This window comes from Cygnus olor, chromosome 2 (assembly GCF_009769625.2).
Source record: "Cygnus olor isolate bCygOlo1 chromosome 2, bCygOlo1.pri.v2, whole genome shotgun sequence".
NCBI lineage: Eukaryota > Metazoa > Chordata > Aves > Anseriformes > Anatidae > Cygnus > Cygnus olor.
Window position 1 is genome coordinate 139,450,279 of NC_049170.1, and position 118,667 is coordinate 139,568,945.

The 118,667-nt window shown below is 41.4% G+C and overlaps 2 protein-coding genes and 1 long non-coding RNA gene across 26 annotated transcripts; 1 reads left to right on the forward strand and 2 right to left on the reverse strand.

The window, feature by feature from the left end:
* Positions 1-2,611: 2,611 nt before the first annotated feature.
* UBR5 (ubiquitin protein ligase E3 component n-recognin 5) lies at positions 2,612-86,022 on the reverse strand. 20 transcript variants are annotated; one of them, XM_040548663.1, is made up of 60 exons: positions 85,654-86,022; positions 67,732-67,776; positions 66,974-67,055; positions 66,716-66,792; positions 65,808-65,927; positions 62,552-62,741; positions 60,967-61,126; positions 53,851-54,000; positions 51,656-51,867; positions 47,490-47,606; positions 47,297-47,407; positions 46,355-46,509; positions 44,289-44,406; positions 43,266-43,450; positions 42,768-42,877; positions 41,054-41,166; positions 37,406-37,549; positions 37,205-37,316; positions 36,843-36,997; positions 35,814-36,011; positions 34,529-34,739; positions 33,859-33,903; positions 30,457-30,583; positions 28,982-29,133; positions 28,497-28,541; positions 27,963-28,086; positions 27,557-27,654; positions 26,582-26,730; positions 26,100-26,191; positions 24,995-25,141; positions 24,784-24,902; positions 24,567-24,693; positions 24,345-24,474; positions 23,653-23,813; positions 22,930-23,169; positions 21,919-22,042; positions 21,187-21,298; positions 19,946-20,077; positions 18,794-19,051; positions 18,155-18,423; positions 17,263-17,474; positions 16,712-16,942; positions 15,066-15,139; positions 14,257-14,429; positions 14,044-14,178; positions 13,339-13,559; positions 12,007-12,127; positions 11,806-11,913; positions 11,294-11,537; positions 10,613-10,724; positions 9,951-10,095; positions 9,516-9,646; positions 9,220-9,280; positions 8,707-8,882; positions 8,237-8,321; positions 6,742-6,897; positions 6,257-6,370; positions 5,003-5,147; positions 4,346-4,431; positions 2,612-3,226 (listed from the first exon to the last, which is right to left on the reverse strand). In XM_040548663.1, the coding sequence occupies exons 1-60, from the start codon at positions 85,713-85,715 to the stop codon at positions 3,014-3,016; spliced, it is 8,421 nt and encodes a 2,806-aa protein (XP_040404597.1). In that variant the 5' UTR covers positions 85,716-86,022; the 3' UTR covers positions 2,612-3,013. The 20 variants fall into 20 exon arrangements, with proteins under 20 accessions (XP_040404597.1, XP_040404590.1, XP_040404592.1 ...); XM_040548656.1 differs by having other exon boundaries at positions 9,951-10,086; positions 28,497-28,592; XM_040548658.1 differs by having other exon boundaries at positions 28,497-28,592; positions 51,656-51,849; positions 85,654-86,021.
* Positions 86,023-101,328: 15,306 nt separating this feature from the next.
* On the reverse strand, positions 101,329-104,052 carry LOC121065690. 5 transcript variants are annotated; one of them, XR_005817259.1, is made up of 5 exons: positions 103,590-104,052; positions 103,334-103,423; positions 103,068-103,223; positions 102,863-102,887; positions 101,329-102,071 (listed from the first exon to the last, which is right to left on the reverse strand). It is a non-coding gene; the product is annotated as an uncharacterized LOC121065690 (long non-coding RNA). The 5 variants fall into 5 exon arrangements; XR_005817255.1 differs by having other exon boundaries at positions 102,863-102,923; XR_005817257.1 differs by lacking the exon at positions 103,334-103,423 and having other exon boundaries at positions 102,863-102,923; positions 103,590-104,051.
* Positions 104,053-104,385: 333 nt separating this feature from the next.
* On the forward strand, positions 104,386-106,565 carry ODF1 (outer dense fiber of sperm tails 1). Its single transcript, XM_040548678.1, has 2 exons — positions 104,386-104,776; positions 106,110-106,565. Exons 1-2 carry the CDS (start codon positions 104,523-104,525, stop codon positions 106,420-106,422), a joined length of 567 nt encoding a protein of 188 aa, XP_040404612.1. The 5' UTR covers positions 104,386-104,522; the 3' UTR covers positions 106,423-106,565.
* Positions 106,566-118,667: the final 12,102 nt, after the last annotated feature.

Here is a 118,667-nt window from a genome sequence, read left to right on the forward strand (position 1 = left end):
AGTTTTTCATTTCTGGTAAGCTAACAAAGCAAGCAATTTACCTTCTGGATTGGATACAGTAAGCTGAAGCAACTGAAACCAATGCTGAGAACTAACCCCGAGAAGTTCGCACTAGGGCGTCAGCTCTCCCTAGCCTCAGGATAGGAACTAGCATGTTGGTGCTGTTTTAGCAGTATCTATTCTTTATCTCCTATTTCAGCAGTTAAAAACAGCTAAGGATTTAGACTACATAAAAATGTTACAGAATTTTCCTTTAACTCGTTTCTCTATCACATCTTAAAAGTGAACTAACAGAAGGGCTTAAGTCAAAGGGAGATGAGGTGTATGATTTTAATAAACATTTTTCTTATTAAAATCTCGATATAGTTTAAATATACCGTACAGAGGAAAAAAGCTATTTATATACATTTCAAGTCAATGACCACAGCATAAATCATTCCTAGATCCCCTCTCCACTTCTGTCATCAGAAAGCCTCATGTGTGTGTATATACGGTGAGCTACTGTGAGTTACCTGCATTATTTTTGTCTAGCTATACATTACAGGACTTAAAAAAAAAAGGTTTAAGCTATATACAGAAATATATATACATATAACATATATTTATATGTTATACATACACATACACTTATATACATATACACACAATACATATATATATACACACAGTATTTTACATTTATATATGGCCTTTCATCCAAGGACCTTGGATACTTTTTAATACATCAAAGTCTCACAAAGCTTTGTGAGGGAGGGAGCTTTATTTTACAGACTGTAGATTTGAGGCCTATCTTAAACATCCTAAACAGGGTTTGTTTCTTTTTGTTGTCTGGTTGGTTTTGCCTTCTACTAACTTCACATATTTCCCTTAGAGGAGTTTTTGGTGATGAAAGTAATTACACCAGTAAGACATCCGAGCATAAGGTATATGATGCTTTGTACCTTTGTAACTGTTCTCCTTAGCATGACAGCAGCCATACAGTATGAATTATCTCTGTACTAACACACGTACACCTACACTTGTGCACAGTACTGCCTTTTAAAACATATTTCAACTAGCACAGTAAAATCTTCAGGTAAGTTTAAAACTTAAGATACACTGAAGGTCACAACAGAAAATCCAGAATATACTCCAATCCCCATGCATTGAAACTATCCTTTTCTAGGATGAGTCATTTAGGAAGCATTAATAAATGCAGAAATAATTCTGCATCTGTTTACTTGGTTTATCTGCAGTTTAGCTACACAAGCCTGACACAGTCAACCCTGTCTAGAAAACAGTATTTTCTGTTCCATTTGGCAATTTGTGATCAGAATTTCTGATCTCAACTGTGCTTCATACCTGCAGCAACTAAATAAATGATGAAAGCAGAGCCTTTTAAAAAATAATCTCAGTTATAGCTAACTTCTGGACATCCTCAACTAGCTGACACAAAGCACAAAGGAAAATCCAGTGGAACTCTAGCAGAGTTGAATTCCACTCAGATTTTAATGGAACCTTAGTTTAGCTCTCCCCAGCAAAAGGAAGAAAAAAATACTAACACTCATGGCATTGGAGAAGCAAGAAAGGGGGAGAACATCATCACCGCAGAAACCCTTAGCCTTCAATACTTCAGTCCACTAAGCTTTTAGAAGTTTATGATACAGAAAAAAAGCAGCTCCTCCCTTTATGAATCACTCCCTAACTCCGAAAAATCTCTCAAGCATTAGGAAAAACAAGTCCTATGCTATGTTCAAAGACTGCCCTCCCCAAAAGCAACCACTTCAAAAGTGAAAATACAGTAGAACCCACTACAACACAGTTTCAAAATTTTATTCTAACCTAATAACCTTGAGTTTTTTTTCAGAACAAGCCACTTTCCCTTCAAACCAATTCTGTCAAAAGAAGGGGTTGCCTGGCCCATTTCATTCAGGATTCTCTGCTAACTGTAAAATGCGGGCTGAATGCATGTCTTCTGCAGGTCAATTTTTCAGTTACAAAATTCAGATTTTTGATGAGCTGTGTTTGGTGTATGCTGCCAGCTAAAGTATAAATGGCTAAATAAATAAAAACTATTGTTTCTTCAGTATAACTTGGTATTTTGTCTGTAATTTCTTTATTAAAAAACTGTAACAAGATACTTAAAAAAAGGCTAGATACAAAAGAAGTTAAGCTGCTCACGAACATTAAAGTTTTCCAAAATGTATCTTCAATAATCATGATCTTATAAACATTTTACAGTTACCAGAAAGTGCCCAGGCTGAGTTTACATAGTTAGATAACGTAGTACAAGTGTCGGGTTAGAACTGGTAGTGGAACAATCTCCTGACTGTCTGTTCACTGAAACAGGGATACAAAAATGTTGATTGTGAACTATGAAATACTGTGCATTGGCCTCATTGTATGTACAAAAAAACACACTAAAGGTACAGATTACATGCAAAATATTAGTGATGGTATCTGATGTGCCAGAGTTCAATGCAACCAGAACAAAAATTGCAGTGAAAGTGGTTTCATAAGTGGACGATCCCAACTCTGGGATCTGAGTTGTCAGGAACTTTTTACAAGTTCAATATACATGATACACAACTGCAGCCAACCACAAATTAAACACAATAAAAAAGTTAAAATAAAACACAGAACATACTTAATTTTTTATTTCGAAATTCCCTACTCCCTCTATACAAGAACCTTTGCTGAAACACTTTCCACAAAGGCAGCAGTGAATTTTCAGAACATTTTACATATTTTCCCTCAGCAAAAAGATAAATCACAGTGTAAATTATATTGTTCTGCTGTCATCTTTGGCTGGGGTTAGGCCAAGGAGTTATTGACTAGCAAACTGTTGCGATCAGATATTGCCAGCGCTCCTTTTGCCTTTACGTTACAAATTTAGTACAGGAATGTATTCATTTAAATCTTTAAAGTACCACCAGGGGTATGACAGCATTAACTTTCATAAACTTTTATAGACAAATGGAAAAATCTACAAAACTTAGCTAGTAATATTACACAGCAATACACACTTTATACTCTACACAAAACCAAAATTCTTGGTCTTAATGGCGAGTAACAATTTCTGTTTCAAAATCTGCTTAGAGGAATAGAGTGGGACATAAAGGCGAGAAATGCAAGTGTTTGCTGTAGGAAGATGTTGGTCATCTGGTGGTCTTATTGTGATTGATGGCATAGGCTGGAATCCCTCCTCACTGGCAGGCAATGATGGACTTGATGTCCAGAAGTAAACCTGAAAAAACAGGAGGTGGTATTAGAAATTGTGCTGGACAAGGCTAAAATTTACATTGCATACTGTCGTAGCATGGGTTGAAAAAAGAACTGCATGGTCATTTTGATCATACTACGTTCCTTTCAGTATGTCAGCTACACTCAGCGGTCATGCTAAATACTTTTGTAATAGCTTCCCTCATTTCATTTTCTCAACTGCTCATAATTTTATGTAAGTCTGTTAAAAACTGATAGAAGTAGCACTCGAAATGATCCTGTATCAACAAATCCTCAGTAAATAAAATATCCCCGACTCCAACTGGGAAGGTTTTAACTGCCATCAATACGAAACATACTAGAAAGCTCTCCCAAGACAGTTAATGACCAAGGAACAGAGTACTTGTACAGACAGCAAGGGAGAATATTGTGTTTGTTTTCTCAAGCGTGAAACTTGCAGAGCAGTGTCACTACCAAAGCTTAATCACAGATACTCCTTAACAAAGGTGTTCTAGATTTTCTGCTTTCCAGATTAGTCCTCATTTCCTTCTAGCAAACTGTAAAGGAAAGATAGTACCTTAAGGAAAGATAGTACCTTAAGTGGTAGGAAGTTAAAAGCGAGTAGTTTTAAGAAGATCATGGACACAATTTATAAGCAAGTCTTCCAAAGTGAAACAATCTTACTCTTTCATGCCTCTCATCAGTTATTCCAAAAAGGCTTTGTGAAGGAGGAGGTGGTATCATTACTGACATCTTACAGAGAGGATACAGGCATTGCCCTCAGGATACACAGAAGTCAAGACAATAGCTGATCCAGGAAAAGAAATCAATTTCAAAACCCTACTAGCCCACAACACAGTTGACTAACAACAGTTACTCAGCTTAAGAACTACTTTGCAGAGACTAAGCATGCTTCTGCATTTGTGAATATGGGCAAGGACACACCACATCTACTTCCAGCAGCAAGGTCTAGGATTCACATCTAATGTTTCCAGAAATGAAAGCCTAACCGATCCCTACTACTCTGCTCTGCAACCTTACTTTCACATACAAAGTCTTTGTAGGTACACATACTGAAAAACAGTAATGATGCAAAACTAAGGCCAGTTGTTTTGCATATTTTCACCGAGAATGGACAACTTACCAGATCTTGTCTTTCTGTCATACTCATCTTCTCAACTATGGACCAAAACCAACGCTTGAACTGCAAAAGCTTCTCAGCATTTTCTCCTATGGGAAATAAATAAAAAAATTGTATGTAATTTAGTTAGTGCACTGAACCATAAATATTACGAGAGCTGTTCTACAGGTACTGCAAGTTGGATCTCAGCTACAATCTGATACTGGAGACAGGCTAATTTCAAAACCAATACACATACTTTTGAATGTGAAGTCTAGTTCTGACATACCTCAGTATATTTCCCACACCTTCCCACCTGAAAAGCCCAATGAAAGCTCAACAGTTTTAAAATTATTAAAGAAATATTAGACTGCATACATCACATTTGTAGTTCTAATATTAGGTCAGAACTTCCAGAGGGAAAGACACGCTACCAGTAACATAATCCTTTCCATCAATGTCAAGTGACAGCAAAGTTAAAAAACACACCCCCACCCCAACTGAAGGTAAACATTTTACAGGGTATGTAATGAACATAGTAGGAATTTTATTATGATTTTCAGTGACTTATTAACTGATGTCAAATTTGAAGAAGTACTTTAAGCTTAATGCTAGTAATTTCACACTCTAAACTGTATTTACTCTACAACTCTGTTTCTGAACGAATAAATTGTTTCATACCTGACTCATCATTGAAAGAAGTAAAGCTGATTAGCATTTGCACATTTACTTCACCACAGCCATTTACCAGAAGTCTGAAATCTTCTGCTGTCAAGTCTTCTAATGAATTCTTTGGAAGCACATCCAGTAGACCCTTCCTCATTGCCTTAAGTGAAAGCCACAAGATTCACATTACAGTCACATCACTTACTGAGAAATTCCACGCAAAATCCCCTATCAACTCAAAATTCATCATTCTATTAGCTGTTCTTTTCTTTCAAAGCTTTCCCACCTGAGATACAATTTTCTGAACCAAAGAGCTGCACCAGCACGTTAAGCAGCAGAGCAGTACTACCAAGTATTGCAAAACCAGGAATGCTTTGAACTAATGTTTCACCAGCTGCAGGAGCAGAAGCATCTGCACTCTGTTACTGAGAAGTTCACATATTTTTCTGAGCTACGAGTTACAAAAAACAATTATCACATCTTATGTTCACTTTGCTTCCTCAGGCACTTATATGGCAATTCTGCTTTAAAACTGTAACACGTGTATACATAGATAGTATACACATACATGTTTCATTCAGATTATATCCTGTAAAGGTTAAAACTCAGTTTTCAAAATGGAAGAATTTAAATAAATTTGTTTCAGTAAATCCCCAAATGAATACAAGTGTTACAGTTTTCAACTCTTATAACAAAGTACTTATTAATTTATGGAGATATCGAGACCAAGCGAGTTCATTCCAGGAACACGTTCCTTTTGGAAGAATTTTGGCCATAATCTGCACAGAAGTAATCTAGAGTCTGCCCACATCTCTCAGAACTGCAGCAGGAAACCAGAGTCAGCAGAAATGACTAAGTTTAGATTTAGTATCATATGACAGAGTATTTTAAGTACTGGACTTACATAAAACTATTTACATAAATATATTACTCTAACTTTCATTTTAAAAATGCTTCAAAAATTATTCAAACTCAATACAGTCAATTGTTAGGTTTCTTGCCAGACTTAACCAACGAAATCAAGTTTAAAAGGAATTGTCTTTCGTTCTAGTACTCAGTACTCTACTACTTGCTCAAGGTACTCAGTCTTCACAACACTGCAAAAAGAGCTATACAATTACAAAAAAACATTGTCTTTTTAATCAAGCTGTCAGACCTCAAAGAACCTGAGTAGCAATACCATAATGAGGAGAAGAATTAACTGACTGAAATCTTATGGATTATTACTTAGTTTGTTTTTTTTAAAAGCACGCTCCACCAAAAACTTACATGCAGAGGCTGTTCTGCTACCACCAACATTCGGTGTTCTGCATATTTCCGGACATATTCATAAACATTCTGAGGAGTGACTGGTATATTTACACCATTGGAAATAAGTTCAACCTATGGCAAAGTAACAAGGGCAATTAAAGAAAACATGAGATTATTACTACAACAGACACGGTATGCTGATCAGCAATTTACAGCTTAATATTCCTCTAAAGGAATACTACATACTACAATTACTACAGGGTAAAGCGTTAGAGATTCCCTAGGACTGACTCTACTATCCAGGCTTTATGGTATGCTCTACGCCACCTTCAAGGGAAAAAAAAAGACACCACAGTTCAATGTCTGAAGAGAATACTGTATTATCTAGAAAGGCTAGAACAGTAGCTTTGGGACCTTAGAAGAGCCTGGATTATACATACATGGCAACATGCACAAATTGTCAAATTCCTAAACTACAAAGACACAGGTTTATCCATCCTTACCTGCCCTCCACCCTCTTCCTTACACAGGTCTATTGCAAATGCTAAATCCATTGCTGCGAACACTGCATCAGCATCTGTACTCTGGGAAGCGAGGATAAGTTGCCGAAGGCTTTCATACATAACCGGATCAAAAAAAGCAAAGTCATGCCAGTTCACCTGTAAAAAAAAAAAACACAGATGTTTCAAACACCTGTTTAAGAATATACTCAAAATTATGGTGACCTGTGCCTAATCTACGCACTACCATATACCAGTGCGTGTATCACAACTCATAATAACCCGTACAACAAAGCATACAGACCCTAGGAAATAACAGTAGTCAAACTCCCATTTTCAGCCTGCTGTTGAAGATGCATGAGAATACTCAATTGAAGTGCATTACCAGAACATAAGGACAGACCTGTAAAGCCTTTCCTGCTATTACAGGCATAGAGGTTAAAAAAGAAACGTAACAAGTTCTTGTGATTTTTTTTAATTCTACATATCACCTAAATCACTACAGATTGAAGTTGGAAACAATTTGCATCAAGTGCTCCAAAATGCTGAAAGACTGTTCGCCATTTGAGCACATACTGCTGCTATACATTTAAATGGCTGATGTCCTGGTAGCCATATACCACAGCTTCCAGCAATCAGAGTACCAACACCTACTTGGTTTTCTACAGTTCCTCACTTCCTTGTTCATTAGCAGGCTGGAGGGAAAGTCATCCACTATTTTCTAACTAAATTATTCTTTGATGTGTTCAACATTTAACTGGACAGAATGTATATTGAAAAAGAAAACCCTGAATGAAAGAATTCAAGGGAAATCTCTCTTGGAAGGAATCGGGATATCTGGAGACACATCTTTCTGCCACTAACCCTTTTCATGAAAGATTATACGTATATTGGAAAACTGATAGTATGATCAGCATTGTCTTTAAAGAAAAGGCCAGCAATAACAAACCTTGGTTGCATCAGAAAGATGAAGTTATGACCTTACGATGTTCTTAACTAATGCATGAAATGTGCAGCACATAACTGATGTTCATGCAGGGGTGAAAAGTGTATTTTTGGCAAAAGTTTAGGTAACTAGTGCTCTGAATCAATTTATGCCTGCATGAGACAAAACTTAATTATAATTAAATTCAATGAGTTCTATCAAATATCAAGAAAAATGGTTTTGGGTAAGCTGAGATGCTGTTGTCTGGTACTAACACCACTCCTTTGAGTCTTCAGTCTCAGAAAGGGGAAGAAAAGGACACAGTATGCTGTTTCTGCAGGGAATCAAAGGCTAACCTAATGCAAATCTTTCCATCTTATTCAAATACCTTCCAACAGATTTACTCATTTCACAATCTAAAATGAAAACCTTCTTAAATTCAATTTAAAAGCATCCTAGCATCTTTAAAGTTACCAACTCGACAAGTCAATGCACAACACGTGGGAAAAAGCAGTTATAAAGATGAGATTTTATGTAATTAAAGCAAATTCAAATTTCTATGATCAAACTTACCTTTCTGCCAAGAAGAACTTTGATTACGTGTCTATTTAACGTGATAGGACACAGTTCATTCTGCAACAAGCACAATCCCAGGATTCTGAAAATACAAATTTGATTTTTGTTTTGGTATGACATATTACTTTGGGGATTTTTCAGTAAACTTGCATTAAAAAAGTAAAAATACTCTAAGAATCAAGCTTTCCAGCTCTTTCAGTCCACAAAAGAAAACTGCGCACATGTAATCCTCTTAAAAATATAAATATAATTTCTGCAGTATAAAACCTTCAGATTGTAAAAAAAAATGTAACAGGAAGAAAAATCTCAAGCTGAAGCGTGCAATTTCTCCACTATTTAGCACCAGGTGCTAAATATAGAGCACAAAGAATAAAGAGTTTTTGCAGCTTGGATCATTGGTACCCTTCTGTGGTATTTCATATACTCATAGTTTAAATTTTTTTCAGACTAGTACGTTAATCACATACCTGCCAATGTTTCTGAAACAGTTCAGCCTTGCTTCTGTGTTTTTACCAGGTCTTGGTGTATAAAACCCTCGTTTTCCAGGTTGGTAGAAAAGTGGTGCGTTATCATCCCCATCATCTGTATCATCTAATTCCATATCCACTACACTGCGGCTGGAACCATGTCGCTTTCTATTTTCCTGTTTTGAAAGTCAGAATAGTAATTAAGAAATCTATTTCCAGCTACCAACCCACATCACCGAACTCTTTGCTACTAGAGCCAAGGATTCAAGTTTCATTGGTTAAGAAGCCCAATGACATTCCTGAATGGTAACGTTTTATACTTTTGAGTGATTAGCGCTTCATCTTTTCAAAGAAAAAAAACAAGAACATCTTTACTCAGACAAAAAGATAACTGCACAAGATAATTAAGCAGAACTTTGTCTTGCAAGATACGAGAAGGCTCCATTTTAGGTTCCAAATTAACTGATATAACTGGATCTCCAGTAAATTTCTAATTGTGCAACAATACGTTACCTGCACTTTATCTGAAGAGTCTAGCAATCCAAGATCCAGTATACTGTCAGCACCATTCTCCCTTAACAGGGAAAAAAACAAAGGCAAATTAAAATTTAGTTTCACAATAAAGAATGGTCATATTCTGACATGAGACAGATTTGATTAAACCAAGGTCAACAAGTCACTTGCCCAGAGAAAAACGTCTAGAAGAAAGCAAGAAGCAAGGTAGATGCATTGGAGTTAGATGTAGCACAGTACGAGTGCCTCGGCCACAAAATCAGTTTTCATCTTTTACAGAATCTTTGGTACTTTACCTGCCATGTGCAATAATGAGTTCCATAGCTTCATCAACTCTTGCTCTAAGGGAGTCTTCACTTGCTAGTAAGAGAAGCAGCTGAGCAGGAGACAATTCCAACAACATTCCTGTGATTTTACTTGCAAATGCCTGGGGATACAGAATGACATGTCTTATATCCTCCTCCAGTTCTCTCATTTTGAAATACAGTTTTATGAAAGTTTCAGTATTTTAAATATAAAATGCATTGCAAGATACCTCATAGGCTAAATGATAAATTATAGAAACAAAAACTGAAAAATATCTTGAAGAATATAAGAGTGGGCATACATGTTAAAATATTTTCAAGCAAGTTAAACAATAATGGACAGGGAATTTTATTATTTTTTTTTTAATGAAAATATGCCAAGAACATTTAACGTATCATGTAATGTACTAGACAGATAAGACTTACTGGTTGCATTGCTTGCACTCGAGGGTAGAGCCTTTCTCCAAGGGCTTGCCTATGTGCTGGAAGAGGATCAGGGTCATCACTAGGATTTCCTTCTGATGCTGGTCTAAAAGGCCGTGTGTCAATGGAAAGTTGCCTTCTAAAGTCCCTTAAAAAAAGTTAGAGCAGTTTGTACTAATTTCAGAGGAAACATGCAAAATTCTTCTGGAACAGTATAATTGGCACAAGGATTCAAAACAGCATTAGCTTTTATGCTACAGGAGGAGTTATTTCTCATAACTGCTTAGAGGGAACGATTCAGAATGATTCAAAAATGAGCCAGCGATTTTAATACTACCAGTATTTTAAATAACGCAGTCAGGCATGCCACCAACGGCAATGCTGTTTCCAAACCACCTCACAAACTGATGCTAAAACAGAAGTTTTTATTATTGTTTTAGCAAGAGAGATTTACGGCATACTGTTGAGACAATCTATCAATGGTAAAACAATTTTTAAAGAATTGAAGTATATACTGAATTTCAAGAAGTTACCTCATAAATTGCTCCCAAAAGTGAAAAAGACAGTCGCCTTGAATTTAAGTAGAATTATCTTTCCTGAAGATAACCAAGGCAATCATTCTACCTGACAAACCAGCTCCAACAAATAAAAAATGTATCACTTACCTATCCCTATCTCTCCGAGAACCAGCCCGTAAGCCACTACTTCTCCGCATTTCTCTCTCTCGCTCCCTTTCCCGATCTCTCTCCCCCCTATTTCGCAATCTCTGCATCAGACCTAAAGGAGGAGAAAAACTCATAACCATGAACATCTTTATACTTCTCTCTCCAATAGCAGTTACAGTGTAAGGAAGACACAATTTTGGAAGACGGCTTGGAAAACATCAATAAGACAGAACCACTTCACTTAAAGTAGCGATGTGAGTTCAACCAAGCTTAAGAAAGGCTTAACAAAGGAACCTGTAGTGTTTGTACCAACTTACAAATGCAAAAATATTTCTAAAATTTATATACAGTTTCAAAAACCATTTAAAATTATTTGTGACATGCCAGATGGAGCAGTCATATTAAACACATGCACTTACTGCCTAAAATCTTGACAGTAATTACCTACTGGAGAGACAGATGCTCAAAAAAAACTAAGAGCTTTCGAAACAAGAGTTTGTTTTAAGAAAAAACACCACAACTTCCTTGCCTCAGAGAACTAACATACACAATTTTCAAAGTTCCCATGCTGACTTAGCAATAAAAATCTCTGAAGTGAGACAAGAGCAAATATTTTAATGCAAAATAAATCCAACACTTTTATAAATATTATCTGGAGATTAACTGCTGCACATCACTTACTTGTATGGGTACCCTTGTTGGCATTCTGAATACAATCTAGATTTGGCAGTTTCTCATTTGACAGAAAAGCCTGTGCAATGGCAGTGTAAAAGCTTCGTGCTACACCGCTGCCTTCTCCTGGCTCATCCTTAAAAGTAACTTTTACTCTGTGTACAGCCATTGGAGTGGTAGCACACCTGCGACCAAAATGATTGTTGAGCTGCCTCATGGTCTGCTGAATTAGAAGGTCTCTGTCTCGATCAACCTATTCAAAACACAAAAAAGTTTGTTCTTTATTGATCACGATACCAACAGAATTTCAGCTTCACAAGAAACTTTCTGGACGCTTCTGCAAGGGCTCAGAAAAATGCCCATTAGGCTATGATAAAACTACACGGTAATCACAGCACAGCTGATACAGTAAGGTTTAAGACATTGGCTTGCATACTCTGAAATACAGCTTCTCCTATCAAGTTACTGCAACATTCGATAGTTCAGCTTTTAATTAAGATAAATTTGGAAGAAAAACTAACATTTTTTACCTCCAACGTTAAATCTCTGGATTGCTGGTTTCTAAGTTTTTCCATCTCCCGGCGGAATTTTGATTCCTTTACTTCAAAGCCACCTAATTCAGTAAGGATCTTAAAACAAAAAATAAATAAAAAGAAATCAGAATAAGGGAGGTTCATAGTTTAGGTGGAAAATGAATTGTCCTTAAACTAGAAAATACATACCGAGCCAGGCTCTGCTCCAACATCTTCCATGAATACTCTACCAAACAACTCTAAAGAAAGGCGCCAACGTCCCAGCAACATGTCGTGAGATATAACCATGCCCATGAAGCTACACTGTGGCCTGAGAGAAGGAGAATAAAAAAAATAACTTCAGACATATTTGGCATAGTTCTACTTTTACCTACCCTCTCGCCTCCAAATAAGTTATTTATTTCTAAACAACTTGACTATGCAGGACATCACTGTACTCTAGAGTTAGGTGTAGAGGTCAAATGACCATGTTCATTACTTGATTATAAGTCAAGCAAGACATTAGTTAAAATATTCCATGGGTCACTGACAAACATAGATAAAAACCAATACACTTTAAATAACAAAACCTGGAAACTACAGCAAGAGAACCTGACTATAAATTCTCTTGAGATGTCCAGGATTTCCAGCTACTGTGCAGTGTTAACAAATACCACTTGGCTTAATATGTAAGGGATTCTATACACTGACCTCAGTCTTATAATGCCCTAGAGTCTGGCCAATTAAAAATGGTTTTTGCCTACTGAGCTAATCAGTTACTAAGTATTAGTATATGAAGTACACTAATACTAAGTATTAGCATATGAAGGAACTAATAACTTGATTTGCATTTGGAATGGTCACAGAACAATGAGTAGGGAACTTGGCATCTATTGCAGTGGAGGAAAAAGCCTTCAAAATAAATAAAATGGGAACACCTACCAGTGTCCCCCAAAACTAAGTCCTCAGATATAACCTGCAAGTAATTGATATCAATCCTATTACACAACAACTCTCTACGTCTCTTTGTCTGTGGACAAAACCCACGATGGAATACCAATAAGAAAAAATATACACATTAAACTGCTCAGTTTCAGCTGAAACACAAGTCTTGCTTCCACAGAGTAATTACTCCAAAAACATGCAACTTCACTGCTTTGTGGAATTCACTGTTACAGGGCTGCCTTCAATTAGACATTTATTAAAAATAAAAGCTCTAATTCAAAGCAAGGGCTGTTCGATCTCTAACTGCATAAAATGTGGTCAGTATCACATGACACAGATGGCAAGCTGTTAACTCCTATTTTTAACTTAGTTACCTAAGAAGTCATAGCATGTCTGCAGAAGGAAGTTAGGTAAAGGATTTTTACTAGCTTGCACAGACTTCAAGACTGATCAACTGTTCATTTTAAAAGCTACTAAGTAAAAACAACACTTTCTAACTAAATAAAGCTACCCATCTTAAAAAAGATGTTTCAGAGTCCCAAATATCCTTTTATCAGTTCAGTAATATTTCATACAGTAATTTTAAAATCCAACTACCTGAAAGATGTGAGAGGCGGCCCTTCACTTTCTGTCAGTCCTATCTCTGCCAACAAGCTGCTTTTCAGTTGTGCTGCAAGATCATGAGCTGAAGGCCCTGGCTTTGAACTCTCAGATTCTTCTGTAGGCACATTTTGTTCCTCCCCTTCTTTCTTTTGTCGATTTTGCATGCTCATAACATTTTTTAGGTTGGCTGCATAAGACATTTTAGTTGGAAGAACCTAAATGAGGAAAAGTAAAACTTAATTACAGATTAGTCAAAGCAGACTAGAAGGCTCTCAGGATATATGTAATTTCTAAACCACACAAAAATGAGTACTATAATTACCCTGATAAACACAATCTCAATGGCTTCAGCAAATAGGAAAAAACAGTTTTCCAGTTTTGTATTTGCATTTCATACACTTGATTTGCCTACAGACCAAACATTAAATGGCAAATCTACTGTGCACAGTAATATTTCTTATCATGATTATAAAATTTGTATTTCAAAATTAACTCAGATTTTATAGCAGACTTCAAAAATGTTACATATAAAGATTTAATAAAAATTAAAAATTAAAGTTTTTGCATTTACTGGGCTTTTGAATTATTTGTTAAAAGCTACTTAAAATTTTCTGTGAAAAATTAAAGTGTCGTTTAAGGAATGAAGGTACTAGCTTAAATTATCCCCGTTGTATAAAGTAATCAAACTTTTAAGTCTACCTCAAGGCAGTTTCTGTCCACTGTAACTTCCATCAAGCATTTCCCGCTGTTGGCAGAAGATGAATACAGACCCTGGCTTGGTCGGCCAAAGAGATCTTCTTTGCGAGCATTGGGCTGAAAATTAACAAAAGCATTCTGGGTAAATAATATACTTCAGTTAGAAATGAAAATGTAAACTGCAGTTATCTTTCAGAACACCATCTCTGGTGTCACCTGTAATAGATGGGGCTGGTCTGCCAGGGGGATGGCTTCTGCCAGAGGAACCTCAAAAGGATTGGGTGGAATGCAGCCAAGGAACGTCATAGAGTCTGATCGTCTGAAAAATGGATGGTTTTGGCCAGTCTCTGCTGGGAGGGAGTCATCATCTTTGTCGTTGAGTGTAGCACCTAAATATCAGAGAAGATTTCACTTCAATTTTGAGTTATAAAAGCTAAAGATTTGAATTATCAACAGTTATTAAGCTCCTCTCTTATCTATCCGACTGAAGGAACAGGAATGCACACCACCTCTCTACAAATTTATCAGCTCTCCAGGATGCTTCTTCAAACCCTCTATTTTTATTAAGTTGCTTAGTTGTCGCTTTTATTCTTTTTACTGTAGCAAGTTTTAATGAATGTACATTTAATAACTGTAGCTGTACTATATATACTTCATACAGAGTACACATTCTATCGTTTTCAGCAGTATCTTCAACAGATTGAAACAATCACAGTTTAGCCCAGATTCAAATTTTAAATTCTGCCATTGTGCAGAACCATAAGGGCACAAACTCTGCAGGTTAGAGAGAGAGAGTAGATAAAAAGAGGGCCCCAAAATGAGAACAAGGAATGGCAGGAGAAATCTGGTAAAATAATAATGGTATGAAAGTCTTTCAAAGCTAGACTTTAGTAAGGACATCTTTCCATTGTCTTAACATATGCAAATAGCAAACACTTATTCAAAGCCTCAGCTAGCTAATGGGAAAAAAACATTGTGAAAGTATTGTAATTTAGCATATGATAGAAGTGTTTCTGTATACAAACTTTGATTGGTATCATCATCATTTTCATGTTCTGAATCTTCATTGTCAAGACCCAGCTCCAAAAGTTCACGAGTTCTAAAAGAAAGAAAAAAGCATTTACAACTGTTGCAGTCAATAAAAATCAACAGTATAATCAGTAAATATACTCGCAAACTTTACATCATAAGAACTCTAAAGTCACTGGTGAACAAGTAGGTATTTTCCATTGAGAGGTGGTATTCAAAGCTGAAAAGTACCTCTCATTACATAGTCACTACACTGCTCAGGCAGTTACCCCTAAATGCATTTGGCCACCTACCAAGTTTGATCTAAAGAGTTAAAGCTTCAGTCAGCGATAGGTGCATTTGTTTTTAAAGACCACATCAGTGTCAAAAAGTCTAGGAACCCTAAATTAGGGGAAGAATTATATAACTGAATACTATTCTAGAATTCACTTGTGTAGAATATGCTTGATCCTATAATTTCAAACGATCACATTTCAAAACGTAAGCCTGAGTTGTGTATTAGAGAAATAGATTTCACTGTATTATAATAAGCATCAAGAACTTTGATTAGTTTTGATTTGTGGCAGTGTGTGCCAAATATGTTCTGGAATTAGATGAAACCAATAAAAACATTTCATGCAGGCTACTAAAACGTCATCTAACTGCAGCAAGGGACTTTATTCGAATTTGAACCACTCACTTCTAAATGAAGAAGTCTAAGCATTCATAGCTTAAGCATTTCATGAGAACTTAGCAATTCTTTGGTGAACAGATTTGACAGATTTCAGTACATGAATTTTTGGGGGACAAAGTAGATTCCAGAAGTATGTTACTGCCTGGAAAAGGTTTAAAGCCACAGCTTCAACTACTCAACTCAGTCTGCATCAAAACTTGAATGAGTTACTGCATTAAACCAACAATACTTCTGAGGAAACTACTGTTTCTAGCAATAACCTCTGGTATACATTCTGAGGTTCTAACAGGCCTTACATTACCATATACATTGAGCCTAACATCTGAACTAAAGCAGCAGTCCAGTGTATCTTAAATATTGATACCTCGTATTTTACAGTTGTTGAATTTGTAGAGAAAATGAACAGTTGTGTTGTGTTCGACCCGCGACATTGAAAATCAGGGGCAGGGATAAGCAAAGACTTGCATTTATCTAACTGTTGACTATGACTACTCAGGTACATCACCTCCAAACTTAGTAAGTAGAAGAAATTGATAGCATAGACTACCAACACATGGATATGCACGTGATCATTAATCACCACTTCAAATCACAGGACATTCTAAAAAAAATCTTTCTTAGGAGGAAAGAAATGCAGGCATACCTTGTAAAATGCTATCGTTGAAGCAACATAACAGAAAACGTCAGTAAGTTGAAAAGCTATCAATTTCCCTACCGTGCTTTACATAATCAGGTTAAGACTTAAGTACCCCAACCAAAGGAGAAAATTGAACTACTGTGCTCACTATACCAAATTTTTAAATTTTCTCTTATGCCATTTTTAGCATGTTTAACAGATTTCTAACTTAGTCATTATCATATTAAACATGAGGAGCAGAGTGCATTTTTCAGCTGATAACTGGTCTTTAATGCATCTGTTAGAGGCATTGCCATGCAATGAAGTTTTTGGTTCTGAGTCAGACTCAATACCTTTTCCGTTCCAGCTGAGGAGTATCCAATGTTGTCTGTTGATTCATCGCCTTAATCCAATAAATAAGCGCTTGAAAAACATATGCTACATGCTTTAGTGAACAGACATCTAGAACAGGAAGGACATCTGAGTGCTCATCATTGTGCGAACGCATCAAAGACAGTGCGTAGTTCAGGAAATCACCACGTGCTGACATCATTCCCTGACGAGCACTGAGTAAAGTAGCACGCCTAGTGAAAGAAAAGAATTGAATACGCAGAGATTAGGCATCCTTTACTATTAGTCTCTACATTTGAGATATAGATATGAAATACAAAACAGTGGGATAGTAAGAGCAATGATTTCACATTTCTCCGTGTGAACGCAGCTCAGGTACAATATATTACACGGAGTTATTACCTGAGATAAAGCTACTACATCAGAATAAACCAAGTAGCAACAACAACACAGGCAGCCACCTTAAATCAAAACAATAACTATGCCGCTGCATTACAAAATTAAACTAAACTAGTACTTCATATCCCATGCAATAATCAAACTATTTTCATACCTTCTTCCCTCGAGTGTTCTTAAGCTAGCTTCCTCACGAGCTGTCATCCTTTCCCTTCTGGCTGAGTTCTGAGAAGCATGGAGAGGATGATTTGGATGCCCAGGATCACCAGCAGATGCTAACGCAGAACCATAACGCAGCTGTGCTTCTGTAGAGTCCATGATACTAACCATCCAATTCCAAGTAGGAATAAGCTTTTCTTCTACATAATTCTACAGAAAATGAGATTTAATGAGTTTTGCAAACAACAGAAACAGATGATAGAATGCAATCTCAACACAAGCCTTCACCATTGCTTTTACAGTTACATATGATTTCCCACAAAGAGACTCTAAAATCCCACTCAAGAATGACCAACGAACAATTTCTGAAAGCTTTATGGAGATAGCTGATTTACTGTAGTGGTGTGCAGCTCTCTTCCCTTACTACCTTAGTGTTTCTGTAAAGCATCCTCACGATCTCTCCCTCATTTTTAGGTACCTCTTCTACTCCTCACCTTATGTCCACACCGCACAGCTATGTACATTTTGGTCTAATTCCCAAATTTTTGGTAGCTTTAACAGCCCTCATCCCAATATGGTGTCCTCCATCCTTCACCACTTGCAACTTCAGCGAAAAGGACAATTTTCTATGCAGATCTTAATTTTAACTGCATACAAAATTCCTCTTTTAGCTCAGTCTTTTCCTTACTTGGCTCCAATATTAGCTCTGTAGCCTGATTTTCTTGCCATTTGCTAACTCCACTGATTTGGTTCTTGATCCAACACCAGCCAGCTTTCTTCATTCTTTTCTATTCTGGTCTTTAAAAACCTCAACTATTTTATGATTCCATCTAAAAAAAAATCCTAATTCTACTGAAAATGTATGTATACAAAGTTGTGTGTGTTCTTACCTGTAAGTTAACAGCATCTTGATAAGTCAGCTTCACTGCAGCTGGGATCTGAGAATACACTAAATGATTGTACTTGGGAATCAGACCCATTAGGTCAGATATCTGCCGTATCACTATACTGTATGCTCTTGCTAAACTGCTTGCAGATGTTAAATAGCTGCTTGCATTGCTGGCTTCAAGTGCTGCAGCTGCTGCTGCTGCGCTCGTACTGATGGTACCACTCCGACGTAGGTTGGATGGATCGATGTAAATCAAGCCCGCTGAACTTGCTAAATATAAAAGTATGACATTGATGAATTTAAGCTTTGCTACGCATTTTATGTATTGACAGATATCATGACCATTTCTAGTAAAAACCCTTGTAAATATTACTGACATCACATCTATAGCAAGTAAAAAGTTACTACCTAGAAAAAACATGACTAGCTACTGCAAGCATATTTATACCATTTTAAGAACTAGACTGGATCCTTCCTTCTGTTAAACTCAAAACCAGTACTAGAACGGTCAAAGTATGTCATTGCTGTCCTTCTAGAACAAATATGTAACATTTCGTCCTTAAGAGAACAAATGAAAACAGAGGAGGGAGCAAAGCCACAAGTTAATTGACTTTCATGAATGCATTTTACTCAGACTTGCCTGCTGGGGCTGATGTACTAGAAGGAGCAGTGCTAGTAGTTCTCTGGTTTTGGGTATTGCGTACAGCCCACTGCATAGAACGAGGAGCTTGGGCAGCACCATTGGCGTGTGAGCTATTTGTGGTTCGCTCCAGAGGCTCATCAAGCATAAAGGTCTCCTGTTCTATGTCATCGCTCTGACTGCTGCTGCTATCCGAGTCGCTAGAATCATTTGATTGAGAGTCATCTTCAGAAAAAAATGCCGGTACACTGCTAGCTCCTATTAAAGAAAATAAGCAATAAACAGTAATTGACAATTGCAGTCATATGCATGCATAGATATATCATACAACTGTTGTAAAAACGTTTTCCTTAAGAAGAAATTACACATTATAAAAACATTCACATACCACTACCACAAATTTTCAGTAAATTATCCTTATGACATACTGCAAATTTTCCAAAACCAGTTTCACAAAAAAAAAAAAGCACTGAGATTATTTGCATTTCAAAAGACAAATGAAGAAATCTGATTTTTAAAACGTTCACTGATTCTGCCCTGTCAGAAGGCTCTAAAAACTGGGCTTCCAGACTGGACAGTAGAGCAGTTACTTTCAAAAAGCCTTTAAATGATTGTTCAGGTTTCAAATTTTGCTTTAAACCATAGCTAACTTCTGCACTAAAAATGAGTGAAAATATTTCACTGCACTTCACGGGAGTGATAGATAATCTTCAGCTAACACATGCAGAAGCTCTGTAAGAGCAGAGAAGACGGCTCTCACTTTAGCACACCTTCTGCAAAAAAATCTGCATAGTTCCTTCTAATTATAGGCAAAGGAAAAACAGGAAATATTGGAAGATGGAGGTGTGAGGGAAGAAGCTGGATGAAGAAGAAAAAGAAAAGGAAAAGATTACGAGGGAAAGGTGTTTGTTATAAGAACATCATGATCAGGTAATTCTCACTCTGCTCAATCTAATTGTGAAGTAAATCATTTCTCCAGTATATGTTTGAAGTGCTGGATACAGTCCAGCTCCAAAGGCAAAGGATAACATTTTTTTAGCTGAAACCAGTCCTGCCCCTATTAAAGCTAAACTACTACTACATTTCTTTTTCCTGTACAGTTTAATCCTAATATCTAAACGGCTAGATTAAACATGAGATGAGGTAGCATACCTGCTTCTGAGCCAGCAGTAGCTGCAGTGACAACACTTCTGCGCCCACTAGCATTGTCCTGATTACTGTGGTTACTCTCACTGTCACTTTCTGTTTCAGCAGCAGCTAGTAAATCCAACTCCATATCACTGCCTACAAAAAACAATATAAAAAAACTCACGTTTAAAAACAGAGAAAAACAGAGTGGCTGTAGTAGCTCATAAAAGACATTAAACTAAACCCAGAGCCCTTGACTATAGCAAAAACTAAAAGATATACAGGGAAAGAGCATAAAAGCAGTGCAAACATGAAGCAATACTTGCAGCTTTTTCCTCATTTTTCAGCAGTTAGCTACCCCTGACCTTCTCACTCAGTGCTGTGCGCATACATTCAATACACACACTGAAAATTAAGGCTTGAAGGATTAGTTGCTCAAACCAAAAGACTCCACAGCTATTTGTGGACATGTATGAGAAATTAACCACATGCTATTTCAAGTGAATATCCAAGGAATATCTGAAAACTTTTTTTTAAAAAATCTATTTAAAAATACAGGTTCTATTCAATTTTAAGTTTTTAGAATTAATATTCCAAATACTCAGCAAGTGGATAAACAGATTTCCTGTCCTGTAAATGAACTGACTGGAAACATGAGGCACAGACAGAAAGAATAGAAGGTAATTTTATTTAAATCATACTTTTGGACAATCTAATCCCAAAGAGACAAGATAAGTCACATTAATACTAAGAATTTCCAAACGTAATGGATGAATTTTTTCTATTAAAAATTGATCCATAATTCCATATTTCACGAGTAGTTTGAAAACTGGTTCACCACGGTTCAGATCCTTTTTGAGAGCACATCTACCGTAACTGCTATTCTATTAGTCATTCAAGAGCTTAGCTACTTTTCAGTCCTCCAAACAGTTTGCGTCAAAAATTGTCAATACTTTGTCAACAGTAACAAATACAAAAGGAAAAATCTAATATGTTAACATCTAACAAGCTTTTTTTTTTTTATTCTTTGATGCTTTAATAGTCTCTCCTTGTGCAAAAATAAAAATTGCTTTTATCAGGGAGGTACATTGCAATCTGTAATTTTACCCATCTCCTTTCTACGATGTGTAGCCCTAACTCCTTTGATTCTCTGTTTACGGAAATCTCCCAAATCATGATCATTAGTGACTATGAAGATCCCTTTTGGTTTTGATGCACAGTTAGTTCACCCAACCAGTAATATGCACAATGTACATTATACATACCATCTTCATCATGCTCATCATGCTGTCCTTCTGCTTCAGCATTTTCTTCACCATGTTCTTCCTGCTCATCATGATGGTCTTCTTCACCAGCTACCCCCTCAACCACCTCAACCTGGAAAGAGCGTTTTAATTTTATACCAAAATAATTTCTATATCAAAGATCTATGTGTTTTCAAAAGCAAAGTGCAAACTTTCATTTAAAAAACTAACAAGAAAAAAGATCTAAGAAAAAGATCCCACGAATGAAAGACAGCTTTGGACATTAGATTTTAATGATGAAAGGGTAACACTGAACAAAGCCTAGAAGTCTAAATAGGGAAGCGCTATCATCCTGGTAGAAGTCCCTCTAGTAACCATATGTTGAAAGACCATTTTTAAAGGGAGTTATAACAAAGTGTAAGATTACACATAAAGGAGACTACAGATGTATGTATTGTATGCTAAGTCATTCTGTTATTCTGTCAAATGCTTTGTATATACTTCGTATACTCTCACGTAACTAAATGTTCCTGGAAACAACATAGTTTTGTATTCAAAGCTCTATGAAAACAAAATGCTTATGGAATTTTATGGACTCCACAAAATATTGCTGTGCTGTAAGGGATACCCTGAGTATCTTTTGCAAGCTAAAGGCCTTGATGCATGAATTTTTGGCTCTGATATTAAAGCATATGCTAATGCATTAGGTCCCATACTGAGGGGAAGAAAGAAAGGGAGAAAAAGAAAACTGACCTCTTCCACATCTGCTGAAACGATATCATCTTGTTCTTCATCCCTGCCACGAACTGGCTGTGACTGGCTGATTCGTCTTTGCTGAGGATTCCTTATGATGTACGATGACTGAGACTGACTAGAACTTAAAAGAAAAAGAAAGAGGTTATAACAAAAAAAAAGCATTAATAAGGAAAGGAAAAAAAGCATCAGTTCTGATCCTTTTTAAAATGAAACCTTCTAAAAGCATGAAGTGCCTAGACTGAAAAAAACAGACTGAAGAAAGACTTTTGCAGGTTTATCATGAAACTAAGATCAGCTTCTTTTTCCTAGATGGGTGGGTAGAAGGCAGAATAACTCACTGATAGCAAAGCTCAAATGAAATAGTAAATCAGCACACCTAGACCACCTAAAACCTGTAAAGACCTTCAAAAACTTGTAAGAGAAACTCCGTGCTTCATGTGTAAATACTTCCAAAGTCAGTAGATCACTTGCATTCAGTTGAAAGCTAGCAAAAACATTTTTTTTTTTATTATTTTTCAGAGGTATACAGCAGAAGGCAAGAAGAAACGGATGTGAGTTAGAACAAGAAATTCATGTTATGCTAAAATAAAGGAGAAGGAAGAGGGAAATAAAAAATAAAACATTTCAAAAACGGTTTCACAGTGAGCGTGGTCACCGATCCAAAAAGGTTATACCAAAAGATTGTGGAATCTAAATCCTTGGAGAGATTTTGCATCTAAATGGACAAGGGCCTGAGTGACCTGACAAAAACTTGAATGGGGACTTATGGGGATGTGGGAGTACAGGGGGAAGGGGACAGGGTGATGACCTCTGGACATCACTATCAACCTAAATTACATAAGAAAGCTGTCACTAGGAAAGTATTTCCAAAATACTCGTCCAGAATAAGAAGCTTTACCATTTTTCTACTAACAAAAGGTTAATAAACACAAACCAAAACAACAACAAAAACATAGAACAAAACCCATCTTTAACAGTCTTTGCAAAGAACAAATAGTGAGCCTTTACCTGCTAGACTGGTCAGATGATGGTCTTGGTGGTAGAGGCTCCACAGAAAATAGTTCTTCACTTCCCTGCATGGCATCTATGCTGGTGCTAGCGAGAGTAAAGGGTGCTGTAGGACGTGCAATTCCCATCCTGACCGGAATAATTAAAGATTCTGCTACATTGCACAACTCTTCGACAGCATAGGGCAATAATGCCTGGAATACACGTTTACATTTTCCAATTGGCTGTGGAATAAAATTGCTAGGGAAAAAATAAGGAAAAATAAAGGTAAGTACATCTTCAATATGAATTTTTCAACAAATTTTTCAAACAATCCTATCTTTAGTATGTACATACATGTGTATATAGCAGCAATATGCAGAACTACTAAAGTCAGTTAGAAACATTCAGTAACTTGAGAGACTAAGGCTGAGCATCTAAATCTACCAATGATAAACAGATAAAGATTGTATTTTTGACTAACATAATAAAAAACCTACTTCCCAAAACCCTGAACAGAGAAGTTCAGCATCTATCTTAAGAAACTAAACTTTACAAGCTACACACAATACCAGCAGCTATTGTGCAATCTTGAGGCACGTACATTTCAATACAACACCGCCTACAGACTGCACCTTAGTTCAAATGTTTCTGCCTATTACTGATGAGTATCAACTCATTTATTGAGAGAATTAACAAAAAAGCAAACAACCAAAACAACCCCCTCCTACCTTCCGCACTTACTTTTTCTTTTTGGAGGAAGCCATTTCCACGCTAAGAATGACAAACACTCTTGCCACAGAACGCAGGAATCTCATTGTAACAGCAATCGCTTCTTCTCTACGTCCTGGCGTATACTTGTTTTGTAATTCTTTTACCAGAGTACCCAGTAAAGTATCTAAAAGCTACAGAAACAGATTATTACAACCCAATAATAGAGTGTAATTTAGAAGCACGAAACAAGACAGATTAAGATTCAAGAACAGACCACAGTGATACCAGCGTAACTTCGCAAATAACACGATTTGAAGTTATTCTCATATTAGTCTCACAGTGCATCACCCAAAATACACTAGAATATCCCATTATATCACAGGGAGTTTATAAGAAAGATGGAAAAAGACTTTTTACCAGGGTCTGTGACAGGATGATGCGCAACAGTTTTAAGCTGAAAGAAGGTATATTTAGATAGGATATAGCAAAGAAATTTTTCACAATGAATGTGGTAAGACACTGGAACGGGTTGCACAAAGATGTTGCAGATGCTCCATCCCTGGAAGTGTTCAAAGTTGGACAGGTCTTTGAGCAACGTTATCTAGTGAGAGATGTCTCTGCACAGCAGGGGGACAGACCAATGATCTTCAAGGTTCCCTGCCAAGCCATACCATTCTATGACTATTCAGAAGTCTACGTAAAACATGGCTAAGCGTGCTTACCAAAATATCTGCTGTACACTTGACAATAAGGCAATGCGTAAAACAGTCCAAGCGAATAGTTCCACTTTGCTGATTAAGGTAAACTTGTTCTTCAGGCAAGAGATGGCCTATCCTACTGCTTGCACTAAGACTTAGGAAAAAAAGAAATTAAGTTTTATGTAAGTCAGCAGGTCTCAAACATCAGATCAAACCTTACATTGACAACTATTTGTAAATACACACGGGTCTTTATTTTCCTGGGAGCCAAACATGATCATAGACTTCAGTGCATTCCAGTCTTGCAAAACACGTTCCAAAGCAAGCTGAGCAAATCGAGGAGGTTCTAAATCGTGATCAGGCATATCAGAATCTATAGAGATAAAAAAGCAATATGAGGAAGAGGTATTGAATTTTTGTCATTTATTATAAATACCATTTATTTCAGTGAAAGGGCTCTTACCTTCAGGATTTGCAGTTTTACGATTACGATCTTCCCTAATTCTAGGTGGTCTGTATTGGCAGTGTTCCACAGTTTGCCTGGCAACTGTCTGTACTAAAAATAGTAGGAGATGTTCTCCCCTGTAATGAAAAATTGATTAGTGGAGATATCATACCACATATTTTAAGCAAGAAAGATTATTCTGCTCTAGTCACTGCACATATGAACTTACCTGCTATTTGGCATAGTAACAAGATTTGTGGTGGTAAGCAGGCGGTAAAGGAGATCAAGGCGAGCAGATTTCTGTCCTGCAATTAGTGTTTTACACTTGCACTTCTCCCAGCAATCACAATAAGCTGTGGGGGATGTTCGTTTCAGCCTATAAGAAAGAGAAAAGGTGAGCTGCAAACACTGTTCATTAACATACCAAATATTTTCCACAGGCTGTAGGTGTTATTGTAGACATCACAATTCCTACTACAGTTTTTGTTTATTATATTAGCAAGATACAAAGATGTAGCTTAAAAAAGAAATGCATTTTTTAACGCCGCTACACTTGGCATTTGCTATTCTTGTTTCCTACACTCACTTTATGAGGGCTGTTTCACTGTAGAGCTTTTCATAGTGCCTTAAAGCTCATCCAAGAACGTATATTCTTCCCCAAAATATCCTCCAGCCAAAGTTAAGTTGAAGTTCCTTTCTACATGCACTAAAACCTCAATAATTGTCAAAATGCTGAGAATATCTTTATAATTTTATTTGTTAGCTTACTATAGCAAGGATATTAATGTGGTAACATTTACACACTGTAACAGCAGTACAGAACATCTGCAGCTTCAAAGCTTTGGTCAGGTTGATCAGAGACATCTTGACTGTTCATTTGACTGCTAGCTCACTTCTCCCTTTATTACAGTTGATCTTGGAGATAAATATACTACACTTCTTTATGAAAGTTTACAAGAACGATCCGTCCTTGGGAATCACAGGCTTCAGAAAATTTTTGGAGGTGCCCAAAATGAAGAATATTATTCTCAGATTATTAAGCACTTAAAGGTGTTAGACTTATTCAGTTACTCTGAATTCTATAAAGTGAAAATTACGAGATGGCTTCACGTTATTAATTCAGACCCATAAAATAAATGCTACAGAGCAGAAGAAAATGAAAATATATTTAAAATATTTTACCGATCTTCTGTTCTCTAATATCTGAAGATTTAAATCAAAGGAGAAAAACAACCAAAAACAATCAAGGGGAAAAAAACAACCAAAACCAATCACCAGTAAAGAAAAAAGCCACAAGACTGATTTAATTGTAAGAAACAGAACACAATACTTACTTGCAGTCATGTCCTTTGTGACAGACCCTTGCACATTCTGTGCAGCAACAAAGAGATTCTAACAGGCCACATGTTCGGCATTCAAATATATCCTAAAAAAATTAAAAGTATTATGCAGAGTTTTTCCTTGATGCACTTTCTATCCGAGAACATTTCGTGTTAAAATAAAATTGCAGTTGTTAAACCTGATGCCTTCACTTAGAAGTCAGTCGATTCTAGAAAGTGAAACTGTTGCTAATTTTAATATTCACTGCTTTCAAAGAGCTATTTCCATCAAAAAATTTGCCAAAGTTAGTGAGGTGAAAACCACACCCATTAACAGCAATATTCTGACCAACACTGCCCGCCTTGAGAGTAAGGAGCAGTGACAATAGTAGACAAGTTACAAAAATTAAAACTACTTCAATGACTCAAAAATTAGATCACTAGACTAACATAATACATGGTTGAAAAATATTACTTAAAAAGGAAAAAAGCCTTACTTGGTTAATATGTTCTGCACCAGTCCAGGTAAAACTGCATGTATCATTACAACATAAAACATACAAGGGAGAGTCATCTGGATTTGTACCGGAAGGACAAACCATTCCCATAAACACATCATCTTCTTTTTCACTTGAAGTTGCTTCAGCTAAAAGAAGAAAAGAATGGCAGCGTTTAAAAAGAAAAAAGAAACACCACAGAAACAACCAACAAAATCCATACTTGACAGAAGAATCACAGAGTAAGTTTCAATGAAGTCTCCTTCACTTTTTTTTTTTGCAAACCTTGTATGTCACATCACAGGTAATTGTTACAGAAGCTGCTGCCAGCTCCTGACTGAAAAATAACCTTGAACAATCTTCCTCCAGTTTTAAATTCACTTGCATTCTGATTAATTCAATGAATCACCATTTTGAAGGATTAAAAAAAATAATTTGAGCAATATTCTTATGAGGAATACACTCAGTCCTATAGAATGGTTGTGTGACAAAATCTGATCTGCTTAAGTTTCTCCTTAAGTTCAGCTTCACATATGATCAATTAAATACTTAAATAAACACCAATGTTGAAAGAGTCACAAAGTATGTGTTGGCATAAAAGTCACTTTAGTAACATCTAGTTTGGCCTACTGATCTTTTTCCCCCCAGTTCAAAGACATAAATTCACTGTGATACCTGTGTACCACTGAGAAGTGGAACCTTAAATCAATAATGATTGTAAAGCACAAAAGCAGTAATATTCATATAAATCTATCATAATACATACACTACAAATAAGGGTGACACTCCATAACAGATTTCCAAAACATGCAGCAGTATACTTTACTATTTTGTAAAGACATGTTTATCACCAACACCTGTTGCTCAAACCCATGTACTACTGCATACAAAGAAGTACTGTAATGAATCTGAACATATGCTAATACCAAATTTTAGAAATAAACAACACACTAATAATTAGTGAAACTGATGTACCTTTAGCAATTTTTTGTGCAGTTTCTAGAATTGTAATTGCAGCAGGATATGCCCGGCCACTAACTGCTGACATAAATGGTGTCATGCCTCTTGCATCCCTAGTGGGGAAGAAAAAGAAAAGTCAAAACACTGACCTTTTATGTTTATTTTTTTTTTTCCAACAGGAAAGGTAGGAAGCATACAAAAACTTAACACTGCTACCCTTGTGCAAATAGAAATACCAGGGAGTGGTTAAGCACTTTTACTCATTTTACTTCTGTACATGATACAAAAGCCGCCAACTTTCTAACATTCTCCATTTTAGCTAATGTGACTCTAAATTAAACTTTTTAAAAAGGTCTCTATACAATAAACTGTGTTATGTAACATTAAAAAGAATAATGAAAATTCGTTTGAAAACTCTTACTTGGCTGACAGCAATTCTCGAAGATAAGGTTGTAAAACAACACTATCACATAGCAATTTCAGTATGAAATGAGCATTTGCCTTCCGATCTTTTGATTCCACTACAGATGGTTCAGTAGAAGGCCCTATAATGAGAAAATGAAAATGCAGAGAAACAGTCTTCCCTCAAAAAAATGACTACCTATTAAAAACAAATAATTCAATGTTTCACTTCAGTGATTCGTCAGTCGTCAGTTTGTTAGCTGCAGCAACATTTCATTGAAATACTGTAAATTTCAGTTCCAAATTACGTTCTGAGATACAGACAGTAAGCCCAATTTCATACTGATCACCAAATTTTTATGTTTCTCATTCTTCAGGTAAAAATAATTTTTACATAAAATTTCAGGTACTCTGTGCACTCGTGAAATTCTGCTTCAATCCAATCTTCATTTGGTTAGAAGTGTTTGCATATGTAGAAAGTCTGTGCAAGCAAAGATGTCTTTTCAGATCATTTTGCTTCTAAAGCATAATCAGATAAGCAGCAGTTCCTCACCTGGTATCGTGGAGGTGCTCGGTCCTTGGCCGGTGCCAGTCGCTGCTGTGGTAAGAGATCCCACAGCGGGGGCCAGGATAAAATCAATGTCACCATCTTTCAGTAAACAGAACAGCAGGATGTATATCAATATATAAAGACATCCCTAACAACATGCTCTTTCTGCAGCGTCTAACACACTGCAAGCTCTCTCTATTTAATGGGTACTCTTTCCTACAAACGGCCACATTCCCAGGCTAGCATCAATGGAGCCAACAGTATAAAGCACACTTCACGGAAGTTTGACGCCAGCATAAGAAAGACACATACGGGATTAAAAGAAGAGCTTTTAAGCCTTCAGTAAAGTCTTAAAGCATGCCTTGCTATCTCAATGACATTAAATGTTTCAGTCTCACAGTCAAGTCTAAGCAATTTACCTTAAAGTCATTGGTTCCTTCATTAAATCTCTTATTTTACAGTCTAATTTGATACAACAGCAGACTTACCCGGATCCATTGCAGGAGGATCGGGAACCCAGCTGGGAGGAGCTATTGGTGGAGAAACTGGGTCCTGGTGATCACTTGATGAAGCACCAGCTTCATGTCTGCCCAATCCAGCAGCTCTCAAGGATCTTCTCATCATCTCCCTTAGTCTCAAACTGAATAAAAAAATAAAATAAAAAGGTAAAAATACAAACTCATTTTCATTTATCATTAGAACATCTTAAAGCTGACTTTCAAACTGAAAAACGAAACCAAACTTCTTATTTACATTTTTCTTCATCATTGTGTAGAACAAGCAAAGAGGTATTTTTCATTCCTGTGTTCCATTTTGTTATAACAGGATATACCAGCCATGGAAGAAGAGGCAGTCATCGACTAATCGAGATGGGTTTGAGCCCAGAACACGTTCACTTTTTCTCCCTCAGCACTGCCTGCTGCAGGGTAGAGCAGGTGACAGGCATTATCACCACTATTTGAAATTCCTTTTGCCCCAAGCTTGTTGCCAGGACCCTGGCGTTTGCTCCTGTTGATGCTTTTTAAATCTAACTTCAAAAAACAAGTTCATGAAGGAATTGAAAAAAGGGCTTAAAATTATTTTTAAGGTAGCATTTAATTTAAAATTTTTCAACAAAGTACTGTTTTACTGACGATAGTCAAACAATTTTAAGAAATTCCATATCATCTTACAAGAGGAAGAAGTGATGGGAATAATGTATAGCCAAAGTATTTAGTGTGATACGAAGAGGTACTTTTTTTTTTTAATGCACATCCTTTTAACCAGCTAAGTCTTCTGTAGAACACAGGAGGGAAGCTTCAGTCCTCACCTCCCATATCAAAATTATCACAGCGATAAGGACTGCAGCTTGGGAAGGATAAAGACATAATTTTACATCAAATGCTCTGACTACAGCACTAAGTTAAAAAAAAAAAAAAACAAAAAACTATGCCCTCATCTGGAGTGCTCTGAACTGACTAGAACTCAATACAGACACCTTTTGGTTCTCTTGACATGATCACCACTCAGTTACCATGATGGAAAGAGGAAGAACTTCAGTGAAATTAGACATACTAGGAAATTCTATTTTTCTATTTATCTGCCTAAGTGACCACCTTCCTCAGAAATTCTCATAAGAGAAAGAACTTGGGCACAACTAGAGTACTTCCCTTCCAAGATATTTAATTCACCTTTATGAAGAACACTAGAGCTTATCCTTTTCTCCTAAGGAGAAATATTTCCACTTTACTACTGAGGAGTTAATGCCGCAACCCCAGAAAAGAGAATCAGTTTAGAAACATCCCACCATCAGCTGAGAGGGTTGGGGGTACAGGACTAGAGCTCCATCTTTTTCTCCTTGAAGAAGTGAAATCTGACTTCACACTAGCAATAGAAACTATTCTTAAACTAGACTGAAAGAAAGAATTAAAAGAGATTGGTAATTAATACCAAAATTAACATATAGAAAACAAGAAAACATTACCTTCTGCTGCTTGATGATCCTGCCCGACTTCCTGGGCCGTTACTTGAAACAACTGAGATTGCATTTGCAATAGCTTCCACAGCAGAGAGCCTTTCAGCAAATGTATTCCTTTCAGAGCGCTCTGCTTCTGAAAAAAAATAAATCAGAGAAACGTTAGTGTAAAAATTTTACTTGGGAAATTATAAGGAAGGAGTATAAGGCATGAAATGCCACTGATCGTAAAACATTCCCTGCATTTGTTTATTTAAGATTTAGAGGGCAACAATAGTCTCAAGTAGGATTTTTCATTATTCTTTTATTTTGGACAAGTATTAATCATAATTTTGACTGGGTTTGATTTCTAAAAGGGAAGAAAGCAAAAGAAGGAAACTTAAGGCACCCATGTTCCAGAACAAGCTTTCAGTGTCATGAAGAGACAAGGATCTACCACATAGTTGACTCTAGACATTTGGTAAGTAAAGGCTTCAAAAGTAATGACAAAAAAAAACAGAACAACAAAAAAAAACACCACACACTTCACAATTAACAGCTGTGAACAACAATGCAGAGTTGTGGGTCTGTAAGATACACACACTACTTACGAGCATGCTTAGGAAAACTGTGGTAAGAGTATGATATGGTAGCACAATCAGTTTAAATTAAAAATAAAGAAGCATTGCTTCTCACATCCAAAAGCCTAGGTACCACAACACATAAAAGTCCTAGTCATAAGCAGGACTAAGCTGTGCCAAGTGCTGTATAGAACATAAAAAAATTGCCTAGTTGTACAGAGCACAACTTGAAGCAGCCACTTGAACCAAAGGCCTAATTTAGATTTATCTGCAAAATAAATACAGAGCAGTAGAAGTCAACTGTGCAAGGCTTGCATACAGTAACACCCACTGCTTCTTTAGGCTACTGGCAGAAATAACAGCCACTGCACAGCAAGTTATGAATCACTCTAGCAATAGATACCGAAAGAATTGAAAGAGAAGCTACATTCAGCATGACACAGGCCAGGAGATGAGCTATTTTCAATTCAGACTGAACAACAGTTTTTGTTAAAAAATAGAAGGAAAAGTTTCATTTCTGAGTATTTTTTTTTCCCTCTTCAAAGTGAATATGATCATTCTTTCAGAACATGTTTCAAAGTTGCTACAGCTACTGCTCACTTCCCAATTAAAGGCTTTGCAAACTGACACTCGCCATCCTCTACACTTCTGTTCTCTGCTGACAGTATTAAGACCTGGATAATCCCAATTCTTTTTCACAAGACCATTACCTACTAATACTCTACATTTTGAATTGATAGAATAAGGTAATTTGAGAGTGTTTGTCAGCTTTTATAGTACCTTTATTCTTCAGATCTGCTACTTCAGGTAGTGATGAGTAGCAAAAGATTTGGGGTTTGCTTGTTCTCAAGTACATGCAGGTTTCTTACAGGTAAGAGTCATTAACTATCCACAGCTTACAGACAAGAGTCATTAACTATCCACAGCAGACAACGATCGAGTGCTTGACACACTCCTACACTTGTGCCCCTGGTTCTATACTCGTTGACCTGTAGTTGGAAGTGAACTGCCATTTGTGCCATACTCCTTTCCAAGACGCACCAGATCTGGAAACCACTTCTTACTTCATGACGCATCACGCAGTACTTCTGGCCTCCTCACACAGCAGCTCTCAAGAGTGATCCCTCAAGCAATGCAAATTCTCTTCAAGAGAGAGATTTCACCTATCCTGCAGTTTTACTGTCCTGCAGTAAACTAACTGAACTTTAGCTGTTCCACTTAAAGTTAGCATTCATTTTTGGAAATCCATCAATTGTAAATGCCCTGGCTCTACAGATAATTAGCTGCTTTGATGCTTTATGAAATCTGCCATAGTTTTCTAGGAAAAAACACCTCAATTTATATGTTTTCATTACAGTAATCTGAAGTTTAGTATCATAAATCTTTAACAATTCCACCTTCTTTGGACGTAAGATTCCTTCTGCTAGCTCGACTGAGGTGATATCAAAAAACAGAGTAACAGAGTAGCCTTCCAGGTCCAGGTCCACTCTTTCTGCAATTCCTTTATCTTACACTGCAGAAACTATGGGGGAACTAGGCATAGGATCCGAGAACACAGAAAGCTCATCCCTGCCTTTTCTATTCCCCTTCTGGCAGTTAATGAGGAAGATCTCAGGCAGGCGCCAGCTGGGAAAGGGCAGCATTTTCTGCAACTTAAGGAACACCACACCTAGAGCCTGGAATTGAAGCCTTTAGTCCTAAATCAATCTTCTTTACAGTTTAACAAATGGCTGTATAACTTACAGACTACATTAGTCAGCACTGCCCTCCAGATGATACACAGAAAATAGGCTTGTCCTAGTACCAAACTCTAGCAGGTACAGTGGAAGGTGAATGGGATTTGAATATGAAGACATGAATCCCTTTTTTAAAACAACATTTGTGAAGAGAAAGAGAGAGGCAGAGGGGTGTTAAAGTCCATCAGGTTCACACTTTTCAGATTTCAGAAAGTTAAATTACATCCAAATGAAGTTACTGAAAGAATGTCAAGGTTGCAAAGACAAGCACTCAAATTAGGAAAAGTCAGATTAAGTTTGCCCATGCATCCTTATTTCAGCTTCCTTGTGTGCTTGTAGTAAAAGTCTTCAGTTACACAGATAGTTTTTTGGTGGTGGTGGGGTTTGTTTTGTTTGTTTTGTTTTTCCTCAACAAGACCCCTGCCTCAATCAGTGCACAGGATGGACGACACACCATAGATGAAGGGTTGTACAATGAGCAAGCTGTTTGTGCCTTGTTTGCTGCTAAATTGGAAAGGTGCATGCAGTAAGGCAGTAACAGCTTGGAAAGGAGAAGGGAAAGGTCTGTTTTGTGTTTAACGCCACTGGACATCGCTATGGAGAACTGGATCCTATTTCAGTCACATCTACCAACACAGAGAACTTTGTTAAACAAGTTTTTATAGATGATAGTGATACATTTTACTCATTTTTAGACACAGAAAAGGTGCCTGATTCACAGAGATAAATAACATCCACAGAACAACTAAGATTACTATTAAATCCAGCTCTGGAATAAAGTGTTATGAAATAACACCTACTCAAAAAAATGGGGTTACGCCCTAGACTTCTCAAACAGAACCCTCAAAAATATGTCAATAGCTTTGAATGCAGAAAAACTTCAAGCTATACCACCTTCAAGAGATGAGAAATCTGTACCATTAGCTTCATTTTATAAATAGGGATGTGAAGAACAAATAAGGTTTATAAATGACTAAAATTCAATGACAGCACCATACAAAAATCTCACAAAGAAGTTCATTCATTATTCAGTGCAGGGTTTGTATGGTGTGCAGAAGTAAGGAATGGGGCCACACACTGAATGATGAGGATAAAAAGAAATATTGAATAGCTACCCATTCGGTGAGCACCGTCCATCTTGTGCACTGAATGAGGTAGTCCTGTGGAAAAAATAGCATGACGGTGTAATTAAAGACCATTTCACAATGCATACCCACGTACAGCACCTGGGTAAACTTAATTCTGGATCTCCTAATTTATTATTTTTTTTTTGAGTGCTTGACTTAGCAACCTTGTTGTTCTGTTAACATACTTTTTACATAATAATATTTAATAGACATTTTTATATGGTGTCAGTGACTAACATTAACAAAGTCTTTTTCACATTTCTTAATACATGTCAACTGCAAGTAAAATTGGAGTCATTAACGTACACTACAACACTTGAAAAATATATTGTTTCTCATGTTTACTAGTGATATAATGGGGATATTAATAATATAAAAGGAAAAAATACTTGTCTTCATTTAAAATGAATATGGGGATGCAAAAAGTTTGTCTTTTGCAATCAATAAAAACACTTCAGTACTCCCAACTACTGAATACTTATAAACCTTTACGAGGGTAATAAAAGTGTTGCCTCAGCACCTTTGACAGGTTAGGACACATTTTAGGTGCAAAATTTTAAGATACTCATATCTGAAGAATGCAGGCTTTGTTTCAAGTACTCTGGAAAATGCATAAAAGTTTACTGTGCAATTATTTTCATGACACTGTTGAGCTCACCCTCTTCCTCTTTTGTTTCTTTGTTGCTGGTTGGAAAGCATACAGACACACAAGCATGCAGAATATTGCGGTTTCCATCACATCTATGGCCAAGGAACGTCTGCAGCACTTGTGGATTCTGATCCAAGACAACTGCTTGTTCAAGATTCATCAGGTATTGTCGGCAAGCCTCATAGTCACATCGCAGAATGTGCTGCATTAGAGTTTGTTTCTGCACTCAAAAGAATAAAGTAAGTTAAATGAAAGTACAAAAACCATAGACATACAGGTTTGGTAGGTGCTTCCAGGTTTCCATGTTTGAAATTAATAGAATGGTCTAAACCTAGGACATTCTCTGGAAGTCAGTGCAGGAACTGCTGAGAATATGCATCATCTCAATTACAGCACTATTGAAAACTCAAAACAGCATGCATTCAGGCACAAGAGTTACAAAAAAAAGACAGGCTTAAGCAGCAGAAGCTATCAGACTCCCAGAAGTATGCCTTTGGCTTCACAGCTTGGTTCTTAAGATAAATTACTTTAATTTCATCCAACTTGGCAGAAGTGGTATGACTGAAAAAATAAGGGGTCTGTATTAACTAGCTTTATATATTTGGTTTTAAAGAAGTGATAAACATGCGGAGAAGTGAATGACAAAAAGCTGCTGAAGGTCTGGGAGGCTCACTCCATATATAACTTGCTTTTCCACAGTGGTTAAGTACTCCACTGTGAAATCAATCTAACAGGTACACAATACCTCCTGGTGGCAGCACAGCACACAGCAGATCCAACTGAAAATCACCAAATCAATGATTGGTTTATACAGGCATGATAGATAAATTCACAGCCAGACTACTCATACAGCACCACAGATGAGTACAGGACTCTACATGCAATTCAAGTGAAAAAATCTTCGATTCTCATAGTTTCACAGTTTATGGTCCAAATATAAAGTACAAAAATGTGAAAAGTGTACTGCATTCACAAGAAAAGTCACTGGACCCCTCAGAAAAGCTTTGCACTCATAAAACAAAGTTTCACACTGACAGTACACACATGACGACAAGAGCTTTAAAAGTTATGCCTAAGAACAGGGTTAAAACCCGATACAGAAGTCACGCACCACCAATGGGTCTTTCACTTTACTATATCAATTTGGTTTTGCTTTGATGATTTTATGAGAATCTTCTGCTGAAATTAGTTTCCGTAGCAAAAAAATACAAGCTGTTATCTAAACGCAAAGCCCCTTCAAACATAGTTTTATAAAAGCAAGAGAAAAAAACACATATAATAGAAACTATATTACCTCAACAGCCATAATAATAATGGCAGCTTTCTTTTTGATGGTCGAGTTAGCAGGAAGATTTGTTAGGGAATGAACACCCATTCCAAGACTACTGATAGGTGGAAGGTCAAGCCAGTCAGGGTCTCGTATCCCACCCATGCAGTCTTTAGCCATCGGATAGATAGTACCATTTCCATCTCTAAGAATAATGGGAGATTCCTGCATTGGGGGAAAATATTTTAAAATTAAATCTCCACAACTTATATAAGTATTTCCATTCTCAAAAGGTCCATTTCTGCTTAACTGCCAACAGCGAGAGTTTACCCCAAGTTCTCATTTACACTACTGTCTCCTACAATTACAAGTGGGTCAGCATCAGACAGCAGATTCCCTTTCTCAAACGCCTGAAATGTGCTCGAGATAGCAAATACTATTAAAAAATCATGACAAACATTCATAACGAAACATACATTACTTAACTTTTAGATTACTTAAATACTCCAAAGAAAGATGAATATATTGAAATCCAACAAACAAATTCCATTTCTTTGTCAAAAATATATCCTTCAACTATCCCCAAAAAAGTATATTTTGTTTATGAAAGTCGCTGAAATGACTGGTATTTTTTTTCTAGGTCTTCCTCATGGATGCCTGCACAGTGTAATCAACTGTACAATCAGATAAAATAGGATATTTAAGAATGGATAATAAAGGGGAGTTGCACAAAGCCTTAACATATCCATTTTGTTATCAAACGTATTTTTGCCAACTCTTCCATTTGTTCTCAAGAGTGGATTTTCATCTGTCTCACTTCCAAAACATAGCTAGCTAGCCAGTTTACACTAACAGGAACTATTCCATCAAGTTGCTTTTTTCCCCTTTTTACTTTTGATTCAAGGTAGAATTTGAATGAGATTATTAATAGTGCTTCAGTGAGTTAGACTGCTATTCCACCCACCCCTCCAAAATATTAATGGTAGTACCATTCCATTTAAAGATGACAGAAGTGAAATACAGTGAGTTAAATGATTGAGATGCAAAGCCACAAACCTGTCCAGCTGTAAAAATAGCAACACTTCTCTCATTCTGACCCAGGAATGCGATGCTGCTAGTAGGGAAATTATTTTCCTGTTCAGCCTTTCCTGTAGCAAGATCAAATATGCAGTAGCGAACCCAGTTCCCAGTTTTCAGAACAGCATGAACTCCTTCAAAAGATATATGAATAAAATGTTAATGCCTTGGACTAATGGCAATCAGTAAAAATGCCAAGCTTCTATGCTTTTAAGGACTTACTAAGATCAACACTGTTTATTTAACTATTTATGTTAGTTTGAATGTCAGTTTTCCATGAGGAAGCGAGACAGGTAGTGAAGGATATGAAGGAGTATCTTTATGGGTTAAGTTCTACTCACCTTTTGAATCTACGTTTACTGCTAGAATTTCTGTTTTTTCAGGAATACAGAGCTTTTTAGGTGTCCTCTGAAAACAGTCAGGAACTTTTGGAGTTCCACCAGTTTTTACAACCTAAAAACATTCATAAAGTTTTAAGATACAATAAAGCACACAGTACTGGCATTTCAAAATACTTTTCTCAGTGTTTCACAAAGCCGTACCTGCAGTTCATCTATTCTGAGCAGCCTGCAATCTTGGAGAAGAGAGGAAGGATCGGGATCTGAATTAGAACTGCTTTGACAGTTTGCATTACTGGAAGTGCCTGGAAATTTCACAGCAACATAAGCACCATCCACTTTTAGCACCTACAAGAAGAAAACATTACAGTTTTAATAAAAGCTTTAGACAGACACTGTTGAAGCTAACTTGCTTCAAAATGAACCAGAGCTTTGTCAGGAAAAAAAAAGTTGACAATCAGTGACAAAATTCTACAGATCTTGGTCTTTAGCTTTGTTGTTTTGCTAAAGTTACCAACACTTAAAAATTTGCATTTCGTAATGACTCCATAGGCATCCTGAACCACATCAGAAGTCACGCCACTTCAGCATCCTACCTGCAACAGAAATCAACATAACTGACTGGAGACACTCCTACTGCTATTTCCCAAGTATATCTTTCCACCTACTGGAAACAGCAGGACAGACTTAGGTTTAAAAGCATGGATAGATCCTTCTCTTACTAATTTGCCCAGTCATTTTTTTAAATAAACACTATTCTTGCGGCAATAAATTCCAAACATTAGCTAACAACTGAACTAAAAAAAATCTACACTGACTTTATTAAGTGCCTATTAGCTCTTGTAATACAGGAAATATGGAATTGCTTTTTATCTTGCCACATTTAAGAATTTTTGAAGTCTTTGTTGTGAATTCTTAGTGCTCGTTCCTCAAGATGACTGCGCACAGTGACAAAGAAGTGTTTTATGGATCTATTATCTATTCCTTATATTCAGTGATAGTTATCTACTCAGTTAAGACTAAAGGACACAGACAAGTCCATCCAGAACCACTTCATGTGTATGTGCCTTTCTCTGCCCCCCAAGGAAATGAAGTTTTTCAGCCCTGCACTTGCAGTTATTTCTGAGATTGTAAGCCTCTCTAAGGAGTTGCTGCAACGCATTCTAATCAGAACCTTCCAAATAGTTCTCCTCGATATATAGACATCTTACGCTATCACCAAACATCAAGGCCCTTTGAGTTTCCTAGTTGAGTCCATAATTTTCTCGAAAGGAAAACAAAGCTAACAGGGAAGAGGACAAGGGGAAAGAAAACGTTTTAATTTTGATAACTAGTGAGATTCCATTATGCTCTCAGTCTTGATTAAACTAGATACAAGCAAACAGTCTTGATTAGGTCCCAGTTTCTCAATACTTCCTATGCAGAAAGTGCCTACAAAGAAACAAAGACCTAGCTGTTAGAAACTTTCTACCTCATAGGGGACCTATGATAAAAAGCATCTTCAGTGCTTTCAAGATATTTTAGCCAATAAAAACCCACACATTTCTTTGTTTTCTCCCAGTTTCTCTAGTTACGTGTAAGCCTAGCAAGGGCAGTAGAGAAAAGGATGCACTGACAAATATGAAAGTATTAGCAGATTTCTGCAATAAAGAGCATTGCAAATAGCCAGAGCACTTAATACCCATATACTGTAATTTTACTTTAGTAGCAGAATTCCTACGTCTAACAGCAGAGCACCAATGAAGACTTTAAGAATACTACCAGAAACTTTGAAAATTCAGACCTTGTCAAAAGATTTGTGAACATTAACTCTGACCTAGAGCATACAAAGACAGATTTGTATTGAGACTTGAAAGACAAAGATCAGAGAATCACAGAATATCTCAAGTTGGAAGGCACCCACAAGGATCATCGAGTCCCAACACCTGGCTCCACACAGGACCACCCCAAAAACAAACAATGGTTCAACCACAACTTCTAGTCTGACACGTAGATTTTTTTTTTGATATGACTGAGTGCTGCTACAAAAAGCTTTGTAAACTGAGACCATCCATAGCAACATAGCAAGGACGTGACTTTCTAAAAAGTCATTCAGCAACCAAAATGCTGTGATGAAGGTATATTTGGGACTCTAAAAGGGCAGTACTTCTTACCCCAGGAAGTTTTAAGAGGCTCCAAACCCATTTAACTACATTTTTATAGTCTTTAACTTCAGTATGTATTCAGGAATCATTTGTGTGTTCTTGTTCAGAAGTCAAGTTACCTTTCTGTTGAATTCAACTCACAACAAGTTGAATTGCTAACCTTACTGTTTCATCATGAACAACACTAGCTATTCTGGAAGCCTGCAGGACAACACTGCAAAGAGTATCCCTTCTGCAGTCTCAGGTGCCTCCAGTCTTTTTCATACAATTGCACAACTGATCCAAATTACATGCAGAACACGTAACAGGGTATGTACTGTGCTCCGTCCTCAGCCTAGACACCACTAGGCAAAATTGTTTGCGATTTTGTCTGCTGGATTCTATGTAACCTTCAAAGATTAGGTGTTACAAAACTGTAACAGTAGAAAAGTGAATGATTATATACATCACTGGAAGAAAAAAAAATCACCTTTGTCATAAACAACTGTTATAGAGTAGACAGAACCAATAATTATATTGAGAAGAAAACCCATTTACTGGTTTTAGCATTTCAGTGAAAATATGAAAATATTAAAATTCAAACTCTTCTGTTATTTATTACAGTACTTCCCCTTGATGCAGTTCACAAACACAGACACCCTACAACCGTTCACAGAATTAAACAGCTTTCCCAAAGCTGGTATAACAGGCAAACAATGGGTTCAAATGACTTCAACTATATCTAAAAACCTCGTTTACAAAAATACAACAGTTTTAATGGATTAAGTTGCTCCATACTCCCCTTTGCAGAAATGATCTAAACATGAAAATAAAAGTTTATTGTGGGCCTCCTCCCTTCAAATATACTGCTCAAGGCAAACTTTCCACTCTAGAACAAGTATATCCATTAAGTGTGCAAGTATAGTAAACATGACAAATCTAACTGCCTTCTGTTGGACAGCTACTTCCTCTGCTGGAATTATGTATTTGTTTTTAGAACATCCTCTATGAATCAGGTAGAAAGCAACCCAATGTTTTAGTTTTCTGGAAAACATCTCTGGGCCTTCCCATTGTCATTATTTCTGATAAGCACGGCAAAGAAGTATCTAGATGACCTAATCCCTCTTAACATCACACAAAAAGTAGAAACCAAATACTTTACTGCTTACTCATACTGAAGGGTTTACTAGTAAGAAAATGAAAGAAAAAAATACAGGGACCAAACAGATTTGCTGGATCAAATAATTTTATAGTTATGTAAATGAAGCACATTATTTCTAATCAAAACATTCCTGTTCTTTGATTGCCCGACCATCAGAGTCACCCAAACATGAAGCTGATGTGCACATAAAAGTCAGTCACAACACATGCAATTCTTCACTATCTCACTGAACAAGTGTAGTGGCTACTGTTCCAGTCACCAGAAATAATCTTTCAGATTAAATCCCATCTGTTTCTTAATATTTCGGTTCAATTTAAGAGACTTGATTTTTAAGATGTAGCATGTTTTCCTCACAACACAGTCTATTAGTATTATTGTGCTATGCATAAACAAAAATGCAACAGAAGTCACACAGCTGCAGCATTCTGACTAGCATACAACTAGTCACAACTCTGGTGCATCCCCAAAACTATCAGCATACCATATATAATGTTGCAAAACTCTTTAACAGTTAGCTCATCTAAAATCATTTTAAAAAGATAGTAGGAGAATGGATTTTAGACAAACCTTGCCAACAGGAACATTTTTAACATCTTCTACAAAGACAACCTCCCTCAGAGACCACTGCTCCTCATTCACTTTCTCCTCCTCTTTCGGGGCAGGAGTAGATCGTCGTCGCTCTGAGACAAAAAAAAAAGAAGTAATTAATGAAAAAAGACTTGAAATATTTAATCAGTATCAAAATGCATTGTTTAGTAAACATCAAGTGTCCCCCTCCCAAAAAAATAGCATCAATGTTCAACTCAAATCTAGAAATTAATAATAGAGATTAACAAGCAGCTGGATTTACAACCATCAGAACTACCTAACAGTATACTATGCCACTACATCCCCCCCCAAGAAATTAACACTAATAAAGACTATTAGATAAATAAAACTATTTTTAACGACACTTAAGCAAAAATAATTATAAGAAATTGTTTTGGCAGGGCTCAGGTATTTATGTTGTAGGTAACAAGACTGACACTGTAAGACCCATCATTCAGCCCTGCTACAGTGCTTCCTGTCATCCATGCAACAAGTCTGCTTACCCACTAACCTATGGATTTTCGGTAAACACCTAGAGTAGCAGCAAATGAGGCAGAAAACAGCTATTTAGGCCGTAAGATTTTCTGCAAAGACATCATTTGAACAGTAACCATAGTAAACTCAAACCCACTTGGGAACAAATTTAAATACCTAACGTATCTAAATTAGCACTGATAAGAATCTTTACCTCCTGAAGTTTCTATAGTATAACTGATACCATCAACATAATTAAAGGAAGAAGTAGAGAACTTCTAACAATGGGCTTAACTTCAAACTCTAGTTCAAAATCCCACGCAAAGTTATAGTCAGTGAATGAATAATTACAGGTGAAAGAACTTCCAAACAGAAGGCATCAGTAGCGTGCGCCTCTGCTACTAGTTCGGTAAGTCAGTACTGCACATCTAGGTCTACAAGATTCTTGGTCACTGAATGAGGCAACTCAATTCTTTAAGTGAACACCTTCTTAGAACTGCAGTGTGTGAACAAGTAGAAGAAAGGAAAAGATTCCTTCAAATGATGGTATTGTAATTAAACCTTTAAAAATATGTAAGTTTAAATGGAAAAAAAACAGATGCACAAGAGGTCAGTGACAAATTCTAATACAGCCTTTCAGGTTGTACTTCAAAAGTTTAGTTGTACTTAAAAAGTAGAACATATGCTATAAAACTTCCCACCTGCTTCATAGATCAGTAAATAATGACTGTTTTTAGGCATTTTGTATAATAAAGATGACCAACTACTGCTTTATGCACTGAAGTTCACCTGCAAGGCAAGCTGTGTAAGAACACCTTAATCTTAAAAGGAATTTTTCCAAAACGAGTTCAACTTCTGGGTTGTAAACAAATTTACTATCACATTCCAATTAAACATACAAGAAACTATCTTCAGACTTCCTGTTGATCACCTCCTGAAAGATACTTTTGATTCTGAGAACTGTTGTATTTGCTTAGATACACCTCGCTTCAAGTAGTCACTGCTTGTACTACTACATTTAAATTTAACACTGATAATCCACTATCTAAATTCTATTATAAAAGCTTTTACATTATGTTGTGGTTCACACCAGAAGACTGAAAGAGATTTTTACTTTTAATCAGATTCTGAAATTAATACAGTATCTTTCTAGGACTGCCTTTTACGAGAACTTACCTAGACAAACATTTTACATCACCGTGAGCTACACATTACTTACTATATGGCATCGATGCGCTGCTGGCTATTGAAGATGCATCACTGCAAGTGGAAGCTGGGGATGGTGGAGGACCCATCTCGGTTTTCACTGGTTCCTGTTTGCTTTCAGGTCTAAAATAAAAAGTTTTATTTAAAATGAAGGAATGTGGGTTTTTCCATGACAATGGACAAAGTGTCTCTGCGTCCAAGAAACCAGCCATTTTCTCTATCTTCTGAAGTAACCACAACACTTCCTCTTTATTTTTTTGAAGCTAAGTAGCTTCCTACAGTGGAACTAACATCCTAACTTTCAAGGGTATGCACCCAACATTGAGAATAGTATTGTGCTTCTTAATCTGGGATTAAGTTTTATAACATAAAGGAAGATGTATAAAATATTACAGAAAACAGACACCCGTAGTTGGAAGCTGACGTCTCCTTTTAAATTTGTATCAATCAACAGTTCTAAAGAATATCAAATACATGTTCTCTCTGCGTGTGTTCACATTCTCACACTTACTTTGCTTCTGTCGTTTTGCTAGCTTTCTCCAGGTTTTTCAAGCTTTCTGGTGACCGAAGCTGAAATCGACAGCTGTCATTCATGTTCCAAACAGATTCCATTAACACACCCACTTTAGGAATTCCAGCACTGATTGAAAAAGCAACAGCTCCAGCATGATAGAGGGGGTTATTTCTTAAGCACACCTGCAGATAGAAATATTTATTTCTATGAGAACAGTAGGCTATACTGAGGGAAACCATATATGCATGCATTTTCTTGGTAACGTATGTAGTAGTCAAAAAAAAAGGAAAGAAACCTTACAGAAGTGTGTGAGAAGAGGAAAGTCAGCATGATGTACTAAGCACTTTTTTTTTTAAGAGGCTATTGTGCATTTCACAGCTGAAAGTAACAGCTTTAGCAGTGCGACTGTTTAATATACAGTATTTAGATGCTCAATTACAAAAGGAGAGATTCATCCAAAAACAAAGACTCCTCCCAGAGTTGATTAGAATGGATTGGGAACCAAAAGAAATGTGCTCCCTGGGAAGGAACTGTTTTCTCTCATAGCTAGTCTAACACTAATCACAAAAAGAATCCTACATCTCTGTATCAGCTATTAAACTTTTTGACAAAGGCTTCAAACCAAATGCCTATTCCGCTGCATATATACATCAATCCCAGGCCCTGATCTTGCAGGTACTCAAATACAAAAACATCTGCAAAGCTCCATGCTCTATTGAGAGCCAGAATATTACTGAAATTTCATTTTCACAAAATACAAAATCGGTGGGTAAATTAAAAGCAAAATACTTTGTATGCATACAGCTCATTCCTCCATGTTTGCAGCAATAACCATACTAGTAAAAAAAATAACATTAACAGGACACATCACTTCACAGTCATGTAATTAAAACATACCATTGTAATACCATACAACTTTGGTGCACAACAGGAACGGAACCTGATTTTTATTTTTTTTAAGAACATGCTGTAAGCTCATCGTACAACACTAAAAATGTCACCTGTGACTGTTACACTTGCCTGGGTTCCAACAGTTATATTTGGCATGGAGGAGATACCAGCACTAGACTTGGGCTTTTTATTTTTTGCTCTGGCCTTTTCTAGCATTTTCTTCCTTTGGCTGAAAGGAACTACACCCCTGTGGAAAAATACATATTTTTAATAAAGGCTGTGAAAGAAATGCTTTGTTTAAAGCTTTGAACAATTTATTCCTTCTGCTTAATGAAGTCACGATTAAATATACAAGCCTCTGTGCCATCTTCTCCCAAAGAACTGCATAAATGATATTTTTCTCTCTGTTCATCATCACTTTCCAAATTCATCTAAAACAGAAAATCTATTAGAGAAGGAGGAAGACAAAGTGCACAAAATACGTTACTGCCGAATAGCTTTCATTTTAGCCCAAAATGTTTTGAGACCTCTATCTCAGACAGCATGCTCCAGTCACAACTTGGAAGTTGCGGGTTGCTTCCTCTGAACTTGACAATGCCTTTCCTATGACTAGTGGTAGCTTCCAGAATTTGCAGTTACTGGGGAAGAGGATAAACCTTTTTTTTTACTTTTAAATTCTAAAAGCTTCTACTCCTCTCTAGGGGAATGGCTGATGGACTTCAGACTCTTACGGCAGATTTAAGCAGCTACAAGGCAAAAAAAAACACACCAAAAAACAAAAACCTGCAATTGGTTTTGTAACTAGATCCACTCAGTTTAGCTGAAAATTACACCTATGTACACAGTTAAGCATGCTTATTATTTTGGTGCTACAGGATTTCGACATTTCATGTTTTAGCCAGTGAGTTAAAGGTTTAGATGCTTTTGTTTGGAAACCACCTTCATGCTAAGTAAAAGATGAAAAACATCAATTCCTAATATTGCAAGGACCAAAGTCCTGTCTAATGTATTAGAGCCAACTGTAACCAAGTACATCAGTAGTAACAAGCTTCAGTCTACATCTGATTAACAGAAAATCACCAGTACTGACATACTGACAATACTCCCAAAAAGGACATGCTGATTAATAAATAGCTTTCAAAGATTACATGTAAATGTTAATAATACGCCTTTTTACATATTGGAGCAATTATTCTAAAAACAGTAAAACCATCAGGTTTTACAACAGCCAAATATCTCCAACGTTATGGCTTACTAGTTTCCTTACTTGGTAATTTCTTCTAAGTGAGGTGTGTCAGCAGTGATACATAAGGAAAGGGCCAAGAACCAGAGGAGCTTTGATGTTGAGATTTGGGACTAGAAGTTAGAGTAAAATATCTGTGTTTAAGTTTACAAGCCTAGCTACAATTGACCTTTAGATGTTTTCAAGAAAGTGATCAGAATTTAGTAAGAAAGCTATTTCATAGGATCAATTTTCAGTGCACCAGTTTCCAACTCATCTTCAACTATTTAACTCATCCATGCCAATAATCTACTTAAGCTTTGGACTATGCTGTGTGTGCTATGTAATGCTATGTGTGACTCCTGACACACTGACAAGAGTAGTGCATCCTGACAACACAGTAGTAATATTCAATAAATTCTCTCAAATTAGATTAACTTCAAGTGTTATTTTTGAGGGATTTATTGAACATAAATCTTTTAATTGTTAGAATACTTCAACATTTTATATTTTGCAATGTTTATGAGTTAGATAATTTCAGCAACAAGCTCCAGAGGGAGCATCCAGTATTATTTTTCTGTTCTTTAGGATTCGGAACACAAACTAACAGACCACAATTTCTAACAGAACCTGACAGGAGAATGTGGACTTCGTATCTGGTAAGTCTGTTCCACATTTATAATCTGAAAAATGCCTGAAAGGCATAAAGAAGATTATTCTGTTACACTGTGCAGTACTGATGTATCTGAATACTAAAGCATTTACATATGTCTCCTAAAAGAATAACCTTATTCCCTTAAAGATTTTATAACTGGGTTGAAAAGCTTTAAGCATGAAGGAAAATTTAAGCTCAAGCACAGAGTTTCAGAACCCAGAATTGTGGTCAAGCAGTTTTGCAAAGACTTTAAGAACCAAGGACATGAAGATTGTCGATGGATTTACATTGATATACATAAACACAGTATTTACTTACCACCAGTACAAGTTGTTCTCTAATTGAGCGCATGTATAAAGAGCACAACAATGTAAGGAAACAATCCGTTCTCCCTGAAGCTCTGAGTATGTCTGTGCGGTGTGTTCTAATTTGGAAGCTACTGAGCTTAAAGTTTCATCCACCCAGGTAGCAACCTACGGGAAAAGGGAAAAAAGGAACAGAGAACACAAAGGGAAAAAAAAAGGAAGAAGAGAGATTTGCACCAATAATGTTGTATTTACTGGTTTTGAAATGACCAAAAAAAAGTAGCAATGATCCCATTTGGGATGTTATCCACCAGCACCGTTTACTTCCCTAAAGAGGAGCTTCGCAGGATTTTTTTTTTTTTCCCCTCTATTTCCAGTACCAAACAAAAAAGTGACAAAAATGCAGGTATGCGTCACAAAATAAAACAAGTGCATATGCTTTACCAACAATACTTCACAGTATCAAGTTCACTCTAAAGTGGGCATAAAAATAAGTTTAGGTAAATTAATTTACAGTACTGAAAGCTTCAATGCCCTTCGTTTTTCCAGGAATTACATTAACAAGCATCTCTGTTCCAAAACCCATATTGGCTTTAACTATAACAGCAAAAAGTCAAGCATTTCCAATAACTAGACAAAAACAGACATGCTTCAGATAGCCATTTTCAACTGTAAATCTACCAGATCCAAGTGGTTTTGGTCATTTCGTTGGGGTTTTGGTTTTGTTGCTTTTGACTTTGTTTTTACTTTTTACATTTTTACAAAATATCAGCTGAATTCTTTTTTTCAAAAAAGCTGAATTAACAAGTGAAATACTTTCTACAGAGCTAAACTTTACTACTACTAAACTAACTTTACTTTCTACTGAAGCTAAAGGATTAACTTCTCTACTACACACTGCCAGTAAGTGGAAAAAACAGCTTGTCAAATTCGGCAACAGGCACTCATCTCATACCTTGTTATTTTCAGTAGCAACAGTTGCTCTAATACTATTTGCAGACAGGAGCACTATCTTTTCATTGGTTAATCCCAAGAACATGGCTCGTGGATGATGTAGTGAAGGATTCTTTGGAAACAATAAAAAAAATATTTTAGATATTCAAAGCATGTAAAACATTCCAAAGGCAGGATTTAAAGATGTACAGTACCTGTGCATTTCTGTAAGGCTCTGATTCACTCCACTTCCACTGATAGAGTTCTCCTTTACTGCTAACTGCCACAAGCTCAGAATACAGGGCTCCAATAGAAATAAACTTTGTTCCATCCTGTAAATACAGACATATGAGGTCTAAAAAGTAAAATTATATAACCTGCATATCAAGATTTTAATGTAACAGATATAAGTTAAAAAATAACAAAACTCTTGTAACTGTTTTCTCCACAGTTCCAATGTATACAGAACCTGAAAAGAAAAATGTATTCCAGCTTGTCTGAAGCTCAGCATTCCCTCAAACAAAAAAAAAAGCAGTATTGCTGCTGATAGGGTGAGGGAGGAAAAAGTGAGTGCTCAGATAGCATTTTCCTGCAGCTGAGAAATAAAATATACATTGCAATTAACTCTGATGGTTTATTAAGAGCTTCCACAATATTTTAAGAACAACACACTGCTCACACACTTGGGAAGATCTCAACTTCCAACATTTAAAAAGTTTCTAAAATTGTGTTGTGTTTTTTTTTTTTAAATGAACTATAAGCAATATAATTCCATTATTCCAATCCAAAGTAAACTCATAAAATATCTTCCAACTAAATAAGACATTAAATTTTCAAGTTCTCTACCTCATCGATTAAACAATTTCCCTCTTCCACTACCGAAGGGAAACAGACAACTGCAAACACAACCAAATTAAAAAAAATCAGTGTGCTAGATGTCACTTTAATACATCATTAAGACCTAGCACACCAGACAAGCTTCTAATTATGGACTACTTTCATTTTTTTTTTCCTCTCCTTCTCTTCTTCCTAACATTTTAACACATCTCGTACTGAGCAGTAGAAATACCACATTTCACTTAGCTTAACTGCTTTATTCTGTACACTACCTGGATCTCACAGGCCCTTTTTTCTCTCAGATTTGGTTGCATACCAACGTGGCATCAAATACTCAGCAGTTACAACCGTTTCTTTTCCAAGCTCCTCTTTCCCCTTGCATTGAAAGGAATCTCAGACTACAGACCCGCAAACTTGGTAACTTCACAAAATATTTACTTCTGCTTACTGAGAAACATTTGTACGGGCATTTACCACTCCTCAGCCATTGCACCCACAGGACAACCATGTTCTTTCTCAACTTCTTTACCAGTAGAAACTAAACATTCCCTTCCACTTCAGGGAAAATACAGCTTTTAAAAAATTGAAGTAGCTGGTGTAAAATCAAATGCTATAAAATTGTCTTCTGGAGCTTCAAATCTGAAAGACAGGTGCACGATAACTAATGTTCTCTGTAATAGTATCTTCCATATCAGCGTATTTAATTGCCTCTCTTGGATTAGAAGATACCACATGTAAGCCTTTCAGCCATCTGATGGGAAACTGAACTCGTGTCAGACTGTTAAAAAAAAAAAAAGCCCACCATCCAGTACATTTACCCTTCCCCTAAATTAAGAGGCTTTTCTTTCAGCTTCAGAAGTTTACTAGTGGAAACAAACAATTTTAGTTTCATTAATCTGGATTCAAACATGAAAAAAACAATTTTCATGCATAGAAGCGCACATTTCAAAAGGTAAGAATAACACAGGATTTAGTATGTTTCTTACCAACAGTTCAAAGTGCTCAACAATATTTTGGGGAGGAAGAGAAAATGCAGCAGAAAGAAGAAATCACAAGCAATTCTCTTTCATACCACGACAAAAGAACCTAAAATTAGTTAAGCTGTAAGAGAATTTTATTGCTCTGGAGGGCATCTCCCAGCACAGCACAGAAGCAGCATAAATGCTAATCTGAGTCATGATTAACAATTGCTATCACATATTTCATATTCTGAAAAAGAACCTACTGTACTTTATGCTGATGAAATAGTTGCATCTCATTAAAGGAATCTTTAAAAGTCATCTGTCCTAATTCCTCAAATTATGGAAACCAATTAATTTTTGCTCCAAGACAGTATCATTGTGACTTTTTATATTGTCAGTTTTATAACTTTTTATAGACAGTTTTATACCGCTAATTCAGCTCAGAAGAGACCCATCATCCACAAATTTTCTTTCCGATCAAAATATTAGCAGTTGTGACATATAAATCAGGAGCACGGCTACATACACCTCTGTAACACCACTCAAAAGACTAACAGTGCAAAGATGCACAAATGACATGACAGCTTTAGTTCTGCAATTTGAGTCTCATGTGCTTAACTCTGAGTTCAGACCAGAGGAATTACATAGCCTGAAGATGATTCAGATTGCTGACAAAAATCTCTGCATGTCAATAGCTGAACAGAATATACCTACTTTGAACAAACTAAATAAAGCGCAGTTTGCACCTAACTACAGTCTAGGAAGGAAAAACAGCTGTACTCGTCATACTACAGATTGGCTCTGCCAGGTATGTCACAATATGTTCAACTGGTAAGAGGCACAGACTACTAATTGTATAGTCCAGTGAGACTTGAGCTATTAGAAGAACTAATTTATTGAGTTGAATTCTTGGAATTGATTATGTGGTGCAATTGATTATGTGATTATGTGGTGCAAAAAAACTCTGTATGCAATGCTTCACATCATTAGTGTCAGATATGCGTGAAGTCGATAATGTTGGGAACACCAGCAGCTCTCCAAGAGTTTCGTCCATCCCTTTCAGGTTGGTACTCTACCTCCCATAAACCGAAGTTTACCATCCTCATCATGGATTACTACATTTCACATGCTAAACGTGAAAGTAATGAAAAATGAAGGAAAAAATCTTGCAAACAAGACTAGCTATTTTGTAGCAAATCTTTATGTACTCAAATCTCTCCCCAACTTACTCTTAACTTCCAACTTCCATTGACATCTTAAGATCTCCTCTCCAATTCTCAAAATGGAAGAAACATCTGAGCTGGCAATTCAGCTATATCATCTCCCTCATGATTTACTTTGAAGAATTTCTTTCGGACCATACCCCCAACAAAACTTAAAAGTGGGGCTACAGCAAGAAAGACGTAGAACAATTTGTTATGAACGTTCAACTGAGGGATAGAATAAAAAGTATAACTACTTTTACATAAAGATGAAAGGCCCTTCCTTCTAGTAAGACACCTGCATTCGACTGGAAGTTAGGCTTTACAGGAGTGCATATGCAAAGATGTCTTGTGGAAAGAATGCCAGTATATCTAAACTGAGCAAGCATGCAATTAGACATCGTATCAAGTTAATTCCATAAAAGATGTCCAATAAAAGACTGCAATAATTATCCTACAGCATAATCTGCTGAGTTTACAAATAAGCGAAAAACAACATCAGGGTGCGGAAACAAAAAACCTAACACCTAATTCAGTAAGTTATTACTGCTAAAATATTGAACAGTAGTGAAGTAGTGAAAAACAAAACAGTAATAACGGTGATAGTAACACTATCAAAACACAGCAGTGGAGATAAAAAAAAGCTAATTTAGTATTCCAAATGTAGACTAAATTTACTCTTATGCTAAAAAAAACAGATATCTCTCTCTACCCAAGCTAGATGGCATTCTCATTCTACCATCATGACAAAGCAAGAGGGACAAAGGCTGTCAGTTTTCACTGGCAAAGAAGCTCAAACTTACCGGCCAATTAAAAAACTAAAATAAAATCACACCTTAGACACACAAGGTCTGATTGGGAGAAGAACTATTCGATAAACATTCTTTTTTAAGGTATCTACATTTCTCAGTTTGAATGCCAGAAAAAAGATGACAGGGATTAAAAGTGAGCTGCTGTAAGCAGAAATAAGCTTCTAAATTCACCTCCCTCTTCAAGCTCTCTATCTATATTGAGTCTGAAAGGAAAAAAATAGAGACAGGAAAATAAAGTAATAAATTGAATAAACTGTTTTACGAGTTTCCTTTTGCCAATTAAATTCTTTGAACACCTACGTATGAAAAGAAAAAAACTTAAGTATAACTGTGTATTCAAAACATGTGGAAAACAAAATTAATGCTTCTGTTATTAATGTCTTAACTATGAGGCTGTAAATACTTAGTTACAATTTTCATAAGTGTGTTAACAAATATGCTTTATTATATTATCTCTCACAAACTAAGATGAGCTATTCAACAAGGAAACAGCATTTAATTGGAAAAACAAAACAACAACAGATTTATTGCACAGCATGCAAATAAAATAGGCAAAAAAATTCAGTACCTTATCCGGCCACCACTGCAAGTCTTCTCCTAGAGAAACAGGACTTTGAACAGGTGTATTCTTCTTGTCCAGGTTTGGTTCCCCTTCCTTACTTGTAGAGCCTCTTTCATTATCAAATGAGGCTCCATCAAGCCACCTTCGTTCACGCAAACGTAAAACGGACTCACGTTCACGCAACAGCTCAGAGTCTCTCTCTAAGGGAAGAAGGAGAACTGGTATGCAATTGGGTCACACCAGTGGGATAAAAGTAAGCCACTCTCTAGTAAAGACCCTTCAGGATGCAACTAACAGCAGTTAAATCTACTCACAAAGATTAAAAATAAAAAAGTCCTGACATGCAACATTCAAAATATTAACCCTTTCAAGCACATGTACTTTAGAATTACTAAATATAAAAATAGTAAGTTAGAAATAAAGAAATGATTTTGTGCATCATCAAAAATGCTACAGCATTTTCACTTGCATCATAAGAGGCCAAATACAGTAAACATAGCGATTTAATGTTTTACAGTACAAAATACAGAGTTTTGTAGTACTGTTTTTAATCGATGAAGTAACAAAAAATCTAGGTCTATACCATCTGTTAGATATTTATGCAAACCAAAAAAGAGTATTTATTAGAGAGTTTCATAATAATTTTCCCAAAAAAAACAGTAGTTTGAAAAAGTTAAAGAAAGCAAGCATTAAAAAAGCTCTTGTACACAAGTTTGATAATCCAACCCCTTGTGTTTAAAGCGGTATCCTGTAGGACTGGATTTAATAAATTAAAGTGCATCTGTTTTGAGTAGATCAAATGAAAACTTTGCAAGAGTCAGACAAGTTTTTAAAAAGGATCCTTGTAGGAAAATGTTCCTTACCAAAATGCTTCCCCTCCAATTGGCCTACAAACTGTCTAAAGCCAGTACTCTGCAGTTCGCTCATGCAGATAAATTTTTTAAATCAGGTAATCAAACTAACTTTCCAAGAGTCAACTATGCATGGAAAATAAGGATTATAAAATTCGTGGTAACGTCTTATATAGAATAACCTTAGGAAAGGAAAAAAAAGGAGGAATTTAGAAGGAGTTATGTCAGATGCTGAATATTTGTACATGCACATAATGCATTTAACCTATTAAGTATTTCACTTATGCTCACAAAAGTCAACTGAAATTACATGTATGAGATGACCACATTACTCTACCAGTTTCAATAAATTACACCAAGTCTTGGGTCTTTTGCTGTATTAGAAAATTGGCAAAGTTTTTACATAAGCCAAACATAACAGCTTGTCTTACAGATATACTTCATAAATTACTGTACTTATCTTCTAGCAATCACCACACTGACCCCGACTAATAGTTTTGTGACAGGAACTTACATGTTCAGCAATTAATATACTAGAACAGATTCATGAAAGGCAACAACACTATACTAAACAACAAAAAAAAAATCACAGCAGAGGTTGGATTAACAGTTTTGAAATACACTAGGTATTTGCAAAATAGCTTCAAAAAGCTAGGAAGTTGCTGCACATTCTGTTCTAAATCTTTTACGTGTAATATGCTTTACAAAACAAAACCAAGAACACTTCAACAAGGTCTTGATATCAACTCATGGTCTTGATATCAACTGCCAATAGTTCTCTCTAATCGGCAATAAAAATGCTTCAAAAAATCAAGCTGAAAAAAATCAAATTTAATTTCTTCTCCCTTCCTTGGTATTTAAACACATTTCTCCTCATTCCATAAATATAACCTCCGTCATGTAATACTTAAGGAAATGTGAAGAACAGTGTATTAAGAGTAATCTGAACCAAGAAAAAAACAGATGAAGAATGCTGCATGTCAACAATCACTACTGATTTTGAGCCTAATTAAATATTTGTAATGCATTATATGTATTAGTAGGCATTTACACTACACAGTTTAAAATAAACTCAGCATGCAAAAATTTTACATCTTGTAACATCAATGATCAACAATTCCATTTTTTTAAACAATGCATGACTATCAAGGTTCTTACAGAACTTACCTGCTGATATTCACCAATTCATTAATAATTTTGATGACTAACAATCTACTTGTCTACTCTACATTTGACAACATATCACAGTCTACTTTCGCATTAAATCAGAAACTAAACCACCAGTGTGCACTATCACTAGCTTTTTGCACAGCAAGCTACTTATTACAAAGAAAAAAGGTGCAAAATTACCTCTGGATGAGCCTAGCCTGGAAAGTGATGAGCGCCGAAAGGATGGATAACCAAAGTAACTAATATCTTCTGAAAACATAGCATCAGCATCAATAATGACACTTGGGTGAGCAGAATGTATGTCAGCATCCAGAAGAGACATAAGATCCTCTATAAGAGGAGACAAGGGTCTTAAGTGAATAATCAGCTACTTAAAACATCAGCTAGAGAGACCATCAACTAAATAAATATCAAAACAACAAAAGAAATCCTACCTATTAATTGAATTTCTGCTCTTCAGATTCACCAGTTCCAACTCATGTGCCTCCTGTGCACCCACATGTACAATCAAGCATGGTAGACTAGTGCACAAAACTAGTTTCCCTACAAGAACTGCTCTCTGTCACTCTTCTAACCACATTTCCCAAGGAAGTCTTACCCAAAACAATTTTTTTTTCCTGTAACCCAGAAATTCAGACTCCAGCCTTTCTCTTGGAAGAACAAAGCCCTGTGGATACACATCTGACCCCAGTGGATACATATACACAGATGTGCATACACTCATGCACACAGACAGAACTCCAAAGGTGACCTAGAATTATGACCTAGAATTAAGGAAGAACAGAACTGATGGTGAAAGCTGGCCTTCACAAAGCCACGTCTTTGATGGCAAAGGTTACAAGTTCCTCCACAGAACGTTTCTTTCAGAGTGTCATACTTCACTCCCAAGCTAGCAGCTTGCAGCTCTCAGTACAAACCTTGAAATGGCAGCTACATTAACAACAACGGTTATCTGGAAGAAAGCAACATTTTTTTTAAAATTATATATATATTTTTTAATACCACACAGTTAAACTCAGAAAGATGAACTCATACTGTGACCACCTAAGTTACTATTTCAGAAAACTTGAATTTCTCTGAAGTAGTAATCATCACTGAACTATCCATTTCCTATGGTTTACTACACTATAGCTACTATCCACCCACAGAAGAGGCTACTGAAAATTAGTCAAGTCCAGAAATACTGACTGACGGAACAGCTACACCAGACTACCACCTCACTGCTACAGAAGGGACAGTCCTATTTCCATCCCTCATCACTGTGGCAAGACCCCTCCTTGGGCCAAGGTGGGATATCCAAATCTCAACCAGCCGCTTCAGGGCTTGTCTTGAAATAATTCCTCATAGGACACGGAAGCCAGGTGGGAAGAGAACCACCCCTTTCAGCCGCAGTAACCTTCAGACCGAGTTAACTGGGCAGTCAGACAGCACCGTGGAGGTGCTGTTACCACACATAGCACTACTGACAGCACACGTGCTGCTGCTTCAGGAGACAGCTCTGCCCATTCTGAAAAGTCCACACAAATTTGACTGAAAATTTAATCAGGCTCCCAAAATTAAGTTTCCATGATGCCACACAAGGGAAGGTCAAGATAGCTTCTCTGGGCAGCAGAACCACTTAAACCACTCATAAAACTAACAGAAGGCTATACACCAGTTTCGCTCAGAAAACACGGAACAAATATCTTCAACACATCTAGTTCTCAGCCTCAACCTCATAATAAATATAAAACTAAATACTGACTAGAAATAAAGGTTTGGATAAATTAAATAAAAGCATTCTTAACCTTAAAAGCTGATTATTATGGGCCTTTTTCCTCAGTGTCTGGAACGAAGTGGGGAAAAATAAAGAACAAACAAGAGGGTACCCCACAACTGAAAAGAAACTAGGTCCTCTCTCACAGACAGCAGTAATTCACTTAACAGTTCCATTTATTGACACTAAAAGTGTAAGAGTCAGTCACATCCCAGCAAGTCACAACAGTCATCCTTACATTTTCTGGAGTTTAGAAATTTAAGACGTACCAGCCATCAACAACTGTCTCCAGAAGAAAGGAGTTCATGTAAGAACAGCACTATAAATAGTGAGCTCTGTGGACTTCAAAGCAAGACCTGTGAGAGTTCTTTTTGCAACAAATAAATAACCCACTAGAGTATAGTCTGTGCTTCTAAAAGCATAGTGTGGAACTGTGGTCCACACGGTATGTTTTAGAACATGATCCCTGACTGCTCAGAAAGCCTAGTTAAAAAAAATAAATCTTGTTTGGCAAGTAGGCTGTCTTACCAAAAAAATTAAGATCTCTCAGGATGGCCTTAACCCTGTTGCATATTTTATCAGTTTTCCACTGGTTTTCCACAACAATAAAGCAGCAGAACACCTCACCTTAAATAGCAACTTGCATGTACCATAGCTCAGGAGGCAGAAACACAGCTGAAACACTTATTTATCCTGATGTTCACACTCACCATTCGCCTTTCTTCCCAGGTGAGCTTCACCCCGGTGCAGTCTAGCAACTTTCTAATTTTTTGGTCATTATCCAGCCAGAAATTGGAAAAACTTTGATCTCTTTTAGGAACAGAATTGGCCAGCACAGAAAAAAAAAAATCACTAGCCTCATTCAAAATGGACAATGTCTTTTAAACTAAGCTAAACTAGAAATTATCCTGAAAGAAAACATGCAGTAACTCAAACACACACACACGTACCTTCCAGCATTTTAGATATCTTGAGGTTAGCTATATTTCCAAACAGGAAAGTAAAAATTCAAACCATCAGACCTAAGAACCAGAACTATGCATTTTTGGCTACATGTGCATTAAGACAAGTGAGGAAATCAAGCCTTTTCTTACCCTCTTCTTTCAGCTTCATATCAGATTTTAATTTTCTTCCAATATTTCTGTAAGAGATCCCCCTTCTTCCATCCTCTATACCAGCAAACAAAGGTGCTAAAACCAGTAGGGATAGGAGCCAAATCCACTCCCCTTCAAAGATCACTGGAATTTTTTAGTTCTGTGAAAACACAGATACTGCAAGGCTACATCCAGTTAAAGAATCCAGGTGGGGGGAAAAAAGGAAAAAACATTTTCTATGACTTTATTTTTCTGCTCTTCAGGAAAAGCCCATGAAATGATATCTTTCATCTCTTATGCAGTGGTAGACCAAAATCAACCCCCTCAAATACGGATTTAGATGTTATGATTCTGAGCAACATATTTAGGTAAGAAAGTACCTATGATTCACTTGTAAATACCATTGAAAATTAGTAGGAAAAAGAGAGATGGGGCAGAGGACTTTTAAAAAAAGGGGGGAGGGGAGAAGACAGTTTCAATATATGCAAACAGTAATTCAAGTATTATTTTTTATTATTTTTCAATAGCTCCATGGGTAGCATTAGAACTGTTTTCTGTGGATTCATTAATTGAAGGCATTGCCTGGATCAATTAAACATGAGCTCAGTTTGAGGTCGGAAATGTTTTCCATTAAGGGGGAAATCATAAGGTATCTCCCCTTTTCTCAGCTGCATATTTTTATGAAATATACAAGAATTTGATGTCTTCACAATCCAAATTTGAAAGAAGCAGAGATAAAATTGGCAAGCCTGTGACAGCGTAGGACAAAAACAAGTATTTTGGTTTCCTAGGAAACCAGACTTTTGCAGAACTCCAGACTTCATTTCTTGATAAGAGATAGTTATTCAAAACATTACCCAACTTGAAGTTCATCTTCAAACCCAACGGAAAAAAAAGAAAAAAATACACTAAGAAAACCACAACAAACACACACTTAATTGTCTTCCCCGGAGGAAAGCCACTGAACACCCAGTTTTTAAACTGATCTCTACATATGCTTTGGTTCCCATCCTTCCTCACTGCAAACCAATACATTAAAGATTGCTGACACAAGCCAATCTCTCTCCTTACAAAAAAAGGTTTTGTTTTGTATTTTTTTTTTCCTTCTTAGAACAAACATCTCAAATTCTGAAATCCAAAGTAGTCTGTATACTACCTAAACTGTTTCACAAGTCCCAGTAGTGGGAACCCACTATATGAAGGGATTACTGAGCAAACATCCACACACATGAACTATACAAACAACCAAGTGTTTTAAATTCTATAGAACCAGAGAGCACTAACAGAACATAAAGCCTGGAAGAATACTCTAACACAACCTGGTATGGGCTGGAATATTAATCTAGACATCTTTGAGTCTTTTCTACACTAAATTATTTTGTTCTCTGTAGTTTTTGCTTTGATTTTTTTCCTCATGTATTTGTTACGCATCAAATGAACCCACATTCCTTTCACTGAATCATCATAAAGAAACAGGATTAGATTAGAAAAGTCAAAGTACATAAGGCTCTAAAAATAAAATTCTAAGAGAACTTACTGAAGGCAATCTGTACAGAAAAGTAAGAGTTCTGCTCTTCACTTAAGACATTTTTGAAGAATTCTGGAAGAATTTAGGTGTGTTTTTGCTTCCCTTAAATAATTCAGATGCATAACCCTTACAATATTAACTGGATTTATATCACAACTGATATATTCATTAAATTATGATGTATTTGAACAATAACTTACACATTTCACAGTGTCTGAAAAGTATCTCAGCATTTTTTTCTTTTGTTTCTTTTTATTTTAAATCAAGTACAAGTTATTTTTAATGTTTAAAAAAAAATCTGTCTTCAAAAGTTTAGAGGAGTAACACCTAAATTGAGGAGTCTGATCTAAGCAAAGCACCAGACATGCAGAAGGGAGAAAGCAAAAAGCAGCATACCCTTTCAATCAAAATGCAAGAGCCTCAGAAAGTCCTGAGGCAAAAACAGCCTTGTCTTTTTTTTTTTTTTTTTGTATTTGATAGGAACAAAACCAAAACACTTTAAAGTAAAATTTGGCATCATAAAAGTGGAAGTTCATTATCTTTCAGAATCGTGTATAAATACCTGACTAAAAATAGAATGTGTGTAGCAATTACTGGCTATCTACAGCTTCCTTCTATGAACTCTGTTATGGGTCCAAAAGAACATCCAGAGGCAAGATGACAAGTGCAAGTAAGAAGAATGCAAAGTTTCTAGAGCAAAAGACTTAAAAACTGGTTCCATGTAGTTCTGAAGGACAAAATATTGTTAATTTTTCCACAGAGCTACAGGCAAGGTTCTCTAGCCATCAGGTTTTCCTGAAATCTAGCCTGCATGATTATGTGATACAAGTAAGGGTTGGTAATTTGTACTTTTTAATATACCAACAGTAGAGTCATGACAGCACCGATCAGTATTCAGCTAGACTTCTCCAAATGTTTTGATCACATTCACTTATCAAGTGAATCCATTTCTGTGCAACAAGCGTAGTTATTTTTGCCTGTAGAAGTCAAATAAGTTAAGACAGACACAGAAGGCATAGCACGTTCTACAAACTGTGAATTACATCTTTGCAGACAGACTGGGGTTAAGACACGTCAAGTTTCATTTCAGTTGTCATTTCTACCCCGTTTCCCACAAAAAACGGAGAAAAAGATAACCCAGTTCCTCTGTGGGTAAAGGGGAAAAATATAATACTAGTAGGTTGCAATCTCTTGTAGGAAAGATCAGACTAAACTGTTATCACCAGTGACAGAACCTGCGGGAACGGTGTGAAGCTGAGGCAGGGGAAGTTTAGGCTGGACATCAGGAAGAGGTTCTTCACCGAGATGGTGGTCGCACACTGGAACAGGCTCCCCAGTGAGGTAGTCACTGCACCAAGCCTGTCTGAATTTAAGAAGCGATTGGACTGTGCACTTAGTCACATGGTCTAAACTTTTGGGCAGACCTGTGTGGTGCCAGGAGTTGGACTTGATGATCCTTATGGGTCCCTTCCAACTCGGGATATTCTATGATTCTAAACAGGTGAGAAGCCTTCAAAATTAAGCCAAGGACAAAGTTGTTTACTGAAGACAGTGAAAGTCTGCATATTGGTTCAACCTATCATCTCAAATACAAGAGACAGAGTACAGTGCAGGAACCTTCTAATACAAGCTACTAGCCACAGGTTGTCAGACAGTCCCTATTAACTGATTCCTATGATCCCAAGAGGTATTAAGAGAACAGTTAATGCTGTAAGGCAGCTGGTTAGTACAGTTAAAAGGAACTTTTACTGTGAATGATTTCAGTGAATTGTCTTCTGAAGGCAAGTTCTAGAGGGACACACTCTGGTATGTTTAGAGTAAGAACTCCTGCTTTGAATACAAGCAAAGAGTTGAGAGAATTTAATTCCTCCAATGCATCTAATGCTATGAAACTGATCGCTAAAATCAAGACTTATATTAAGGATTTTTCACCAGAGGATTCTTGATCCTACAGCAAAATAAAGAAGCTTGACAGATGCAACTAAAGCCAAGAGACAAATGAGTTACAAAGCCTTTGCCGCAGAACAAAAAACCTTTGTCTAATCATGTGATTGACAAGATAAAGATGGAGGAAGCCCATGAACCTTCCTGGTGAACCAGATGAGCAGAAAAAATATCTGTTAGAGAAATACCAAAATGTCATTTTGACACACAAAAAGAAAAACTAGTATGTAGTCGGAGTTTAGATGTGTTCTTATCATGCAGTGCATCTAATACAAACATTAGATTTGGCTGCTGTGTTTTCAAATATGTTTACTCAACAAGAAAAGGGTCAGATTACCTAAATTATTTGGCCAATGCAAAAGAAGACTCAAAGTCTTCCCTGAAAATCGATTACATGGGGCAAACAATATTCCGAGAATAACTGGACTTCAATTACAGCATTATACCTGTATTGCCAGAATACTACAGCATTTATAAGGGGTACTTGAGACAAAATAAATTTTTCAGTCTTAACTGTAAACTGTTTTGCCCTAACTTAAATTTTGGTTTAAAAAAGTGTAACTTTTGCTCTAAAACTGCTGTATCTTAGGAATACATGTTAGTGGTAGAAAAACATGCAAGTGACTGGAAGGTTTCAGAATTAGCTTCTATGAGCAAGCCACACAGCAGTCTCAGCAACTCACTGAGAAGCAAAATATGACGTCAGTAATGCTGATGTTACAAAGCCTGGAATCCTAAAAAAATAACTAAATTCAATTTCGTGCCACCCATAGAATGAACAGTTATTAATGCCTAACCTAATACCTCGAAACATCCCAGTGCATCTTTTGTTTTCTGCATCTTTAGACTTTGCTCCTATAAGTAAGAAGTCTTCGCTGCATACCTTGCACAGCACAGAGCACACTGTGAGTGTTTAAATACAGGAAAATAAGAACACATTGACATTTCCTTATCAAAATTTGCAGGATACAAACCTCCAGGAAGATATGATTCACTTGCTGTGTCATCCCCATCATCTCCATCTTCATCATCACGACTCAACAAATTATTTACAGCAAGGTTTACATCAAGATTTGTTCGCTGGAGTTCCCGAATGATAATACTTCTGGACTTTCCTTGTAAAACAACTTGTGCCTGTCAAAACAGAGTAGAATTGATTACTAGTCATTTTCAGCTCACCAAACACCATTCCTAATATAAGGATACTTAACTCTAAAGGAAGTCTAATAAAACCAAGAGAGCTACTATCAATTCTCCAGAAGTCAATCACAGAACATACACACAAAGGTTCACGTTGAATTTTCTCAGTATCTTGTACTGGATATTTAACTTCCTCTCAGTTCAATTTAGGCTTACTGGACTCTAACTTTGGTGCTGTATTTCCTTATGGGTCACCTTACAAACTACTTCCTGACATGCTCAATGCAGTAGGTAAACAAACAGAATATTCTCAAAAACGGATTTTGCTTATTGTTTCTATACAAGTGTTTAAATATGTCAGAGTTTTGCCATCAACTGTTATTCCAAAACTAGACCTCAAACCCTATCTTTTTGACGCTGGTTTCTCTTTCCACTGTCCTTAAACAGGTAGCCACTTCCCCTGTTTTTCTCATTATCCTGTTTCCAAAGGCTCACCTTCAGCAGTTTCTGCAACATTTAGGTTTTTAATAGAAAAGTGCAAACACAGAAGAAGCTTTCTGTGAAAATCTCCCAGCTTTTACTAGGTTCGGAATTCAAAAAGAGACAGAAAGCCACTCTGTCACTGGTGTATCTGTAGATACCAAGGCTGCTAGCTCCTATCTTGTGCCAGCTATAGGCCGCTCAAAGCACGTGAGAAGATTATCTTCAGCCTAGTAACTAGCACCTGTATTCAAAATGTATGCCAGCAACTTGGTTTGAACTAAGAATTAAAATACACTCGTTACATTTTCCTTGAAACATAGAGGAAAAATGTCGTTTCAACAAACTATTGCATCGTGAATCACACAACATGAAGTCTATCAACTTATCCAGGCTGTAGCACACTAAGAGGTAAAAGCAGAACCTGAAAATCATCAGTTACGTTTACTAAAAAATTAAGTGGAGGTGTCCATGAAGAAAATGTATTAGTATTTTAAACAGATTAAGTATGTTTAGTGTCCTTCATTTCAATTTAAAATGGGTATCTGGCTTTTTTTTTTTTTTTCTTTGTTGGGTAAAAGGAATCTGCTCCCCCTTCCTTACACTCCCTTAAGTAACTTAACTTTATCATCTACATGCCTGGTACGATTCTCAAATATTTGACCTTCTCACTACATCTTTTATCTGCAAATGAACAACAAGTTGCATTTCTCATCAAGACTGAGCATATACCTCGCCATACTGGAAGTCTGGGAAATGAGAATTCCAATATCCAAAAAAAGTCTGTCATTCACACTACGCATTTCAGAATAAAAGCGATTCAACTAGAAGAAGTCCATCTTTTCAAATGTGCACCATTATTCCTTGGAGAAAATACAGTACTATTAAAACACTTTCCTGTCCATATATTTGAAAACAATAAGCTTCTAGCTCACATACCTGTGAAATGAGTTCCTCTGGAATGACTGATGCTGGAATCACTGGTTGTGGTTGACTCCCCAGCAGTCCAGATCCTCTATCTCGTCCTGTGCGTATAACCCTGGTCTGCCTTCGAGAATCTCGAGCTCCAGCAGATGATCTACCAGAAGATCCTCCTCCACTTCCACCAACCCCTGAACTCCAGCGACTTCTAAAAAGATTTAAAGAGAAATGTATTTTATAGCAGCATATTTTGGGAGATTTCAAGAAATATGGCATCAGTTTTATTAAGAATAACTTGTAGACAGTCTCTGAAAATACAGGAGATTGACTTCATAGGCAAATGCTATGAAAGTCTCTCTCAAAACTAGTAAGAATATGAACACCAGGTTAATTGATAAAGTTCTGAATTAGACAGGAAGAATATAAAAACAGGACTCCAATTGCATGTTGCACTTTCTACTGCTCTTACAGTTGTGTGGATGTATACACAAGTGCCCACACCAATTCCCCAAGTTTCCAGAAGTAACAGTATTAGCAGCATAACATCCAACATTCAGCTGTTAACTTCTTACTATAAAAGCACACGAGCAGCAGCTTTATGGTCAGTGGATTGTGTTTCTATACTCAGATGGCTCTTTAAAAATTCTGAGACTTGATTTATATTAAGAAATTGCTTCAGATTACACTGAAAAAAACAAGTAATACTCTTGACCACAAGATGAATCTTACACTAGATAGTTGTATTCAAGAGATACTCTACTTTGGACCTACAGCTACTGGTGAAATCAGCATCACCTATACTGCAAAAGCATGCATAAACTGACTGAACAAGAAGCTTTTTCATTTCAATGAGTCAGTAGGTATGTTCTCCAAAACAGTATCTATAATTCACATTAAAAATGTCACCTGTAGATATAAAAGCTAATTAGGTAAAAATAATTGTCTCACATTTTATAGTTTAAATTAATTACTAACATCCTTCTCTTTTCTTCTGACGAGAACCATACAGTTACAGAACTGCTCAAGCATCCACCTAAGACGAGGCCCTGTCAGACATCTGCATTTTCAGGACTCTAGCCAGCAACCACACAGACAATAGCCCAGTACAAGACAATAAGCAATACAATGAAGGCTTCAGCAAAAAAAATCTTGTCTAATCAGATACAAAAAGAGCTCACAAAAATAGATAATGGTGGGGGGGAGGGGAGAAGTGATATTTTACTTAAAATATTTTAACTAGTTACTCTGCTTCTAAAGGTGTGAAAGGGGGCTGAAGGAAGACAAGTTCTTCCTACACAAAAGTTTCCAATTCAACTCTCAGCATGGAAGATGTAGGTTTAAAGAAAAGCTTACATACTGGATTTTAACACTTAATACAGATACTTCTCTCTACTTTAAGTTATAAACTGTCAGTGACAGACATGAGAGCTCTAACAGTTAAAACTCTATAAACATATAACTCAAATATTCCAAGTGTGTCCTAACTTGATAATTAAGAGGTATCACAAAAATATTTTCTTTAAATTCACACTATACTAACTGTGCATTTTTACTACCTCAAATTAAATCAGGTCTGGAGAAACCCACTGACTTAGCGCATTGCCATTTTCAGATATTATTTTTAGCGTAACTAAAAGCTAATTAAAATGTGGTTAAAACTTCAAGAAAACTTGAAGAAAAAAGGTGAAGTATTTAATATCCCTTAAAGAGAAAGGCTTCATTCCTTCTCCTCTTTACAAATGTTCAATAGCTTTGAAAGTTCTGAAATCTACTAATCAACCCCAATACAAAATGATGTCTTCATGAAATGTACTTCCCTTGTGTTTACAAAACTTCCTTTTCATCTGGGCTCCTTTCAAGTGGACTTAAATTCACCTGAAGTACTCTTAACTCTGTTATACAACTCTCTTTAGCTTAACAGATCTATGCTCTCAAAGATCTACGGAGAAAAAAAAAAATCATTGGGACACAGCTATTCTTACTGAAGCTCCCTAAACCTTAAATAAAGAGAACTGAAATCCTTCTGCTCATCTACTAGTTTTTCACATTTCTTCACTGCCCCCTAGTATGAAAGCAATCTTCCAAATCCCATGATGTGATCTAAGGATTCCACCATTTGAACATTTTCAGATTCAGGTTATTACATCAAGTACTCCTTTCATTTAATAGAGCAGATATAGTATCTACTGTTACTCTGAGTTTGGTGAGTTCTAAAACACGCAAGGGAAAGAACTTAGGAACTCTCCAGGGTTGGTCTCCTAAGCACATAGCTTCAAGTGACTTTAACTCGTTATGCTCAGATAAAAATTAATTCAGCACATTCCTAGTCTGAGGAGAAAACCCTACACTTTTGACAGCAGGTTTTTAAACATGACAGTACCGATTTGCCTTTCAAGTTTAGCAAACAGATTTAGGTTCAGATGCCCAAGTTTCACAAGATGTTGGGGTACAGGATATCTTTCAGGCAACTAAACCCTCAGTGAAATCAGCTTATGTGGTAGCAAACAACAAATTCACTTTGAAGGAAAAGCTGTAGTTCCTCTTCCCTTTAACAAAACATTCACATGCAGAAAGTATGGTTTCTAGTAACAAGTCTCCTTACTGTGGATAGTAACCTTAGAAAAACACGTTCAACTTCTTATAAAAGCACATAAATCCATAGTGATTATGTAAAGAAGATTAATTTACATTGCTATATGAAGGGACACCATCAATTTTAAAGCTAATGATAAAACGTTGAGCCTGTATAATATATTTAGCGTATAGTAAAATTTTAAAAGGTTCTGAGTGACAACTTTTTGACATGTTTCCTTCCTGTTACTATGTGTAAGCATATTATTTGGGGCAGGGGAGAAGAAAGCAAAAATAAAAATGAATACACAAAAGCCTGTAAATATACATAACGAAGACTCTACCCGTTCAAGTGCTCATTTTACTTTATGCCACTACCCTATTAGATAATTTAAATTGATAGTGTCCCGCTAAAAAACTGCTTCTCAAAATCAAGTAACTAAAAAACATTCAGAAGAGGACAACACAGCCAAAACAAAGTTATTCTCCACACATACATGAAGAATGCTCCATATCCTAGGTACTCAAGGGTCACTTGCATATCTGTAATTTTAACCAAGGTTTTTTTTTATTATACCCTACCTACACAACTGCTGTAATTATACGTTCCCTTATACATACTGCATACAATTTATATATGTGTATACACATATACTCAAATATGGAACAAAGAGATTGCAGCCTCAATCCTATCAAAACTTACCCAAGGGTGTTGCCTGCCAGTCTGCCCAGAGTTTCAGAACCAGACAGAAACCATGGGGAGTCACTAGTCCTGCCTGGCCTGGATGTCCTTCCTGCCCCTGAGCCACTGCTCAACTTTGAACTGAAAGTAAAAGATGGTAAATCAGTCACAAAACAATCCCAAATGGGTTAAGAACAAAACCTGGAATCCCAGGTCTAAATTCTCAGGGACTTAGTCTGGTAACATACCAGCTTAAGCAACACCCTTGGGGAATATTCCAAACTAATCTAACTGTATATTAAGAGGTACGCTGAGAAAAGAAAATGGAAAGCATGTCTAACAGATCGTACGTACATCAGCAATCCGTAACAGCACAGTTGCAAGTACACATTAACCTAATTAGTGATTTGAGATAGCCACTGTGCTAAGTTTTCAGTTAGCGTATATGTACAAAATGTAATTGCCAGTTGTTCTATCTGCAGACCTGAGCCTGAGTTTGCTCCTTTGAGATCAAGCAGCGTTTTACATCCAAATATGTTAAACAGTCTTATTAAAGACGACTTACCTGGACTGAAGAAAATGGATCTAAAAAGTAAGCCTTTCCAGACAAGACCACTTTCAGAGTGGATTCTACGTGGGGCTTAACGCTTTAAGACAGTTTCTTTTCATGATTATTATTTTTTGGTGCGGTTTGTTTGTTTCTTTAAGTTAAAGACATCCTGTCTCACTTGTCTTATAGCTACGTCTAGTATTTATTCCCTACACCAGTTTGTCAAGCTAGGCTGTTCGGCTGCATCACCATAACTATTATGCATTTACTCAAAGTACCCATTCCAAAAGCAATCTAGTTTAAAAACAAAACAAAAAAGCAGCCAAGCTGCTTATCCAGTTCAAAGGAACGATTTAATATGAAGAAAAGAGTTTCTTACCCATCATTATTATCAGGTTTACCCAATTCCAATCTGTCTGGCTGAACTGAAAAACCAATCCTGCAGACTCTACCATCCTATATTTAAAAACAAGAAAACCAAGTGTCCAAAACTGAGTGCAAGACAGATACAGAAAAAAAATACATGCAAAAACATGTCTTCGGCTGCTGAAAAAAGTTTATCCATTTGATTTTAAAATAATTACTTTTAACTGTATGGTTTCAAGTTAGTTATCTGAACATATTTTTGAGTAATTACCTCAAGAAGAAATGCAGCATGATTTGGTCCCACCACACACTGTTTAATAGTAGCCTGTTCCAATACATTCAATGGGGGGTGGCTGAAAACAAAAAGTGAGCGATATATAACATTTTTAAACTTTTCAAGTCCAGAAACAAACAAACAAGTGGCATATGGAAGGAACAATGATAGCAGTGATGGTTACAGACATAAAAACATTCAAGAATGACTAAACACGTACATCAGATGAAGCATGTGTTTTTTCTGTGTTGTCCTTCCAGTCATTAAGCACAGAAATTGCAAAACAAAACCTTAACAGGTGAGAGAATTTCATTTAATTTTATCATCAATAAACAATAGGGGACATACTTTAGCTTAGTCATTTCATAAGGAGGGTATTTAATAATTTAATATATCATAACTGAAAACATTTTCCTCCTAACGTAAGAACTGTCTATGTGAAGCATTTACAGTGAGGGTGACGGAGCACTGGCACAGGCTGCCCAGGGAGGTTGTGGAGTCTCCTTCTCTGGAGATATTCAAGGCCCGTCTGGACGCCTACCTGGGCAGCCTGCTCTAAGGAACCTGCTTTGGCAGGGGGGTTGGACCCGATGATCTCTGGAGGTCCCTTCCAGCCCCTACAATTCTGTGATTCTGAACTTTACTACACGTACTGAGGCTTTCTAAGGCTATTTCTATAATAGTCCTAATCCTTGTTGGTATTTTTAAAAGCACCCTTTGCTAAATTACTTGCAGCATCATGTAATATGTCTTACCTGTTTAAATTATATTTGTTCAGCTTCTCTGAAACTTCCCTTAATCTGGAGAAAAAAAAAAGAAAAGAAATGAAGCCTCTATTGTATATAACATCCACTTAGCTGGCACATTTACAACACAATTTTGTTTGGTAGGGATACTTCAACATATAACACACACTGATTAAACTGAACCTCTAATCCCAGATTTAACTATTAACAGCAAACTGCAGAACAGCAAACATTCATGACACTACAGCAGGGGACTGAAAGTGCATTATGGCAACCACTTACCACCAGATTTAATGAAGCTTGATCTAAATTCTACCTAGTCTTGGGAGACTACATCACAAATGGATGGTGTTCAGCTTCAAGTCAAGTTTTTGTTTTGGAGGGTTTTAGTTTAAGAGTTTTATCCTTCCACCTATTACCTTGCTGCAAAACCCATGTTTTCTTGCATTTCTATGTGTTTTGCAACTCACCACCAAAAAAGGTGCCTTGTTACAACCACTTACAACCTTACACACAAAATAAACAGATGAAAGGATGAGCATTAGTTGTAGATATTTTTGTGTCCTTGCAATATGTTTCAATGCACTATCCCATAGCAGACATTATTACCATTTTCTAAAGAATCCAAGTATATGGCATGTCAGAGCCAAAAATACGACAGTAAGTTCCTCAAAACAAGACTGGAAAATATGCACAAAAGCCAACATCAAAAAGGGACAAACAACAAACTCTGACAAATAGAAAAAATGAACCAAAGAAAATTCACTATTTAATATAGGGTTACCTAAAACATCGCCTTTCCCAACTGTTTCCCAAAGTACTTCCAACTCACTTTTATGGCACCTCACCAAATGGAAGATCAGAACCCAGAATCTGGCCAACTCACAGACTACTTCTGCTTAGAGGGCAGTGTCCAAAAGTAGAAGCCAACAGAGTAACTTCTGCCTTTATCACTCACTGCCTTAGAAAAGATCATCTCTGAGCTGCAAAGATCCTCTCATAACAGGTAAAACTCTGGCTCCCACCTTCCCAAACATGAGAAGGGATCTAAAAAAGCCCCTGAACAGCTTCCAAATTTAGCGAGAATATTTGTATTATAGATACTAAATCAAGAGATGAACCCTGTAAATAAAGGTCTTCCTAATAAAGTAAATAAAATCCTATCTTTTTTTGCCATGTTTATCCTAATATTTCACAGATCTTAATCAGCAACCCCTTTCTAAACTTCACAAGGAGGCATACACACCAGAACTGTTTTCTGGTGTCTGAACCTTTAAAAAAGGTTCAGACATCCAAATCTTAATGTTATCAAGTGTTTGACTCCACAGCACTTGTCTGGAGGGGACAGGAAAAAAAAGAGACGTACCTTTGTGTGAAAAACAAGACAATTTATACTGATAGAAATAACTGTGTCTGATACAAGCAGAAGGTAGAAGGACCACTGTGAAAAGGCAGCAGGAAAGAGGTGAACACGCTTAGAGCCAGCCTTTGCTATCCCAGCCAAGCTGCTGTCTGTAAGGAGGCGTTTTCACCAACCTCATTTGCAGCCACAACTACTTCACACAGGAAAATATTAAGGTTCTTTGAAGGCCATCCACAAAAGGAAGATACAGACCACAAGTTTCATATGCAATAGGTATAGAAGGTACCCCGTAAGAGTGAATTATTGTGGAAGAACACCGAATGAAATCCCAGAGATGAATGTTATATAGTCCACAGCAGACTGCAAGGTTCTATGAAGCCAGCAGGGATCTGCTGCGTAATTATCAACAAATTAAACATCCCTGAAGCTTCACATCTTAACTATGTTACCTAACAGTTTCCCAGGAATCTGGAGCAGTTTTCCATTAACAATACTCCTCTTAGCAAGCACGAGTGGGAAAACCTACCTTTAAGGTCACTGCACTGACTGTAAGGAAAGCTGGCAGCAAACAAGGCAGCACTACTGGAAATGGTTACTAGGCTGGTCTACAAACGCCATTTACAGTTTCCTTACCGGAGCTTTAGTAATGCTCAGCCTTTGTGACAGAAAGAAAAAGGTACTTTTCCAATTTGTAAAAAAAATCTTACTCCTTTTTTATTTGTTAAAATAAAAGAAGTGACAGGGAATTGAAACACACAGAAAGCCGAGAGTTGTGTGCTCTGTGAAACTCAGTAATGCCAGTCTGAAGAGAGTAGGTCTACCTGCAACACACCAAGATCAAAAGAGATGTGACATTATTGAAAAGAGGCTGCTGTCAACATTTATGGGGGGAGCAGAGAAGGTTGTACGCTACAATACTGGAAGTACTGAACTCACAGAAATTCGTCCATCTCCTGCACAGCTGCTGTAATAACAAAGTTACCAAGTACTGCTTTGAGGCCTGAAGATCCAGACTGGACACCGAGCACCAGTAAGAAAAGGAGCAGTTTGGTGCTGTCCCTGCTGAGCTGCTCAATTCATCCCCATCCTCCTCCTCACTCGTGCTGCCACCAGTATCTGTGCTAACACCACAGTCACAGAATTAAACCAGCTGAAAAATATGAGTAAAGCAGAAAGATGCGTTCGCACGTTCTGTGCAGAGAATATGTTTGTGCAAATAAAAATTCTAAATAATTTCCCCCCCAAAAAAAATGTTTCCTGCAGCAATTCCTGTCTTTCTAGCTGCACAGTTGCATGGTATTGTGCTGCAGATCCTCTACAGGACAAATACTAGACGTGCCTTTAAGATGAGGTTGATCTTGACAATGTGATCCGATAATTTCAACTGGCGGTGCACCGGAAGAAGAAACGAAGGCAGAGACAATTTAATCAATTCTTGCATTAAGGAAGGCCAACACTGAGACCTTTTATTCGGTCTCTTTCTGTGGTTAAAAATTCACCTCCGATATGAATGGCCAGAGAGGTTAAGCTTTAAAAAAAAATCTCATTAAAGGCAATTAAACCATTTCAAAGGATAAAATCCAAAGCACCACGTATTTTGCTCACAAGCAGATTGTTGGGGAAACACACTAGACAAAAAGTTCAGTGATGATGGCTTCTGCGTTAAGAAACACATTCTTTAAGCATCCCCACCAAAATCCATGCAGAATCAGTTGTGAGGAAAAACAAGTCAATTTATCCGAGCTCAAGCCAAAAAGGGACTTATTTTAATTTCAATTTTAGCAGCTAGAGCTTCTCCAAACTGATGAGAATAGAAAGGAGCTGTGCTCCAACTACACAATCAAAGAGGCTCCAGATCAAGATTACAAGAGCTCAGACTTCACAAGTGACAGATCCATGCATCAGAAGGTATGATTTCTCTCAAAGTCCACCTACACTTTGAGGGAAGTTTATCTAACGAGCCATCCTTCTGCCCTGCCTTGCAGCATAAAGCCAAGTAAAGCTCAGAAATGCAAGAGAGCTGAAAAGCAAACTCAATTCAAAGTACTAAGTACTTTATAGGAATACTGAACATTTCAAAGCGATTTTAGCCTATTCAAACAAGTGCTTAAAATCCACCGGATTAGCAAAGTGCTGTTTCACAACTTCAATCCAATTTGTAGAATGGAAATTTCTGTTTTAAATTAGGCAGGCTAAGAAGTTTATTTATTAAGACATTGTAGACTTACAGAGCACATGTTCACCACGTTCAGCTTCCAAAGGACACACCTGGCCAGTCAACCTTCGGGAATACTCATCCTTCACGAGTACTTCCAGCATGCCAGGAGCAGTTCACAGCACCACAAACCGACCATACGAAATAAGCAGGACTTTTACCGCTCTAAGACCTCAGAATTGTTCAATGTGTCAGGAAGCTAACAGTTACAAAAACTAGAAGAAAAACACACCTACATCTTCTATACTCACTGAAAATCTGCAGGACCTTCTCAATCTGGCAAATAGCATAAAAGCACAGTGCACTGTAAACAGAATCTCACCTGATAACTGCAGCAAGATTTGCACAGTTTTCCCCTCAAAAGCTTATTTGCTGTTGAATAACAACAACAACAACAAATATTTATAGCTGCTGATACATAATCCATCATATTTTGCAGTTTTAGTCAAATAATACTGCATTTGGCACACTTATTTAAGAGAATGAAAATAAATTCCACCATCTCAGAGATGAATTTCTTTGCCAATATAAAGCAAGCTACTTTCCATTTTACTTTGCTACTTCCAACTAAATTTTTAAATGTCAGCTATGTCTCTGAAGAGCACACAGTAAAAATCACTGAAGTGAAACAACCCAAACAAAGGATTTAACTACAGAGATGTAAAAGAAGATGTTCACATGCGGCATGTCTCCAGAAAGAAAAAAGCCTTTCTGTACTTGGCAAGGAATGCTGGCAGAGTCCCAGACACGGTATTTAGAAGATTCTCTTGGATTTTCTTTCCTGAAGTTGCTCCTTTACAGCCATAAAAAGCTATTCACACACTCTGAACGAGGTTAAAATATCAGGCAGGGCCACACTGTAAGGGCTTCTCTAACCTCAGCACCATGTGGTGACAGCAAGGGTTACAGAGGAGGAAAAGGAAAGGTACATCTAATGAACAGTCGGGTATGATGAACAACTCCAAGTAGAGAAATGCAAAATACAATTAATGTAGCCCTGATTGCCATGCCAAATCTTTGAAATGCTGCAGCTTCATGAAGAGGCAGCCTTCCACAGTTCCTATCCCAAATGCCCTGCTCAGACTCAGAAGAAATAAAGGTGAAAAATCTCTTCTCCACCAACAAGCAAGGGGTGGAGAGCAGTGGTGCGAAGGCAGGTACCAAACAGGATCCTCCAAGCTAACCACTACTACTCAGCAGAGGGCTGGGACGATGTGCTTAGGCTACGATGCTCAGATCACTGAAATAAAGACATAAAACAATAAAGTTATTGTGCCACTCCAAGTAATCAGGTGCACCACAGATTGCATGCAGTTCTGCTATCCTCACTCCGTTCCGAGAAATATTAGTGAGAAATACTCAGCTATGGCATACTGCTCAGGAAACCTCCGAGCTGCAAATTGTTATCATGCAAGCTGTTATCATGCGGAAAAGCATCACTGTATGTTTGTCCTCTTGTAATACTTTTCTGCTGTCATCTAGCGCTGGTCACTGCCACAAACAGGACGAAAGCAAGCTGGGCCTCTTGGCTGCCTAACAGCTATTCTTATGCTGCGTGGTGTTAACCACCGGGGCTTTACAGAAAATGGCTCCCAAACCTGATTATCTAGGACTGTCAGTGTGATGGATAAAGGTAGTCCTGACGGTTTAATAACCCTCCCTGGCACAGCGATAACACACGGTGCTGAGTCAGTAAGCTCTAACAGAAAGCTAATACGGCAAACATCGAACAAATGAATCCCTCTAAGTTCCCTGCAACACCACCGGAAAGCCTTCAGATAATACAATTACTGCAGGTGCTAAAGTCCCCCACAACAGACCATCGATATTTCACAATGTAACAACACTGATAATGACCTGTATCTAAAGGTACAAGCTAGTGCAGAGGGTTAAAGCAGGACAACAAAAATTAGCTGAGGTGGGACAGGGGCAACGACCTCAGAAGATTCAAGACAGACACGCACAGTGTTTAATATTCAGCATCCAGCACATTCCGCACAGGCGAGGAAATGCCTTACCCGTTTTCCTCAGCCTACAGTTCAGTCCCAGTTCTAAGCAAGCAAAGTTGATGTGGTGTCGCTGTGGAGGACAAGGGGGAGAGCGTGGATACAGTCCACCGGGACTTCAGCAAGGCCCCGTAAGCTCCTCACAGAGAGCTGCAGACAGCGAGGTGGATCAAAACCTGGCTGAACGGCCGTGCCCAGAGGTGCCAGCTCCAGCTGGAGGCCAGTGACAAGCAGAGTACCCGAGGTCAATACTGGCCCCAGACCTGTGTGACACCTTCATTAACAACCAGGACGATGGGGCAGAGCGTACCCTCAGCAACTTTGCAGACGACAGAAATCTGGGGTGAGGTAGGGGCAGATACACCACAGTGATGCTGCCACCCAGAGGGGCCTTGGCAGGCTGGAGAGATGGGCTGACAGGAACTTCAGGATGTTCAACAAGAAGTGCAGAGTCCGGCACCTGGGAAACAACCCGATGCTGGAGGCCATGCTGCTGGAAAGCAGATTGACAGAAAAGGACCTGAGGGTCCAGGTGGACACTGACATGGGCCAGCAGTGCATCCTTGCAGCAAAAGCTAATTAGGAGGAACGGTGCCAGAAGGTCAAGAAGTGATCCTTCTCCTCTGGTCAGCACCGGGGGTGTCACACCTCAGTGCTGTGCCCAGTGCTGGGCTCCCTGAGTGCAAGAGAGACATGGACACACTGAGGAAAGTCCACCAGAGGCCACAAAGATGGAGGGCCTGGAGCACCCCTCCTGTGAGGAGAGGCTGAGAGAGCTGGGACTGCTCAGCCTGGAGAAGAGGAGGCCCCAGGGGGATCTCATCACTGTCTGTAAATCCCTGAGGGGAGGGTGCAGGGAGGACAGAGCCAGGCTGTGTGCAGTGGTGCCCAGTGCCAGGACAGGAGGCCCTGGCACAAACTGGCCCCCAGGAGACTCCCCCTGAGCACCAGGAGCACTTCTGTGCTGTGCGGGTGACGGAGCCCTGGCACAGGCTGCCCAGAGGCTGTGGGGTCTCCTCCTTGGAGCCCTTCAGAGCCGCCTGGACGTGGTGCTGGGCACCCTGCTCTGGGTGTCCCTGCTCGGGCACGGGTGGCACCGGGTGGCCTCCTGAGGTCCCAGCCAGCCTCAGCCATCCTGGGATTCTGAGGAGTTTTTCCTTTCAGGATACTTGGAGGCTGGCAGCAGCAGGATGATTTTGCCACTGAAAAGCTAAGAGTTCTTGTTTTGCTGTAAGGGCAAATACCTGTAAGGGCAGTGGCTTATAAAAAAAATACACTGAGGAGTGTGAGAACCATTTGAGAAGTAGCATTTAGACACAGAGTAAAAATACTCATGGTACTAAGATATCCAGATGGAATTACTCTATCGAGAAAAAAACCTTCCAGTAAGACCTGGGGACAGCCACCTGTTGGACTTGTGAAAAGCAGCACAGGTTTGCCTGAACTCCACGCCTCTGATTAATGATGAATTGCCCAGATTTTACGGACTGTTTCCTCTAGTTCAAATCTACTTAGACCCTTTCCTCATATTTATCATTTATGTGACACTTGAGAACACGACCTTCTGAACAATAATTGTAAAAAGTGCAAAGCACAGCCATAAACTAGCTCAAGAGGAGCATAACGTCAATCACACTTCTTAAATAAGCAAACACCCCTACCCTAAAATAGCTATGGCACAGCACGGCCCCCCTTCTGAAAAGGGTTGTAATAAAAAGACCGAATACAAACTGAAAGAAATCAGAAATGGTACAATCCTGACAGGAGCAGCACGCAGCACTTACAGCACACCTACACGTGTTGTTGTTTAATACAATATTCAGAGGACTTCGTATGAAGTAGACATAGATCTACAGGTTGCCTAGATCCCTAGGACTTCCTGGGGTGGAAAAAAAGGAAAGACTCACGCTACAGGAGAAAGTATAAGATCAGATTGAGGCAAAATTCAGTGACGGCAGACTTCCAAAAATATGGTTTGGATTCAGGCAACACGAGACAGAAATCTGTTCTCTTGTGTAGAATGCATCAGATCATCATTTCACATTGCCAGACTCTGCTCACCTGCACAAAGTCCCTATAGTTGCACCGAATTTCTGTTTAACATTTAGCACGAAGCTATTTCCTCAGCCAGAAGACCATTAAAAGCTCAACAACTGAACCAACTCCCTCAGCTGGGTGTGAGCTCCCAATCTTCAGACAACGCAAGTTGTAGGCTATTCAGTTATCCGTCATTTCAGTAAGTAAATCCTTCCGTGACAGTAAAATGTGGAGAGTGGCAATTCAGAACCTCATGGTTTAATTCAAGGATACTTGAAAAACATCCACATTAAATAACATGAGTCAGTATTGAGATGGTAAGAAACGTGCAAATGCTGTCTACCAACACGTGGCTAGGAAGCTGTACACTTGGTGTACTAGAACAAGTGAAACTTAAAAGACCACATTTAAACAAAAATGGGGAAAAAAAATCTCATGTCAGTCTTTGCTGTAGCAATTCCGCCAAAACCAACTGCTATCAGAGTACATCCCCGGTTATTGTAAAAATATAAGGAACTTTTTGTGTCCTGTAGTGTTAAATTGCTGAAGATCCTTCAGAAGTTCCTTGTGAGCCACCACGGTAGCTTAAAATCAGGAAAGCCAGGTCCTGGTCCTACTTGCGGCTACTGTGGGAACCCAGGTCATAATCTCGCCACCATTTTCCCTCCAGTTCTTGCTTAAGCTTTTTGAAGCCATGACCACTACGTGCAAAGTCAGAAAATGGCCTTTGATAAGGACATTCAAATGCTACAAATGTTTTTTAAGGTAGAATTGTTAAATTGTTAAGTACTTTTTGTCCTTGGCTAGTTGTAGCGCTATGGAAAGATCATTTAGCAAGTCCAGATCCTTACTTGCCAATTCTTCATACTTGAAGGCCTGAAACCTTCCAGCCAAAACCCTGGTGCCACAACAGCATCTGCATGCCGCATTCCCAAGTTGTTAAAAACTGCCTTTAAAAACCATGAAGCTCTCCTCCTCACGCTGTACTTTCTTCTACCAAACACACAACTTCAAAACCTTCCCCTCGGACACTGCATCTTTGATTTAGGTAGGAACAGAACGAGACCTGGCATAGGGAGTAGAGAGCAAGCACCATGCCAGAAAAACAAGAGCCAAATCACTGTCAGATGCACACCGTAGGCAAAATAACTCAAAAGAAAACCCAGCTTTTGAGGTGCGGAGCTCATCACAATACCTTTTTTTTTTCCCCCACTGCTGAAAACAGATTTGCTCTTCTCCATCTGTCTGTACCGCAGCCACAAAACTCCAGGTGCTTCCCCTCAGCGTAACCAGCATTTTGGTTCCTCTACAAGAGCTCCTGAAGCAGCACGCTGGGTACCTCCTACTTCACGTTTTGCCTGCGGCCATACTATTTCAGGTAACAGACCTGCCGGATGCAGATGCCGCGCCACAAGGGAACGAAACACGCTTCGACCGCTCCAGCAAAGCCCTGCTGCTCCTGCCCAGCCTGCGTAGGGCAATCCCGGGCACGGTGTGGTTTGCCTACCTCATCTGACCCCGCAACGGCAAGGCCGTATGGTTGGCATTGCTGGAGTGTGTTATTCAGGACCTTTACATCCCTGTTCTGGAGATAGGTTTTACCAAAGTCAGCACACCGCATAAATAAGGGGGTGAGGGGGAGACAGACACTGTAATTATTAAGGTTTTAAGTATGGCCGAAGCTGAACACAGCAGTTTCAACAACCTAAGAAACGGATCCACATTAAAGGTCAGACAACAACCTAGTTCTACGAAAAGCTTTTCTCAAGAAAAGTATTAAAAGCCGTAAGTTTTTTTCCTTTTCTGAAGAACGCTTCTTGATATTTACTAGTTAGAAAATAAATGCAGCTCTGATCGTTTTCAGGATGGACAGAGAAAAGCAGAATGCCACGTTATAAATGAAAGAATAAACACAGAGATATGTTCAAGAACAATTATTTTGCAAGATGAAGGAGTAAGGTTTAGGTTTCTCATTCAACTACATTCACATGGGTAACTATTTATTTTCCAGTCACATTTTTGGTAAAAAGCAGTGTAGCAGAAATATTTGTCCATAAGTCTACACCAAAGCCCACATTGGAAAATACACAGTGAAATAATAATTTTTAGTAGTGTCCAGAGGTCCCAATCAAGATCCATCTCATTGTATCAGAACAACAGAAGTAGTTTTTATGTACATGAAAAGACAACCTATGCCAACAATTGAAAAGGGGAGTTTGAGGGAACCTAAAGGAGACGAGAGAAAGAAGCATAACGGAAGACAGCAAACATTCAGAAAAAAATGCTGTTTTAACACAGGCTTGGCTTGAACCAGTCAACTACTACTTCTACACGGTATGAAAAAAAAGACAAAAATGAGAATCCAGCTTGAACTGGAGATGGCTAACATGCTGCAGAAAGCAATACCACAAAACCCTGTGCACAGAGCACCCAAGTTTCTTTTTGGGCTATTTTCTAGCAAATTGGAAAAGTGCAGCTGTATGAGTGTTATCATCTCAGATTACTCAAGATATTTCTTAATGTCCACAATGCTGATCAGAGTGTGTAAAAAAAAACAAAACAGCCCCCACACAACCAAAACAAAAAAGCACACCCCCTCTAATGTTTTGGGGGGTTGTTTTTTGTGTCTGAAGACAATCTATTTCTTAGGATTATGAACCCCCCCAGCAGCCTCCACACTCTCATCTGTGAGTTACATTACCGATGTCACAAACGAAGTTGGCAGACACTCGCGGCTGGCAATAAAACAACAGTGACAGTTAGTAGTTCCAACACGGCCAACTTCCCAAAAATAGCATTAATCATCTGAATGTTTTCAGTTTTTATTCCACATTCTTTACGAAAATGCCATACTGTAAAGTTAAATCAGAAACACAAAGGACCTGAGCTATTTCGGAACATCTTTTCTGATACAAGGTAGTAACTGGCTTACCGAAGAAGAAAAGCTACCCAAAATAAAATTGCAGAGAACCACCATGTAATCTCTTTCTGGAATGTAAAATTATTTGAGAAGTCTCCAAGAGACACCTTATGGGCATACATTAATGGACTAGGGATGACAAAAATAGGCAATGAGACAAAACACAGAATGCTGTGTTAAAGATCATTTTTAGCACTGCAAACAAAATCTTGCGGGGGTGTTGAAAATGGGTGGCAAGTTAACACTCAAAGCTTTCTGTACCAAGACGATTTAGTACTTTAAAGCATACTGCACTTTAAAGCACAGCAGCTAAAATTTTCTGGAAGACAGGGTGAAACATTTACTGTCACCAATTTTGCTGGCAAGTGCAGGCAGCAGCAGTGAGTTTCGAGGAGGTAGACAAAGATTACAAAGACAGCAAATTCACTGCTTACATCACTCCTCAGCAGGATCCAAGCTAGTATTTTACAGAAACGGTAGATGACCACTGCGCCCACCTTACAACCTCTTACTCTCTTTTCAGCATGTCTGCAGTCCATAGAACTGGCAAATCTCATACCTCTGTGACCGAGGCAGTACCTGTATCTCTCTCAAACATACAGAGAGCTCTTTAATTTGAAACAGAGCAGTTAATTTTCCCTGGAGGGGAAGGGTAAGAGAGAATAGGCAGTATTGGTTGACTTTTTTTTTTTTGAAGCAAAGGAAGACATTTTAAAGAGTAGTATAGAACTTATTATTAAATAGTACTGTGCTAAAAAGATGAAAGCTTAAGGTCTGAAAGCTGGTAATTGTTGCTGTAGTAGACTCATCGATGCTGTGACCATCCTCATTTACACTGACAGGCTCACAGCATTGCACAAAGACACGTATACCTTGAAAATCTCTATTTTCATGCTTATTCAATACTTTTTTCTCCTAACTGTTCCCTCCCCATTTAAAATCTTCCAGCCACTGCAACCAGGCCTTGTTCCCACGTCTCCCTGGGGCACGTACAGGTGCCTACTGCTGCGGTCTTCTACATGAAGTTGTTACTAAGAGCCAAACCCTTACCGGGCTTCACTGAATTCAAGTTTAGAAGAAAAAAGGTTGTGCAGCAGAGAAGCCCAAGTAGTTTTTCTGTCTGGTTTTATTTCAGTTGAAGCAGGTGTTGAGTCAATGCAGGAAAAGAGAACTTTTTACAGGGAACACCCTGCAAATTAAACTACCTAGGCAGCCGTCAGTGCAATCACTACAATCAAAGCTGCTTTGAAGTCCCCTCCCCTTCTTCATGTAATTTCAAATACATCCTGCGGTCCACTTAAGCCGAGAACAATTAACCGTGCCGTAACGGTAAAAACACAGCTCCAACACCCTGCAAAGCCTGCCATGCTTAGGTACATCCCTGGTTGTTTTTCCTCGAGCGCTGAGTAACTTCTGACACAAATGTAATTGGGTGCTGAACAGTTCTCTGCTCAAACTTCAGAACGTTTAAGAAAGTGTAATATGCATCGATTAAAGCCATGTGGCTTAATACATATTTATGACAGACATCTTGCTCTAGCTGCCACTGAGAATACTTTTGTAGTATTTAATAAACACATACTGTACCAAAGTTCCCTTAAAAAGTATGCTATTGCAGACGTTGAAAGCTGTAATCAAAGAAGCAGAACATAAATGTTGCTGACTGATACCTACGAAAACTAAGAGTTAAAAAGGTTTTCTTGCAGCTGTCACGCGTTGCTATCCTTAAATACAACTATTAAGATGTGATCCCATTAATCTTACTTAATTATTGGTCTATTCAACAAGAACGCCTGAACTCCACAGCTGATTTGAAAAGGGAAAAGAGGCAACGTTTGTGCCCCAATTGCTATTTTACTAAATTCCTCGTGACCGCTCACGGCTACTCTCATTTCAGATCACTCGCAGTACAGTGTCGCATTACAGGAGCCAAAATAAACTTGCTGCTTTCAAAATGGAAGGACCTCAATCCTGCTTCCTCTTCCTCTGCTCTTCACTCCTACTCTCCCTCGTACAGCACTTTTCAAATCCTCTTTTTTTTTTTAACCCATCTATTCTGATGCTCACCCACCCAGGAACATTTTGGGGCACAGCACAACTTACAGCCAGAAAAGGACCCTAGCAGAGCCAAGCCCAGAAAGGCCTAGGCTACTGACCTATGGGTAAGTAATCTTGGACAATCAATCAGATATGAAACGTTCACTGGCTCACAGGAAAATCCTGAACAGCTAGTGAAAATTGGCCTTGAAAGTATGCGTATATGCCATTTAAAGTTTTGAACTGTTTTAACAGAAGTTACATTAGTCAATTAACCACATTTTTATTTACTATCAAAATTAGAATCAAGCTGCCCGAAGACAAAGAGTCTGATCTCGGATTTCTTATTCTGAGCTACAGAAAAGTCTCACAATATTAAGCCAAGTAAACATGCAGGCAGAATTTCCACAGAACCTGCTTTGATTAATAAATGAAGATACTAATTGGACTACTGGCAGATGATGCTTAACTTCCTAAATTATCACCCTTAATAATGATATTGAAATAAAGAGATCAAATCCTAATGCCTGCTTCTGAATGTATGACACCCACACGGGTGGTACAAAACTGCTTGACCAGCTAAAACCTTTTAATTAAAAAAAAAAAAGTGTTTCCAACTACAAGCCTGATAAAAATCATGCCACAATACCCCTGACGTTCCCTCACTCTCTTCTAAAACAAGTCAATTTAACAAAAATCGCACATCTCCCGTTAGTAAAGTCTCAGGAAGCACTAACTCACAGAACTCAAGCACTGTACCAGCAATGGTTTCCCCGTATCAAACCTCGATCCATCCATTTGTTTGAGGCAGGCTAACGTCAGCTTTGCTACATTAGATTAGGAAAGGGTTTAAAGCACACCCAAATAAATCACTTGAGCCACAAGCATGTGTATAGAAGGCCGCAGTGCTGCATGCAGCTCACAGGTTTTCTATTTCAAACCAAGTCAGTCGATCCCTTCTGCCCCCAGCCCTGAGCAGCACCGCAGGCCGCGTGGAGCGACAGCCGAGAAGTTTATGCTAGGGCTGCCTTCCTCGCCAGGAGAGGACAGGGTCTCCCAGGAGGCCGGTGGGTGTGGAAGACGGAGCTGTGGGCTACCCAAAGCCGCGCTATCAGGAGCGTTTCCCCTCCACGCGCAGCTCCTGCAGGCGTTCGGGGCCAGGACACCAGCTCCACAGCCCCGCTGGCTCCCTGCGCAGAGCCACACCACGCCCTGCCCCAGCTCCTTCCAGCAACATCTGCTCGGGATTTTTAACCGATTTGCTCATCAGTAAATGCAAAGAAGGGGGAAGAATCCACCGGAGCAGCAGCCCACGTATCCACTCTTCTCTTACCATCACCACGCCAATGACGCTTTCATGTACATGAGCGAGGAGACACGCAGGCACAGACTGAAAGGATGCGTTCTTGCCAGGTGCTTTTTCCGTGGAAATTGATTGTCAGAGGGTATAAACATGGACCCACGCCAAGCACCCTAGTTAATTTTACTTACTTGAATGCTTCATGGCCTAAAGTAACAGAGAAAGGCATTGAATATATTAAGGCAAAACAAACTCACTTAAGAGCAAGAGAACCCTTCCTCGCCCCGGCGCTGACTGCAGGCAGGCACTCACTGAAGCTTCGAGTGAACTTTGTCACATCGCTCGCTTCAAGCAGCCCACTGCGAGAAAACTGACTGCATGCCACTCACCTTAACTGCAAAATACTCTCTGTCTAACCACATTCACTGGGTCTTATCTTCACAGGGGAAGGAAAAAAGGACATTACCCATGCATCAATAACCACTTCAAAAAGGACATCTTCCCCTGTCTACGCTACCACTTCAATGGCTTAGCCGGCAAGAATTATCTTTGCGTTAAGGTAAAACCAAAAAGCAAAGCCTCAAGACAAGCCCCATCCCCAATGTGGAGTTCATCTACGGAAAGCCACGAAGCGTAACGCGAGGAGCAAGGCTCCCATTCCACAGAGCAGCAGGCTAAGCTGCTCCTCGGAGGTTTCATAACAGCCACGAAATAGTTACTCGCTACGGTTACACCCGCTTCCTACCCAAACCTACCATTTTCTAAGACAGACCTATCTATGAAATTGGGCATCAAGCTTCCTTTACAAAGCACAACGTCTCCAACTCTGAAACATACCTGGAGTGGGGTGGATAACCCATAAAATATATTTAACACATACTGCAGTAGAAGCTGGGCTTCTCTTTTTCAAAGGTTACGGTAATTATTTACAACCCAAATACTTTACAGAGCCTTAAACTGCAGGCCATACCTGATTTTTCTCCCCGTTACAGTTCTCATATTCAGTTTGCTTGAGAAATTGTTTGGGGGAAGAATTCCAAGTCACCTACCTTCCTAAATAAACTTCGTGGAAAAGGTTTAATTACTTTAGTTCATCCAAAACAAAAGTTCAGCCCGTTACCCGTTTCGAAAAGTGAAATCTGAGACAGCTTCAGAAGTAAATATAACCTTGGACTCTGTGAGCTTTCTCCAGCACACCTAGCTTCCAGACATCTGGATGAGTACCATGAAGAAGCCAACGCTGCTTCAAGTAATTTGAGAGAGGTCTAATAACTACCACTAAGGCACAGCATTAAGCGTTCTCAAAAATACTAGTTAAGCACTTTCCGATGATGTGTGCCCGCATTTGGGAGTCTTCCCAATTATCTGCGGTTCTACAGCTACTTTTTCTTCTGTTCTCCGCAGTGTTGTGCTGCTCTCCAAGTCGCTGCTGGGTAAGACGGATAACTAGATGCACTGAAAATAGAATAAAAACTGCAGAACAGTGACACAAAGCGCACCAAATCAAACCGAAAACAACTACTTCCTCACATTTGGGAGACCGCTTAAGAGCATAGCGGCACTTCAAGAAAAGGATGCTTTCCAAACACAACTCGTCCACTTCAGACATCCACGCTGATTACTGACAAGTGCACCGAATACTTTTGTACAAGAATTCACACCAGGGCTGCACTAATAAATCCCTTGTGTTTTAGGATGTGATTACTGCATTCACGGAAGCGATATAGTCAACCAGCTTCTACGCACACTAGTAATCAACACACACAACGCAGAATTATAGTCCCAAAATCGAATTTTGGGAAGCAATTATCATTCTGAATGGAGACAGAAAGAAGCAACCGGGGATACTGGCCAGGACCTGCAGCGCACCCTCAAAAAGCCTATGGAGGGCAAGGAGGGAAAGAAACATTACAGACACTGGAGATGTTCCAGGATCCCAACTTCCACGTGTATATAACACGAAAATTCATTAAGCTATCCTGATCCTAATCTCTATTGACAGAATTGTAATAGGCAACAATGCTGATAAAATTGAGCTGGCATTTCCAGCACACGCACGGGCACTTCAGCCCTATTTCTGAATCGTTCCCATTTCCCTGCACTGCAAGTTCTGGCGCACGGCTACCACGCTTCTTGTGAAATTCTGTTTACCAAGTGGAAATTTATGACTTGCAGCCCAAATTGAGGGGCCACTTGATTTTTTCGGAATAAGTCACTACTTAAAAAGCACTTCTGCAGCCTTCTCCATGTATTAATTACAACGCTTGATGAAGCTTCCTGTATCAAAAGAAGTTGTAAGAGCTGCTGCAATGGTAAGAAGCAGAAAAAAATAAATTAGGAAGCATTATGAAGACTGAAGGGACACCATATTTAACAGTAAGTGAAGAAAACGGGTTACATTAAAGAAAAACCAGATAAGCTCTCTCACTCCAAGCAAAGCATGATAATTAAATGCTACATGTTTTCTAAAGGGCCTATCAATGTTAAAAACATAAAAAAAGGAAAGAAAGAAAGAAAGAAAGAAAGAAAGAAAGAAAGAAAGAAAGAAAGAAAGAAAGAAAGAAAGAAAGACAAAAACCACTGGGGTCCTTTGAAGTCCCAGATGATTATCCTATATCAAACCAGCACAATGAAGAAGCAGTAAAACTCCTCCTACAGCATCACCTCTCAGCCTGTCACTCTAAAGGAAGATGTATGCCAAATCTGAACGCGTTACTGTGGAGAAAGCCAAACAATCCCTTAGGAATGGGCAGGCCTCCCCAAAGGAAGCTGGGTCCTGTAAAATGCATTATCAGGTTAAGGAGGAAAAAAAAAAAAAAAAACCACACTCCACACTGACATGCTTCAAGTCTAGGACCTATTTTATCACTACAAGTTTCTTTTCCCCCTTTTAAGAGCAGGGATGATGCAGCTCGGCAGAAACTTTATCTTTACAATGACCTATTTTCCTCATCGTATGCCCTCGAACCTCTGCCGTGTCTTAATAGAGTTGTCTCAGCAAAGATAGGTCACTTTTCCTAACCCAAACTGCAAACAACAGGGCAAGTGAGCTGGACCCTGACCTGTTCTGAAACCCGATAAGATCACAAAAATCCCTAAGAATATAACCAAAAGCGTCCACTTTAAAAAATATATAAATGTCCAAAAACACTTGTAAAATTTAAATAGCGTTTCTCTACAAGATCACTTTTCCTAATCTAAACCGCAAACAACAGTGGAAGCGAACTGGACCCTGACCTATTCTGAAACCCAGTAAAATCACAAAAAAAAAAAAAAGAGAAAAGAAAAATATAACCAAGAGCGTGCACTTTTTAAAGTTTCATAAATATCTACGAAACAATTGCAAAAATCAAATAGCATTTCTCTACAATGTAAAATATGTAATTTCTACCCAGCGATGATTAAAAATCTAGATTATTTTCACGCACGAACTCCTAAGAAATGAAAATCTGCACGTTTCTAAAGAATTTACAGATAAGACTAGCAGTGGCGCTTACAAACTACAGTGCACGCTACTGGTAAATCCCACAGAAAACACGCAGACAGCTGCACGGAGCGCTGTCAAAAACACATCGAGGAGGGCAGAAAATTCGGCTCGCAGGCTGATTTTCCTCCAAGCGATTTTCTTCCGAGCCTCCCCGCTCCGCCGTTTCTCCCCCGCGACCCAGAACAAAGTTAGCCGCGAGGTTCCCGAGCGGGCAGGCCGGCACCGCGACCCCTCGCCGAGCCGCACGGCAGCGGCGATGCGGCGACGGGGCCTCCTTTATTGAAAAAAAATAAACGTCGGGGGGAAGGCACAGCGCGCTGCGAGCCTGTGCAGGGCGCCGCATCCTCCTCCTCCTCCTCTCCGCCGTCCCAGCCGCACCGTGTGCTGCCGCCCGGGGGGAGCCCCGTCCTCCTCGGGGAGCCCGAGGCGGCGGTCACGGCCCCCGGGGGGGGGGGGGGGGGGGGGGGGCCGAGCTGCCGGGGGAGGCGGCGCCGCGGCCCTCCCGGCGGGGCCCAGGCCCTGAGGGGGTCCCCTCCCGCCCCCGTCCCGGTAGGCCCGCCCCTCACCGGTCATTGAGCTGGTCCTCGGTGCCCGGCAGCGGGTGCACCACGAAGTGGATGGAGGTCATGGTCCGCGCCGCCGCGGCTCCCCCCGGCGGAGGGAGGCGGGCAGGGGCCTGGCACACAATGGGGGGGGGTAGAGGGGGGGGGGGGGGCGGCGGGGAGGGGGCCCCGCGGCCTCCGGGCCGCCTCCGGGCCTCCCCCGGGGCGCTCGCGGCCGCTCCCCGGAGGCCCCGGGGACGTGTGGCGGAGGGGCTGGAGGAGCTGGAGGAGCAGGCGGCCCGGCCGCAACGGCAGCGGGAGGAGGCTCGGGGCGCGCCGCGCTCACCCACGCGCCGCCATCTTGGCTCGCCGCGGGGCCGTCTCCTCCTCCTCCGCCTCCTCCCTGCGCCGCGCCGGGGAGGGCGGGGCGGCGGCCGCCCGTGTAAGGACGGCGCTGAGTGGCGGAGGCGCCGCCGGCGGGCGGCCTGCCACTAAGCTCGCCTCCGATTGGTGGCGGGGGGGGGGAGCGGTGACGTCATGCGCGGGGGACGTGAAGGGCCGCGTGCCGAGGGAGGGAGGCTGCGCGGAGGGAGGGGGCGGGGAGGGGAGGCGCGCGCGCGCGGTTGCCTCAGGCGGGACGGGGCCGCGCTCCGCACCTCAGGCGGGGCTGGGGGCGCAAAAAGCCCTCCTGGGGTGTTTGGGGAAGGCTTCCCCTCACAGATTTACGCCTCGGTTTGCTGGGAGTTGAGTTAAGAGTCAATAAAACAGCCGCTTTTACGCAAAATATAGCGAGTCAGGAAAACAGTCGCTTTTACACAAAATATAACCGGTCAGAAAAAGTCACTTCTACACAAAATATAACCAGTCAGAAAAATAGGCTCTTCTATACAAAACCAGTCAGAAAGATAGCCGCTTCTACACAAAATGTAACCAGTCAGAAAAACCAGCTGCTTCTACGCAAAATATAACCAGTCAGAAAAATCAGCTGCTTCTACACAAAATATAACTAGTCAGAAAAAGTCACTAACATACAAAATGTAACCAGCCAGAAAAAAAACAGCCGCTTCTACGCAAAATATAATCAGTCAGAAAAATAGTCGCTTCTACGTAAAATATAACCGGTCAGAAAAAACAGTCACTTCTACACAAAATATAACCAGTCAGAAAAATAGCCGCTTCTATTCAAAATATAACCAGCCAGAAAAACCAGGCGCTTCTACACAAAATATAACTAGTCAGAAAAAACAGCCACTTCTACGCAAAATATAACTGGTCAGAAAAAAGTCACTTCTACACAAAATTTAACCAGTCAGGAAAACAGTCACTTCTACACAGAATACAACTAGTCAGAAAAACAGAAACTACAGAAACTTACACCTTGGTTGGGGTTATACCAGCCTCTCATCTCTTTTTATTTTTATTTTTATTTTTATTTTTATTTTTATTTTTATTTTTATTTTTTTCTTGCTGGTTTTCCAGCTTAATCTTGCTTGTTTTCAGAAATCTGGAAAACCAGTGTGGAATTTTTTGGTGTGCCCCATGATAATGGTACAAAATAACCCCCCAGCCTAGGTCAGGGAGCTACGAGTCCTCTTTGAGGCCGTATAATGGTAATCCCCCCCCAAATCCGTTCACAAACCTAAGGACGTAGGTAATTTGGGGACTTGCCATGTTGCAGCCCCTGTTCTTCCCTCGGTCCCCCCCCATCTGGCAGGAGCCTGCAGCCCTGAGAGCTGGGGAGCTCGTGAAGGTTTTTTCTCCAATGCAGCTATCATTAACATGAGGAAATGGGATAAAAAGCAAATATTACATTGTCCTGTTCCAGGTTTCTTACTCTTGGATACTGTTTCCCCATATGTTCTGCTCTCAGGTGGCAGTAATACTCAAATGCATTTGAAAGCACATACAAGGCAACCTAAACTACGTATAAGACAAATCCAAACAGGCTGCTGGCAATGCACAAGGCGTGGAACAGGATTAAATCTGTTCTGTACTGGGACAGTGCAGTAGCTGTGCTTTTAAAAACAAGGGGAGATCCATGATTTACTTTTCTTTTTGTTCAGACAGGACTAGGGGTTTCTGGATGGCTTAGTTCTGCATTTTCTCATAGCAAAGTGTTAGTTTTGTTCTTTTTTTTTTCCCATTTTGTTCTGCTTTTCTTGTTTTATTTATTTATGGTTTCCCTGAAGCATTCCTACAGTTTACTGCAACGGGAGGATCTTCTAAGTTGTCTTGACCTCAGTCATTTTATCAGGATCTCCTGCATGTTCTGATGATCTCCTGTAAAACTTCGCATCTTGTTTTTTGGTTTTATTCTTACACCATAATTGACTGCTTGCGTTTGGCAGTCATTCCTCTTTTCCATTGAACTGTTGGAAGATGGGCCACATCAAGTCCTGCATCCCTGCTGCATCCTTGGGGATGTTTCAAATACATTTATTGGGGCTTGGGAAGATCCAGATAATTTACATTGGCTCTCAGGATTGAGATCTAGATCTCCAAAGCATTTACATCTCCAAATAACATGATTTGTTCAGTGGAGTTTTTTTAAGGGCTAGGCATAAGGATGCGATTTCAATTACTCTCTTCCTTCCACACTTCACGAGCAAGCTTTAAAAGTTAATGGGTTATGGAAAGCTATTAGATAAAGGACAGGAAAAGAGCTGGAAAAGCCCAAAGGGAGCACGTGTCTGTTAGGGCTCAGCAGTCTGCTGCTGGCGTTCGTGAGTAATCCTTTTCTGCAGCTTTATTTACATTATCACTGAACCCCAGTTTTAGCCGTTGCCTGTGGCCGTGCCAACGCAGACACTCAGCATAAGCAAAAAGGAAAAAAAAATGATTTCACTGGAACTTGTGCTCAGAGCCAGAATAAACTCAAGTGGTGCAAATCTCAGCTTTCATTGTTCTCACCAGGAGTCTACACTCGTTGTCTCAAATGTTGTTATTTTGTTTTGAGGTTGTCTCAAATGGCACCTGACCCTAAGTGTAGATGAGAAGACATCAATCCAAATGTTTAGCTGTTTGTTATTCTGATGCGAGTGTGTATCACAGTGTGTATCCTTGTTGCTAACAAGGATGCAAGGCTACATCTCACGAACTGACTTTGGCGGTACCCGTGAATGGTGATGCACAATGCCCGTATGGTCCATTGATGCATTTCTCAGGTAAGGATCTTGTAGGCAATGGAGTTTGGTGGTCCTTTGAATTGTCTGAAATGAATCCAAACAGAAATGCTTTCTGATTGTAGAACTGCTCCTTCTTGCTTGTTTTTCAAGAACTTCAAAATAAGAAGACTGTTCCCAAGACTTTTGCATTGTCTAAGTCTGTTGGATGACAACACCCATTAGTGAAATGGTTTAAAAATTTGCTTTTACTAAGTCCTGAGAAAAATCAAGAGCACAACTAGATTTTCTTTCTTTACAAGATGTATTTTTAAGACAGGACTCCTGACTCGGCCTAAGAGATTTAGTTCCCCGTGTTGCACAACTCTGCGTACAAATGTTGCTATTCTCAGGCTTCCTGATAAAGAAGCTTCCTTGTGAAGGTGCAGCTATAAATACACCAACACCCAACCAGCAGGACGAGTTTCCTACTGATATACTTGGCTAATTGGAATTTTTGCCAGCTTAGAAATGCAGTGTAAAATAACTTCCGTGGGTTTATAGCTGTCGTGTCTGAAACTGAGGTTTGCTGATAGTCAACGTTGTCTGAAGGTTTTAGGATCAGAGGAGCATGTGGGTTGGCAGGTTGTCTCGTCCAGCCCCCTGCTGCAAGCACACGCAGCTCGAGTGGATGCTTCAGGAACTTTTCCACCAGAAACATCTGAAAAATATGCAACAGGACGGACTCACTCCTAACAGGTTGCTCAGCTCACTCAGCAGCTGCAGGCCGGGTGTTTTCCTCAGCTTTCTACTGCAAGTCTGTTAGTCCTAAAGGGAGGGGACTTGGTAGGGGTGGGAGGATTGGGGTAGAAAGCCTGCAAGGGACTTTGCTCCGTGACCGGTGGAAGCGGATGCTGGCAGGTGTGCCATCGGCAGCGGAGCCGTGGCTGGTGCAGCACGATGCGGTCAGGGAAGGAGGCTCTGAACAAAAGCGAAAGCCTCAGGCATCTGAGGACCCCACCGTGCGTTTTCCAGGCTGTTAACTTCAGATGTCAACAGAGATGACACGAGGCTGGCAGCATAAGATTATAGTTTTGCTGTGGAAGAAATGAGGCCAGCATTCTTGGAAGCGTCAACACGGAACTTGTGTAGGAAACTGCAGCTTCTAGATGGTTCCCAAGACCGAACAGAAGTTTCTGGAGTGATCAACAAAGTGCAGTGCAAAGAAAGGAATCTCGTTTCCGGCACCTTGTGCCACGAACTGAAGCAAAGCAAGTCCCTCACTACCTCCTACTCTCCCTCCACCTAGGTGTAGCGTAAGAGTGATTTGTCTGGGAACATCAGGCCTTTAAACCACATCCATGTGCTTTGCAACACGCCGGCTAGCCGCATAGTTTGCGAGTTAACACAGGGAATCAAAGGATTCCAGCTGTAGAGCTCTGCGCCGCTGGCCGTTTCCTTTCTGCTGTGCTGGGTTGCATTTTATTGTGCTCAGGTCTTAGGTTGTAATAGCCTGATTTTTTAATATGATGCTGATTTATGGCAGCTGAATCTTCATCTTAATGTGAAGACATGCCAGGTATTGTTTACAATCTCTAATTTTCTGACTCGTACCTGGCTGTACATTTAAGAGGTGACTGTAATACAAAAATCATTTCTCTTTGTTCCCTCATTGTTTTGTGTTAAGGTTCAGAGCTGATGAAAACTTGTTTCCCATGGATCTTTTCTTACCGTGGATTTCAGCGCCTAGCGGAGCGTATGCCGTGGCTCTCTGCTCTGTGGATTCTCCAGCAACTGAAAAAACCCGTGCTCTGCTGCGGTCTTTCCCATTGCTGAGTCAGTGAGGCGAACGGAGACCTCTGAGACCAGAACTTTAAGTCAAAATTTGGCTGAGAGAGGCTCAGATGTTCGGAAGTTAATGTGGTGAGCCAGACGCGTCGGCGCGCAGTCTGCTCGCGTAACACTTGCTACCACACACAGCCTAAAATACACCCGTTCAAAACCAGGCGATTTCTGCAGATACCTGATCCCCCTGCCCCTTTCTTGTTTCAGCTGCTCGGCATTTCCTCCCCCCGGCTCTGTGGTGAAGGACTCCTGGATTAGGAACCAGGATTCTGCACCTGCTTCCTCTGTCTTTGGTGTGCTCAGGGTTTACTTTCTCCTGATTAGGGGATGTTGGCCCGGCGTGTCTGGGATCGAGGCGAGCTCTCTGCCCAGTACTCGGTAGACTTTGTAGATCCACTGATATCTGGCAGACTCAAGTTTTGTCCTCCATCCTTAACCCCTCATTTGACATCGCTCCTCACCCTGGTTCTAGCTGGAGTTTAGCTGGTTTGCATCAAAGCAGCTTCCTGTAAGCTTCTGGTGACAAGACAGAAATTGAAATTTAGCAGTCTGAAGGTTGGGCCCGTGGCCTTAGCAGGTCGGCCCCGTGCCCTGTGACATCCCTGCACGTCTGCCTGCAGCCTGTCAGGGGAGGCTGGATGATTAACTGGGACAAGAAAGGGTTTTTATTTCCCTGTTCTTTCCATTTGATTGGGTTAGTTAGTCTTGCCTTAACCATATTTACCTTCAGAAATGGCAGCCTGGAAAAAAAAAAAATCGCCTTGATTAATGTACTACCTTCAGAAATTATTGCAGAGTCAATTTGTTACTGGCAGGGAGTGGAGACCTTTCGGTACAAAAACCGAGTGAATTATTCCAGGGACTCGAGCGCAGGCAGGGTTTAACTTTCTGTGCCTCCTTTCTAGCCTCCGGTCCTCCATCATCAAATAGTCACTGCCGGTAGCAGAGGGGCATCCCGTGTGCATGCTGAGGGGCTCACGCTGACCAGGCGCTGGTGCGGTTTGAAGCACAGCTCTCCGTTCAGTTTCACCCCAAAAGAGGCCAGGCTGGGTGCTCTCAGGCTGAACCGGGGGGTGGTGGGAGTGGGCGAGCAGGAGGCTGGCTTCGACCCCAAGCTCCTGATTTGAGCCACAACGCAGGCACACGCAGGGGAAGCCGAGCCGCTCGCGAAACGGCTCCTGTGCAGCCTCCGTCTACAGCTGGCATTTTAAGCAAACCAGAGGCTGTCATTTGAGAGGTGATAAACAGTGGCTGTTCAGAAGAAATTTGGCCTGTGCAGAATGAGTGTACGCGGAGGCTGCGAATTCACCCGCCCTCCTGAAGTAACTCTGCCACGTTTGTCAGCCGGAGCCTCCCGTCGCGGGCGTGCGGGCATGGCTTTGGACACAGCGCTCCAGCAGCAGGAAACCTCCTCATCTCTCAGGCACCCCTTCTCTTTAAATGATGGGCTTCGCTTTCAGGAAACATCTCACCGTTCTGCTAGCAGTCTTGTGAGCTCGTTCCCCCTTTTTGTTTCCCCCCTTAAATCACTAAGGGCATTTACACGGAGCAGGACAGCTGGTTTTTAAATGTTCCTCTTTATCCCGGTAGCGTATTCCCAAGCTGAGAACATGATTGCACCAGGTCAGCCCAACCACTTGCACAAGTGATTAAATGTCAAAAAATAAATAAATAAATAGATGTTGATTCGTGTGCAGAGAGACAGCTCTAACAGACGGAAGTCCCATGAAATGAATTTTAGAATTTCTGCGGTAATGATACTTCAGTGCTGAAGGGGAAAAAAAAAAAGAAGAGTGGGGGCAGCAGACAGAAAGAGATGCGGGAGCAAGCCCTGTGCTGAGAACTGCTTCTGTAGCTAACATTTAGCTTCACTGAAGCTAAAGGAGTAAGGCAAACCTGAATAAATATTCTGAAGGGTTTTATGCTGGAAGGTTTTTATCCATCACAGCGTAAGAGGCAAGGGACACCGTTAGCTGGTGGATGAACATTTTGTTGTGGGTAACAGCAATCACACCACTTGGCTGTTGTGTATGCCTGTGCATGCATATGTATATTTAGATGGTTAACACAAAAAGGCAGGCAGATTTACAAACAGAGACTTACGGGCTCCTAAGTGACCATACAGGTAGTTTCACTTGCAATCAGTGTTGCCTCAGGCTTTCATTTGGGCTGAAATTTTTAATACCGCAACCTGCCTTTGGCTAATTTTAACAGCAGTTTCAATTAAAAGGGTCAGCTAATGCAAAAGGTGAAGATGGAAAAAATGTCCCTAGATAGTCTTTGAAACATTTTATTTAAAACTTTAAAGCCACTGGAGGCTGAAGGAGGGCAGTCAGAGTAACAACACTTGCACGAAAGTTTGGAGTTCACCTGAATTTGGGTTTTGAGCATCGGACAAAATTAAAACGGAGCTAAACGTGCTGTGTAGAAGCTTGCTAGCATTTGACAGATCTGTTCACTCAGGATTGCATACGTACACTTGACCTTTTCCCCGAGGGCCCTCCTGTCCCCTGGATGTTCCTTCAAGCAAAGCACCAGAGGAAGAGGAGCAGCCTGCCGGCAGCGTGGCGAGGTGGGAGCTGCCGTGCGATGGAAAATGTTCTCTGGTTTGCCCAACTTCTAGGACTGGGAGTGCACTGTTTTAGCATGCGACAATTAGAAGTCCTGTAAATTGTGAATCCAGACATTACAGGTCTTTGTCCCGAGAAGTCTATAAACGTTTGTTGTATGTAAGGCACTGGGGTGGGAGTTCGGATGTGCTCCAGCCATGACCATGACAGGCGCTCTTGGTATTACCATTTGGCTTCAGATTTCTTGGGACTGTTTCTGCTGCTCCAGCAAACTGTGATTTAAATCCTGCTGAAGTGCCAGGTGAGGCTGACAGCCTCTTCTCCTCCACAGAAGCAAGGAGAAGACACCGTGCTTTGCGTCTGTCTCCCAAACGAGACAGTGAACACCTGGGAGGTGCACGGCTCAGCTGGCAGCGGGGGCTCGTAGCCTGCCAGCTCAGCTGGGGGTGGGAGACACTGGGGGTCTCTCCCAGACGAGAGAGACCTGTGTTTGGGTGTCTGATCTCCCATTAAGGCCGTAGGAGGCTTAGCTGCTGCCTCGGCGGCGCCTGGGGAGCGGTTCAGCTGCGCCCCTGGGGAGCAGCATCCCTCCCCAGGGCCTGCTGGGGGGCGGCGGGACGTCTCGGCGCGAGCAGAGAGCTGGCTCAGGGCAGCCAAGATGGCACCGGGAAAGAACACCCAAGGCTCGGCGATAGAGAAACAACAGCTCCCGGCGAAAATTGTTTTTCCAACCCCCCGTTTGAAGGGTTCAGACAAATAGACTGAGCCGAGCCTCCTTATTATGTGAAACGTTAATATCTACCACTTATTCCTGAAGCCGTGTTTTAGATTTTATTTCCGAGACAAAAGAGTCATTTAAAATTATGCAAATGAGCTGCCAAATGCAAGGCATTATGCAGATTTGTGGAGGCATGCAGCGGAGAGTTAACTCTTCGTGCTACCGCTCGCTGCCGAGCGCCGGAACAACAGCAGCGCCCGGGCGCTCGTCAGCCCTCGCGGGCTTTAATTACAGCCGTCCTGCAACAGGGCTCGAGGCGCGAGGCACACGCCGACCAGCTCCTCTTCTCACACCGACAGAAGAGGTTGCATTGCCGCAGTGCTCACCTTGCGCTCCTGCCCAGCACAAGCTGTGCCCGAGTTCATCCTGGACGAGCATCACAGCTGTTGGCCGGTTGTTTCCAGAGCGTTTGAAGTGGCCGGCACAGGAGAAACATTAAATTTCTTCAAATGTCAGCAGGTCTTAAAACAATCGGCATTGTCGACGGGAAGCCCTCCTAGCCCTGTGGGTTGACTGCTGTACACACGACACAGGAGCGGCCGTGCCTTTCTGGAGAGGACGGCTATTTAAAGAGCCGCATGTTGTGCTGGTTTGTGGGCTCAGTAGCTCGTCACCTCACCCAGACATAAAGGTGGTGGGAATAACTTGCAGCCAGGAACAGACGGGTTTTGATAGAAATCCAGGGCCTGATCTGCTTTGGAAGCTTGCCCTGGTCTCTGCAACTGATGGCAACAGCTGACATAGCTGCACGGGTACAAACACCGGTGTTAAGCAAGAAACACAATGGTTTAGGGCAGCGAAGTATGACAAATGCCGGGCTTTGGCAAATCCCCAGGGCACACAAGGGTGTAAGCGTGGCTAATCTCTGGTAGGGCTATCTGATGCGGAGGTAAACCAGTCACGGTGGCGGCCCAGCCTGGGCAGGACGGGAGAGGTTTCATGCACGGCGGTTTCAGGACTGCTGCCGTGCCTCAGCCGTGCCTGGGTGGGACGAGAAGCTCCACCAGCACGTGGTTTGTCCAGCATCAGGCAGGGACGGTTCTGTGGAAGGCAAGGAGGAGCCTGGCTGCAGCGCAGGAGGACCTGCCCTCACCTCGTGTTTCCTCCAGCACTGCAGTTGCTCGTGGTGCTTGTGGAGAGATTGCTCTCAGAACAGCACGGGGGCCAATGAAAACACCGTGGCGTTCTCCATTTGTCTTCCAGTTACTAAACGATGCAGGAAGGGACATTTTTCCCCTCTGCTGTCTTTGCAGAAATACGTGTTTATGCAACAAATTGCTTCAGGAAGAAATAACGCCTCAGAGCTCCTCTAGGAGACTGGGACGATTTGGGCTCCTCTCCTGCATGCCCTTGCCCTCTCAGGTTTGCTGTGCTCACCAAACTGCTCGCTCACTTCCTTTTTAGCTAAGGATGTCATGGCAAGCTGCTTGAGCCAGTCCAAAATCCTGGATAAACACTCCTTCAGTGTGTTCAAACCCGGATGCTCTCACTATCAGTGAATTTACAGACTTAAGTAAAACCTACGGCCAATTTTAAACCGATCACACATGCATGCGCACAAAGGTTAGCAAGGTTTGGCTGGTTTGGTTTTGCTTGTTTCTAAGAGCATTTTTGGCCAAAAAATGCGATGTCTCTCACGTATTTGGAAAGGATTGTCCAAAGCACATAGTCAACATCTGTTAGCTTCAGGTATGCAAGAGGAGCTTGGCAATAATGTCATAGGTGCAGAGATCATTGGAAATACTGGTGCTATGTCTTAAAATAAAAAAAAAAATAAAAAAATAAAAAAAAAGATTTGGAGTTTTCCCATTGCTCAGCAATTTGAGCACTAGATTGGTGAACTGGTTAGTGAATAAAGGCAAGAAACCCACCTATAATAATTCATGGTTCTGTTTGTTTTGGATGGAATAGCTGAAAAGGATATAAATCAGACAGCGCTGCTGCTACTGCGCTTGCCTTGCCAGCTGAAAAGAGCTGAACTGGTTTAAATAGGCAGAAATACTGTTTTATGATAGCCCACATCTCCAAACAAATTTGAGCACAAAGACCGTGAAAGGAAGTTGCTAGGAAACCTCCACAATGGATTGGTGAAGTTTGCAGCCAGTCTGCTGCAAAGGGAATTCCCATGCGCATCCCATCAGATGCTCCTGGTCGTCTTCCAAGGATGCTCTTTGGGGGAAGGACTTTCACTTAACACCCGGATTGAAATGCAGGGGACTTCACCAGCATTCAGGTAACCTTGGAATATCACCAACAAGTGGCTAGGCCTTTCCTTCATCATGCGGAGAGAAAAACAAAAGGTGGATGTTGTAATAATGAGTTCTCTCCTGCATTGCACTAACACATTGATTTCTACACCTAGAGCAAGCTGTTTCATTTCTAGAGGATTGCCCTGAATAGAAGCGGATGTCAGGCTATTAATTAGCAACACAAAATGCGTTTTTATAGAGAATAGCATTTTCTTCTATATTTACATGCAGGTAGACAAGATGCTTAAATTGGACGGTTTTGCTGCGGAATGCCCACGTACCTCATCCATTGACCTGAGAGCTGGAAAGCACAGACAGTGCTGCTCTTCAGCAGCAGCTCCACAACTGAAATCTCTTCTGAGTGCCAGACTTGCAGTTTGATGAGTTGTCTGAACTCAATGGGAGCAGTTGGAATACCGTAGTGTTGGCCGAGAGCAAGAGTGGAAGCAAGGGGATTTTCTGAGAGCTTTAGGGGCTGGACACTACTTCTGTTTGTGCTAAGGAGAGGTAGTGTTGGCACTTGGAAATGATTGTTTGTGGCAGAGAGAAGGCATTTCAATTCAAGCAGCAGGCTGTGCTCTATAAGCACTGCAGCAGCTTTCAGATACTATCTCTGGGAAGGACGGACTGGCTGCGTGGAGAGAGAGGAGCGCTCCTGTGGCATCACCCCCTCCAAACTTGCTGTGAGTGCATCTTCCAAACGGCCTGCACCATGCAGCAGCAACAGCACATCCAAGCTGTCACGGAGGCCGTCACAGCGAGCGAGCAGAAAATCAGAGCTAATGGGGAGCTGTTGGGATGTTTTGGGTTAGAAGAGGCTCTATAAGGGGCAAGCTTAGTGAATTAATACAAATGACATGCGGGGACAGGCATGCCACTGGCTTCTGCTCTTGGAGACTGCAGGGTGTTTCACACGCAATCCTATAAACAAATGGGATAACGCATCTTTAGCGCAGATGCTGGATTCTGTGGTGACCTGAAATGTGCAGGGGAGGGACTTGTCACTGCTTTAATTGTACTCCAACACGCAAAGATAGAGTGAAGATGCTATTGGCAAGTCAGCAATTCATTAACTGTTTTGCTCCAAAAGGGAAAAGTAACACTCATTTTCTTCTGTCTGGCCTAAATAGGACAGATTTTGTCAAGAGGAAGAATTAGGTGTGAGAAAGGCAATGCCCTCACATCCTCACTGGTAAGTACCTGTGGGACAGCAGAAGTGGAAGAGGGACTGAGGTGTCACAGGAAGCATTGTTTGGAAGGAAGACGCCTTAGGACAGCACTGATAAAACCAGGGAAAGAAACCCCTTGTAATGCTGGCTAAGTGTTGATGTGTCTGAGCAGCAGAGTGAGAAGTCACTATAAAATATTCAGCGAATCATTTAAATTTGAATAGAAGGAACTCAACCGCTCCATTATGAATTGCAAGTGGCGAAAGGATTTCTTGAGGAAAGACGTAAAAAAACAGTTATTGATATAACACGAATATCTTTTCCCATTGAAGGTTAAAGCGTGTTAAAAATGTTTTCAGAACCAAGAGGATATCAAAGAATTTTCTCATTTCCACGAGCAGCGTGTTGGGAATCCAGAAATATCATCCACGGGACGTCGTTCTGACAGGCTGCGTACGGGGAGTCTCCGTCCCTTGAAAGAGGAGCAGGCTGAGCCTGAGAGCCTGCTTCCCTGGGCCTGCTCCAAGGCTCTCAGCAATGCTTGGCTGGACACAGAGGTGCACGGTTACACAGCTAGTTACTTCCATTGCATATGGAAATTAGGAGAGGGAAAAATGGTCATTATTATCCATTTGAGCACACGGTTACCTGGTTTCAGCGTGAGGCTGCGCTACTCTGTATGCGGTTGCTTTCTCAGTTAAACAACATCTTGCTTTCTGTACGAGGCCAGGCTTAAAGAGGTATCACTGAAACACACTTAGTAACGCGGTTGGAGTTTTAAGAGATTCTGCTTGATATCTGTAAATCAATATGTCAGAGACACCGTCAAAAGCTGGTAGGTCTAAAAATATGTTGACCAAACTCCGTTTGAATTGATCAGTGCTCGCTGTACTTATCTGTTCTTGCTCAAAGGAAGTCGAGAGATGCTTTGAAGGAACAGGTTAATTCAGGCATCACATCTGGAAGGGTCATGAAGGCAGCAGAGTTTCCTTGGGGATTTTTTTTTTTGGGGGGGTGGGGTGGAGGGAATTACAAGTTTCATGTTATTTGGAGTATGTTAAAGTCTGTCTCCATGAGCTGTCCTGACAAGCTGGGCTCTGAGCGGGGTCTCCAGCTCCTCACCAGGGACAGGGAGAAGCAGTCACACCGGACAGTCAGCAGCAGTCTGAGAGAAATCCTCTACTTTCCATCCTTCCACTCTCCTTTTATGTTTTAAGAGTAAGGTTCTCAGCTTCCTGGATGTAAGGAAGACCTTGACACCCAGGAAAGCTCAGAAACAAAGAGACAAAGAACCCAGATTGTGTTTGGCTTAGCTGTGTTGGGTTGCTGTTTTTTGTTATCACAGTGGGAGCGAGTTCAAGCCCACCTGTGAGACTGACAAGGTACAGATCAGAGGTGAATGCTGTGGTAGATGTCCTCCTTCTTCCTCCCCCTGCTCCTCCTCCTCCTCACGTCAGGTTAGATCTGACTGCACAGCCTCCCTAGGGTGCAGCAGGAGGATGTATTATTCTGCCGATAAGAACAATCTCAAAATAGCATTTGTGAGTAAGGCTTGATACGGGACTCACTCACTCAACAGCCCCAAAGATGTTTCATTGCCTGATCTTATCGGAAGTCAAAATTCACCTTGGCTTCAGTGGGCAGGGGCTCGGTCAAGCCGATAACACATGGTACCACAGCAGATTCACCCTGGTAATCCCTCACGTCCCGGTGACACGCAGCGTTCACGTATCGGCGTGTTGGCAGTAGCTCGCCCATCCCACCACAGCGCCGCAGGAGAGGACACCCAGGAGAAGACCCTCCTTGGGGGGTGAGCTCTGGGACCTCCACAGCAGCAGCCGAAGTAACAAACCGGGTGGCAGAAGTCACTCGGTCCCGTAGGGAGAAGGAGAGGAGCTGGTTCTTGAGATGACAGGCAGCACGCCTTCAAGGTGGGGTTAGCTCATGCCTGAATTGCCATCCTTCCACCTACCTTCTCAAACCTCTTGGGTGCCCCTTTCAAGTCGGGCCAGCCCGGCGTGCCCACAGGAACCTGGGTGCCACCTCCCTGTGCCGGAGGAGTCCCCGGCTGTGCCGCGGTGACGCAGGCCAGGCCACCCGCGCCTGGTTGCTCCTCCGGTGCCTGCCTGCCCGTAATGACGTGCCCGTGCCCGGAAGAGCAGGCGGCTCTCCCGCAGCCCGCAGGAAATAATTGCAGAGCGGCTGGGCTTCCTGCCGCGCACAGCTCCTCCTGACACGTCCCAGCGGTGCTGCCAGCATTACTCACGGGGCCTGGCCTTCCCCGACCCACTCGCACGCCCCTTGGCTGGACAGCCCGCTCCCAGCGGGGTCTGATGGGCCTGGGCACTGCATCACTGCTGAGGAATTGGCAGGAAGGGGAGGAGCGGACACGGCTCTGGCCATGTGGAAGCAGCCCGTCAAGAAAGGCTTGTTTAGCACACGGCGGATTAGTCTGCCTCAGAAGCGAGCTGCCGCTGTAAATTAATATGCTCCTCATGAGTCAGGAGCCCAACCCTTCATTACAGAGTTGCGTATTTTCAGAAATTGCTGTAAAAGTAGCAGGCACTTTGGAGAAGCTGTTTCAGGCTGGCATGGCCACACTTCCCGTTTACTTTCCTGCCCACAGCCCCAGGTCGCCCTGGAGGAACGTGAAGGTCCCCGTGGCCCCACAAGCTGGTGCCCACAGGGTGATGAGCCTGGCAGATGGGCTCTCTAGGCTGTTTGGGGCTGGGGGAGTTTGACCAAGTGCTGAGTTAAGAGGTTGCCCTTTGCTGCCTCACCAGCCAGCTGCTCATGGGGACATTGCAGGAGGTGCCAGCCACACCGCCATCCCATCGGAGAGGAGGATATTAGGAGAAATTTCATTACTGAAGGGGTTATGAAGCATTGGAACATGTTGCCCAGGGAAGTGGTTGAGTCACTGTCCCTGGAGGTATTCAAGAAACGTGTAGGTGTAGAACTTAGTAGCACCGTTTAGTGGTGAACTTGTCAGTACTAGGTTAAAGGTTGGACCAGATGATCTGAGAGGTCTTTTCCAACCTGAATGATTCTGTGATTCTTCATGGTTTACCCACCTACACATGTTGCTCACTTCCCAAGCACCACGGGCTGGCACCAGTCCCTCTTTCTCTTGCTGTACTGGAAGCAGGGGACATCCGTGATTTGGGGCTTTTTATCGTTAACATTTGCTGGCTTTTTTGTGCCAGGCTGAGGTGTGATCTGATTCCTTTGAGCCACTTAGACCATGGGTTTCTCTATAATGCCATGCCCCAAAGGAAATGAAGCCTGAAAATGGATAGCAGGCAACCCAAACCATCATTTGCCAAACGAGCCAGATCTGATTGCTGAGGTCCCTTTCCTAGAAAATGACATCCACGGACAGTAACCTGTATGGAGACACTACTGAGAATGATCATGTATGGCTGAGACAACGCTGAAACTAAATTTACAATACTCAGCTGCAGTAATTTGCAAACAGTGCTAAGTGCTAGGAAGAGGCAGCAGCCGCCTTCCAAAGCTGTCAGAGGCTCTAACGAGAACACGCAATCAGGAGATCCGCTTGTCGCAGCCAAGACAGGTGCACGGTTCTGCTCTGCGCTTGGGAAGTGGCGGCGAGGATTATCACCACGTCGATCTTTATACAATCATCATAAAACACAAGATAAAAAATAGCCATTAAGTTGTCTGACCTAGCCACCCAGCCATTGCTTAGAAGTGCAAAGTGATTCATTTGCATGGAGAGGACCAAAGGTTTATAGTGCTGGGGTTTTTGTTTTTTTGTTTGCTGATAAAAGCAACAACAGAAGCATGAAAAAAGCACACTGACGGCATACAATTCTTGCATAGATGATGCAGTAACAGGAAAAAAGGCTACAGATTGGCTTCAGAGATGTATATCTACTTCTGGTTTTAAAACTACAGCCAGTTTAAAAAAAAAAAAAAAAAAAAAGAAAAGAAAAAAAGAAGTAGTAGTAGTCCTGGCTGCAGATAGGCTTTTATATTTTTAAACATTGGTTGAAAATACAAGTAAAGATATCAACCCAGTGTGACAGTGCTGGAGCATTTAGTGCCCTGGGGGTGAGCAATTCCATGCACAGGTGTTTCAGGAAATGTTTGTAAAGCAGCATAGCTGCTCCTGTGCTGCTTGGTTTCACAGCGGGCGCTGCTGACACGGCGTGTCAGCCCACTGCAGAATTCCCCAGAAGGTTTCAGGGCATGGGAAGACAAGAAAAAGCAGGCACCGTTCCCGAAGCAGGGCCACCGGGTGTCAGGGGCAGTCCTGCTCGATGTGCTTCAGCTGGTGGTAATGGGATGGGAAAGGGGGCAGAGGGAGAGAGAAGCAGCTCAGTGAATGTGCTTGGCTGTGTGTCCTGCAGGCACGTATACCTTCATGTCCTACGCAGGAGGTATGGTGCTGTCCTTGGCTGGTTTTTTGTGCGGGTCCCCCTGCTCGGTGCTCGGGGTCAGGGGCTGTGCTGATGCTCTCCAGGCCTGAGAACAAGCTGGCACACGTGGACACTGAGAACAAGGTAAGGGCACACGTGGACACTTACCAAGCTCAGATGTCCTTTTCCTGCCATGGCCAGAGGTCGTCATCCGAGCAGCACGGCCACACGATGGAGTGCATCTTGAGCGCCAGCTCGGAGAGGGGCTCAGCCGTGCGACGAGAGGTGCCCTTGCCTCCGAGGGTGGTGTTTGCAGGCTGCTGGCAGTGCCCCCCTCACTGCCGCCTGGGAGTAAACATAAATACACGCTGGAAACCTCTTGGAAGTGCTGGAGGATGTGCTCCTTGGTTTCAGATGTCCCAGCTGCTAAAGCCAGCTGCCTCAGCAGAAGAGCTGCAGGGAGGGGCACGCTCAGCCTCTCTTCTTGGGGTCTGGGTGTTTTGGGCAGGCACTGAGCTAGCAAAGCAAAGGACCTTGCAGACCTTCCTCTCGGTCTGTGTGCAATGTTTGCCTGCCTGAATGCCGGCAGAGCCTTCAGCTCATGAAGTGACTGGCTTACAGCGACTCTTAGAAAACCAGCAACCCTTCCGGTGCACTTCGTAAAGTGTCGTGCAGCCTCCTTGGGTGAGTTCACAGGAGGGACCACAGCGACCTGCATCTGGAGGGCAGCCCACCAGGACTAGTTGTCCTAAAGGCAATGGGGCAAGTTTATCTTTGGTGGCTCTCCACGTGGCCTATTGTATTTACTGCTAGCCATTCTCTGGAGCTCTTTCTTGGTGTATCCTCCCCAGTCTTGCTTCAGCTTTTCTATTCTCATCTCTGCTCCAGGGCCAAGTGTTGAAACGTTCCTTGCTCTGAAGTGTGCCTGCTGTGACCGGTGGGACCTGAGGTGGGCAATTGCCTTATTCTGCTACCTGTTTTCATTTTTCCCTCTATACAATTTTTAGGTGATTCATGGATCTCTTGGGAGCTGCTAGAACTTTAAATAAATAAATAAATAAATACAACAACAACGAGACAAATGTGAAAGGGAAGTAGCTTTAAGGTCAAACCTAGACTCTGTGTAAGTCACGCACCTACTGGCTTCAGTGGGCTTCTCTGCTGTAAACGTGCAATTTGAACAGCCTGTGGGCTTTGCTGCCAAAATACGGAAAGAAGAAAAAAGCAGGGGAAAAAAAAAGAAAATAGCAGCCTGGGGTCCTGTGGGGCAGCTGGCCAGGATCAGGCCACCTCTGCCCGGCCCCCCTTTCCTCGCAGGGGTGCTGGGTTACCCTGACCCACCTTCTCTCCTCGGCTCCGTGCCTTCGCAGCACGGGTAGCTCCTGCTGTACGTGCCCCGAGGACTCTGTCAGGAAGATTTAGCGCAATGCTCCTCAGCGCGAGCGGTCTGCTCCAGATCTCGTCTCCTCAGATGTGACTTGGCAAACAAAACTTCCTCTGTGAAATAAATGATTCAGGCTCCTACCGCGCGAGAGAGACCTCCTGAAAGGCGCTTTCATGTGGAGCCAGGGAGACCAGAGAGTGTCAGAGTTTTGAAGACAAAATACCCCAGTCGGAAAGGTGCACAGACTCCTTCCAGGAGGGACTCTTCACACAGTGGCAGCCTTTGAATTCAGCTTTTAAATAAAAGATTCATCCTGAAAACAAAAAAAAAGCTGAGCCTTTTATGAGTAATAAACCATAAAGTATTTTTTTTTTTCTGGGTGAGACTACCATTCAATATAAAATAAGCTGGCTCTTTTGATTTATTAAAAAGCCAAAGTCGTATTTTGCCTGGGGAAAATAACATGTTGTACATCTCACCACTTTGCAGATGCCTCCGAGACGTGGATGCTGCTGCTGCCGAGGCTGGGATTAGCGTTCGTGTGGCAGGACAGTCTGAGGGAAGATGGTTCCTGTCTTGGGCTGCAGCGCTTATTGGAGGTGACAGGACAGAAGCTGATGGTGAGCGTCACTTCTGGGAATGATGGTTCGTTAAGAAGTTTTGCCTTCTAAGTACGTATGAAGCATTTGGCTGCTAACAAACATTTGCTGGCATACGGAGATATAATTAGGTGAACATCAATCAGAGCTATTCGAATGTTTACGTTCATGGGAATGGTGCGCCAGCACTGTGACGTGAGGGGTGTCCAACAGGCAGCCCCACACGGGGCAGCCTGGTCTGGTGGGAGGTGTCTCTGCCCATGGCAGGGGGCTGGAACTGGATGGGATTTAAGGTCCCTTCCAACCCAAAACATTCTGTGATTCCATGGGGTTTACAGTCCTTAGGAGCTGGTGGCTCCCACACCTCTGCTCGGGCCCAGCACTCGCTGCATCTGCAAAGCTGTCAGCTTGGACAAGGGCTTGCAGCAGTGCTGTGGGTGTCTGCACTGCCCGTGCTGTGTCTCCTTCTCTGTAAAGCAAGTGCAGGATGCGACATCCTTTGTGCTTTCCTCCATTGACTGCAATCTCTCTGTCAGTGACTCCTACCGAAGCATCACCTTGTCCTGACGTGTAGGGGACACCTGTGGGGACACTCCCGGGGACACCCGCAGGGCTGTGACATGTCCCCAGCCCCATGACACGTCCCCAGCCCCGTGATGTCACAAGGCACCTCCTCGAGTCACAGGATTCAGAAGAACACCCGTGGCTGCGACCCACAGCCCACGCCAACCCGCAGCTCTCCGGGCAATTTTTTTCCCCCTCTCCGAGCGCAGCCTGCGCTCGGGCACTGATGCGGCTTGCCGCAGCTCGAAGATGTCTCTGTTCAACCACATTTTGGAAGACACCGAGTGGGATTTGAGGCGAGCCGAGAGAGAAATGCAGAGGCAGGTGCGGCTGCTGGACCGGCAGCTGCGGCACCTGCGGGAGGAGCTGCCCCCCTGCTGCCCCTGCAGCCCCCTGCCGCCTACCCCCTGCCCCTGCCTGCGTCCCCGCGGGACATCCAGCCACCCGGCAGAGCGTGGCAGGGCCCTGCCGGCCACGGTGGACATGGAGCAGGAGCTGGTCAGGTAACAGGGTCGCACGCCGGCCTCCTGGGCAGGGTGACGGGCGGCAGGGGCGCGTTGCGGCCTCCATCCAGACCGAGCCCCCACAGGCGGGTGCACGCTGGCACCAGAGGCGTATGTACGGAGACATTTCAGGATTTCTGAGTTTCCATTCTGGCCGCTGTTGTGATGGTTCTAGTTTTACGAACGGAGCTGAAGATTGATGTTAGTGGAGATAAAATCAGAGTGTAGCCCTGCAGCAAGGGGGGCGGTACGGGACACAACTCTTCTGTCTGAGCGGAGGCGTAGCCGAGTGCTGGGAGACCAGAAGGGATGGGAGATCCCTTGGCCATCAGACGCTGCCGGGAGCCTCCTGTTGCTGTGTTGTGCCCAAACTCAGCCTTCTCTTTGAGTTCCCCTCTGCCGTGCCTGGAGGTGAGGCCTTGACCCGGTCAATTAAAAACGCAACATTTTCATTACCAGTGAGTGCCAGCCACCGCCGGCCGCCTGCATGAGCTGGTGGGTGCGATGAAGCTAGAGGAAAAAGAAGAAAGCTCGACCCCGGGGTTAGTTTTACACCAACTTCTGCGCAACCAAAAGTCACTGTGAGGTTACTTGACCTGGTGGCTGGGGCTCATGCAGGGCTGTTGAGCAGCACTTTTCAGGTCCTTGGGCCCAGATTTCCATCGGTGCACACGAACCCCTCTGGGATCTCTCACTTGTTTCCTCACTTGTGGCCCCACTTCCTCCTTCATCAGGCACATTATCCTCTGAGTTTGGTGCCTTGTGTCCTCTTCAGCTGTTGTAACGGAGGTGCCCCTTCTGCTGTGTGTTTTACGAATGGTTTGAATAAGAGCCATTCTTTTGCTGGAGCAGACGTGCTGTTTGACAGGATTGGAAATCATTTTAATGGATCGGTGAGCCTCCAGCCCAGCTCCGCAGGAGCATTTTTGTATTTGTTGCCAGATGTGCCTCTTGTCCCCTGATTGCTTCAGACAAAGCTCCTAAATGGAAAACGTGATCTGTTGCAACTCCCCATTTCAATGTAGGACAACGCGTGACAGGACACGCATGGCTAAGTGGGCACATTTACACATGAAGGAGGAGCACTGCCTTCCGTATATTGTGTTGGCAGAGCTTTTCACCTTCTCAGTTGCCCCATCCCAAGAGGGCACGCTGAAGTGCTCCTGACCACCAAAGCTTGCAGACGTGGGCCAAGAGCACCCCAAGTGCTGTGGGTCAGCCTGCGTGTGAAGATGGAGCCAGCAGTTTCCCATTTACTTCTCTTGGCCTCAGAGTTATCCAGCCATTCCTCCATGAGTCGGTCTGCAAGGCTTTGTTCTTGTTTTTATTGCAGCAAACAAAGAAGATCTAACAGGATGCCGAATGCTTCCTGGGATCGTAATGTTTTAGCTGTGATGGACGTGAAGGGTTTTGACCCCGAGGAAGTCACCGTGAAGGTGAAGGACAGGAAGGTCCAAGTGCTAGCGGAGCACGAGGAGACACACACCACTGCGCGAGGGAGGGAATATAACTACAAAAACATCAGGAAGGAAATCTCCTTGCCGCCAGGGGTGAGTGAAGACGAGGTGACGTACTCTCTAGGATCTAACAGGATCGTGAAGATTGAAACTGCACACAAGCACTGCCCCTGCCTCATGAGATTCTGAGCCACCGGGGTTGACCTGGGCAGGGTCCTTCCTCCTCTCCCTCCTCCCGTGGGCTCCAGGTCCACCCCATCTGTGGGCACCACCAGCACTTCTGGCCTCTTCCAAAACAAAACAGAGCATTCAAAAAAAAAAATGTGTGCGAGCCTCATTTCATTTCAAAAGGTTTTGGTGATTGGAAAGGGGGGTGCCAAGAGGAAAACACAAAGATATGGGAATGCTTGGCTGTGGTCACTTGCTAGATAAAAGGACACTGCAGGGGGTAGCCTGATTGAGAACAGCTATTGCTGCTGCTTGTAATCTTGTGGATTTCAAAAGCTGAATGAAACCATTTATCATTCACACTTCTATAATAAGGAAATTTCTCTCAACCCCGTCACTTCCATTTGAGTTGTAAGGACATTTCCTAGGGCTCGATAATAATCACCTCAAAGGGAGGAGACTCCTTCCAAGGTAGCACCCTAGGTTACCTGTGCTGGTGGGGAGTTGCCCTTGCTATTTGGAACTTGGGTCTTTGTTCCCTAAATTTGTCTGGGTTCATCTCCTGTCCCTGTGAGAAGCCACCTCTAGCAGACATCTCCTCCCTCTATTGGCGACCCAATCACTTCTTCACCTTCCTGGAGAGGAACATCGGCAGAGATTTCTCCTCTTTCTCACTGGGCTGCTGGGTTTCCAAGTCCTGAATTATTCTTGATATATTTCAGAGAGGAAAAAGCCTCTGGGAACTGGAGGTACACACAGGGGAGCCTGGTGAGTAGTGGCAGGGCTGTGTTATGCCCTCAGCACTACTCGGTTATGTTTTCTCTTGGCAGCACAGCTCCTGGGCCAGTGTTGTCCCTCCACGTTGAAGGAGGAAGCTTCTTAGGTGGCCACTAGAGCTGCGTGCTGTTGAGGTGGCCAGAAAGGGCTGTGCTGGTCCACGTGGGGCTGCAGCAGAATGAGGTGCTGCTGCGACAGAGGAGCAGGTAGGAGCCCTACTGAGCCAACTTTCCCTTGGAAGTACCAAAAAAAAAAAGTGGTGCCATTTGTCCGCTCAGTTGGGCTCTTACAGAAGTTGCACTGTTGGGAAGAGCCATTTCAGACAAATAGAAGGCTTTTATTTAGAAGGCACTGGGAACATTGCAGAGCATTTCCCAACAGATGAGTAGATGACTGGAAGCATTTCCTGCTGTAGCACAGGGCAGAATCCATAACTCGGAATTAGTACGAAAGCAGCTTTACAGCTGGGAGAGGGAATGAACTGTCAGTATACTTTCTTCTGAGGGTTGCATTTGCTGCTGTTTGGGCAGAAAAAGTCAGCAGCACTTCATCCCCCCGTCGAGTGAGCACTGCAAGCCTCTCCCCAGAATCATCATGGGACAGCTCCATCGGCCAAACGTCCCAGCAAGCAGTCGAGGACTGGTTTGGCCGTAGCCAGCGAGGTAACTCAACTCTGGTGCAAGAAACGTGCTGCTTCTGGCAGGTGTCCAGCATCCAGGTAGCACTTAAATATCCGATAACAAACTTCAAGCTTTGTGGGCTTGGTGTGTATCTGGGTCAGTACGTACCAGCCTACGCACGGGCAGCCTGGTTTTCCTGACGTTGGTGGAGGACACGTAGAAATGAGCCATGTCCCAGCGAGGAGGCCACCGGGGAGCCTCCTGCTCTCACAGGGACAAGGATGCTCAGGACCCCTGAGAAGACCTCCTTCAGACAGAACAACCCACGGAATAATACAACCGAAACCCCTCTGGGACACAGCCTTCTCACTCTGTAACTATTTCTACAGAAGCTGTCTCAGCGTGCAGAAGAGAAACAGATTTCAACACCTCCCATCTACCCATGACTTCAGACTTGCAGAGCATGCACAGCCCCGCAGCGATCGCAGGGCTGGCTGCGACTGCTCTTATCCTCACTGCTCATCCTTTAACACATACTCTTCACACTTTGTTCCTAAATTGGGCTTCTAAAGACAAATTAAACCCCTGAACATCATGATTTTATTTACAGATATGATTTTATTCCCAGATTTTAAGACTAGAAGGCACTGTCAGATCTCCTGGCCTCATCTCCTATTATACCACAAATAAGCTGCCCAAACTGTGAGTTCCAGGGAAGCATCTAGTCTTGATTTCAAGACTTCAGGAGACAGACTCCAGCGCTTCTCTTTGCATTTTGTTCCAGTGACTAATTTCCTCGTAATTAAATGTCATGCCTTGTTACTAACATGAGATTGCCTGGCATCATCGGTTCATTCTTTTTGACTCTGCCAGATGAAAAAAGCCCTCAGAAGCTGGCTTTTTCAGAACACAGTGGTAGCTACGAGCTTCTCGTACATTGCCAGTAAGTCACTTTTCAATCCTGAATTCCAAATTTGCTCATTGTAAGAAACTGGTTTCCAGCTCCTTGGTATTTTTGTTCCATGCTTGCACCCTTTTTCAGGTTTTCAGTGCCCTTGTGGACACCAGACTGGATGCAGCAGTTCCCTGTCTCAACCACTAACACGGCACACTGCGGTAGAAATCACTTCTTCTTCACGAAGCACACCATTCCCCCTGGTTCGGTCTTTCCAAGGGCTCCACGTGTCTCTGACGCAGCACTGCAGGAGGTACTTCTGCTGCGCCCTGACCACCACCACCCCGCTGGGACGGAGCCTCCGCTTCTGGCTCTCACGCTGCTGACGCACGGATGCCCTGTGGGCACGATGACGCGTCCAGGGGGGATGCGCACTTCGATTATTAAAGCAAGATGTAGGACGAAAAACATGTTTTCTTACAGAAATGAACTACAAATAGACGTTTTTGCTACTGATTAGGGCTGTTAGTGTTTAAACGCACAGATGACTTGAAGACTGGGAGACTGAAGAAAATTCCTAATTCATTTTATGTCCTGTGCAATGTGTCCAGGCAGGTTGAAGCACCTTTAAGACCTTTTGCATAATAGAAGCAAATCACTCAGTCACTTAGTTCTGTGAACACCTACATGCTTGGGACTTACCCAAAAGTGTAATTGAAATCCATACCCTCCAAATGCTGCTTAGATGAGAGCTTGCTAAACAAAAATACTCGTGTACAGCTGCCATTAACACAGCAAGACACTCTCACGTCAGCATCTCCCTAAAAGAAATTACTTTGCCACTAGGTGGCAGATTATTTTATTTTTTAATTTATCCCTGTGTAAATATTTGTTAAAAGCAAAAACAACAAAGGTGCTGCTACAAAGCGGGGAGGCTGGTTTGTGCTGCAGTGTGCATTTTTCTTTGCAAGGCTGATAGCAAATGGCAGGGGTGGCAAGGACTGACATTTGTGTTGCTGTGGTGTGCGGGAGCACTCGCAAGGGACCGAGACCACGTTCGGTTTCTGCGCTGGATTATATTGACCTTTGGTCCTGCAGCTCTTCTCCCCTAGAGCAGCATGACTGAATATGAGGAGTTTCATCTGCTTCAGCAAGCTCGATTCAGCAACCACTGCTGTTGGCCATAACAGGGGCTTCCACGTGCTCACGTATTCCTCAGCATAGTGTTGCACGGAATTATTTTGGGGGCCCGTTTTGGCCATCCTCATAGAACAAATACCCTCTCAGAATTCCCTGGCACGAGGAAGATGCCCGAGAAGGCGATTTGGCTCCACAGCTATAAACACTGCTGCATTCCTGAACTCTAGCCTTATCGGGGCACTTATAAATAAACAGAGCTCTGTAGTGGGAGGTCATCTGAGGATGCTAGCTCCAGACCTCTCCTCAGTCATGTGCTTCCAGGAGTTTTCCTGCAGCCTGGCAGTGCTCTGCAGGCCGGAGCCGTGCAGAAATGTGGTTTCTCTCAGGGGGCAGCCCCACTCCTCCTCGTCCACCTGGGGCTGCTGGGCCCACACCAGCCTTGCTGCTGGCCTTGGCTACGGGACCAAAAGTGGAGGAACTTTGCCCATTTTGTCTCTGCCTGACGTTCGGTGCAACCACTATGCCCACTCATCCCTCAGGCACCTTCGTTAACTCTTGGGTAACCCTTCAAAGCACACTCCCTGTCTTCACCTGTGGAGAAAGCACTCGGAGTTTAGAGGACAGAGCAGGAACTCACAGCTCCGAGTGCTCTCGTACGCTGGCTGCGGCCTTGTTGTCATTCTGCACTCTGCACTTGTCACACCGTTAATAATCTTGCACTAGATTTAGATTAGGGGTAAACTGATCGCCCAGCACCTGGCGAAGCTGCCTCCCCCCCGGCATGGGCTCTGGCCCTGTTCCCTGTAACTCTTTAACCTCACGGCTTCCTTCCCCGGCCACTTGTCAGACACTTCTTGCTCCTTGTTCCTCTCCCCCACCTCCCGGTGCCACCAGGTCGCTCCGTCAGGGAGGCCAGGGGGAAGGGGTTTCCCCTTCCTCCCCCTGGGTGTCTGCTAGACATCCCCGATGGACATTTCCTTCTCCTTCTCCTCTGCTGGGGCTTAAATCAAGGCCTACAGCCAAAAAGCTGGGCTGTCTCTGAGGTTCTCACCTGAACCTCTGTTTTAACAGTGGCTGCAGATAACGGAGGGTCTGTTGGCTCCGTCTCTAACTCAGGGTGGCACCTGTAGTCTTTCAAGGTCTGCAGGTGAAAAGAGTTTTACCATTAAACTATAAACCACAGATCAAACTACAGGAAAAATCGCCATGCCCTGCACCTCACCTGGCAGATTTTAATTTACTTTTTTAAAAAGCCCACCCCCCCCCGCCATGGGTTATCCTCTGGGTGTCCTGGCTTTTCCCTCTCTTTTGGCTGCCTGCTGGAAACATCCACATACAAGCAGAATACGAGGATGCTGTAGAGATGACTGGTGTAAGGGATGTGAGGTTGGAGAATAAATAGGGAGCAAGGAGCACATGCAGATAAATCATCAACATTAAAGACCATTTCAGGAGATGTTGCAGAAGGGACTGCTTGAAGAAAGCACGGCATGCAGCATGCAGTAAAAGCAGAATGTCACAGCTGATGTTCCTGCAGCCTTCCCGAGGTTTTACCAATTAAAATACAGAAAGGCTGCAGGGCATGGAAAAGAAAGGAAGAAATGAAAACACCAGCACTTGGGGACCAGCTCAGGGCAGGTCCCAAGCACTTCCCATTCCCATTACATTCACTAGAAAGTGACTGCACGTAGCAGCACTGGACTGTTAGGGTGAGTACAGGCAGGGCTATTCTTGGGGAAATGGAGAGGGATTTGGACGTCCAGGAGTAAGCGTGCAGCTCGGAGCACACATTGCGTGTGTGGTGGAAAGGAAACTCCTTGAAACCCTGGGGACTCCCATTCTGGGAGATGCTGCATCCTCAGGCTGCCCAAGGACCTCAGGCTGCCCGAGGACCACCTTCAGTAGCGAACTGTTTCAGCAGAAGGGTTATGTCTGAGACCCAGCACGGTGTGCTGAACCTATACACGTCGTATTTCATCTGGGGAACTAAAAACACGATCACCACTTTAAAGGGGTGAAGACTGGAGGGTCCAAGCATCTCCAGGAAGGATCGGAGTGCTGGGCAAATTAAAGCAGAAACATGAAGCTGCATGTTAGGAGGAGAGTTTGCTTTGGAGCAATGTAAAAAAAAAAAAAAAAAAGTGTCTGCAGAAGGAACACAGTATGGACTGTCCAAGTAACCTGCCCCAGAACAAGGAAGAGGCACAGACTTTGGGTTATCCGTGCAAACAAACCCAGGCTGCACTTTTCCAGCAATCTCCACACCAGAGCACTGCAAACCAGCTGAGATGCTGGTGCCTGCCAGCCTAAAACTCTCCCGAGTTTCTCACGAGGAGCACATCCTGGGGAAGTCCTGCTCAGTGACTCACAGGGAGGAGCTGCCATCCACCCCCGGCTCGAATCCTACCATGGGTCACTTTCTGTTAGGGAATTTTTTTTCTTCCTCATCTGAAATAAACAAAATGACCACTTAAAAGTTGAATCAGTTCTTCGTTCCTGGATCACTTTAACGCATCTTGTAGCTGCATACAAAAGCCTCAGGTTTCTCTAAAGCTTAACTTCTCGTCCTTGAGCTCTTTCCTTCCAGGAATATGGGGTCGGCCCTGGTGCACCCATGTTTTGGGCAGATGAGAAGCCCAGGCTGTGGGTCTGGTGCCTGCTGAAGACCTGACCTCCTGCATGCTGACTGGGGAGGGGGCAGCTGGCAGCACCTTTCCGTGCCTGCTTTGTCGGCTGCATGGAAACCCAGACTTTGTGTCTGAATTAAAGTGGCTTACAGACCTCAGCTTATCCTTTCTGTCCCGTTACCAGCTTTCTTCCACCAACTTCTCCTGCTCTCAGTCTCCAAAGGATAGGTGGTTTGCTTCCAAACCCCTTGCAATGGGGCAGACCCACAAAATCCGAGCGCTGCAGCAGCTCATCACTTACGATCATTGCTCTGGACCAGAGCACCACGCATCTCAACCAGGGAGGTGAGCTTGCCTCTAATGACCTAACATTTTTAGACCATTCCTTTGATTTTTGCAGAAGGAAGAGTAACTATATGTTTTGGAAGAGACACAGGCTCTCTTCCTTGCCTGGCATTAACATAAATCTCACAGACATTATTTGTGCTATTTTTCTCCTGGGTACACAGGTTTAACTGGTTTTCAGACATTATCACGAAGGTTCTAAAGGTAAAGGCCTGATATTTTTACTCTTGCTGACTGGAACGTTTTTTATTCAGGGTCCTTGCCTGTGATTAGAGAGACACTTCTTGCTCCTTGAAAATAGCGTTAAATTCACGACTGCTCACAAAACCCTATAAAAGTAATTTATTGCGCATCACCAAACACCCTCAAGAGGCCTGAAACAGCATTAGCATTTTTATAAGAAGCGCTCACATACCCTTTTGCACACACTTTACCTGCTCTTTTGTTCCTGTTATGCCAATGAAAAGCACACAACCGCTGTGAAGACGTGCCCAGCTCCGTGTCCTAGATGGAAGAGGCTCCGGTGGGCAGCCCCAGATTCCACATCAGGTGCAGCAGGGCATTTTGGCCCCACCGGGTGCTGAGGACCAAAGGCACAGCATCAAAACCCCATCCATGTGGACTGAGCACGCGCGGCTTCACCTCCTGCAGTGGCAGGGAGCAGGAGGAGAGGTGCCTGGTTGCCCAGCGGGCTCTCAGATGGGCTCATGGTGCACATTTCATCTGACATCAGAGGGGATGCTCAGGCAGAGAAATGGGCTGAAAATATCCAAATTAATAAAAATAAAGGACAAAAGCAGGCTGCATAGGTGCGTGCTTTCTGCCAGCCGCAGCAGTAAGTACCACAGTAATTCAAAGCTCCAAGACATTCTTTTTATTATTATTATTTTTTTCCCAACAAAGCAGTAGTAAAAGAGTTTCATAAGAGCTAATGCAGCTGGTAGAGATTGAAAGTCACTTGGAACCAAAGTGAAGCAAGGGAATTGCTTAATTTTGGCCAAGGCTCTCTGGGGTTGTAGAAGCTGTATCAGCAAATGGATTTGTTACTTCATCAGCTGACATTCCCTCTGATCCTGCTTCTGCTTTTCCTCTTCCGCTGCATGTTGTTTGCTCATTTTAGGGCATCCCCTTCTCATACGAAGGGGCAGTTTGAGAACTACACATCGGCACAGATGAGCCACGGCTCAGACCCTGGGTACAGGAAGATTGGCAGAGAAGGAGCATACAGAAATATCTGCAGCACAAGATGATTTCCTGCTTCATCTGTGGCCCTGTAAGAAAAATAAATAAACCCTTTACCTGGGCCATTGCTGCACCTGGCTCCATTGTGTGCGTTGCACAGGGCCAAATTTTGCAGCAGGCTGTGTGCAGGCTGTCTGCGCTGCAGGGAAGGGCTGGGTCAGGAAGCTACAGGCGTCCAAACCTTGAGGAGCACCATGTTCACCATCAGCTTGGTCATGATCTCCTGTTTCTGTGAAGAAGCACTGTGGTTTGTGGTGCTGCACTCCAAGCTGAGCAATTTGGGGACCTGAAGGTGGCTGGGACAGGGCTTCAACTCCCAGAGCCCCAGGCTGCTTCCTGCAGACTTGGCCGAGCATTGACCACAGCCTGGCAATTTTCTCTCCCAAGCCCTGCTGATGCAGAGCTGGGCAAGAAAACCCCCAAAATGGGAATGGTTGAAGCTGAGGGCACCTCCAGGCTCAGCATCAGGAGCCACAAAGAGCAACCAAGCTTTCAGCCTGGGGAGGTGCAGACCTCACTCTGGGCTCTCGTTTGTCCTCTGGGAGGGGATCCTTTTTCATCTTGTGCCAGCACAGACAGCAGCTCCCTTGCTGGGGAAGTAACTCCATAAATTCTGGCATATGTGTAATTATCAGTGCTCCTCATGACTTTGGGGGTCAACCACAGTTTAAAAGCTTCCTCTGTAACAGACTTTCATAGAGGTAATTGTTGTGTTTATGGTCACCTACATGCCCTCAGAAACTCCAGGAGAATGATAAAAACCAGGCCTGGGGCCTTTTAAAATCTTTGATAAGTGAAAAAACTAACTTTGTGGAACAGAGTGACCTTCCTTCCTCAGCACTGAGGCTGTGTCCCAGACACCAAGGTCTAGGGGTGGGTGAGTTCATGGTTTATGGCTTTGTTTTCAAATCAGTACATTCGTATGCAAAGAAGATTTTAAAAGGGAAAAAAAAAAAAGAAAAAAGAAAAAGGAGAAGAAGAAATTCTCAGAGCAGCCACAAGGACTGAAAAATAAACCTCCCAGATTTCTCAGTGCATCAGTATTTTATTGGCTTGCCGCTGTGTTACCTCAAGTGCTGCCATTAGCACAGGAACCACTCAGAATTTAATCAGACCAATCTGCTGAGAACTGCAATCCGCCTTTCTAATGCCAAAAAAAAAATTAACACAAGCAGTTCTGCTCCGATTTCTTTTTTCTCCTTTCCCTCCCGAATTGCAGATCGGATTGTCACGTGGCGGGCCCAGTGGGAGGAGGGAGGCTGTCAGGCGTCCAAGCGCCGCGCTCGTTCGGCCTGGCTTGGCGAGACGTGACAAACTCTGGTTTGTCTCAGCACAGCAGCTCTGGGGCTGGCACGCAGGCGGATGCAGCTGCATGGAGGACCTGCAGAGCCCCCAGCCCCTCACATACCTGCCTTATCACCCCCGACATCATTTTTTCATGTACAAAATGAACCGAACACCCCTGTCATCTACACCGCTTCCTCGCCTGGCCGTTCTGCTCACAGCCTCTTCATGGCACTAGCCTTGCAGAATTTAAAGATTACCTGGAAATAAATACATAACTAAAAGACATTGCCAAGATGCATCTCCCGGTGCCGCAGATCCTGCCTCAGCGCAGGCGGGCAGGATGTGGCAGGTGATGTTTCAGCAGCCACCACAGCAGCTTTTTGGGCTCGGCAGCAGCGGGGGAGCTGCTCTGACCGCCCGTGCTGCTCTCTCCTCAGCTGACGCCATCCTGCCCCTGCCCCACTGCTCCCTGCGTAGGGGCCGTGCGGGTGTTCCTGTCAAAAATCTCTCAGAATCTCCGCTGGAAGAGTTCGTGCCAGTGATTTCATAACTCTGAAAGGGGGACAAGGGAGAGCAGACACGGGAAGAACACCCCGTGAGTAGTGACGTGCTGGGCTCCGGCCTGGCCATCCCACTCCGTCCTGCGGCCTGAGTCAAGGCAGGAATGTGCGGGGAGTGCCAGCAAGCCAGAGCAGAGCAGAGCGGGGAAACAACAAAGGGAAAATGTTTTTTGTGCTTGCTTTCTGTGTGAAGCTCATTAAAAGCACTGTAATTAGAGAGGGAAGTAGTCACAGCTCATGGCAGGGCCCTCTGGAGCCACCCGGTGCCACCCGTGCCCAAGCAGGGACACCCAGAGCAGGGTGCCCAGCACCACGTCCAGGCGGCTTCTGACGGGCTCCAAGGAGGAGACCCCACAGCCTCTGGGCAGCCTGTGCCAGGGCTCCGTCACCCGCAAGGCACAGAAGTGCTCCTGGTGCTCAGGGGGAGCCTCCTGGGGGCCAGTTTGTGCCCAGGGCCTCCTGTCCTGGCACTGGGCACCACTGCACACAGCCTGGCTCCGTCCTCCCTGCACCCTCCCTTGAGGGATTTATGTAGACTAATAATGCCCCCCTTGAGCTTTTTCTTTTTTATGCTGAGCAGACCCAGCTCTCTCAGACTCTTCTCACATCAAAGATACTCCAGGCCCTTCATCATCTTTGTGGCCCTCCGTTGGACAGCAACACTGAATAGAAAAAGTTCAGGCCCTCATCCCCAAATTCACAGTACTGGTAACACAGGCATGTTCTCTGTTCTCTTCATAAGGAAGCTGTGTGGGAAAAAAAAAGAATAAAAGGGTTTAACTTTCTTCCTGTGACCCTAGAACTGGAATTTCCCAGAAGCTGCTCCAATTGCAGGCTGCTAGGCAGGTGGCGAGGTGTGGGCAGGTGGCAAGGTGTGGGCAGCTGCCAGGCAGGTATGCCAGAGCATGGGGCACTTCTGGGAGTGGTTTTTGCACTCAGTTTGCACCATCCTGGCACACTCCTGTTGCGGAGTTTCAGGTCCCACCCAGACAGTTTTGGCTGCCCCTTCTGGTCTGCAGGCTGGGGCTTCCCGCAGGCAGCACCTGGAGGTACCTCTGCAGGGAGGCAGAGCAGCCCAGGAAGGTTTCGCAATGCATTTCCATAGAAGCAGCAAAATATAACTTACCTTAGGAAAAAAAGGAAAAAAGGAAGAAAATAAAATCTTAAAAGGAAGGGGATTTACAGGGCAATGATATTCATATCTCTAAACTAAGGGCTGCTATAAGATATCTCATCTGCAGTTACACATCTGGCTAAAAGGCAGCTGGCACCGCGGAGTTACATTTGCTCCTCCGGGAGCGAGCTCTGTTGTGACAGGGTTGTTGCCATGGGAAATATCAGTGTTTGTCAAAACTTTAACGTACAGTCCAGCACATCGAGGCACCCGACTTCCTCTGGCGCAGAGAAAGAAGCTGAGAACAACCGAAAATGGTGGCAAAGCGTCTGCAGAGGGGATGGGGAATTAGATCTGCTCGTTAAAAATTAGAGAGAGAAGGAAATGGGCAGCTGTGAGGGGAACAGAGTATCAGCATTGAAATAAAAAGCCCCAATAAAAAACAGGGCAAAAGGCAACACGGTTAATTAATAGCACCATTTTCATTTGACTTCAGTGAGATTAAGAGCAGGCTCACATTCACCGCTGACGGTGCCCAGGGTATCAAAAGCATGCAGCTCCAGGAAAAACAGCGCTTTATTCTGCAGGCTGCTCAGGCCAGCCCACTGCAATAGCAATGCCTGGAAATAACGTGGATTGATTCCTTGTTGCAGCGGTGATTTTTATTTAAGTGGCTCAGGAAAACCCCACCTTTCAGGACAATTCATAGTTCGCTTTAGTGTTGGAATGGTTTCAACATGTGCTTAAAGGCCTTCAGGAGCCTGGGCCCGTGTTTCTTAGATATGCTGTGATGAAGCCAAGACAACAGTAGACTCGATAGGCTGCTGAGGAATCCATCTCCCTCCCAGCAGCAGTGTTGCAAAACTAAATCCATTCATAGTTTTGCAAAATTTCAATTGACGGTGGTGATAAATATCCTCACAGGAACACTCTGGTTTTTTTTTTTTTCTTTATTTTTTATTTTGTTACCTGCTAATGCCAACAATACTTTAAGCACATACAAATTGGACGCCCCCTTTTTTTTTCTGAAAGGGTGTGGGTGCCGAAGGCAGCCAATTCTCATACCTTTAGCAGGTAAAAGTAACCTTACGCAGGCGAATCATCGCTTGGATTGCTCCCTAGAAATGCGCTGATTTGGGTGATTTTTTAAAGATTTATTAGTCTAGGAAGTGTCACCGAGTACACGGCATTCACTCATTGAACGCCTACGCACTCAGAGCCTGAAGAGGTGTGCAAACAGCACTGGCTGTGCTCTCGCCTCGTGATCACCTCATCGAGAGAAACCATCTCAGATCTACCCTGCTTCTTCCCCAGATTCAGGGCTACGAGTGCTGCAGGCGGGCCGCAGGACACCTGGGGTGTGAGGTTTTCTCCTCGGCAGGTGTCCCCGAGTGTTTCCTGCGGGCACCTCTGGTCCCTCGGTGCAGGAAACCCCTCCAGCTGCCTCCACATCTGCACGGCAAACACAGCAGTGACTCACGCCGCGGTACCTGACCCGGCTTGAAACGCTGCACATAAATACTGTCTGACGTCTCACCCACCCCAAAAAGCCCGCCCGCCCTGCCAGCAGCCCTTCCTCCTTTCTGGGAGTTTTCCCTTGCAAGAGCCTGGGAACGCGCCATCCCACAGAAGAAATTAGGATCACCTTTCAGATCTCTC

What these genes read in the sequence shown, in the direction of transcription:
- ODF1 (XM_040548678.1), top strand. Translation starts at nt 104,523, where the DNA reads ATGTCTCTGTTCAACCACATTTTGGAAGACACCGAGTGGGATTTGAGG. An exon ending in ATGGAGCAGGAGCTGGTCAG is followed by an intron (nt 104,777 to 106,109) that starts GTAACAGGGTCG and finishes TTTTTATTGCAG; the next exon opens with CAAACAAAGAAGATCTAACA.
- UBR5 (XM_040548654.1), bottom strand. Translation starts at nt 85,715, where the DNA reads ATGACCTCCATCCACTTCGTGGTGCACCCGCTGCCGGGCACCGAGGAC. An exon ending in TGATGATGATACCAATCAAA is followed by an intron (nt 14,430 to 15,065) that starts GTTTGTATACAG and finishes TCTGATATTTAG; the next exon opens with GTGCTACACTCAACGACAAA. An exon ending in ACTCTTCAGATAAAGTGCAG is followed by an intron (nt 8,883 to 9,219) that starts GTAACGTATTGT and finishes CTTTCAAAACAG; the next exon opens with GAAAATAGAAAGCGACATGG.